The 144,179-nt window shown below is 43.0% G+C and overlaps 6 protein-coding genes, 1 long non-coding RNA gene and 1 other non-coding gene across 12 annotated transcripts; 4 read left to right on the top strand and 4 right to left on the bottom strand.

Annotated features, from left to right (window-relative positions):
* The first annotated feature begins 13,100 nt into the window (after positions 1–13,100).
* Positions 13,101–43,425, top strand: cdh5 (cadherin 5). The gene is made up of 15 exons (XM_070977462.1): positions 13,101–13,983; positions 23,144–23,383; positions 23,712–23,991; positions 24,499–24,615; positions 24,832–24,999; positions 25,121–25,302; positions 27,591–27,704; positions 28,164–28,306; positions 28,391–28,524; positions 29,654–29,763; positions 30,058–30,160; positions 34,571–34,701; positions 34,921–35,035; positions 40,199–40,331; positions 41,234–43,425. The coding sequence occupies exons 2-15, from the start codon at positions 23,144–23,146 to the stop codon at positions 41,616–41,618; spliced, it is 2,355 nt and encodes a 784-aa protein (XP_070833563.1). The 5' UTR covers positions 13,101–13,983; the 3' UTR covers positions 41,619–43,425.
* A 10,101-nt stretch (positions 43,426–53,526) lies between these two features.
* bean1 (brain expressed, associated with NEDD4, 1) lies at positions 53,527–90,446 on the top strand. Its single transcript, XM_070977684.1, has 5 exons — positions 53,527–54,232; positions 60,323–60,442; positions 79,869–80,072; positions 80,768–80,909; positions 89,804–90,446. The coding sequence occupies exons 2-5, from the start codon at positions 60,418–60,420 to the stop codon at positions 90,192–90,194; spliced, it is 762 nt and encodes a 253-aa protein (XP_070833785.1). The 5' UTR covers positions 53,527–54,232; positions 60,323–60,417; the 3' UTR covers positions 90,195–90,446.
* A 3,862-nt stretch (positions 90,447–94,308) lies between these two features.
* Positions 94,309–94,874, top strand: LOC139341265 (uncharacterized). Its single transcript, XR_011602997.1, has 3 exons — positions 94,309–94,493; positions 94,608–94,695; positions 94,785–94,874. It is a non-coding gene; the product is annotated as an uncharacterized lncRNA (long non-coding RNA).
* Positions 94,875–96,833: 1,959 nt separating this feature from the next.
* LOC139341246 (transmembrane protein 41A-B-like) lies at positions 96,834–103,303 on the top strand. The gene is made up of 5 exons (XM_070977656.1): positions 96,834–96,973; positions 100,235–100,385; positions 100,478–100,639; positions 100,930–101,068; positions 101,182–103,303. Exons 1-5 carry the CDS (start codon positions 96,834–96,836, stop codon positions 101,415–101,417), a joined length of 828 nt encoding a protein of 275 aa, XP_070833757.1. The 3' UTR covers positions 101,418–103,303.
* Positions 103,304–103,415: 112 nt separating this feature from the next.
* On the bottom strand, positions 103,416–113,530 carry gpr155b (G protein-coupled receptor 155b). Of its 2 annotated transcripts, none has more exons than XM_070977655.1 (20): positions 113,408–113,530; positions 112,647–112,861; positions 112,304–112,451; positions 112,091–112,220; positions 111,809–111,987; positions 111,566–111,718; positions 111,309–111,376; positions 110,877–111,048; positions 110,510–110,665; positions 110,156–110,239; positions 109,898–110,021; positions 109,733–109,817; positions 109,550–109,637; positions 109,164–109,392; positions 108,940–109,017; positions 108,589–108,743; positions 108,242–108,337; positions 108,094–108,158; positions 107,878–108,015; positions 103,416–106,953 (listed from the first exon to the last, which is right to left on the bottom strand). In XM_070977655.1, the coding sequence occupies exons 2-20, from the start codon at positions 112,802–112,804 to the stop codon at positions 106,905–106,907; spliced, it is 2,355 nt and encodes a 784-aa protein (XP_070833756.1). In that variant the 5' UTR covers positions 112,805–112,861; positions 113,408–113,530; the 3' UTR covers positions 103,416–106,904. The 2 variants fall into 2 exon arrangements, with proteins under 2 accessions (XP_070833756.1, XP_070833755.1); XM_070977654.1 differs by having other exon boundaries at positions 103,416–106,895; positions 113,408–113,512.
* On the bottom strand, positions 111,698–140,337 carry ciao2b (cytosolic iron-sulfur assembly component 2B). Of its 2 annotated transcripts, XR_011602996.1 has the most exons (6): positions 140,094–140,336; positions 139,411–139,490; positions 138,887–139,012; positions 138,737–138,782; positions 138,466–138,628; positions 111,698–111,708 (listed from the first exon to the last, which is right to left on the bottom strand). XR_011602996.1 is itself a non-coding variant. In XM_070977657.1 (5 exons), exons 1-5 carry the CDS (start codon positions 140,218–140,220, stop codon positions 138,528–138,530), a joined length of 480 nt encoding a protein of 159 aa, XP_070833758.1. In that variant the 5' UTR covers positions 140,221–140,337; the 3' UTR covers positions 137,998–138,527. The 2 variants fall into 2 exon arrangements, 1 of the variants encoding a protein (XP_070833758.1); XM_070977657.1 differs by lacking the exon at positions 111,698–111,708 and having other exon boundaries at positions 137,998–138,628; positions 140,094–140,337.
* Positions 114,799–114,880, bottom strand: trnas-cga (transfer RNA serine (anticodon CGA)). The gene has a single exon. It is a non-coding gene; the product is annotated as a tRNA-Ser (tRNA).
* On the bottom strand, positions 115,950–135,386 carry wipf1b (WAS/WASL interacting protein family, member 1b). Of its 3 annotated transcripts, XM_070978381.1 has the most exons (10): positions 135,275–135,386; positions 128,158–128,265; positions 121,344–121,446; positions 121,032–121,161; positions 120,713–120,883; positions 119,821–120,541; positions 119,565–119,665; positions 119,243–119,467; positions 118,078–118,191; positions 115,950–117,736 (listed from the first exon to the last, which is right to left on the bottom strand). In XM_070978381.1, the coding sequence occupies exons 3-10, from the start codon at positions 121,401–121,403 to the stop codon at positions 117,684–117,686; spliced, it is 1,575 nt and encodes a 524-aa protein (XP_070834482.1). In that variant the 5' UTR covers positions 121,404–121,446; positions 128,158–128,265; positions 135,275–135,386; the 3' UTR covers positions 115,950–117,683. The 3 variants fall into 3 exon arrangements, with proteins under 3 accessions (XP_070834482.1, XP_070834481.1, XP_070834483.1); XM_070978380.1 differs by lacking the exon at positions 135,275–135,386 and having other exon boundaries at positions 128,158–128,401; XM_070978382.1 differs by lacking the exons at positions 128,158–128,265; positions 135,275–135,386 and adding an exon at positions 124,587–124,604.
* Positions 140,338–144,179: the final 3,842 nt, after the last annotated feature.

Genomic DNA, 144,179 nt, shown 5'->3' with positions numbered 1-144,179 from the left:
GCCACTGAAAATTACTCACGCAGCACATGAGCCAAAAAAAGCTCAATTTTCCTCCTGGTTTGCTTCTGAATTGTGTGGCCCATTGGAAATGAAGCCAAATGCATCCCTTACATGTGCATTAATGTTGCTGGCCCAGCCTGCTTGGCCCACAGGCTCGATGATGGGTGGACACACACATGGCTTTTCAAGCAAATATTAACCCTTCATGGTGCTTTGAGCTTGTCTGTTATTCAAGGCGTCTGTAACAGTTGTAAGACTGTGTCTTTAGCTGTAACTCAGGTCACGTGCAGCTGTGCGTTTTCCTTTATTTTCTGTTTAATTTTCATTTAACGGTACCGTATGGAGCTTTCTTGTAAACAAATGAAAGTCACATTCAGAGTTGCTCACCAAAGCACGTTATGTGTGTCCTTGAGCTCTAAGAAAAGTGTTGAATGCATTCCCTCCTTCATAAAACTTGTTTTCTTAAAAGCTTAAATCCTGCATCATTTACATCCACGTTTGCTTGCTGGCACCTGCCTTTTTTGGTGCATTGCTGTGTAACAAGGCACACTTGTCATTAGAATATCTTGAAATCATTGGCTGGACAGTCCAGAGCAAGACAAACCAAGCAGGGACCGACTCCATAGCTCAGGTGAAAAAACTCTTTTTAGCAGGAAATTCATACAGAAAATGGAACAATAGAAACATATGTTAGAAAACAGCAAAGAGACCATTAGATTAGAGTTTATAGACTCTTGAATGAGAACAAAGGAGACACTGAGCAGCCCTGTGTGAACCTCCCCATCAGCCAGCTGTGTGTGGCTTCTGTGTTGGCATGCATGTGTCACTTTCTATGTTTCTCTGAGTATCTTTGCATGTATGTGTCTCTGTACATGTACCATGGTTTCGTACAAGTCTGCCTATCTGCTTCTGCCTCCGTCCATGTTTGTGTCTACTGTATGCGCGAGCCTCTCCAGTCCTGCTATTTTCTCCGGTCTGATGTGAATGAGGAGTGACTGTGTTAAAAGCATTAACATTTTCAAACCCCGAATCACTAATGGGGATGTTGTTGGGGAGGAGAGGCATTCGGCAGAACGTTGCATTATTTAACATCCACTAGTTAGCATCCTCAAGGAAACACACACCCACATGCACACACACGCACGCACACACACACATTTTTTGATATATGAAATAGTGAGATGAGAGCGAGGCAGAGCACATTAAACCACACAATCACAAAATCTCTCCATAATGAGGAAGAAATACACACATGCACATGTTCCTTTTCACAATGCGCAAAGGCGTACACACATTTTCACACACTCAGATCCTCACACACACACACACACACCCAAAGACACACGGAGATACCCTCAGACATCTCGACATTGATTCAACCTCTGATAGGTTTCGGCCACAGAGCGGAGGGAGTGATGAAAGACAGGAGCAATAAGAGACAGACAGGTGGGAGAGATGAGGAGAGGTGGGGGAGTGAGACAAGACGAGGCAGCAGGGTGGAGAGTCCATTTGGGAGAAATTTGTAGGTTGTTATCTCTAGGTTTTAATGGGGGGTGTTGCATATGAATTCTGCGTGTGTGTGCATGTGCATGCGTGTGGCAGGGAGAGTTTTCGCTGTCCTTCAGCCTCTTCCTCCTCTTCTCACCTCCCCTCCCTCATATTTCTCTCCAATGTTGCACACCTACTGCACTCCTTTTTAATCAAATCTTAAAACTGACTTTTTCTGCCTCAGTGCAACAGAAACCACATTTTTAGCCATGTTAGCAGCTTGGATGGCAAAAATATTGGTCTACCACTTTGGCCCAGGCTCAACAACTATTAGATAGATGATGTTTGCTCTCCAGAGGATGGAACCTACCAACTTCAGTCCTGATTTTCTGGCTTGTGCCTCATCTGGTTGACATTTATGGTTATTTCTGAAAAGCCGCAACAAATTGCGAATAGATTTCCATGAAATTTCATACACACATTCATTTTCCCCTCAGGATAAATTGTGATCATTTTGCTGATCCTTAAAATGCAAAGTTTCTAGTTCCAAAATCAGGTCAATTTCCTCCAGTAACGTTTCCCGAACCTTTAGGATTATGGAAAAACTGGACAATCATCCAGGGAAAGCAAAACTTGTTTCCAGAGCTGTCTCAGATTTTCACTGCAGACACGTCAGAGCATGTTAAGGTGTAATTTGTTGGTAAGCATACCAAGCATGCAGCCATTATCATTATTAATTTCACCTGTGCATTCATCTGCTATGATATGACAGAAAATCTGCTTTGAAAAACACTTAATCTTCCTTAAATACATCCTGATGTGGACTTAACTTCTCTATTCTTTTCCTCCATCGTGTCTCCTTGTTGTGGATCATCCCTTTTTCAACAGGTACATTTTGTGAAAACAGCCACGTGTTTAAAAACTGACGGGGCTGTGTTGCATCAAGTGCCAGCGAGACGATTAAATATGGACGAGTAAATTCAGTTTGATAATAGATTCATAAGTTTGAAGGTTTATCAGACACGAACACATCGCGCAGCAGTTTATTATGCTCTAAGATGGCATTTTGCTGTTCTGGAAAGTTGAAAATTATTTTATCTTTACAAAGTAATATACCAGGAATGCATATTGTGTGTCGACTGGCCATCACATTGTTGTGGCAAAAATGTTGCCACGTTGCAATGTTGCATGTTCTTTAATGCTGCTGCCTTTCGTCTGGGCCCCCTCACTGAATGCAGTGACAGCATTAAAATGAATGACGGAGATGTGTTTTTCATGCAGTGCTTTTGTCTGTCTGGGGTGAGTGTACTTTCCCACTGGCCAGTCACTGAGTAACGTGGCCATGATTGTCAAACTGTCATTCAGAAAGCTGAAAAAGTTGTTGGATCCTCGACCCCAAAGGGATTCCCAGTCGCTGTAAGATGTGCCAAAAGGCATTTTAAAGCATGCTGAAGCCTTTTGTGTTGACTGAAAACTATCAGAGCAGGTGAATACATTCTTCAGAAGTGACATGTAAGGGCAAAATCATCTCCTGCCTCCATAAAATGTGGTGAACCAGAACACGGTGTCACACCGGATAAAGAGGTGGCAATTCAGTCTGAATGTTGGGTTAGCTTAGTTAGCTTTAATGCTATTCTTAATGCATTTACCATTATAAGCAGCACCTTGGTGTCCTAAGTAACAGACGCAATGTGAGAGAAAAGGTGAGGAGATCAGATTTTAGAGGAGCTGCATTAAATTACACTTTAAATACTGTAAATGAGGAACAATGCGGAAACTGTTTGTTTTCTGCTGCTCCTTTGTTTCATCATCTTGCTCTTTTATTTCCCCCTGACCCGCCGTCTTTCTCTCTCTGTCTCTGTGTCTGTGTCACCCTGAGGCAGTATTTCACATTACCATGTACATCAGTCATAGAAGCTCTGTGTAAATGCACCTCATACCTCTCTGCGGACACACACGTTTATTAGGACACACGCACAAACACACAGGTCGTCTAGAGCTCAGTCATGCATGATGACACATCCTAATAGCTGTTACTTGTCCACACACACACCCACACATACACACACAATAGTGCACACCACACATATCATGGTGGCATGCAGGAGTGTAGGCACACACACACACACACACACACACACACACACACACACACACACACACACACACACACACACACACACACACACACACACGTAGAGAAACAGAGAGCTCATCCAGAGCCAAGTAATGTTGACAGCGACCCTGCTATTTTTAAAGGGCACACTTCACAAGATATCATCTCCTCATCATTTGTCCTCAGGGATCTTTGTCTATTTACACAACACACACACACACACACACACACACACACACACACACACACACACACACACACACACACACACACACACACACACACACACAGTCACACAGTGGGGGTTAATGTCCCATCTCTCTGGATCTGTGTGTCGTAACAATTCAAGCTGGTAAAAACTGAAATGACGTCTTTTTTTTAAGCGAGGTCATGGGAGTGTTAGGCATTTTCCTTTGTTTGCCATGAGTCCATTTTCACAACATTTTCAAAGTGCAAAGTGCTCACTACCGGTTTCATTTTGAAACTTTGATGCGATGAGTAAGACCACCCACTCAACAGAGCAGTCATATGCTCTTACTTTAATCTGCGGGTTATTTGTGAATCATTTATAATAAGTGACCTAAATAATATACTGTAGCTGAACAGATAACTAAGTACGACTAAATGTAAACAGGCGCTGAATAGGAGATACAGCCTTAAGCTGCATACAGCCCGCTCTGCTTCCAGCGGTTTATCATGTCCCTCAGCGTCTCCTACAGATGCACAAAGAACCTTTAGCATGTGGGTTAAAGCACAAGAAAGTCTGCATATGGAGGGAGGTGGGGTTGATGGACGGGTTAAACAAACACGATGCGAGAAACCAAAAGTGAACATTTTTTTTGCTAAAGCTAACCAAGTAGTTTTAGTGCTTAAACCCAAGCGACTATGACCATTTCACAACATTCGTACATTTCTGGGATTAGAATGTGTTGGATGGCTCCGCGAATGAGGACGTGTTGCCGCAGACCAGCGTTTATTCTCAGTTCAAACTTCATTTCCTTCATTTTATACGCCATGACAAACTTACTTTAGTAAAGTTAAGCATTGTACTTAAAATCCACTCCATTATCCTCAATTACAGCTTGACAGAAGCCTAAGAAGCCACAGACAGGTGGAGAGCTTTAGGGATACAAAACTCACATAGTGAACTTCCAGATAGAGCTGACTGACAGCATAAGGGAAAGCTGGGTAGTTCTGCTTTTTAGACACAAAAACAAACACCAAATCATACATATGCAACTCCATCTGATCTGTTCTAAATTGTTTGTTGTGATGAAGGGCACCCACAGTTTGCCTGAGGCAGTCAGGCAGAACCGCCTAAGTCTTCTCTCCGGCTCTGCTTTCCTCCTGTGGATGGTGCATCCTGGGCCGTAACATCTTTAAGGCATTTTGTTGATCTCACGATTCATTATGCAAGTTCAATGAGAGGAGAAGAGTTTGACATTAAGCTGGTTTCTGTCTCTCTAATGTGTTCTGTGTAATTTTACTGAAAAAAAGAAAAAGACAGTGATGGTGCAGAGGAAAGTCTCTACTGCTGTCTATGGAGCAAATCTATATCAGACTGATGTTAACTGTTGCTTGGTCCCATGTCTTTAAACACTCCCTGCAGGGTCACTCCATACATTACTCCATGCTGTTGCTCAGTCATGGTGGAACCATTTCCGGAGTGGAAGACAAACTCAACAGCATGATGGGTCATCTAATCACATGCATGATATTGGAAATTTCAGTATGTAAGCTCACATGTGTATATTGAATTTGATATATAATATTAATATGTTTGACCCAACATACCCACAACATCTGCTAAGGATGAGGTAAAACTAAAAAACACAGCTTTCCACTGGAAGTAAATGGTGCTTCTGATGCAACAGCACAGCGAGGAAGTCTGTAAAACCATTAAACCATTTTGATCACTGTGCTGAAATGTACTGACTGACATTTACATAAAGCTTTTCTAACAGCCTTTTATGTGATGGAGAGGTGATTAACAAATGTGTTGCAGCGTGACTAATGAATCATGACTGAAAATATATGCTGAATTTATTTAGTGATCGGCCTGGGCAGTAATAAGCATGGAGACATTGTTCTTAGGAAGATGAGGTGGGTGTAGAGTTTTCTTAAGTAAAGCTGCATCTCTCTATGTAAGATTTTAACAGAGTCTTACATGTAGAAAGTAGTATTTTTGGTTGAAATGAATGTTACATCCAAATGGTTTCAAGGTGACAACACTTAAAAACCCATTTGCCCAATCATTTCCTTGCAATAATACGTTTAACCTTGGATTCATGAAGTAGAATCTAACCAAGGCAAGTTTATTTGTATAGCACAATTCAACAACAAGGCAACTCAAGGCGCCTTATGAAAGACCTAAAATGCATTAAGAAACTAAACACAAGCTAATGTGAAAAGACAATCAAAAAGCACACATTTAGATAGGATTTAAAAGTTTAAAAGAAAATAGAAGATAAAAACAACCTAAATAGAATGTCAAAGATAAAACAGGAAAACAAAAGTTACGGTGATCTGAGTGGAGTGATGTGATCCAGTCTCCAGGTCTTGGTGAGGATTCTAGCAGCAGTGCTCTGAATCAGCTGCAGCTGTCTGAAATAAAAGACAGCATCACAGAGCCGACTGAATGTGTGTACATGCATGCACATTTTCTGCTAAATCTCACTGAGACACCATCCTTTAATTCTTGATACGTTCTTGTAATTGTCTCAATGTGGCTACTGAAATTTAGGTCCGAGTCCAGACCTGGTGTGTGTTCTTCAACATAACAACTGAAGTCTGAGCGCTAAGTTTTATTAATGATGGTAAAGAAAGAAAATATTTGGTTGTTTTCTATAATCTGTGTTAGTGGGAGTACGTAGATGTTGAACAGAAGAGGACCAATAACGGAGCCTTGGGGAACTCCATGTCATTTTCATGTCATTCAAATAGGATGCAGGATCCAGTCTGTAATATGTTGTGGTTGACTGAATCCAATGCTGCACTGAGATTATACCGTTCAAAACCACAACAAGAGCAGTCTCTGTGTTACATTTAACGTGCAGTATCCCACCCAGGTCTGTAAACATTAATATGAATACTACACAATGCCCGACGCAAAATCTGACTGTAAAACACTAAAAAACGTTTAGGGCCTGGAATGTGTTCAGTTGTTGAAAAACAGCATTTTCAATGATTTTAGGTTTGATATGGGCATTTAATTGTATTTAGATTTTCCTTTAAGAGTGGCTTAATAACTGCAGTTTTCAGGGCCTGAGGGAAACAGTCAACAGAAATATACAATGACAACGTTTATTTTGGTGATTGGGTTGGTTTTTCTACTTTTCAACAGCTTTTCAACACTCTTGTTCTTTATTTTATTTAAATGTATGACTTAATTCACCAGTGTGGCATTTCTCCTTGGTGCTCTTTTCTTACCTGAGGCTGCCTTTACCTTAGTTTGGCCAGCGGCATCAAAAACATTTGTCATTTTTGAACTAAAACTATCCACTCGGTGACTGACTCAGACCAAAGCTGGACCAAGTGTGGAAGATAAATCCTGAATGAATAATTCGCTGGTGTTTCCAGTGATACTGAGATAGTCATCTCAAAGAAAACACGGGGATGTTCAGAAAGAGCCACATCAGTCACTGCAACCTTAGAAATATTAATACCTGTGGAGATAATTAATTCCAGATTGTGCCCTTTAGTGTGTGTGTGGGCTCTTTTACATGCTGAGTCAGTCCATCATTGTCTACAACACAGTTCTTTCGTGCTGCTGCCCTGGGGCTTGTCAACATTCATGTTAAAATCACCAACAATAACTACACCGTCAAAGTCAATGCAGATGATAGACAGCAGTTCAGTAATATTTTGGTGGCCTAGATGCTTGAATTCACAGCTTGACAAGCAGAAATCAGCTGTGGAGCAACATTTTCAAAAGAGGCGTAATTCCCACAAGACATCTGCTTACATTGGACAGAATTATTTAACAAAATGCAGACCGTGCTTCCTTTCTTATTCACTCCTGCTTTGCTGATAAAGCTGAAGTTGGGAGGGGTTGACTCAATAAGAAGTACTGCACTGTTGTCTGGGTCTAACCCAGTTTCAGTTTTTTTCCAGACATCTTCATCGATCAATACAAAATGAGAATTTTTGTCCTTAAAATTTTTTATTTCCTTTTGCTAATTTTTTTAATATTTTCATACACGACATAGCGTGCTAACAGAACGCTTTGGATCAAATGATTTACCAAGGACACATGGAGGATTCTGGCACCTCTTCTCATCATTTAAGGAACCACTTCACAGTTTCTCAACCTTATCACTATGCTTCTGTCATATTATGACATGCCTTTATACTCCACTGCACTTGTCAATAGTCGAAGGCAGGCTCTGTTCACCACCCAAAACGCTACACCTGATGATGCAAGCACTGGCCAAACGGCAGCAAGAGGGACTAATTTCAGCTCTAAGACCTGTAATCATTTTCTTTACTAGATAAAACTGAGATTTTGATTTTCTTGCTTTTCGTGCTTCCTCTTATGACTGCCTCATCAGATATAAGTTCTATGGGAAATTGTAAAACAGTGATGTGGTCCTATAAAACTCATAATTTTAAAGGCGTAATGTGAATGCACTGGCAGGACAGATTTCACAACTACACTCTGTTGCTCTTTTGATTACATATGTGCTGCCTGGTGCGTGCAGATAACAATGTGTTGAGTGGTAACTGTTGCAGCGAAAGGTAGCGTGGAGTTAGCATTTTGTGACGAAAGGCTGAAGGAGACAAAGCACAAAGCTGGAAACAAGGCTTGAGGAAAACAGGCAATTTCCAGTCTCCAAAAACATTAAGAAAAGGAAAACATGGAGGGAAAAAGAATCCAAATGAAAGTCAATTCAGCATCCCACTTAGCAAATCTGCTTCAGAGCCTGTGCATGAGGCTGCAGTCGGTATGGCCCTTAATGCAGAAATATAAAGCCATCTTAAGATCAGATGAGGAGAAAATCTCATAAAATACCTTTGAATGATAACTACTTCTTCTTTAACAATTCAAAACTGCGTTAAATCTAAAAATATTTTACAATCACCAACTTCCAGTTTATTTCAAAAGAACAAGCTGTTTTTTTTTTTTTTTCAACAATTTCTTGGAGAAAAATCAATTCTGAAGGGTCTTCACTTCAGATAAATGCTCTATTACAGATCCTGCAGAGGTCAATAACATTTAAATGCCAATAATTTACATTAAATAAGTAATCAGAAGCAGCTTCAAAAGGTCAGTTCACTCAAAAGCATTAAAAACTGACATTTGTAAACACTTTTTATTGCTAATTGTTTTCTTGCCAAAAACATTATTCACAATGGAGACTGTGGACTCTGAGTAACTGGGATACTGATTCAGTAAACATGAATTATTGTTTGGTAGTATAAATGTGAAAAAAAGAACAATTAGACAATAAAAAAGATACAGCATGAAGTCAACTGTAGAGGTTATGTACATTATATACAAAAGAGCATAAAAATGTTGCCTTGTGAAAGTGGGAAAATGTGTTGTTTAATTTGTAACTGGCCCTTTAAAATCAGATGTATAGACAAATAACAGCTTACAATCTAAAATCATTCTGTGTTCGCCAGTTAGCATCATTCATTAGCTTTAAACTAACAGTACTTGACCCCAGTATGACCCAGTGTGATCTTACAATAGTGATTTGGGTACCGCGGTGCTATTTCGTCTGCCATCTGAACACAGTAGGCTCATGGCAAAAGCGTTGTCGGTGTTAATGATGAAAGCGGCCCCTTTAGGCAGATATAGCACTGTTAAAAAAGATCTGTCATGTCAGACATTTGCCTCTCTCGTTCTTTCTCTCTCTGTCTCTCTCTCAGTCTTCCAGTCCTTGATGTTCGGCTTCCAGTGGTTTCTTCCAGTCAAACCACCAGTGGGGGAACATCACCCATTTCCTTACATGTCATGAGTGGAGCGAGGATGCAATTTTTAGTGCCAAAGTGTGTGTTTTTTTTTTAGGAAAGTAGGCCAAGAGCATGAGGATTTTTGGAAAGACAGAATGACAGAGAGACACAGAGGGGGAGAGGAAATGAGAAGTGCAAACAGGAGAGTTTCCATCTCACTTGTGTCGTTCTGTTTGTTTGCGGGACGACCGTCACTCCTGTACACGTCTCCTTGTTTTTTGAGAGGAAACAGACAGCCGACATGAGGACAGACTCTCTCTCTTTGTTATTTCCCTTCTTCTTCCTTTTCTCTACATACATACTTACATACATCCCTGTCCCAGCCCACGTCAAATCCACAAATCCATATAACTCAATTTAAACGTGATTTCTAGACATGGCACAATATTACATATATAATAATAACATAAATACAGACACATGCACCAAAGAGGAGTAATTATAACATAATGAATACCGATTAGAATAAGGTTGGGAGATACATTTGGAAAATACATATTCAGTCACAGCCCTGTAGGCTTTTTCTTCCTCTCTGGTGTTCAGCTGTCATCACACTTACCAGTCTCTCCCTTATCTGTCTAAAATGACAGTTTTACACACATACATACGCACATGTATACACACACACACACACTTTTAAGACAGAGAAAGAGTGAAGAGACTGAAAGATTTTCCCTGAAGTTAGACGTTAGCTCTCTGTCAAAAACAAGATGACACTTAGAAAAGTGTAGTTCACCGGGGACACAAAGAGAAATAAGGGGGGCAATCAAAAATATCCAAAGAAAGATGAAAAGAAAGCAACGCATACAAGCTAACAGAGAAAAGGCAGAAGCAGCATTGGTGTGACTGTGTGCCCTGTGTGTCTCCCAGAAATTACATATAAATATACAACTTTCTGTGGTCATGTTTCGGCACTGACAGCGCTTGGTTAATGTCAAGGAAAGATGATGCTCTATTTTAATACAGAAAGTCAGCAGCAATCATGATCTTTCCTGAGCCTTAACCAAAGTTTTTTGTTGCCTGAACTGGGCTGCAGTCTGGATGTAAACCCTAGATTCTGGTGTCACAGTCCTTCACGTTGTAATCCACCTTGTTTATGCCCGGTTGCACCTCCCTGTAACACCAGCATGGTGCATAACCGTAGTGTTTTATTCACTCACAGGCAGCGATCTCATTGTCACCAATGTAACTATGAATGCAAATTAGTTGTACATAAATGTCATTTGTACGAGTTGGTTGCTTCATGGCGCTAATAGATCCATGAGTTTGAAGATGCCACAACACTGAACAGCAGTCAGTAATAACGTGAGAAGATTTAACAACACAAATTATCACAGCACCTTGTATCTTAATGATCACAAGGTAAAACTGTTGAAATGTGGTCTTCATGTTTCAAAACCATCTACCATCAATGTCTGCTTGCAAGCATTTGATTGGCCAGAGTCCTGCATTTCTTTGCAACGTCACATGGTGTTGCAGCAAGTGGTGAGCCAGGTTCAAAGTTTTGAAAGACGATCCTGCATTTAGTTTGTGAAACGCTCTTCATCAGCACCCCCACCTGTGCTTCACATCGTGTTAACATCACCTTAACATGACATTAGTGAGGAGGTCAGGGTGGGTGTCAGGGTAAACAAAATGTGACTTTGACATGGCGGGAACGCTCGCTGGATCCCGTTTCCTGCTAACAGTCAACACTGGTTTCCTTTAACCGAGGCTCTTGGCAAACACACAAAATGACATTCACAATGTTACTCACCAAAAACTGTATATCCCTCAGTCTCATTAAACATTTGCAATCCTGCATTATTTACATCCATCATGACTTGTTAGAAGTTTTCTTCTTCGTCACTTTGATTGTTGCTGGTGTTAACAGTCGATCAGCAAATAACATGAAACCGACAGCGGGATGGGAAACGCGCTGCCACACGCATGAGCATCCTCGTGCATGTGCAAGAAATCAACAAAATGAAGACACTCTTGTAAAAATACACACTTTAGACCTCGACCACACGTATTCACATATTTTGCGTTTGGGACTTTCATTCATACGCAAATGTTTTAGGTCACTAAATTGCAGATTTAAGAGACCTTAAGAGACCTGACAAGGAGTTTTTGTTGAGCATTCATTGGTAGTTGGACTGTGGGTTTTGTATTGAGCACTGACTGCCTCTTTGGTGGAGGTCTGAGAACATTTTCTAATTTTTTTCTCTGTTTTTAGACACTAATAAAAATACCATATTTTCTAAGAAAGTGAAAATATGAAACAATAACAGGCTAACTAGGCTGAAATACACAGTGATCCCTGTCCACAGATGAATGTCTGAATGGTGGCGTTAGCCGCTGGGGAGAGTTGTGTGCTGTTGCTGCAGAGTTCACATATTAACGTTACACTGGAGACTTTGCTATCAGCTCCTAAATCACAGATACAGAATGTGTCTCATGTTCTCCATATGCTAATCATCAATAAGTGTTAAGTAATAAGTTTGAGAACCCCTCATGTAGACTCTACTGCCACCTACTGGTCCGGCATGCTGGTTGTGTGCACAGAGATATTTTATAAAACAAAGGTCGTGTGGACAGAATTGTGTTTTAAACTGAGGGGAAAATATCCATTGAAAACTATCTTTACACATATGATCAAGGCATTTGTGTCCTTTTGTAACAGTTTACACACACACACACACACACACACACACACACACACACACACACACACACACACACACACACACACACACACACACACACACACACACCTCTTTGTCCTTCAGTTTGCAGTGAAAAAAGTACATTTTGTATAAACCCATGGCTCTGACCAATCACACCTCAGAGAGTGAGGTATTGAACATACCACAGCTGCTGCAAAAAGAGAGGAGGGTTCAAAGCAAATGTTGATTTTTGCCATGTTGATGTTAGGCAGCACTGTTCCCAGCTGTAATAAAAATATTGTACATAGAGTGGAACTGAAACTGCAAATAACAGAGTGAGAAGAAAGACGGGGAGGGAGGGATGGAGGTGGAAAAGAAAGGCAGGACTGCTGTTGCCACAGGAGAGGTTTCACGTAAAAACACACGGCTGGCTTTCCTGTCCAATTCGCCAAATTACTGACAACCAGCTCCCCCCTGAAGAGAGGAGGGGGGTGAGATAGATGGAGTGTGTGTGTGTGTGTGTGTGTGTGTGTGTGTGTGTGTGTGTGTGTGTGTGTGTGTGGCAGGGCGTCCGACTCATCTCATTTACCAGCTTAGACAAGATCTCTCTGTCAGATACACTCACACACACACTCACCCGCCGAAGTCTGAAATATTTACTAGCCTCATGTGGGGAAATCTCTGAGGATTATCCCCAATAACCTGTTTAACTTAATCCTTCTCTCACACACATGAATAATAAATCCCCCCCCCACTCTCTCTCTTTCTCTCTCTCTCTCTCTCTGAGAAGGACTGAGAAGTAACGCCTCTCTCACCTTACTCCCCATCACCCTCCCTCCCTTCTTCTCCCTCACACACTCACTCCATCTGCTTCACGAACATGAGCCGGCTGCCTTCTCTGCCTCTCCGAGCATCTTTGAGCTGTGTTGACATATGTGCTCCCTCCCTGCTTCTCTCTTTTTTCTGTCTTTCCATCAATCCCGTAGCCCTCTCCATACCTCTGCGTCTGTCTGTTTTCCCCTCCAGGACAGGAAAAGGAGCGGTAGCAGGGAGCACCAGCGAAGAAGACTGACCACAATAACAGGAAGAGGAAGTGGGCAGTGACCTGTGTGAGAGAGGACTGTGGTCGGACAGCTGTGGTTCAACGCTTTCAGCCACTGAATGAGAAAACCACATCAGAGGCGACAGCAAGAAAAAGAGCAAGAGACTAGAAACCTGTTGGACTCCTGAGGAAAAACCTGAGGAAGGAAAACAGGGTGATAAAGACATTTTTGGGTAAAAACTTTAGAGCTGGAGCGACTGGTGTTTTTACCTGTTTGAGACAAAACCTGCAGACTCAACAGCGATATCTATCCACCGAGTGAAGTCAGGTTTTTGATCCTAAATTTGTTTGGAAATCCATCTCTGGGATACAATCAACCCATACTTCATCATCGCAGATGTGTCTTCTGTTGTGTTCCACCGTCCAGAAAGGGATTTGTACAGAGACCTGGTGAATCCCTGCCCGTACAGCAACACCTGCTGCTCTCCTTCTGAATCAGAAAAAACAGCAGGCAAAAAGCAGCGAGAGCGAGGAGTTGGTTTTACTCCCTGCTGAGCATCCGACCACCTACCAGCCACTAATTTCCACCACAACCTGACACATTAATAAAATATAACCCCAGTTTGAGTGAGCAAGAGAGCACCTTGAAGGATTTGGGCTTCATTTTGTGCCAAAACAGAGGTCTGATCGACAGTTAAGATTCTGCTTGGCTTGGACTTTCTGCCTGTGTGGTAAGTTTTCCTTCTCTTTTATTTTTCGGTCTTAAGGTTGGGAAAATGGAAATGCTGATTGCACAACTGTGCTACGTGTGTGTGTGTGTGTGTGTGTGTGTGTGTGTGTGTGTGTGTGCGCCTGGAGAACAAGTGTGAGTAGGTGCTACAAATGTACAGAGAGGTTCATCCAGAGATTTCCCATTCAGCAAGTGGGAGTGTGAATCTACATTTCATTCTGATTGAAAAGCAGTGTACAGCAGCATCGCCAGAAAATGTAACCCAGATCCTTTGAAAATGCTCCAGGCTACTTTCCCAGTCACTCCAGGGTGAAACGCTCATGAATACCGGCCAAACTGTCTGGAAGATGGGACCGAAATAACTTGAAATGATGGTTATCACCCCTTTAAGGACAGGCTGTCGACCACCGTCACTGTTCACATATGTTATGCCAATGATCTCGGACAGCTCGGTGTAGATTTGAATGCTGTAATTGAGCACTGTTCCCCCCCAGAGGCTGGGCTGTCATTCCTGAAGACAGACGGCTGTGACCATTAAGACGATGCAGGGTGATCTGTGGACAGAGGAGGAAAAAAATTAAAAGCAGACTAAATCCACCAGGAGGTCGTCAGCTGTTCATTTTGAAGAGTTCCACACAGAAAAAAACACATATTTTTCCTGCAGCTGTCAACTTGATGTCAAGCTGGTGTGGCTATAAAATATTGATGACACCATTTAATATTTCCAAAGTAGGAAAGATCTTGCCAGTTGAGCGGTGTCATTTTGTCAGCTGAAGACTTCCCTGCTATACAGTTTAATATTTCAGTCCTCATCTGCTTATGCCAAACATCACATGACGGGGTGGACAAAGCCACATTTCACAATAAAATCTTACTAAATTGTCTTTTTGTGAAGACAGTTTTTGCTGAGATGCTTATTTTAGAGGGTAATCGGATCATTTCTGATGCTGTCGTTTGTGGGTTAGTTGGATTCCATTGCATGCTGGAAGCAAGTGTTTCTGTTATTTTGTCTACCCTGTGCATGTGACAATGCTCTGTTGTGATGGATGTTCTCTGTGGATCTGTATCCATGGCCTAGAGGGACAGAGGTGGTTTGATTTGGTTGTTACGTTCAAAGCCGTTGATGCAACTAAACCCAGCGGTCTAATTCCTGGAGAGGGAACTATCAGGGAAAATCCTTTGGGTGCCATCTGGGAGTCTTCACCCTCCCACACACTCACTTACACACACGCACACACACACACACACGCAGAAGATTCATGATTAGAGCCATTCATTCATTCAGATATATGTCAGAGTGGTTGACAAGCTGTCCAGCTGTGGCGATGTTAGCTCGGCTGAAGTCGCTGATTACAACTGAAAGACCCAGTTTGGGTTTTATTTTCAGTGACTGACCTGTATTCTTTATTTTACAAAATACTTGGATTCACTTGTATTTGAACAAGCTTCAATTGAGTTAAGCAGTATTTTTAAACCAGTTTTTAGGCCCCACACCCAGAGAATACATCAGCAGAGACATGTAATCATCTACAATGGAACAGGACAATAAAACTGAATTAAATGAAATTTATCAGTAATTTGTCACTTGAATGTACTTGAAGGCTACCCTGACTGGCCCATAGCTCCAGCTCCACCTCACTTCAGTATGAAGACTGTGAAGTGTCCAAATGGTGCAAACTGGCCTGATGGGACGGATTTTAAATTAACAAAAGATGTGATGTGTTGGTTGGAGATGATCAGATTTAAATATAACTGCTTTAACAATATGTGCATGAATTATATTGTGGCTTCAGATCGTTCAGTACCGTCTGTATGAACAAGGAAATCTTGATCCCGCATGGTTGTGCTCCTTTAACATTTTCCGTATTTCGAGGTGCTGTAGTTTATAAATTTTGCCTTCAGCAGAGACAGGGGCTGACAGCTGAGCCAGAGCCAATGTGGATAACACGCTAGGCTTTAAATTACTTTCAGATGACTGTTGGTCATTACTGTCGGTCTCAAAGCTGGCCGACATCATTCGTAACCGGTTCACTTTAATAAAATCTGATTTGTCTGATTGTGGAAGAAAATAGAATTAACTAGAAAATGCATGAACACCAATCAGAGCGTGAATACGCTCTGTGACATGACGGCGAGGACACAGTGTGTGTGTGTGTGTGTGTGTGTGTGTGTGTGTGTGTGAGTGTGAGTAGTCGCGGTTCCTGGTGTGACTTGCTGGCAGACAGATTGTTAGAAGCTGCTCTGTGATTAAACCTGTTTTAATCTCAACAGCAGACTCACTGCAGCGTTCAGCAGTCTAGCACCACAGATTTGAGGCTGTGAAGGCACTTCCTGTACCACATACACACAAATAAACAAACTCCTGGTTTTAGGGTAGAAAAACTGGACTGAAGTTAGTGAAACTGTGCCAAAGACATAATTCTGAGACAGATCTTTATGTAACAAGACTTCAAGGCAGAAGCTCCTCAAGTGCTCACAGGGGCTGATGTGTTCGTAGGAAAGTGCTGAACAGGATGAACAACATATGTTCATGTGAGCGTGGTGCTACGGAAAAGGTCATGTGATCATCAGAGTCAACAGGGTTCATCCTCTGGGGGCCGGGGGTGGCCTCACAGTCACAAACATTGTGCAATCCAGTCAGTATATCTCCTGATATTCTGCAGGGTGGCGCTTAAAGATCGAACATGTTCCTCCGTTATGAAGGAGCTCAATCTATTAGATGATTTTCTGCAGATATTTCTTGTGGATATTGTGGCCTCAGCTTGCTGATAGAGATAGTCTAAGTTCATTAACATCTTTAGGAATCATCCTCTGGGTGTGGTAAAAATCCAGAGCAAAGACACACACTGACTCCATCCTGGAAACCTGGACAGTTTCAAATATTTTCCTCTGAACCAAACTGTTGATGGACAGATGGACAGACTCACCAACTGATGAACTGGTCATGCTTAGACTTAAAAATACACCATCTTTTCAGAGGGCTTTTCATTTTGCTCCTTTTAGTCAGTAGAGAGTCACATCAGTTCAGGCTGACACCTGCAGCGGTTAGTGTTTTTCACACCAACCAAAGAAATACGTCAATGGAGAGTTGTCGTTTCTATAAGTGGACTGCAGATGCATCAATTTTCTGGCTCTGGTATTAGAAGATAATGGCCTTTCAACATGAAAAAACTCTGCTTGACTTGGTTGTTTTCAAGCTGGGTAAAGATCCGTCAGTGAACACAACACCACACCTATTTGAATTACTTAAGAATTAGAGATTCAGACATCTGGAACCTGGCTAGATTCTCCCTGTATGCTTAAATTATGATTATTTTGGCACTGACAACAGACTTGTTTAAATCATTTAAAAATGAAAAGAAATAAATCTGATATTGCACTCTGCAAATGATGCAAAGTGGTAAATTCAGATTAAGTTTATCTGTCAAACACAGAGGAGACGTTCAGCACCGTCCAAGACACGATGAACGACATGCAGATAATCACAGACGGACAAAAGACGGACACACCCCTCGTCCCTCCTTAGATTTCATCACGAAGGACTGAGCCGAATTTCAATCTCTGTCTTTAAAACACAGAAACGACTCAACCAGACTTGCGCATGAACTTCAACGACCCTTCAGCAACTGCCAGGATTATGAAGTCTTGTTGACTCGTTTCTGTGCTTTAGCCTTTGGTTGAGTGAAACTAGGTCAGACCTGTCTGCCAGTCACAAAACATCCCGGAGAATGACAACTGTATCTCCGCTCCTCCGTCACACTCACACACACTCCCTTGCCTGCGGACAATGTACAGATGTAATTACAGATATTCCTGGATGTTATTTATTCTTCATACCTCTGAAAGATGCCTTTGATAAGTGATGCCATAAATAACTTTAATCCTGAAGTGAGATTTGCATGTATAGCTCTTGCAGTTGAGAGGAAAATTAAAGCGGTGATTATCATAAAACTAACAACTACCGGCGTAAATAAAAATGACAGGTGCGAGCAAAAATCTAAACTTCATTTACATCTTCTTGATCATGCTCAATACCTCTGTCACTTTCCATGCATCAGTCTGCATACTCTCAGCAGGAGAGTGGACTTAAATTGCAGCTAAAAACTCTGGCTGTATTGGTGTGTTTATCCTCCACACCATCTTTTAAGGTGCTAAATCTGCTTTTAAGGTGAGGTGCAGAGAGCGACAGGGATGAAAAAGATGAGAGGTGAAGAAGATAAGGTGAGAAAAGGGAGGAATGATGGACAGGAGACAGAAATAGATTGAAAAACAAGGTGGAGTTTTCACCTTGAGAGAGAAGTGGAGACGTTTAAAAGGGAAGAAACGATTGAAAGAAAGAACAAGAAAGAAACAGAAAGCAAAGAAAGAATGAGTGTGAGACAGCAAGAGACAGGAGGACAAAGTGTGAGACACGCAGAGACAGACAGAAACTCATGCTGACGTGCGGCCAGCAGCTGAATACCAGGAAGGGTGTGTCCACGCACTAATGATGACCATTCATTAACACGCCCGACGGCATTTCCCAGAAGGCTTTGTGTTTACACTTCCTGTTGCTGATAAAAGGGAACGAGTAAAGTGCTGCCCCCCGAACACGGAAATGCAGTTTTAAAAAATGCCCTTTTAAGGAAAATGCCCCCCCGTGGATTTCCCCTCACAAACATAAGTGTGTGTGTGTGTGTGTGTGTGTGTGTGCCAGTCATAGGATGTTACTGTATATGTGTGAGTAAGATGTTGTGTGTGATGGCGAGGAAAAGTCTGAGTGATGATATGAAACTTTTTAGCTGAGTGACACCGACTTATACGTTGATACGTCCCATTGGGTTCAACCAATCACCACATAACATGAAGAAAAAGATGTCCGACCAACGAAAATGTCTGATTCATGTTTCCTTTAAAGCACTGATCAAATGAACTACTGAAGTAGGAGTTTCTTCATTTTACCTCATTAATGTTTGATTTCTAAGTTTGAAACATGCTTCCAATCTGCTCAGGTGGATAAAACAACCTTCCTTTGGGTTTTGTGGTCATCATGCTCACACTAAATGCAGTAATATGACGCCAAAAAGCAATATATAGCAATATATATGTTGATCTTGTCTCTGCTGTGTTTCAGTAAAGATTAGACAACTCAACTTTCAAGAGTTTGGGGAATTTTCCTGTTATGTATTCATCCATATTGTTTGCATTCTGAAACTTTCCTCAGTTTGCTTAAAATATGTAAATCTTTCCATCGTTAACATAAGGCTAATTTACAACGTGCTCACTGGTCTAAAAATAAAGACGACAGATTCGGCTCATTTGATTTCGTCCTGGTTGAAAGTCATTTAAGGACTCCGCGTGAGAACATACACGAACGGCACAAAGTGACAGCTTTGTTTGTCCAGGAAGGATATGGATTGATGACAGTAAGAGCTAAGCAGGGTGAGGAGAAGGACATGTTTGGTCTTAAACAGCAGCCATGTGGAAAGACTGAAGACACCAAGTGAACTCAGTTAATATCAGCTTCTGTGATGTGGGAAAAAGGGTTTTTAGAAGATGATCCCGAGGACGTCAGTGTGACAGAGGAGACCAAAGACTGTCAATTGTAAGATCCCACCAGTTAGCACTTTCAGAAATATGATTTGTCAGTTTTATTTATGTGAAATTTAATATTTTATCCGCGTGATACAAGTTTAATCGGAGTTAAAAGGAGAAACCGCTTTTCATTGCCCTTCCCCTTCATCACATCCTAGTTTTCCTCTTATTGTGATGGTTTAGACCAGAGCTTGGGAACCTTTTTCTATCAAGGGCCCTTTCAATTTTCATCCTGGTCCTTCGAGGGCCATACTCATTGGCACCCAAGAAATGTTTCATAGGAGTGGCAGCATCCCTGGCCATGCTAGACTATTGAACACTTACATCACACAAAACTCTGCGATGAGAGGAACTACCTCCCCTCAGTGAGGTGTCTGATGTCAGACGCGAGTGATGATGATGATGATGATGCTACAGATTTGAAAAGAGCTGCTCTCAGTAGCAGGTCTTTGCTTTGCAGCTCAGTGATTTCACGGTGTTGGCTGTCAGGCACGTCAGCCAAGACTCTCTTGGCTTAGACTCTCGCCAAATGCCTGAAGGAGTTTTCACACTGAGCGGCATATTCAGATGTCACAGCAGCTTTTGTTCTTGCAGAGTGGAAACATGCACAGTGTTTCCTCTTTCCAGCTGCCACAGCTTTAATTTTACTTCAAATGATTTCACATTTGAAAGCAGAGAGCCGAGAAGCTGCTGGAGCTCAAGGTTCAGCTCTGAGAGGTTCTCGGTAATGTCCGCCATGAAGGCCCAATCACACATTCCTTCACTAATTCTCCTTCTGAATGAGGTTTCAGCTTCTTAGCTATTAGCGCACCACAAAACCTGCCTGCAGAACACTGTCTGTCAGAACGTGGTCTTGTGAAATCTGCTTGAGCACCCAAACTCCTCAGAAGAACTTAGTCCAAAAGCATTTGACCTCGCAGCTCATCCAGTTTAGCATTTGCTTTCGCTTTGATGCCATGATGCATTGACATGATATCAGCCGCTATGTGTGTTGCATTCAGGGACCACTTGGAAGAAACAAATTTGGTATTTTATGTCATTTTCTTTATCACTGAAAAAGTTTTTCTTTTCTTTTTTTTGTGTTTACTAATTGCCTTGTGGGTTTGGAGACCTTAGGTTCCTCATGCCCGATTTAGACTCTTTTTGAGTTTTCCCTAATGGCAGTTGATGATAGAGGCGACATAGGCAGTTGCCCAGGGTGCCAGTGCATTTGGAGGCAGAGAGAAATAAATCACTTATTCTCAGAGTCACTTCTGTTTAATTAATTTAGTCCTGAAAAGAAACTAAACAAAGAAAAATACAAGAGGAAAAATAAAACCCAAACAAAAGGATGTGAACTAAAGGCCAAAAACACTGTTGAGTCTTTGTTTGAGCTGATTTGTGGGGAGCCGTGTGAAGAGGTCAGGGGAGGTCAGCAGAATACCAGATTAGGCCATTAGAGGGAGAAGACTTTGTGCTGGTTTAATCCCCTCATCGTAATCTCCCTTCTCCCTCTCTGCTGCTAATGGCTGGAAGACAATAAAATGCACTAATCTGTCTAGTGGGATGGCACAGGGCTGCGCTGAGATATCTCCTGGAGTACAGAGCACATATAGACTAAAATGTTTTGAAGATTATTTCCCTGGCATTTCTGCTTTATTAGATAGAGCCCAATGGGGGGAGACAGGAACCATGGGGGACAGAGAGACAGACAGAGAGCGTCAGACAGTAAGAAAGAACAAGGAAAAGCTAAAGTTTACTAGACTGCTGCTGTTTGTGCGCTGTATACATTTTATTTTGGTTAAATAGTGCTGAAATAGCTTGCAGGCAGGAGCAAATGATGCAAGGCAGTGAAACGTCTTCCAACTTGTTATCAGTCAAGAGCCATAAATCAGATGAGGTGCCTTTTTGGTTTAAATTCTTATATGTGATTCCACCAAATTTCATCTTTAATATGAATTATATTAGCTTCGGACAATTTAGCCTGTCCGTTTGTGTGTTACATCGCAGGCCACATCAGTGTCGTTTATGACGTTACACACAGCATTGATGGTTAAGTAGCTCGGCAGTGAGTCAGTCTCTGGACCTAACCGTGTCTCTATAAATGGTGGGTTTGATACATATTTTTCGCTTGTCATCATTTTCAGCATTGGGAAATAAATAAATACAGTTCAGGTCAGTGTGTTGGTCCCACATTCATGTTTCCCAGAGGATGAATCCTAAAGACTTTGGTGATCCCCTGACTTTTCCTGCAGTTTCACCAGCAGGTTGATAGTTGTGGCTTTGGTGATACCCAGTGCCATCATCAGGTCAAACTTAGATCCTTTGAGTACTTTAGTTTATCTCTGCGTACATTAGAGCCTCACAGAGCTGCCAAAGCAGCTAGAGGGTCTTTATTTCTCTGGATTTGTTCAAGCAGACTTGTTGCTGTAAGTAAAGGTGAGAAGACAAAATACACTTAGAGTTATACAATGTGTGAGTTTGAATACATATCTGGTGCCAAAAAACTGCACAGTGTAAGATTTTACAACTGATTTATAGCAAATCCTTTAATCCTTCATTTCAATGATCTCAAGGTAAACAGAAGTCATCCACCAGGAATGTGTCCTTGCTTAATTGTTTTGGCCTATTCAGAGCAGTCCGTTGCCAAATGACGTCTTACATCAATGCAAAAGCTGAGCCACGTTCAGCCTTTTCTGCTGAATGACTGTATGCTTTTGATTTGCTGGTGCCGGCGGTGTTGGGACCCTTGTCGTGCAAACGCTGTCTTATTGAAACTCTGGAGAAGGTGGCTGCATCATCTTTGGTGTATTACTAATGTCTGCCAGAACAGGATCATGTTTGACTTCAAAATTAATGAGCCAGTAATCCTGGATTCCAGGAACTGCTATGAGCAACAAAGCCCCTTTATTTTTTTCCACAATTTGATGTGCTGTATTAAAGGGAGGGAAAGAAATACCAATCAAAAATTCTAAATGTCAAACAGTCCCTTTGTGGAAAATGGCCTTTCTAATGGCTGATAAAGACAGACATCCTAAGTGGTTTTAATGTCAGCTCCTCTCTCCAACTCTGTCTGTCTGTCTGTCTGTCTGTCTGTCTGTCTGTCTGTCTGTCTGTCTGTCTGTCTGTCTGTCTGTCTGTCTGTCTGTCTCTCTCTCTCTCATGCTACACCAGTGGGTCAGGACCTAAAATGGGTCACAGGCCTATGTTTAATAGATCCCCATACGACCACAGTGGTGATATGCCTCAGCCCAGGTCCCATGATGAGAGGCTAAATGTTTCATTCGGGTCCCAGGCTGAAAAGGTTTAAGAGCCCTGGTCCTAAATGATAGCTAGACCTCGAGCTCAGCGGCGGACTGTAAGGGGACGGCGAGTCCTTGGCCTTCACTCTGAGTCTCACCCTGGCACAGTGACGGGGTCTGTCCACGGCTGATAAGTGGTTTTAATGTGATCTCTCTCCCTTCTTTTTTTTGCTCCCTCTCTCCTCTCTCATTTCCTCTCCCTTCATAATCATCTCTGCTTCCTCACATCGCTTATTCCGGTCTTGCCTCTTCCTTCTCTCACCCTGATTCTTTCTTCCTTCACTCCTCCTCTCCTCTCTGTGCTAGATGATGGCTTGGCTCCAGCTGTGGACTATGGGGCTTATGGCCGCTATAGCCTTGTCCGTCTCACTTGCCGTTGCTGAAGATTCGGGCCTTCCTGTGGTGGAAGCAGAGAAGCCAGGCCCTGTTGAGATTGTGAAGAAGGAGACTCATCCAGTCCTGTTCAGGCAGAAGAGAGAGTGGATCTGGAACTCTCTCTACGTGGAGGAGGAGAAACCTGCACCCATCGCCTACAAGATAGGACAGGTAGGTCGCTTTAAGCTGCACAATGGTCTTCTTCCTGGGCCTAACTTCCATAGTTTAGTGGTTAAATGTTCAATCTACTTGCCCTGGCTGTCTGAAGGGAAGGAAAATATGCACCACTTGCCACTTTCATTCAGTTTGATGCTGTTAATGCCAACAATCTGGGACATTAACTTGTTGCCAACCAGCTCTTTGATGAATATGCATGTGTTTTTGCTAAAATACTCTGTTTGTGGAAATTTGCTTGGCAGTTGTTGACTTGAGTCTCACTCCAACTAGGACAAAACACTGAACGCTGAGAACAGTCTACCGTTTCTTTTTCCTTTCACAGCTGAGGTCGAGCCAGAGACTGGAGGTGAAGAGCTTTAAAATAGAAGGCGAAGGAGCGAACACCATCTTCACTGTGGATCGCAAAGGAGACCTGTTTGTCACCAGATCCCTGGACAGAGAGGAGAAGAACTCCTACCATTTGATTGCCAGGATGTATGATGGGAACAACAAGCTGATAGAAGACGCTGGAGACTTTGTTGTCCAGGTGACGGACATCAATGACAACAGTCCCGTTTTCTCCAGAATATACAATGGATCCATTATGGAGAGGTCCATGATAGGTGAGTTGGGCCGCTGTCAGAAGATTTGAGAAAGATTGATAGTTGCCAATAGACTTAAATTGGGTTCATTTATACATCCTTACACTACATTCAGTGTTTCACGCTGGTCTTTGTAAGCTCACAACTTCAGTGTGTTCCAACAAGCCCAAACTCTGTGAGAAAACACACAAAAAGCAATAAAAACATGTTGCCAAGGCCATAAATGGAGCAAATTCTTGCTAGACAAAGTTCCCATCACTGCAAGTATGAATTTGACATTTACTGCCCAGTGATAATTTACATTAAAAATAGACTGGACTGTGAAAAGTCTGGGAAAAAAGAAAGATAATGTCAACACCTGTCACATTCATTAGCACATCCCGCTGTGAAAAAAGGCACTTTGCTGACTTAAATAACACAAGCTTAGCACATAATCACACTGCATTAATCAGCTAAACAGCTAGTATGTTCAATAAAACTCTGTTTTATTGATGATGCAAATTCCCTTTTTCATTTATGTTCATGCAGGAACTAAAGTCATTGAGGTGAGGGCAACCGATGCTGATGACCCCACCACTGCTAACGGAGAGCTCAGGTACTCCCTGACCCAAGACCTTTCTGCGTTTGAAATCGACAGCATCACAGGTGGGCTCGCTGCACTGACGTCCGACATCATTGTTATCCTGCAGCTACAATTTCTTTTTCTTCTGGTCAATCCTGAAAAGGCACGAGCTATTTTTACATGAATATGAGTCAGAGCTGACCTCAGAGATAACACCCTCTCTGTCTGTCTGTCTGTCTGTCTGTCTGTCTGTCTGTCTGTCTGTCTGTCTGTCTGTCTGTCTGTCTGTCCTTCTGCAGGTGTGATCAGCTGCAAGATAAACACTCTGGACCGGGAGACCAAGAGTCAGTATGTGGTGGTGGTTAAGGCTCAGGACATGAGAGGAATGGCCTCTGGCAGCACAGCCACCACCTCTGTCGTCATCACCATCACCGACACCAACGACAACATCGCCTCTTTCACCCGAAGTAAGCAACAGAGAACAAGAGTGATGTTCAGGATATATGTTAGAAGGATAACATATCTGTCAAATATTCACAATAGTTTGTATTTTTACATGATTAACTCACTATCTCATACCGTCTGCAGAGACATATGAACTGCAGGTTCCAGAGGACCGCAAGGTGAATGAGAAGATAGGCACTCTGGAGCTGGAGGACAGAGATCAGCTCCAGAACAAAGAGCCCATCTTCACCATCCCAAGTGATATTGGCAGAGTGTTTAACATTGAGCTCAGCCCGAACAAGGACGGCAACGTCATGCTCAAAAAGGTAAGAGGCTCACTCACATGGCAACAAATGAAAAGACCGAGTTTGAAGGATAAAGTCTTTTTAATTCCTGTGTTTTAAATCAGCCCTAGTATCCTTTGCTTTTGGTGTGTCGAGTTGATTTTTAGCTGGAACTCAGATTTAATGTTGAATATTCCCAATTTTGGTAAGTCTGCTGGCATGTTTGCTGTCTGCAGTTTGTGACAGAGTTGAGCAGTGGTTCCCAGCCATTTTTATGTCTCCCACAGCTCTATGAGATGGGCTCAAGCACCGCTTCATTTCCCCTCTTTGAAAGATATGATGGCTTCATTGCATTATTTGATAGCAGCTGAGAAAGCTTGCTGATGTTGAGGCTTGGTGTCTTGTGGTCATACGCCTGTCCTGCCTCTTGAAGCGGCAGAAACTGGACATTTCAGCCATTTATTTATTCCTTTTGGCTTTTTTTCTGGCTGACTGGTTTTCACATGCTCTCAATCACAACTCTGGTCGTTAAGCTGTCACAGCAGACTCAGATCAGTGGAAAGCTGGCATTCTGGAGACAATACATATACTATGGATCCAAAATCAAATGAAAATGGTTCGCGTGGTGTTACAAACTCACACTTGCTCCAGCCTCAAAAGCAATGGGAACCTCATGTCCAAGCAATAAGTTATAGTTTGATGTTCATTTCATATTTCTGGTATTGCTTCAATCCAGAGTGGTGTGAGACAAGCACAAAAATAGATTTACAAGTGGTTATAAACATCAAAAAGCGTTTTTTGGCTATGACTGCCTGCACATTGTGCCACCACATGGCCACGACTTATCTAAAAAAAATGAAAATTGCAATGTCAAATGTGAGATCTTTAGCAGGAAAGTGATGTCTAACATGCAATTCAAACCCAAAAGTTCTGGCCTCCTTCCGGGCGAGAGAGCTATTTATGCTTGCAGGAATTCTAGCAGGTTTACTTCACTGGATTGTGCTCTTCAGATAAAGTATTTAGGACATCAGAGAGCTGAAAATGTATTTTAATGAAACGAGCTCTGTAATAGCTTGTACCCACGCTGGCCTGGAATCGAATCGCACCACAATCTTCCCTCTGCTCAGCTCGCCCCTCAGCTCTGTAGCCCTTCTCATCTTTCTCACCGGCTGTGTTTACATGTACAGAGTAAGCCAGCTATCAGCCACACTGCGGTTCAGGTCTTATTCTTGTTAAGCTGTTTACACATGCCTTTGATACCCTGCGACTGAGTATCCCTGTTACCATGAATAATCCAGTTAACAGAATATGTCTACCTGTGGTGTCCCATCCGCAGATAAAACAGTCCACCAGAAAAAAACATTTAACTGAACAGTAGGTTATTTCTAATACAGGGGGGAGAAACGATAAGCGGAAATGTGACAGTAAGCAGTGCTTGCTGCCATATATTTGTTGACATGAAAGTGTATCCGTAACACTCTGCAAGTCCGTTTGTGCAGATGTTGAAAAAGTGAAAGGAATGAGGCATTTCCATGCGCGGTAACGTGTTTAACACGGAGGGAAAGAGTTGCCATTTTAATGTGTTTTTTAAATCCACAGCATGAGCTCAACCAGGTTGTTTCAGTTGAGTTGTGACGTTTAGAGCCTTTTTTCACCTGGCATTGACAGTTTCCCTTGGTGAACAGACGCAGGTGTAAATGCACTGAGGATGGAGATAGGAGATGCATTTGAGCGTATAAAAAGAAAAAAAGTGCAAATGCAATGTGTCCCCAGTCTAAAAACAGGAGCAGCTCTGAGGATGAATCCAGCTTTTCACTATACACCTTCAATTCATGCATTCATCGACACAGTCAGACATTAAAGTTCAGCCTCACAAATATTATGTTATTGAGTTAGTTTAGTGCATTTTTGTGAGAGAATAGAGAAATGTAGGGTTTTTCAGCTGCGTCATATCTAGACTGCACGAATATGAGGATTTTTGAGAGGCAGAAACGAGCCTTGTAGGTTAGTTTTTTTTATTATCATATCCAACTGCTTAATATCTGAGAAATCATGTGTACTTCTGGTAACAGCATTCATTTAACGATAACAATGCTCAGTGCTCTTGGTTAGGACTCCTGTAGTCTTCTGTTTCAGGGTTTCTTCTCTCTTTTGAACCATATTTGTCGAAATAAGGATTATTTGCGCATACAAGCACAGCTAATGCAAGAGTAAGAAGAGCTCGTATTAGCCCAATATTCTCAATATTAAATCAAATTCTGATCAAATAAGTATTTATTTTTTGTATGTTGTGGGCTGAATTCCCATTTACCTCTTTCTTGCATCCTCAGGCTCTGGACTATGAGACTACGAACAGCTACTCTTTCACCGTCCAGGTGCGGGAAAACCTAAGAAACCTGCATTTTCCTGCTGACAACGTGAACAGTGCTGTCACCACAGCCCAGGTAAATATCAGACAAGACATCTGCAGCTTTTAAGTCATCCTCCAGGGATGTTACCACCCTGCTTTTCATTGATTTTCCATTAAAAAAGGAATTAAGGAAACAGCACAAAGCAGTAACATACAAATTCAATATAAATACTACTTAAAATTGACTGATTTGGAAACTGAGAGGCTGCTAAATGTAATTTTCTCTCTGTAAATACTGCATCTTCTTGAGCAGAGCTGTAGAGTCTTAGCTTCCAACTGTGCAGCTGCTCAAACATCAGGCAGCTTTTAGCAGGCAGGTCTCACTTCTGATCACTGACAGAACGAGCCTGAAGTACGACATGGTAGAAGAAAAGGAACAAAAAAATTCATTCTGACATTTCTAGTCCATTTAATTCTGTAACTTTCACCAAATCTGCACAAACTACAAGTCAAAGCTACCTTTCAACCGCTCTGCATGACTCTAAACTGACAGGTCAACATCAAGGTGCTGGATGTAGACGAGCCGCCGGTCTTCACCCAGCACATCTACTCTTTCACTGTGGTGGAAGAAAGCATTGTGAGCAACATTGGAAAAGTCACAGCCAGAGATCCTGACAGAGCCACCAAGAACATACGGTACGTTGCTGTTTCAGCCTCTAAAAACAACAAGCAATGTCACTAATCCTGCACGGAGGCTCTGACACTGATCTCTCTGTCTAGGTACTCCATCTTAGACAAGGACTGTCCAATCAGCATCGACGCATCAACAGGTCAGCTGTCCACCCTGAGGACGTTGGACAGAGAGATGGAGGCCACACACGTGTTTCAAGTTAAAGCACAGGAGGAGCCAAATGGTACGTCACACATTCACCTATTAATCCTGCTTCCTTTAAACAATAGGACCTCAGATGAAAAATGAAAACCATGTGTTTTCTCTGACAATGGGAACGTGCAGACGGGGAGGGAGTTAGAAAAGCCCGAGAAGACAGCGTGTTCTCTCGCTGTTCACTGAGCAGCTCTCCTGGATTTATTGAGGGATGGGAGTGTAACACATTAACAGGGATTTATATAGATTTAACATAGTGCCAGAACACCTGGTTCGACCCACACAGGAAGGAGAGAGTAAGCAGGAAAATCACATTAGTGGGGCTCTTTGTTCACTTGCAGCTTCCAAACCAAACTATATATTTTTAGACCAGCAATGAATGAAATCCAGAGATCTATTTTAGTGGCTTGTCACGATGTTTAAGGAACACAATGGTCCCCTGAGCTTGACAAGGTCCTCGATATACAGTACATTTGCTGTACTAAAGATAGTTTCAAAATCTCAGCACAAGAGGCGGCGAGAGAGCCACGCGTTTATCAAAAGATGCATATTCAAAAAGAACATCAGTGATGTAAAATAAAGGCAAAAGCTGCTTTAATGCGACGGAAAAAGCTGCGAAACAAAGAATTCACAAATAGAAATCATTTCATTATTCATTTGACCTTAATCAAAACAGTAAATGACAAGCAAGCTGCTTGAAGTGAGCCGTGTAAGACAAAGAGAGTAAAATAAGTAGACAAAAACGATGCAAAAACTTTGCATGAAATGTGGGATTTTTAAATATTTTAAACAACAAAAACAAAGAATACAGAGAAGTGATTATCTGGAGTGTAACCGTTTCTCTCGTTGGTGTCTTACAATCTGTTTTAACAGGATGATTTGTTTTCCCTCCATATTGGGTATGACATTAAATAAAATTACATCACATCATAAGACTCACATGTAAGGATTTTTTTGATCCGCCAGCATGCGTTGGCTCTGAAGAATCCCTGCAGGCAGCTCGCTGAAATGTCTCATGTATTTCTTTTGACTATTTCCATTGTCAGTACGCTGAGATAGCTAAGACCAGATAAATCACTACCAAATCAACAAAATTAGCCCCTGCAACCAACTTCAATTATTGCACTTAACTGTGTGCTGCTGTCTCTCCTCTGCAGGTTTGGAGTCATTTGTCAAAGTTAATATTACAGTTCAGGACATCAATGATAACAAGCCAGAGCTGACGGTGGATGAGATCTTCCTGTGTGAGAACGACGTCGCTGATACGGTAAGAAAAACAGAGCATTTACAGCAGGTTGTCTCTTGATTTGGATACGTTTGTATTCAGCTGGAGTGACATAAAAAAGAGGTGTAGCATCAGTCTTATAGTCACATGAGAATATATTGTTTTTAGACTATTTATTTTCACGATCTGCACAAATATCTGTGTCACAGTCTGGAGATGCAACTGCATTAAACTGCGTTTTGGCAGGTGCACGCGCTCTGTACATTTAGACTGCGTTGGATATAAACAAAGTTTGTGTGCAGGGTGGATTCGTTTCATCTTCGTGTCTCTCCTCAGGTGATAGGGACCTTGAGAGCCACGGATAAAGACGACCAGCCGGCTTCCTTCACTTTCAGCCTGGCCAGTGAGAGCTCCAACTTCTCCATCAAAGACTACGGCAGTAAGTCTCTGTGTGCGCCGAGCATATATTTACCTTTCTTTTTTTGCTTGTTTCTCTAAACGGTGCTCAGAGGAAGCACTGGCCTCGGCACTTGTTGCTATGCAACGACTGAAACTCCATTTGAGGCGCAGTGCTTTGTTGCTGAAAGTTGAAATTATTTTAACTTCTCAAAGCGTGCTGCGGTTCTCCCAGCCAGACGGGGGATTTAGAGAGCCTGTCTGGGACCATAAGTGCTGTCTAGAATGCACAACAGCAAATATTGAACATAATGAGAGCAAGTGGCTCGGTGGACCTGCAGATGACTCTCTATGTATTTTACACTCATCCTAAGTATGTTAAAGGAACATGTCACGCTCAGTGCTACTGCGGTGCTTTTTCACAAGAAAATAATAGAAGAAAAGAGCATGTGGAAAACTGCACCGTGAGGTTTATTAGGGATCTGCATGAGAGCATGCACGTTTTGATTATGTGTACATTGTCCTAATCATTTTAGGGCTCATCAAAGATGATGTAAGAGAATAAAATAACTTCAATCAGACATGGCTACAGCTTGGATTTAAAAGCTTTATAGATTAAAAATGAAACAAAATGTATGAAATGAATTAACATCTAATGCATATGACCATTCTGTATTTATTTACACATGCAACCAAGACTATAGCCATGCTAACAGCTCTGTAAGGTTGTTACCCTCTGCAGACCTTTGACCTAAAAGCTAACATGAGCATGCTAACATGCTCTCAATAACAAGAGGACAAGCCAGCGGATCACCACAGTCAGAGCGATGCATCATCTGGGAAGCATGAATGTCTGTGCAAGGTTTTGTGCTATTCCAGCCGGTAGGTGTTGAAATATTTCACTGAATAATTGAATTATGTAAATAATTGATTGTGACCTGCTGTGGGCGGTCGATGCCAAGTCACCAAGGATCACCAAATCATCATTATGATTCATCCTCAAGGCATCATGGGTATCTGTGCCAAACTTCATGGCAATCCATCTGAACAGTATGAATATTTCAGTCTGGACCAAAGATGACAGACAGACCGTTAGCATGGATAAAAATCAGCTTTTCACATTTTCATTATTTATAGTTTGGTTTTAAAATATTCTGAGGAACCTGCCATTAAACCACATAATGTAGATATATATAGTTACAGTGTACATTGCAACTGACACACTTGGATTCTGCTGCTCAACTTTAAAAGAGAGCTTCTTCTTCTTCTTCTTCTTCTTCTTCTTCTTCTTCTTCTTCTTCTTCTTCTTCTTCTTCTGATTAAAAGATTGTTGCAAATTCAAAGCAGCAGCATCTGCATTCAGCAGATCCGGTGCCATTTATGTAGATACAAATGTACAAGTTAAAAAATGTCAGCTCGAATAAACAGACTGTGACTGTGATGGTGGTGTGAAACTCTGCAGAGACATTTTCTTTGATCCAGACACTGATATTTAGGCAAAGGTTGGTGCTCTGTTACATCAGATTTCCAAAGCCTATTTGGGTTATTCAGCTTAGGACACAAAGTGGCACAAGTAAAACAGTTTTCATCATTTTTGATCATCACATACCGTTATAATACATGAAAGCCCGAGGAAGTGTTACCAACTGTTCTAGTCAAATATTAAAAGTCTGAATAGATGAAAGCCTTAGGTAGTCAGATGAAAGATTTAGGTGAAGTGTTACTATTTAATTTAAGTGAAACTTGAAACATACTGAAGGGAAGATAAACAGAGGGGAAAAAAGGCCCGAACTTGCCTCATCTATTTCCTCTCTGCTCGTGCCTGGAGGGGCTGACATGTTGAACTGATGGAGAGGAGGAAGAGGAAGATGGAGGAAAGACAGATGAGGTGGAAGAGGAGATGAAAGGAAGCGAGAGGAAGAGATCGGGATTAAGGGAGACGGGTAATATTAAAGTGAGACCGTGTTAAAATGAGGAGGGGGGCAAATATAAAGGAGAGAGGATAATGAGCGACAAACAAGTAGATGAAAAGAAGAGAAGAGAGAAAATATGAATGAGTGGAGCCCAATTTGGGAAGGAGGAAAAAAGGTGAACAGAGAGAAAACGGGAGTATGTGAACAGAAAAGAAAATGGAAGTAAAGAGGGAGGAAAAATATGAGGGGAGAACAGAAAATAGGCTAAACATGAGGGAGAGGGAAGGACGAAGAGTGACAGAAGAAATGAGGATAAAGAGGAGCAGACGAGATGATGGCCTGATAAAGAAGGAGAGATGAGATCAGAGACATTAAAGTTTAAACGAAAGGTTAAAAAGAAAGTGCAGGAAAAGAGGAGAGAGATAGAGAAACTGACAGATGGGAAGAGGAGGGAGAACTGGGAAGAGGAGGAAAAGGGAGGGAAGGGAAGGAGAAAGAGAAGAGAGGAGGTGTTGTTGTGATCGTTGTTTGATAAGTGCTGGTCGCCAGTGTGAACCTCTGTTCTCCCCTGTGGTCCCCCAAAAGTCATCTGACAGCACCTCACACCACTCAACACACACACACACACACACACACACACACACACACACACACACACACACACACACACACACACACACACACACACACACACACACGAGCGCACACATGCAACAAGAGCTGCAAAGTGAGGGCTTTTGAAATATTTAGCGACTACCAGCTCTTTAAAACTTGCAAAAAACAACCATGCTTTCATTACGGGAGCCAGACACACACACACACACACACACACACACACACACACACACACACACACACACACACACACACACACACACTTTACAACAGTCAGTGTAGCTGCACAGTGAAGTGACAGGACTCTGTGTTCAGACCAGGCGGCTACATGAAGCCCACTGCATTAATACCAGACAGACAAGAGAGGAGCAGGAGGAGGAGGAAGGAAGACGAAGAGATGAAGAAAAGGACTAATGAGATGCAGCAACAGAGAGATGGCGAGAACAAAAGAAATACAGAGAGGACAGTGAGAAATATACCGAAACCCAGAGAGACAGGATATTCAAACAAAGAAGGAGTAGGAGACGAGAGGGAGAGGAGAGATGAGATGAAGGGAGGACAGAAGCTGTTTTCATCTTTTATTCAGTTAGCTAAGCTTCATCTGTACCCATGTCCTCCCACACACACCTTCAGCGACTACATGTTGTCTTGTAGGCAACAGTGGAAACCTGATCCCAGTCAGCTGGTTGCATGAGCGTCATTTGAATTCTTTGAACTTTGACTTGAACTTTTCACGCTGTTTGTGACACAGCTAATTAGCTTGTTTAGCATGTTCCCACTAGCTGGTGAGCACATTAGCTCACCGGCTACGGCAGTTTTCCTGTGACACAGTGTGTAGTCACTGTGTCACTAGTTCATTTGAACTGTTTCTCGTAGTTCCTGAGATTTTATGTTTATACATTGTGGATAAAACAGCACAAACCTTTACATACAAACTTTAACCTTTTCAAAGGAAGGCCTTTCAAATATACTTGTGATCAGTTGCTTCAGTCTCACCAATAATCCTCCAGAGTTAACTTTAAAAATTGTGAAACGAGCCTCAGCAGAAGAAATTAACTGTACGTCCTCACACAAGACGGATGTGATTTGTATTGAAAGTGCAAATGTCAGCGACACCCAGGCTGTTTCCATTTAAACTTGACCTTAAAGCAGAGCTATACCTCATGCTTCTTTGTCCGACAGTTTAACAGAGTGTCTCTAGGTATGCTTGCCTTGTGTTCACGAGGGTCTTTCCTGCCATTGTGCTCTGTGAAATTCCTCCAGTGGTGGGATATTGTGGAAAAACGGCTCTCCCCATCGTCTCAGCAGGAAACGTCTGCCTGCCGGGGATTTGACTAATGACTGTATTGTTGGTCCGGCCTGCGGAGGAGACACAGCTCTGCTCTGCTCAACACGCTTCAATTCTCTTTTTATTTCTATTCTCTTTTTGTTTTGTTCTTTTCCCTTCTGCTGCTCTGACTTTTAGATTGTTGGCTCTTTCAGAACCTGTCTGACCATCAGTTGACCACATTACATACAGTCACAACACTTATTTATCATTTATTTGAGCATTTGCTAATTTGCAGGCCTCGTGTAAGATTTGAGGTTTTTAAAGGTGCTGCCATTATCTATAATCCCAAATGACTCAAATCCAACATGCACCAAACTGACAGATAATCATAAATTATCTGTCTGCCTTCATGTAACGACTCTCTTCTTGTTCTCATATCTTGTTTTATCTGTGGAGCAGACGCTTGCTGTATAAATAGACTTTAAAGACTCTATATACCGAGCAGGTGAACATTAGATCCGCTTTGGTGAGATGAAGTGATGAGTCAGACAAATTAGACATGGATTTTGCAGAAAGGAAAGGTAAATGTGTGTTGTGAAGGTGGCTGTCGTACTTTGTACACTCACTGTGTGTATTTATGTGCTTCTTTCTTAAGACAGCACAGCAGACGTCATTGTGAAAATGGGACCGTTCAGCCTGGATGACCCCAAGGATTACAGCGTGGATGTGCGCATAACTGATGGAGGGCGACCCGTTCTGACCAGCATCACCAAGCTGGCAATCAAGGTCTGTGTGTGTGTTTGTGTGCGTGTGTGGTTGGGATGTACTAAACTGCTCGAGATTATCTCAGCAGAAAATGTGTTTCTTCCATTCAGTCAAAATCACCAGTTTTAGCGCAATAAAACTCATAGGATGTAATCGCATGCAGTGCATAGCTTAAATGGATATAGAGTGGATGAACACTACCTGATGAATCAGTTAATTTGACTAAATTGTTTGTTGCAGTCATGTCGGTGTAATGCCAGGCGGATTCCTACAGAGTGCAGAGCTGGTGCTCGGAGGATGGGAGTGAGTGTTCATGCCCTGATCGCCATCCTGCTCTGCATCCTGACCATTTTGGGTGAGTTTTCTTTTCGTCCCTTCCTTGCTTACATCCCGTCTTTTTGGAAATGCTCATTACTGAGGTTTTCTGCACAGCAGATCATCTGTCAGGCTTTTCACCGTGTTGGAGACAATCCTGCTTTCCTGATATTCCTGAGAACTTTTCGTTTCATCTTCAAGAGCACCTTAAAGGGGAACTTTACCTGTGTTAAATCTAACATGTGATATCACTTCAATCAGCATCGGTTCCAGTTTGAAACAAGTGAGCTCCTTGTTTCAGCTTGAAGCCAGTCTAAACGCTACATTAGGATAATATACTAGCATAACACAGAACTGTCAGTCAAGGTGCATCATGGGTAATGTAGGCGCCTGGTTTATGGGGAAAAAAGAAATCTCTTGTTCTTCTGCATCATTTTGTCTGTCCATCATGAGTCTGGCAGTGTTATAGGTGTGCAATGCTAAATCAGGGCAGTACTCTTTTAAGGATTTCCTGCATTTCAGACTGATGGAACAATTGCCTCTGAATTTCTTTGCATGCTACAGTAAATAGCTGTGTCTTTTTATACTAATGCTGTGCTTGCTTGTGTTTGGAAACACATCATTCACAGAATCTCTGCATTTATGCAACCCTGTCCTATCTCTGAAGAATGTGTTCATATAGGATGATTTTCACCGATTATTGCTTTTGCATCCAATATCACGCTCAATGCCAATGCATGAAATAGTGCGATGCTTTCAAATGGCTACAGCATCCATGAAACATGCCAACAGGTTGCTGTCGAAATGGAAATTGAATAACATTCACTTAAAATAGTTACTTCTATAATTACCTGCTAACACCTTTGTGACATATGTATCGCTTGGTACAGCTAACCAGTCATTGTTATTTAGAGGACAGTCGGGCTACAACGTCAAGCATGTGTGAATGAGCTCAGTAGCGGTTGGTGTGGTCAGAGGTGACAACTGAAACCTCAAACTGAAACACTGCTTTGTTTTAAAAGTGTTTTAAATATAATATTTCCTGTTTATGGTGTGATCAGAAGTGTTCATTTGCAACGTCTGAAACTGCAGTTTGAGGAAATGTGGAAACAAATCAGACTCTCAATCAAACACAAGTGTATTTCAAAAAAGCTGGCAAAATGAATTGCATCACTGGCTATTTGGCTCTGTGTTGAAGTTTTATGAAAAACTAATATATGAATGCTGGTGAAATGTTCACAGTTTTCATCAGAGATAAAGACAGACTATGAGAAAACGTTTATGGTTGATGGATTCATTTTCACTTTCAGTCCTGGTTGTTTTACAGTCTGTTCACAAACAGGTACAAAAGGTCTCAAACACAGTTTTTATTGTGAGAGGAGCTCATGAACATGGCGTCAGTGATGCAAAAAGCCAGCACTGGGTGATCGGAGCATGTGCGCAGATTCACTTGCACTTGCTTTGCGATAAATATGGTTTGTGTTTTGTGGGGTACGTTTCCCCTCCCTTTGTTGTTGGTTTTATGAATAATGCAGTGGCGGATGTGGAAATAATGCCTGTGGTTGTGTGAGCTCAATATTCTCTTTGATACCTTCGCCCCCTGCTCCTTTTTTCTGGGGAAAAAGAGACACTTGTCATGTTGGATGTGAGACACGTCTGAGATAGTTGGCCAAACAAGAGGGATCTGGGCTGAGGAGTGCTGAGGAAGAAAGGCAAAGAGAAGAAGAACTTAAGGATTAAGAGGGATGGAGGTGGAGTGATGGATGGAAAAAACTTATATGCAGGCTTCGATATCGGAGGTGGAGAGGGGTGAAGCAGGCAGACAGGCGAGAGGCGAGCGAGACAGGGAACTGAGGTGGAATGAGACGGAGTGACAGAGCGAGACAGAAAGAGGTTAAAGAAGAGAGATGCCGAAGAGGAGAATTGTGGGAAAAGCAGCAGAAGAATAGGAGTGGTAATGAGGGGAGTTTATCAGCTCTTTAGGTGCCGTCTGCTTATCAAACACCACCAAACACTCAACCTATTAACTATTAATACACTCCTTCACTATCGCGCCTTTTCCCCTCAGTTTTTTCCTTCATCTCTGTCTTCCTCTTTCTCTTTCCCTCTGGGTGTCTCTGTCTCTCTCTCTGCCGCCCTCTCTTCCCCTTTCTGTTTCTCTTTCTCTTTATCAAACACCCCCAACGCAGGCCAGATTAACTATTTAATGCACTTGTCATTATCTGCCAGGGCCCAAAGCAATTTACCGCGCTCCCCATTCACCAACGCATTTTCTCACAAGGAGTCGGGGTTGACACACGAAAAGAAATTTTTCTCAGTGGTTTTTGTACAAAGGAAGAGCTTCTTTTTTCCACTCTTTTCTCGTCCCTCTAAGTCTGATATCTCTAGAGCTTATTAAACTGCAGAGCATATGTTGTAAAAGATTAATCTGTTGGTTTCCCAGGCAAACTTAAATTAGTCCCGCTCACCCTCGACTAAAAGGCATGGCTAATGCTGCCCGTCCGCTGAGAGAGAAAGAGGTTCATATCGGGACTGAGGCTTGAGGCCTAATCTAATGTCAAATGTATCCTTCGTCTCCTCATCTGTCGTCTGTCTTGATTTCCTCAGCCCCGACTTCTCCCATTTCTTCCTCTTCCTCCTTCCCTCGGTCGTCGGCTGCTCCTGTTATTTGTCTGTCTTTTCCTTTTATTCTTTCTCTTGCTTGTCCTCGTTCTGCATCTCTATGGCCTAAATGCAGGGTCTTTTACCCCACTTTCTTATCAGTTTCGGTAAGTTAAGACAAAAGGAAAGCAACAAGGCATTGCCTTTGAACCACTGCTGTTTGAACCAGGTTTGCTGTCTTCACATCGACCTTGTCTTTTGGTTCTTTTCCCAATTATCTTCCCAGTTAAACCCACATTATGATTACTGGGCCTATATGAATGGTCAGACCCAGGCAGTCCAAAAACCAGTGTGGGCCTGCTGGTGTTGACAAGGAGACATGATCACAGCTTGTTGTTCAAGGGTTGATGCCTGTCATCCAGATATGGCTTTTTTTTTAAATGTTTAACCTCCATGACTTTGACAAAACTGTTCCTGTCACATAGTGGGAGAAGGACTAAAAGTTTACAGTCTTTGTCACTCACATCTCTCAGGAGCAGACAATGACTCTCGTTCTCAGAGGACTGAAAATGATGTGGCTCAAATGTGTTCATTGTATTCAGCAGCTGCGGCAGCCTGGCTGCCACTGTTTTCACCTTGTGAGTCTGTGTATGTTTGTGTGTCATCATGGCAAAATGTGCTTCTGGAGGCACCATTGTTGCAGGAACTATCACAGAGGTGGTTTTGAGTACTTTGCCAGGTGTTACATGTCTGTCTATCTGTCTGTGGACAGATTTTTTTCTACCACAGTAGCGTCAAAACCTTGCAAGATGCAGTCACAAAACTTTCTGAGTGTGTAGTTGAGATCAAAATGAAGCACTCATGCGTCAGAACGTCATCATGTTGACAGGCGTCGCAGCTGGTCTGATCCCATCCCAAGATGGTCTCCAGTTTCTTCTATATGTACTCATTCGTTCAGTATGTGCTCGTCTCTGAATGTTAAGATGAAAGAACATGTGTGTGTCGTAGGTTTCCAAACTTTATGCCAGACAGCAAATCCTCCATATTGTACGATATGCCCGCAGTTGACAGGTGACGTCTGAGACCATTACAAATCACAGTTTTCTGATCTGACGCTGCTGCGGTTAAGGTTTGGTTCAGTTTAGACACAAACTGACTCGACCATGATTCAAGGTTAGAAATCAGTGTTGGTTGTGTCGGAAATAGGAAGTGAACAGAAGCGTCAGCTGACCCATTCAACTATCTCAGCCTTCTTCCCCTGAGGCCTGACAGCACTTCCTCCATCTTCATTACTGACAGACAAGAATCATTACTCCTACAGCTGCTGGAGCAGAGGTGGAGAACCTTTTCCCGTCAAGGGCCATTCCAATTTTTAGAACATCCTTCTAAATTATTGAAAACATGTACACTGATCTCTGGGGTGGCTGGAACTGCTTCTCTTAGGTGAGGCATCTAATGTCAGATGGTCGTGATGATGATGATGATGTTACTCTGGTTTAACTGGTTTTCCAGATTTGGGTCCATCAGCCTTGAGTGGAAGTTATTCCAAACAGATTCACACTTCAGTGCATGTCTGCCCACATGTTTGTAGCTGTAATGACTCTTGGGATTCACCTTTTTCACCTCGTCCTCGTCTCCACAAACTCACTTAAACTCAGTCTTTCTTTTACTTCAGCAAAAAAACAAACAAACAAAATAGTTGATTGTGCATTTTGTGACACTCTCATTTTATTGAGTCTGCTGCTGGGCCCCATCAAACATTTGGCCCGGAGGCCAGATGTTGCACCCCTGTGCTGAGATTTTTGATACCTGAAAATTCCATTTTGGGGAATTTCGTAATGATTTTATTTTTTAAGACTCTTATCCGTGGATTCTTGCCTTTACTCTCTGACTTCCTCTCTCTGTTTCCGCTCTCCTTCTCACTCGATTGTTTATTTCTTCGTCATATGCCGGGTCCAGCTCTCCTTCCCTTTCCTTTCTTTCTCATGTTGTTTTGTCACACTCATTTCCACTTCCTCTGCCGTATTTACTGAATCTTTCTTCCTGTTTCTTGCGCTCCCCTCTTTTTTCTCTCTTTGTGCGATGTGTTTGTCTCTGGCTGAGTAGATTCATTTGAAGTTTTCATGCTGGAGGCGAATGTTTCCGACACCTTAAACCATCCACTCGTCATTCTCTCCCCTCTTTCTCGCTCTGCTTTCTAGTCTCAATCCCGCATTAGTGTTCCACTTTCCTCCTTCTTTCCTGCCCCCATTTTTATTCTGTTGTGGTTTTCTGCCCTAATTTTTCTCTCATGTTTGTACTCAAAATCAAGCGTTGGTCCAGCAGGAAAGATGGCAGGACAGTCTGTTTTTACCCACAATTTCTACACTTACTGTATATATGGCCTAAAGACATATTTCTTTTCTTCATCTACTTGTTTCTCAGATAGCGATTCCCTAGAATGCCTTTAATCTTACAAGGTCAAACCTCGTACTGGTTTTGTTAAGGTCTGCTCCTGTTGTCTGAAATGAGCAGATCATTTCAATGTTATCTTGACTTGTGTGAAAGGTGCTGCCGTCGAAGAGGAGCTCTGAAATTAACTTTCCTCTGCTGTGCTTTCCAGTCATAGTGATCCTGTTCGTGATGAGGAAACGCTACCAGAAGGATTCTCTGGCCAGTATGAAGAACAGCGGGGAGATTCACGAGCAGCTGGTCACTTACGATGAGGAGGGAGGAGGAGAGATGGACACTAACGGGTATGTGGATGAAGAATAAGACCTGAACACTCTGAGAGTTTCAGAAATTTTTAACCATTGAAACAAAACAATCAACTATAATTCATAACTTAACTTCTGATGATGAAACAAGAAGGTGAAGAAATTCGAGATATTGCATTTTTACTCATCCTTTGTGCTTTGCCAGCAAGACCATGAATGTTCATGAAAGCTGACAGAAGTCTGATTTATTATCTGAAATACAGGATTAAATTAAGGAGTCTTCATACTTCTATTTTGAAAATTCAACACAACAAATATATGCATTTTATACCTTTCTTGTTAAGGCTCCTTAGTACTGACGTTCTACTTAAATTATTTTGTACTCACATAAAAACCACACAGTCTATCAACTCTCCCCATTGGCATATTTATTTTCTTCCTGCTGTATTTGTCAGTTTGTTGACCCAGTTTATCCAAAGGAAATCATTAATGTTTGAACTAATCTGAATCTAATCTTACCCATATTTAAATGGTATTAAAACCATACATAATCTTCTATGGTGTGTTAACTGCAACACACTGTATGCTGTCAAAAGACACGATGACTTGGGTTGGAGGAAGAGCAGAGTGAAGAACGGATGAAACTATTACTGATATTTCTGTTCTCAGGGAATTAAGTATATTTTCTTTCTGTGAAATAGGATTACATTTGATTTCTTATAATCTTAGGTTATGTTTGTGCTCTCTGTTAGCACTGCTTCACTGCTCATTTTCCTTGTTTTGTCAAAACTTGACAGTAGATCATGCTTGATGTGATTGTAACTCAGAAAATGGCCCCCCTGGAAACAAACATTTCATCATGAATTAAAGCACCATCCCATTCTTAGATGAGGAGTTAACCAGCTCTTCATAAGCTAACAAACATTATGCCTCTCTTTCAGCTACGATGTCTCAATCCTCTCCTCCGCTTGCCACGATGGCTCCCTGCTCCGCCACCCGGACCACCACCCCCACCCGTCTCTCTACGCCATGGTCCAGAAACCCTCTCATCACTCCCAACCCACCGCATGTAAGGGCGACATGGCCGTGATGATCGAGGTGAAGAAAGAAGAGGCGGATCACGACAGAGACGGCTTCCCGTACGACACTCTCCACATCTACGGCTACGAGGGCCCCGAGTCTTTAGCCGGGAGCCTCAGTTCTCTGGAAAGTTCCTCCACTGGCTCAAACTTGGATTACGACTTCCTCAATGACTGGGGGCCGAGGTTCAGGACCCTGGCCGAGCTGTACGGCGTGGATGCACCTGAGTACTACCATCAATACTAATGGAGACCGTCTGCTAAGAAGCATATGATGCCAAATTACACACACAAACACACACACACATTGAAAACAGCCATAACAATACACTCACACAAAGCAAAAAGCGTGAAGTAAACACACACATTCACACACACAGCAGCAGGCTTTGATGCTGTCCATTTTGTTTCTGGACGAGTATCTTTGATCTAGCAGACAACCGTGTTCTCCAAAGACTTGTCCAGCTTCTGAAAGCAGGGCGCCCTTGTTTCCAGTCTAACTGACTTTTGCTATCAGTTCAGTGAGTCCGTTAGCTGTCGAGCCTCCCCGGTCTGTCCACCACCTGTCAGTAAAAACTCTAGGAAGTTCCATCAAGTTGAATCAAGGAGTTTTGTTTTCCCAGACCTCATTATTTGGAGACACGGCGCCCTTTGCCTCCTCTTGGAAAGGTTTTTAAAGCAACAACGTGACATGAAGCCACGGGAGGAAGTGAGACCGAGCCGCTTCACAGATTTGAAAGAGAATTGTTGGTGACAGCGTGAGATTCACCCCGTGAGGATGCATTTTAATCCGTCATGACCCTTTTATTCTGCTTTAGAAGTCCGATCAGATGAAGCTCCACTTCAGGCTGAAGCCAATCAGAGTTTATCTTGGATAATTGATGGGTTAATCAGTTCACTGTTGGACAGCGATGTTAGTGTTATTCAGATTCTTCACGCATTCAGTTCAAGTCTCAGTTCCTTTATGAAGCACCATTTTGCATCCCACCAGTGACAATAAAATCATTCAACATCGTCTCATATCTTGCTAATATTAAAGGATATAATCTGGAGATGAGCTCATTTAAGTACTGCGTATTGACTAATATTGGAATTTCAATATGTATGGATGTTTTAAATGAATTTATTTCTGCTCCACTGGGGATGCAAAATGGTGCATTTCAAAGCAGTTCATTACTGATTTTCTCTGTTTTACTCCTCTCTTTGTTGCTGATGGCCTGTAAGCTCTTCTAACTTTGATGTCTTTTTTTTAATATTTGACAAAAAGGCCACAAACACAAATAGAACAAGCTGATTTTATTTTTGATGCAGAGTTGGTGATTTGATTCGGGAATATGATCGCTTGAGGGTTTATTGTTTGAGGTGAAAAAATGTTGAGCGGCCAGGAGAGTTTTAACTCAAAGAGGTTTGACTTGTTTGATCACAACGAGATGCCAGCTGTGTTTGTTTTATGTAAAATACGAAAAAGTGCTGTTTTTAAGAAAAGCTAAACTATTGAAAACCGTTCATACAGGAAGTTATTTCATGACATTCCCAGCCTCATTGCATATAGTTACAGATTTTCTGCATTTCCTGGAATGCAATCTTGCATCAAACCATCCTGATGTTTAGCACTGTTGCAGTTTTTTCAAGACACAAACCTTAAAAAAAAAAACCTTTTCTGAAACCCAGCATCTAAAATCAGTACAGAGTGATATTCTAAGTGAGTCATTTTGTCCATTTTCCCAATCATCTTCTGCTCTGAGGAGACAAAAGACAGCAGACAGAAAGACAGAAAGGAAATAGCACTGCTGCTGCTCGGACAGAGTTACAGTGTGTTCCTAGGGTTTATTTGACAGAACCCATCATCACAGTTATTGTTGAGATGAAAGCTCAATTCTCAGAGGTCTACTAGAACAAAAGTCATTCAGACAACTCAGGAAACACCGAGTGGCACAAGCAGCTAGTTGGGCAGTTGTGATGGCCCTGAGGTGGCTTGAATAACTTTAACCTCTCATCCTTTTTGGCTACTGTCAGGCCATAAACTCTGGTCTGAAATTCAGATTTTTAGCATATTTACAGAAAGACAAAGCTGTACTGAGCATTCATTTTAAACAAAGCTTGAATCCTTTGAACTTTGTTGACTGGTTTGTGCCATCTTTCAATAAGGGAAACTTCTACAGGCTTAGTGATTTGTTCATCATTACTTTATTAATATGAGAAGTCTATTCATTTTATACCAGACTGCTTCTTAGAGTAACACTATTTAGCTTCCACTTTAAGCACGTATTGTCTCAAAATATGGATACACCATTCTTACATTTTGGCACGTTAAACAGGACAGTGGACCCACAGTTAACCATAAAAACACACTCCTTATTATCTCCTTATTATTATCTCTCCACTATTGTTGATTAATCTGCCGAATATTTGATTTACCTCTTTAGGATACCTGGATACCTAATCTTTATCTCTGAAATGTCAGAAAATGTGACAAACTCCATGATGATTTGCAGGTTGATAGAGGCCACAGAGGCTAAGATGCTGCTTGTTTTGTGTTACCAAAAATGCTTTTCCCAAAGATACTGAATATACAATCACATAAAACAGAAAAAAGCAGCCAAACTCGATCAACTAGAGAAATACTGAGTAATCGACTGTCTCAGCTCCATTGTGGGTTGTCCCTTATAGTTTGTAATTTATTTGGGCTGCCAGGTTGTTAGCACCCCCTCTTTGCTGGTTGGTGTGGGTACATCCTCTGATAACATACAGGATATGCTGTCACTTCGCCCTTTCTGAGCTTTAAAAGCAATCAGGAATGACTGCACCCAGTCGCCGCTGGCTATCAGTAACATTTAAACAATCACTGCAGACATTTTGGCTTATTGTATAAATGAAGGTCCTGGAGATAAATCATGGCTTTTGCAGTTAGACAGTTATTTATAAAGGGTCGTGAAGGTAAAAGGTCAGCAATTGTCAGGATAAGTTTGCTTAACAGTGAACTGGTGCCCATTCCTGTTGAAATGGCCTCGCTGATGGTGAGATATTCAGATCCATTGTGTTCCACTCTGCTGAAGATGCTGCCGTTTAGTTTTTTTCTTTTAAGTTTAGAGAATATAGTTTATTTACTCTCCTGTTTATTCTGTTTTGTTTGGACTTGAACTTGTTTCTTTAAAACTCTGGCCGGTGTGGAATTCCATTGGATAAACGGTGGATACAATAGCTGGAAGCCCTCTCAATGCTTTCCTGTTGGCTTCATATATATACTTACAGAAGCCAGATCCTCCTCCTCACTGTCCGTCTGCCTCTCCTTCTCCTCCTTTCTCTGTGTTTGCCTCGCAGTATCTCTACCACACCATCTCGCTCCCTCTCTGTCCTCTAATCAGCTAAACCAAACAGTGGAGTCAACTTCCTGTCCATCTGGGACGTTGCGCCCGCCCCTTCCTGTCCGTGTTATCTCTCCCGTGAGCCAACACATTGTGCTCACTTCCTGTTAGCCGGGCCTGGGAAACAATCTTGGAGAGGAAAAGGGAGCAAGGCAAGGAGAAACTTGGGATGAGGTTGGGGGTTAACAAGAAAGAAAGATGAAGAGAACAATGCAGAGCAGTGATGAGTTTTCCAGCTGAGCAGAAACACTTCAGAACAAAGATGCGTGTGATGAAACGCTGCGACACATCGCACATGCAAGTGGTGTTAACATCCTGTTGCTCTGGCACCTTGATGAAGCAACATTGAATGCAACACTCAGAAATCAATGAGGATTACCCACGATTGAATCTTTAAATTTATTGTAGAAAACTCTTCACTTTAATGGCTCCAAGTTGCAGAAAAGTAACATTTATATTGTAAGATGTGAAGGACTTTTCGCCTCTAATTATGCCTTTGTGGATTTTAAAAGCTTGCACTGAAGATTGCCTTTGTATCAGCTTTTATCGCTGCTGAAGACGTTTCCAAAATCTAATCATAGCTGGTTTTATAAGCCGTGTCTCACATTCATTGAACAAACAATGGCTAGCGTTTCTGGCTGCCATCTTTGTTTGGGTCGAAGAATGGAGACTGGCCTTGAGAATCAAGTTAAAATTCGACTTCACTGTGCACTAGAGGAAATATGCTTTTGTCCTGCCGTTTCAAATCTGCGGCTCTCAAGGAATCTGTTTGATCACTGATTACAGATTTTAATTTAAAAACTGGGTTTGTGAGTGAAATTAGCAGCCTGTAGCAGAAAAAGCTGCTCTGTTATCTTCATTCCTCACAGCAATAAGTGTTGCATGTAGTTAGGGTGAGAAAACCTGGGATATCTGGAGAGGTAGGCAACAATTTTAGCCAGCCATCTTTTCCACTTGTTTAGTTGCAAAGCTGCATGTAAAAATCATCCATATATACATCTACACTTCTAAAAGGGTCATTAAATAGAAAACTAAACAGAAACAGATGTTCAGGCGCTTGTGGTTCCTTTTAAAAAGTCTCATATTTGTTTTTATTTTGTGTGCTGGCAACATAATGACTTGTACATATTGTTTGTTCCTTACAAACCAACATTTTTTATTTCAGGTTGACATTTTTTTATTTGGTAATTTTCAGTCATTCACGGCGTGATTCGCTTCTCCACAGCGACTCATCAGCATCTGCAAAATCCTTTATGTAACGCTGATGCCATTTTGTCAAGCTGAGTTATTAGATGTTCTAAAAAGTGCCATTTTTGATTTTTTATTTGCGGTCCATTGACGGCTGTGTGAGAACATTTGTCTCCTTTATCAAACGGTGAATCACTTTGGATCCAGACAGTGAAAATTAATCTCTCAGGTTGGGATCCAGGCACAAAAAATAAAGCTGTTCACCTTTATGTCAAAAAACAAACGTCCCTCATGTATCAATATACTAACTTCACAAAGCAGACCTTTAAGTGATTTAACGCTCATTTCATCTGTGTATCCCATGTAATACTGAGGGGTAACTTGGAGTGAAATGTACATAGAAAAAAATGTGCCTAATAGTGTTTTTCTCTGGCCTCACCTTGTTTATATTTTGCCTCAATTACTGTATTTAGAAGATGTTAAACTTGACACAATCTCTTTCTATTGCTGTAAAAAGTAACAAAAAGGTTCATTTTCTACAAATGAAAGAGCGTAGTCTTTGATGCACGAGCGATGCCCGAGTGAATATGTGATTTTCTGTATGTGATGTGTGTGCGTGCTTGTGATTGTACCCATGTACATACACACAAAAGGGTGTCAACTCAATAAAAAAATAGCAACCGCATAGAAATACATTTTTTTCTTGTGTAAATACAGGGAGGGTCTTCAAGGGAAGCAACATGTGCCTTTGTTCTTTAAAAAAATACTGTAATTCATTTTTTGATGGCGAACACAATGTTTTCTATATTGTTTTTATGGTGTATAGCAACTACTTTTTATTACCTGACATTTTTGTAAGTGTAGAATAAAAATAAACACTCAAATATGTATTTGTTGTCTTGTGTTTGGTTCTTTGATTTTCTACTTTGGCAAAGAAAACTACATCGGCTTGATGTTTTTATGACTCAAACTATGTAAGGAATGGCCAAAGATGAGCCTGTGATAGTAGAAAACTGAAATTCATAATTCATTCATTTTTAATTTAATTAATAAAGAAAACATCTATTTTATGATTATTAAAGTAGTTTCATGGATTTGAAATTCAAGGTCAGTTGAGAAACAATGACATCACTTGACAAAAATCATCGCTTAGGCCCATAAAAGGAGAAGGTGCGATTTGCTGGTAATAACCCAACAAAAGGTTGGGTCAGGTGGGATATTTGTAGCAGATTTGCAGCAAATGACATCAAATCTGAGTGTTGGACCTGAAAACAAAGTAATGTATATATTAGCAGCCAGTTTTTATCCAGTCAGTGTTTTGTATAAGAGTCCATGTGGTGAAGATCAGCTCTGCTCCTTCGTGTAAAATGATCCAACATGTTACACGATGAGAGGCAGTGTGAAGAAAGCTCTGATCTCCTTCACCTTGATCTTTGACATGTGATCAGATGTGAGGCAGAGGATATCCTCTGTTTTTCTCCGTCTCAAACCAAGTGTAAATTCAGCACAGCTTTGAGCAGCTTTATCATGGTAGGCGCCGTGGACTGAGGGGTCAGACCTCCACATGTGATCAGATCCATATGAGACGTGAACACGAAACACGGCCAAGTGTGCAAGATCGCAGGGTTAAAAGTGAGAGAGAGGGAAATGCCAAAGTGACGTCAATTCTCCCTGGACACACACACACACACACACACACACACACACACACACACACACACACACACACACACACACACACACACACACACACTTTGAAAGATTTGTGATTTTGATCTGGCTGACAAATGACTGTAAAACAGGACCAGGTGTCCATACACCTTCAGGCTTTGTTCGCTGTAGTGCTCTTATGTGTGACCACATAGATGCACTTATATGTGTCAGGAGGCTCAATTTCCAATGAGTCCTCACGTCAAAATAGCTAATTCGTCTTGTTTCCTCACAAAACAATCCTGTTGTACCACCGTTCTGCACGTTAATAGCGGCCACCTGTTGCTTTGTTCTTATGTGAAAAAAGTGGCACAGAAAAAGTTACAGAAATACATGAAGACAAAAACATGACGTAGCTGCTAGCTGCTAACTCAGGCTAGTTGCTAATGTTTCTGATTCTTTGCTGATGAACCAGGAAAAATTATGACATCTTGACTTTGCAGGCAGGTTCTTATGAACCATATTTACGTTTATTATTGGTAGGAGACCTCTAGTGGCCATAATAATTATGATGGGAACAACGAAAGCAGTCACGTGACTTAGCATAAAAAGCAAGATAGTCTGTATATGGAGGAAGGTGGGTTGATGAGTGGATGAAACACAGTGTGAATCCCAGAGTCAATCAAGTACTTTTGTTGTCTAAACTTAAGCAATCGTTGGGTTATGTTTATGATGTGATGACAAAGATCAGCCTTTGTCGCTCCGGCTAGCTGCTTGTACTTTCCAATGGTGCATATGTTGCTTTGGGAGTCATTAACAATCAACCTTCTCAGTGGTTTAGATATGAGGATGTGTTGGCTTGACACCAGGCATAGATAAATACTTTATGTCGCAGCTGTTTGGTCTAATCGGTTAAACTGGATCATTAAATCCATCAAGAAGCTCTCGATGTTACGTGCTCTCAATCATATCTGTGAATGGTTGTATTTTAAGCATTCTTATTGTTCCACGCATGACTCAACTGTGCCAACACAAAAGTTTTAAAGGCCAGTCAAATTTACTGAATTAAATGAAAGGAAATAACATGCGCTGTGGAGGTGTGAAAAGAGGAAGCAAGGGTCACATTACATTTCCTTTTCCTTAAGGCATGTCTGAAGGACTGATGACGATTCACTCAATGTGCAAGTCATTTCAAAGCCTAAACATAAAGCCAATTACAGCGTTTGTGGAGGATCTGAGGGTCGCCCAGAAAGACAGCCAAACCTGCTGGAAAAAGGCTTTAAATACTCCCATCTCTCAGGTGCAGCCAGTTACTCTGACGACCCACCCAAGCTGCTGCAGGTGGGGGGGGGGGGGGGGGGGGGTGGACAGGCTGTTAACAGCAATTTCCTCCAACCTGGAGGAGCAAAAATCCAAAAACTCCCTCAGCCTGAGCATTGTAAAAGGCATCGGAGGCTAAAAAATCATATGCATTTAGATGGAAGTCCAAAGCAGCACATTACTATCCATAACATCCACAACTTAACCATTTCAAGCAGTTGTCTGACTCCTCATCATGTCTCCAATGGACAATACAACCACACACAACTCTGAGTGAATCCATGTGGTCCAGCATGTAACCCTTGATATTCTCTCATGTTCCCTCTATGGTTACACTCTCTAATGCCACCTAATCAGGAACAGGGATGCTTTCAAAAAGCTTTCACTGCATCTTGTGAGCTGCACAGACACTAAATTCACTCTGTCATCAGTTATTCAGGCGAGGAGGATGGCTGGAAGATGTGACGGATGTCTGCAGGAAGCAGTGAGACTGAAAGGAAAGACGCTGATCGAGAGAGGAGGGAGGCATGCTTCCATCTCATCTCCCCTCCTCCCTCAACCTCGCCTCAACTTTGCTCCACTTGTGGTGAGGATGGGACAGGACCAGCTGGCGGCAACATGCTAAACACGTTAAACTACAAAAACAGACTATTAAACTTAGGCATGCTTTATCCTTGAATACGATTACATGGAGACTGCGAATGGATAATCCTTTGAAGCCTGATCAAAGAAAGTCTGAATTTTGAAGTGGGCTGCAGTATGTGTTTACATGCAAAAGGAGTTGATACGGGTAGCTGTTTACATGACTACAGCATGTAATCCAGTTAGAGAATACCCTGCGTCTTGTCACGAGGAGTTATGTTTGTTTCTGTTAGCATGAAAAACAGCACAGATCAATGTGAGAGAGTCACACAGCTACTGTACCTGTGCACACTGCAACAAATTTTAAGTATTACATGCACATATGACATGATTTGGTGTAAATGTGGTGGATATGTGCAGGATTTCAGGGGGGATTTTTCCAACCTGCTATTCCTGTTACCTAATTTGAACATGAGCATATAATTTTACCACAGAAATGTGATCCTTCAGGAAGTTCAAACACCATTTAGATATTTAGATATACATCATCAGTTTACATCTTCGATATTGTAATATGTATAAACATCCCACATCATAATTTTGCACACACAAACAAAGTGAAATATACAACCTGAGACACTCAAATGCAAAACCCTAATTTGGTGAACACGTCCCCGGTATTGCACAGTATTTGAGATATTTGGAAACATTTCAGTGGTTTTAAATAAGAAACCAGGTTTCTAAAATGGGTCGTAAGCTCTAAAGGCTGAATTCAATTGATTTCGGAGTGAGGAATGTCTTCCATTGTCAGAGACGAACTGATGTTGTTTGACAAAGCTGCCAACTTGTCTCCTCGCCCACATCTTTCGATAAAATCTCATAAATAAAAACTCTGTCTATTGTTATTGCAGAGGGAGAAAAACTGTTTTCTTTGGGTTGTCTGTGCAAATATGTCACCGGTGTAGCACAAACATCTCCAGACTAAACACTGTGGCACACATAGGTTCTGGCCTCATGCTGCGGAGCAGGATTTGCGTTTGGGTCTCTTTTGTGGCGCGTCCTCTGTTGGTCTGTCAAGCAGATGTGTTTTTGTCTTTGTCAGAGGCTGAAATAAAGCTGTGGCATGTAGCTAAGAAGGTAGAACGCGGCTTTGCCAGATTTAAGGGTTCAGTTCCCTACGTGTAAGTCATGGTCGAGCAGGATTACTCAAACATACCAGTACCGCTCCCTTATGGATGCCCACTGGAAACAGGCCTGGTCCTCATTCCTGGTTTGAAAAGCACTGCAGTCAACCATCACAAAGGCAGAGCTGCATCAGACATCCTACTGACACACTGACAAACAAACCTGAGTTCAAAACAACCGCTACAAAAGCAGGAGCTGTTGCAGATGTAGACTCCGCTGAGGTCCAGCGTCGCAGTGTTTGCTGGAACCTGTTGGGTGAAGGAAAGACATGCTCTGGTGACTAATCAGCTGGGAGATGTTGTGGTTTTGTGCCACACTGAGGACTGATTTTTCAGCTGCTCTGCCTTGCAGTGAATCATATACGTAAAGGGTGATTTCAATGTGACTGCAACTGTAGCTGTTTGACTAATGTCCTGTCTGTGAACGGTAAATACTTCACAACAACGAGGATATCCCCTTTCCCATCCTCTCGTCCTCTTTTTCATTGCAAAATGGTAGAAAGTTTGATCCACATCCAGTGCAAAGAGTCTGGGACAGTTTAGAACAGCACGTGAAGTCATATGATTTTTGTTTTCAAGTCAAAATAATGCAAAAGAGTACTTTGCTATACCTGAATACAAATACCTATCCATGTAGATTTTTAACGAGACAGAAGAAATAAAATCACACAGCAGCAGAGTCGTCTGGCCAAAGGTGAACATTTTGCTAGGACATCTTACCCATATCAATGTGCTTTGTGGCTTTGTGGCTTATGATGTTAATTACCATCACTGATTCCCATCACGTGCACCAGAAATGAAATGGATCACGGATTAACCAACAAAGGGAAACAGAACAACATAAAAAAAAAAAGTCAAACCAAAAGCTGGCTAAAGATTGGTGATGCTCTGTCGCCACACTGTGGTTAAAAGCATGAACTACACCCTGTTTCGTGCCTGTGAATATTCTCATTCATCCAGGTCATTGTAAGCTTCAGGGCATTCAATCGTTTGCAACTGGACTTTGTCAGTTTGTCTTGGAAGACGTTTCGCCTCTCATTCGAGCAGGCTTCATCAGTTCATCCACCCAAAACCAAGGATGGTATCACTCTAATGTGAGGCAAACGATCCCCCATTAAGGCGGGGTAGGGTGCGACCCTCAGGTGTCAACGACAGTCGTCTGCCTCGTTAGTGTCCCATTCTTGTCATTGGGAGGCTCCTTGAGCCATGTGTGAATGGCTTTGTTGTTTATTTTCAGAGGCTAAATTTTTGAATCTCTTTGGAAGAGATGAAAGGACAGCATTGTATGTGGGAGATAGGTGGTGTCTCAGACCTCCCCCTCTGTTCAGAGACGGTTTTTCAACCTTGACATAGATGGCTTCTCTCACTCCTCTTTCAAACCATCTGTCTTCTCTGTCCAGAATATGCACATTTTTATCCTCAAAGGAGTGTGCTTCCTCCATGAGATGCAGGTAAACAGCTGAGTCTGGACCTGAAGAGTTAGCCCTTCTGTGTTGTGCCATGCGTCTGCTCAGTGGCTGTTTTGTTTCCCCTGTTTCATTTCCATTCATGGAGAGGTTTTTGGCGATTTTATGGTGAATTTAATAAATGCATTAATTTCTTACACACACACACACACACACACACACACACACACACACACACACACACACACACACACACATGATGTTGTCACCCAGAAGCACTCAAAACACATTTTTATCCCAAGCTAAAGGAAACAGGAAATAGCATTAGCTGTAAAATGAACTCAAGTGTCTAAAGTGAAAGAACTAATTTTAAAGAATAGTCCCAATGAAAGTGTTACCTAAAATGGAAATCATATTATAACATAACTGTATTTTTGCAATTAGGCAGTAAAATATTTGATTCAGTTTACTTGTAGCTTCACAGACAATGATCGAAAGACTTGCATATATAATTCACCTGTTTTTTGATGGTTTTTAAAGGCTCTGTCCACCTAAACAGGTGCTCTCAATTCTGGCTGATTTGACCTCTGCACAGGTTGAGGGCAGCAGCTGTGACAGGAGTTCACCAAATTCCATGTAAGAAATTACCCATTTTCACAAGAGACTGACTTGTGGGGAAAAAGCACAGGTGTCACTAATAAAACTAATGATGTCTCTGTTCTGTTCAAGTGGCCGAGATCATTAATTTCATTATCTCTTACCTTGACTTTCGAAAGTTCAGTTAGTCACAGTCCTAACAAGAGTTGAATTATATAATGTAAAACTCAAAATCACCTCTACATACCTCTACAAATCACCTCTGCATATGACAGCCTCCACTCCTCTGGTTTCAGGCTTTCCACCAGGATTTGCTCCCATTCAGCCATAAGAGCATCAGCGAGGTCCAGCACTGATACTGGGAGACTGGCTCAGACTCACAGCTGGTGTTCATCCCAGAGGTGTTGGATGGGGCCAAGATCAGGGCTCTGTGCACACCAGTCGAGTCCATCCACACCAAACTATGAAAAACATTTCTTTGTAATCTCACTTCGTCCTGTTGAAACAGGAAAGGGCCACAAATGAGAAAGCACACAGTTATCCAGAAGTTACCCTGAGAGTGCGTGGACTTTAATAAACTTTAAGGGTGTGTTTTAATTCTTTGTATTTAGAACAAGTCAACATAATATCTGTTATTTTAACCTCTTCCAGCTCTCCTGTAACATCCCTTGAATGTATTGAAATCAGTTAATTTTGTGGTGTCACTGTGCTTTTAAATCTTTGCCACAGATAACTGTGTTTGTGGGACTCAACTAAATAAATGGATAATTCCTGTTCGTGATTCTGAAAGTTGAAGGTCTAAATGTAATTTTACAGTTCAGTAACACTCTGATATGTCTTCGTGGCTCTGGGCTGATTTCTGCACATTTCACCGTTGTCCTAATTTCTCAGAGCATCACGGTTTGTTTTTGGTGAGGGATTTCCTGGCTGGCTGTCTCACCATCGGCATATGCCTGCCCTGGATGATGCGCTTCCCTACCCAAGCATGACACAGTTCCTGGGCTGCAGAGCCGAGCCACGGGACGAGCCACGGGACAGAGACACGGCCAGCAAGCCGCGAGGACAGAGTCAGACGAAGACGATGAGGATGAGGAGAGAAAACGCGAAATGAGATGCTGATGCTGTGACCGACAGAGGGATGTTCGTAGAGAAAGAAGGACAATAAAGCTCTGCGGGTTGGAGAATGGTGACAGTGATGATGATGATGATGATGATGATGATGATGATGATGATGATGATGGGGATGAGGATGTGAGGACGGGACCGCTCGGAGGAGGATGCTCGGACGATCGGAGCGCTTCTCTGCTCAGTGCTGATCATCGTGCGGGTAAATCTCGGGTATCGCCGAGAGTTTAACGAAGCGCTATTCTGAGGAGGTGGGCCAAGTCCCGAGAGAGAGAGAGAGAGAGAGAGAGAGAGAGAGAGAGAGAGAGAGAGAGAGAGAGAGAGAGGACCTTCGGACTGGCTCATCTCTCCGGGATGTTGCTGTTGCTGCTGTCAGTGATGTGAAGCGACATGAAGGAGCTGATGAAAGGACTCCTGCTTTCCTGCATTTCTACATCTGTGCAGGTAAGCAGCTAATCTCTCTCTTTTTCTCTCTTTCTGTCTCTCTTTCTGTCTCTCTCTCCGCATCCGCACCTAAACTCAGTCTGTGGTGACCATAAAACTACATATACTACCGGTACAGTGAAACAGGGAGTTTTCGGGAGGTGTGGTTGTAGTTCCTGTCTCGGTTTCCTCACAGTGAGTCCATTACCTTCATAGTATTTTACCTCCTACAGTATCACAGTGATATTATGTAATATTCCAATGCAGGCACGAACAGGAGATTAATAAAACACTGTAAAGTGTGGCTCAAGTTAATTCAGTGGTGCCACTCAAATACAATTTCAAGGTATTTGTACTTTCTATTTGACTACTTCCACTCCACTACATTCCGTAGGAAAATATCTCAGCTATAACAACTGGCTACCAAACTGTAAATAAAGTTATTAAAATTATCTCCACCTCCACCTGACATTGCATGAAAATGCTGCTTATGCATGAATGCATCATTGATACTAATCTACTAATTGATATATAATCAAACTAATGAGAAAACCAGCAGCCTGATGACATCTTTTGCATTTTTAATTGTATTTTAAGTACATGTTGCGGCTTATACTTTTGTACTTTTACTTAAGAAACATTCTGAATGCAGGACTTTGCTTACTTTACATACTTGTTCAGAATTTCTGCAGTGCCCTTTTAAGTAAATACTTCTTCCACTGGTGCAACCTGAATAAATGAGGGTAGATACATAATAAATGCAGACGCACACAGGCCATGAGGCTTGAGTGAAGGCTTTGATGAGTATGAACTTTCCTGTGCAATCATTATGACACAGGAGGGAAACCAAAGCAGTAAACACAAAAACAATGCACTGTGCGTTGCAGGCAGGCTAACAAGAATGATACTTGCAGTGAATTAAACATTGTTTATGCACAGGAGATGTTAAAAACAGATTTTTGTAAGAGGAAATTAAAAATAACAGAAAGCAAATTTACAAGCGAGCGCCACAAACACACAGTAGGTCCCTGTTGTGGGTGAGTTATAGTGATTTTTGGATAGGCTCATCTCTCCCTCTCGCTCAGCTTTCCTCCCAGGCTTTCCTCCCACACACTCTAACTCTCTTGTTTCAGCAGTGAAGTACAGAAGCCTTACAACCCTACAGTAACAGTAACAGTAACAGCGCAGAGAGGAGCGCTGGCCAAGTGTGTTCATATCACTCAGATCAGCACGCATGTGATCCACCAAAGGGCTGAAGTTATGTAAAAGTGATTTAGACCTTTAAAAGAGAGGGAATACAAACAGGTGCAGGTGGAAACATATGGGTCAAGATAAAAAATAACAGAAACAAAAATAGGCAACAAAAAATCAAGTTTTCCCTCGATGCAGCAGTGTGATCATCTGTGTTGTTGTGTTAAAAGCCATGTTGTTTTAATACGTGTGACTTCTTCAGGGACGGAGGTGGACAGCTTGATCTAAAGAGCCTCACTGTGTCAGGGCTGCACAGTCTTAATGCTGCGCTCCCCAGAGGATATCAAAGCCCCTCCGTGGGTTATCTAAGTGGCTTCCTCTCTCCACTCAGCTGTGAAGGTCAACGCTGCAAAAAGCCCTCTGACTTTAGTCTGACACTTACAGATTTATGCAACGTGTTTGACTCTTTAAAGTCAGATCCAATGAGCTAAAACTGGATATATGAGTGAGATGTAGCTTTTAGAGCAAGCATATAATGCAGTTTTTATCTGTCAATGTAAATAATGTAGCAGTGCTCGTAGCAGGCATCACTCTGTTTGCAGTCATCTTTTCAGGAAATTACAGGAACAAAATTACACAGCGTGGGAGAAAAGAAAGGGAAAGGGAAGTCTTAAATTATTACCCAAAATGTTAGTAGTAATGTTTATTTTGCAGAGATGATTCTCAGTTGAACTTTGACCTTAACTCTCTTTATGGTACTTATAAAAAGTAAACACAGATAGCAATGATAGCCAAAAGCATAAAGAAAAAGATTGTAAAAGAAATGTGAATGTTTATTTAAATAACAGCAGAAAAATGTTACAAAACACATTTGAGTACTCAGAAATACTTTAAGTACAGTAAATGCAGATTGCGTGAAATCCTCACAACAAGGGATGAGCACTGTGCACCACGAGGGCCTGACCCCTGACCGTCTCACTGTGGGGTCGGCTCTGTGACCCCGCTGTCATGGGATTTTAACCCCCGGGCTTTCAGCGATGGCACGGACGCTCTAACCTCGGGCCCTGCCTGCCTGGCTACAAACACTAGTCAGTGTGAGATTGGTGCCATTGCCAGGACTGACAGGCTGAATGGATGACAGGGCTGTGTGGGCCAAATAGACTGTCAGAGAGAGCTGGGAGGAGATGGATGAGAGGAGGGAGAGAGGGACACAGAGAGCATCAGAGAGAGGGAATACCAGGAAGAAAGATGAAGAAATGATGGAGTGCTGTTATGGCTACAGGCAATACCTGACTCCCTCAGCTTCTCTCTCTCTGACGGGTCCTGTCCCTCACTCTCTCCCTCTTTTCACTCCCCATCATCGCCTGCTTTTGAGTATTACAAGCTCTGCACAGTATCTGGAGCTGTTTTACTACCAGCGCTCGTGTAACACCTCAGGAGTGTGTGCTGCTTTGTGGCAACTTGACAAGTCACTTAAATAAGAACGTCTTTTTATTCTTCCCCATTTCATCGAGTCCTCCTGACAAAATGGGGTTTTAGATGCACAAATGCTCTAAAAACAATAAGTTTTGGTCAAGTTTAGGCCACTAAAATTATATAGTTAAAGCTAATGAGTGATTATCTGCATGGATAAAGGAAACCAACATTGTTGGTATAAATTAGGGTGGAAACTTCAAACTTCTGTTGCTCCAACCTTCATAAAGTGCTCCTGAGCCCATGTAGTCATATCCTTCATGCAATCATGTGTTCACAAAGTGGTGAACCTCGCTCCATCCTCACTTTCATACCTGTTACCAATGAGCTTGTTTACCTGTAAAATGTTCCAAACAGGTGTTTTTGGAGCATTCCACTACTTTCCTGGTCTTTTCTTGCTCCCAACGTGTTTGAAACATGTTGCTGCGTCAGATTCAGAATAAGCAGATATTTACAAAAATCAGTGATGAGGTTACACAATAAATACATAGTCTTTGTACTGTTTCAGTTGGGTATATTGTGTTTTGGGTTGTACTTACAGAGAACAATGATCACTCTCATCTCATCCTCATCTGTTTGTGTTCTGCTTTGCCCAAACAATAATGTGCAGTCTTCTCTCCGGAAATGCGTTTTGCATGCAGACCAGCAGAATGTAAACTCTAAAGAAAGTACAGTGTTTACTCTCCTCTTCCTGTCCAGTCTGGATTTTCACAAGCCTTTCATCTCCAACCAAACTCTCTCTAAGGACACTCATACGTGATTTTGAGAAACTGGCAGTAGCCTCCTGTTGGCAGCTATGCAAGTCTGTAGAGAAATGACATCATCTCCATTTTGAAACCGCATTCAAGTCTAAAAAAATCTGAATCCTGAACACCTTCTGCCTGGAAATGCATTAAATAGGATCATGTGAGTTTGTTTTTCCACTATAGCAATTTTTACTGTGTATCAGAGCTGCATGATTTTTTCAATGTGTGTTTGCTTTGGGTTGTTTGTTTTTTTTGTCTTATCTGCACACTTCCCCTTCAATACTCCTTTTGTCTCGCACCATAAGTACGATTTTTATCTGAATTAGCTAGCCTGGTTAATAGAGGTTAAATAAAATAATTCCAGCATTCCTAAAAACTCCTAACTCACAGGTTCATCCAGCGTCTCAGAAACAAGGGTTGGAGTGTAATTTCTTTGAGGCTCTCCCCGATAAAGCACATAAAACTTCAACCTTCTGTTTAAAACGAGGCTCACTTCCTGGTGACAGTAATCAGCTTATGATGACGCTTCAATGCAGCAGCTGAAGGTCTGAAATTTGTCTTTAGAAAGCTTGTGTTGCAGGGATCCTCCTGCAGCGTGGAGCTGTGGCAGCACCTCCAAAAATATGGAAACAAAGAGCTAATGTTAGCTCGTTATTCACCTCAAAACATTAAATTAATTTGTGCTTTCATATAAACCAATGCAAGCAAAGATGGCCTCTACATATATAATATATATAAATATAGCAGTGAGGTCTTGTTGTGTTATTGTGTTTCTTCTCGCACTCACTCCTCTTGTTGTAGCTTCATTTTTTCCTGCACTGCACAGTTGGTTTGGAGTTGACACAAATCCTGTGAGTTCTGTTGTCTCTCTCTCTCCCTCACACACATATACACACAACAACCTGGTGTGTGTGTGTGTGTGTGTGTGTGTGTGTGTGTGTGTGTGTGTGTGTGTGTGTGTGTGTGTGTGTGTGTGTGCGTGTGTGTGTGAGGTAGAGAAGAGATGTAGTTCAGTCTAGCTGCCAGAGAGTGTTGACTGTAATATCTGTCTGTGTGAGCAGGGACAGTTATGTAACAACAAAGCAGAATGCATCGTACGTTCACATGACTCACTCTCTCTCTCTCTCTCTCTCTCTCTCTCTCTCTCTCACTCTCTCTCTCTCTCTCTCACACACACACACACACACACACACACACACACACGGATATGCAGCCATGCTCCTGTACGCGCTCTGCCTCAGGACAGGAAGTGAGGGATTAAATCTTACACAGCATTCATGATTTATCAGAATTAGAGGAAGTGAGACATGACATCTCGTCGGCATGACTCGACAGTGACGGTGACAGAGTGTTTGACAGCTTGAAATGGCTTTATTCAGCTCAAATCTATTTATAAAGACCTCCATCGTATACAGTGTCTCAATGGGCTTTAATGGCCCACATCCGCAGGGGTTACTTACTGTAGGTGATGATCATTAAGAAGTCAAAGGCATTCATGAGAAAACAAGAAAAATCACCAACTGATAAATTAAAAATCAGATGTCTTGTGATGCAACAGGAGCTGTGTGTTAAAATCACATTACAAAAATCATGACCAGGAAGTTAGAGATGTCAGATCCTAAGAGAGAGAGAGAGCCTGGATCTCAGTTAAACTCCCTTAAATGAATAGATAAATACAACAATGGGACTATAATCCAGTAATGGACTCTAATACTAATGTAGTCCAATCAAATAAACCCACAAACGCGTCCAGCGTTCATCGTGAGCACTGCTGACAGGTGCCTGCAGGTCGGTGGGGGATCAGAGGACAGGGCAGCGTGGAGGGTGTGCTGAGGACAATGTCAGCGCAGGCAACTTGATGTATAGTGGCAGAGCAGAGAGGTGTGAAAGACGGAGGAGGCCGCCGACTGATTCATGTTTAACTAAGCCCCATTAAACTCTGCCTCATAGAAACCGTGAGGTCAGCTGTAACACAAACATGATAAAGATGTTACGAGCTATTAAACATCACATTCAAAGCAGCTTCTCTGACCGATTGCTCCAGGAAGATTGTTTCATAGTGATTAAAGTGGGAAGACCTTTATTTACATGTGTATTTATTTATATCTGTTTGTGGTGTGTTCTGCTTATTCTGCTTTTCATCATAACAATATTCACAACCAACAGCATCATTATTTTCATTTCATTATTCATTTCAGAAGTAGTAGTTTTAGTATGCAACCATATAGTAAAGCAGCGTGTGTGTGCGTGCGTGCGCGTGTGTGTGTGTGTGTGTGTGTGTGGTTCAGGTATTGATTGGTACATTTGAACCCTGTGGCCATGTTCCGGAAAGAGCAATGAACACACACATACAAAGCGCGCACACACACATATTCACACACGGGGTGGCGTGGGTGGCCACTTGACTGCATCACACACACACACACACACACACGCACACACACACGCACAATGCCCGGGGCTTTATAAACAGCCGGGCTTGGAGGTTGTGACTCGCACATCAGTCTCTGCTCCCTCCCTCCCTCCCTCCTTGCCTCCCTCCTCTCAGCTTCTCTCCCACTCTTCATTTATTTCTCTCATTCTTCATCTACCTGCCCGCTGTTTGTTTTCCTTCCCTCTCTCTTCAGGCCTGCTCCACACATTGTCTTCTCTCACTAATGTGCTGATCTGCCTCCCTCCCTCTCTCTCTCTCTCCTTGTAGTTACATATATAGCAGCACTGTGTGGTCGAGACCAGTTGAAGTTGGCTTCCTGCCTGTTGAGATGTGCCAATAGGAAACACTGTGAACAGGGGTTCATGCTGATGAAATTGATCTGCTCAGGTAAGGAACAAGACTCGTTATTCTTCCTCCTCTTTTGGTTTTAATTAGTCTCCTGGTATTAAGTGTTATTTGTTCTGTACACACCAAGAGGGGGGTGATTCGTATGTTGTAATGTGGGGTGAGGTGATGAGAGGAAGCTTCATCTGGGAATCATGTGGAAAACAAAAATACAAGACAGCAAAGCAGAAAGATGTGTGTCTGTGTTTACAGTCATTTGACAATAAAGTTCAACATGAGATCAAACCTGATGTTTACAATGACACAGTGAGAGCATACAGGCTTGTAAACAGGGGTGTACCCATCTAATACACCACATTCATACCAAATGTACTCTATTTACTGCAGTGTTACATATAAATACATCCAAATAACCAAATATCCTGTTGTGATAAACTAATATAATTACTGTACAATAAAACTTAATAACTTTTACTTTACTTTAATACTTGAAATCTAATCTAAATGACATATTCCAGATTAATGCAGAAGGGATGTAAACACAGATATAAGATAAATGTGTAAAACCACTTGAAAGACACTACACATTGTACTGCATGTTGAATACCGGGCAGTCATGCACTACATTGAGAAGTATTTAAATTAGAATTTTTCATAGATTTAAAATAAATGAATATCAGCATAGATAAGTATCTGGCATTAAAAATGGTGTCATCGGCCTTTAAAGTCACACATCAGTTTTTCATTTCCTCTGAATAATTCGGCCGGGGGCAGACGTCGTGTCCCTCAGCTGTGTCCGCAGTATATTTAGATTTGTTGCTGTTGTGGGCATCCTTTGTTTATTTTCAGCTGGTTTGCAGGTTGAGCTTTTAAACTCCAGAGAACAAGGTAGACGTATTTATGGAAGCTTCCCTCCTCAATAAAAGATGAACTGCTGTCTTATGCAACGACTCCTGACCACACTGCAGGCAGGGAAGAGACGGAAGGAGGGAGGAACAGATGGATGGACGGATGGATGGACGGATGCATAACTGATATAGACGAGTGTGTTTCCTGTCACGACTGCCCTTTAAGAAAACTGTCAATCCCACTTCCTCTTTCTTACTCCCATGCATCTCTCAGGCGTCCTCCTATCTGGCTCTCGTTTCCTTTCGACACCCTCTTTATATCTCTTTCTCTTTCTCTCCACCTTTTATGTCTCTCCTCCCGACTCTTTCCCACTTTCTCCTCCCTTCTCTGATCTATTATTCACACCCCTCTCTGAGTCTTTCTCTCTTTCCTTTGACACCTGGAATCCCTCCGTCCGCTGCAGGGCGTTTAGACCTCTACCAACAGTGCATCCCTCCCAGGAAAAGAAATAGAGTGATGAATAAAAGAACAGAGCGAAGAGACAGATAAAAAGCTTTGGTGTGGGCAGCTCTATAGATATGTCAAGGTATTTCTCCATCTGGCTTATTGTATAGGTTGACATTTTACACAGTCCTGTGCTTTCCTTTGAAAAACACTGGTTCCAGCAGTGTTAGATTCAGTGAGGACAAGATGTTAGACTATAGTGGAAAATGTAGTATTTTTCCCTTTAGGTGTCTCTCTTGTTGGATGGCAGCAGGTTATGATGGTCCAGAAGCATTTCTGTAACTAGCTGTGCCTTTCCCATACAGTATGCACCTTAGTTACTTTTTTTCTTTAAATGCCTTTAAACAGCAGCTTAATATAATTTAGACAGAGATATTTTAGCTAAATCATCTGAAGATCTGAAGCCCTCTCCGGACGAAGAGCAGAAGAGGGACAGATAAGAAGAAAGACGTCACTGATTATGGGATGAGAAACTATATATAAATTACCTTTATTTATTTTTTAGCAATCCAATAAAGTTCGGAAAGGTATAACCTAATTATTAGAAATCATTTTGACTCATGCTGTCTCCCATGTTTCCACACTGATTAGGTGGTTTCTTGATTTCGTTGAAATTTCAGTGGCGTTCAAGATGGTGTAGCCACAGCAGGCTGTTGTGCATGTGTGCCAGGTTGTTGCTTCGTGGTTGTAAGTGCTCCCATCTGGTACTTCAATCAATCTGCAGTAATAGTGTAATTTCAAATTAATTGAACGAAAGTCTTGAGGAGTAATGAAGTGAATTTATTTGACGTATTGTGCACAACAGGAAGGTGAGGAGGAGGAGGCTCCGTAGTGACTTAGCCATACAGAAATATAACGCATGGAGTGTAGTGGTGGTGGTGGTGGTGAAAGAACAGGAAGTGGAGAGCTGGATAGGCGTGATGTGGAGCAGGATTTCTGATGGGAGCAGTGGATAGACCCACGGACAGCTGGCTCTGATGACAGCTGGAGGGGAATGGGGTGAAGGTAAGTCGTATTGATCGGACACTGAAATGACAGCAGCAGAGACAGTTTTAGGGTTTGACAGGACAAGACAAATGGCTTACAGAAGTCGTGGCACAATCTGGCACAATACGCCATCAGTCAGCTGACGTGCAGAACAATGACTCCCACCAAGCTGCTGAGGGTGATTTCTCTCCAACTTTAATCAAGATGCCAAAACACAAGCAAACCTAATCCGGAGAGATCAAGAAACACGCTTTTAAAAGCGTCATGTGGGTCATGTTGAAAGACGCAACCTATTTCTACATTTAACTGTAAAAGTGCAGCTGGAAAGAGAGCGAGAAAGGACAGCCATCGCAAAAGTTTCCTTTAAACGTTCCGTTAAAAGTGTTTTTTCATCTCGACATCCAGTTTTTAGTGAAGCTTTCGGAGCTCCACGACATTAATATTTCCCTTCAGTGTTGGCTCCACACAATGTTTGATCGTCACGATCTCGAACAGATGTGGTTCAAATGCCTATAACACTTTTATCACAACATTATTTGGCCGTCAAACTGCTCCACTGATCAAGCTCGTGATCACCAATAGGACAGCGTGATCACCCACCTGATGCGAGGTTGTGTTTAAAAACTTTTCCAGGATAAACGAGGGTTCTGAAAACTTTATCCTGACCCACCTTTGGGTGCTTTTGCAGCGTGTAAAGGAGGCCGATGTGTCCCACATGGCAGCTGTTTGTGCCTCAGGGTTGCTGCTGCTGTGCCCCAGAGAAGGGCATTTAGGCCCCAACTGCCAACATAAACATTCACATCTGTCTTCATATTTGGAAGAGAGGCAAAGTCATTGAGTGATAGAAAAGCAGTTTTATTTAGAGACAGAGAACGACTGAAAGTAAAGTGAGTTGTTTCAGATATTTTCTCGCATGCATTCAGTCTTTTTAGGCAGATTGCTCTTAAAACCACTGTTATCCTGTGATGTAACAGTCTAATACATGATATGTCAAAACTCTGTCATGACTGTTATGAGTCATAAAAAGTTACAGATTGATTCGTATTTGAGTGCTTGCCATGTGCAAAATAATTGCATATCTGTGTGTGTGTGTGTGTCCCTCCCATATCTTTACAAAAGATAAAGGCTAAACACAATCTGCATATTAGTGCGCTGGCGTGTGTGTGCATCAGATGAGGGCAGATCTGAAATGGAATCTCCCTCTGTTCCCCCTCGCTGCACACATCTTCCATCCATCTATCAGCGCTGCGCCACAGCGCTTCGCCTTCCCGCCACCGAGCCATCAATCATCGCATTCCCATGCTTTATGGAAATGGTAGGGAAAAGCTTCATTTAATGGCATTTTACCTTCTATCACATCCACCTATCTCTCTTTGTCCGTCCGCCCTTCCATCTACGCTCGCGTCCAATCTAGTCACAGTGTAAGGTCGTTTATTTAAATCTATTTAAATGGATATGAGGAGCGTGCATATGCAGCGAGATTTCACGGCCCAGCGGGTCAGCAAATATCAAAGGCTGTTCCACCTCACTAAGCCCCCATCAGGGCCCATTGATACTAATAATAATAATAATACTCTCCACAAGTAGTCAAATTTGTGCAACTGTGTCTGCAATTACAGAAAAGTTCCTATCTATCTATCTATCTATCTATCTATCTATCTATCTATCTATCTATCTATCTATCTATCTATCTATCTATCTATCTATCTATCTATCTATCTATCTATCTATCTATCTATCCAGAATAAAACATCTGAATAAGCAGAGGAGAGAGTCGATGAGGCATGGCTGAAATAAAAGAAAGGAAGTGTGAGCTACAGATGAAACAAGGAAAGCAGTGGACAGGAGCAAGAAGCAGCATGGGAAGCGAAATGGGTGTCGGGGGGACACAGCATCGCTCTCGAGGGGAAGTCAGGGAGAGGAGAGGAGCGGAGAGAGAAATTGAGGGAGGTGGCTTGGAACGTTTGAGAGAATAAGAAAAGGGGGAGAGCGGGAGGGGAGGGGACAGGAAGGAGAAGTGAAGGGTAAATGTCTTTGCTAATGTCTTTGGTGCCAGTATTGACTAACGCTGGCTCCCTTTGACTTCAGTACACTCGCTGCATTCTCCTCCTCAGTTCATTAGCTCTGTCATTTGGTAATGGACGTATTGGCTCAGCTGTTCGGTGTCACCATGGATGGATGGATGCATATGTAGAGGATCAAACATCAAAGGACCACAGCACATAAGCTTATTTACTACAAAACTGCATATCGCACTATTTCGATTGATGGAGTTGTCATTCCTTCCAGGCAGCACTAGCTTTAGTTGAAACCTAGCGGCTAGCTGTCACTCAATGCCTTAATTTTTGCATAACTTTAAGACTTAATATAATTTAAGTGAGTGAGTTATATAAAAATTCACCCCCATACAACTGTCATGGATGGGGAAATCAGCTAGAAACACAAAGACAGTTTTTTGTACCAGGCTGTAAACATATTCGTTTCTGCTGCAAATCTGGGCATTTCAATATGAGGGTCCAAGGGGATTGTTTCATTTTTGGAGCCACCCTCAACTGGCCATGGAAGGAACTGCAGTTTTTGCTGCTTTGCGTTAGCTTTGTTAGCTCCAGAAGTTCTTCGAAACAGGATTTATGTCCAACACTGAGCTGCCAGCGCAGGAAGTAGCCTGACCCATGCACCGATGCACTAAGTGAGGTTTGGTGGGAAGATTTCTGACTTTGATGCATGAGACCAGTTCACATCCTGTCATAGACCAGAAATGAGCATTTGTTTTTTTTAATTCACCATATCCAAGATTTTTGCCCATTCATAACCAGTTGTGGTTGTACAGATATTGCAGACTGTTTCTTGACAGTGAGGCAGTTAACCTGCTCAGGCCACACAGAAGAGCACAATCCCCGACTCACTCATCTGTTCGAGCTACTCCAGAGGTAACTCCAGTCCCATAGTGGTTAAGAAAGTAAAATAAAACTGATTATATGAACATGATTTCTATGGACACTGAACAGAAGTGAATGCAAGTGACTGCCTGGAGGTCGGAAATCAAGCCAAAAACGATAAATGAGAAAAGTAGATCAAATGTGCATTAGGCTTGGTACGTTCCCTCTGAATTAATCAGTAATCCGCAAACTGATGAATGGAAATGGGAGGATAAAAAGCGAACACCTTTAATATTTAATCAGCTCTTTAATGAGAACAAGAAGGAAATGGATGGACGGGCAGACTGAGAGCTGATGGATGTATTGTTCCAAATCAGAGGACAGATGGAACTGGTTTGGTCACAAACATCAATCAGTTGTGAGGATGGATGGACAGACTGTCTGTTTACAACCCTACAAATGCAATAATTTCATCTATAACATGTTATACAACACGTACTATCCATAAGTGCGTGTGTTTGTGTGTGTGTCCAGAGGGGACGGCGACAAAGAGGGGTGTGTGCCGCAGCTGTGTTAACGTGATTAAACATTGCTTCTTCCTGAGCCTCTACGGCTCTATATCATCTTTTCCTCCACCCTTTTCTCACCGATCATTATCCCCCACGCAGCAGTTCAAAGAAAGAAAGAGAGGGATGAATGAGCCAGAGGGCAAGAGCCTCACAGGGAGTCACACATAGAAAAGCAAAGAAAGAGGTGAGGAGGGTCACGCAGAGAAAGAGATCACAGTCTTATAATTCAAAAGGGAGAGGTCTGTCTCAAACAGGCCTCTGTAATATGATGTTATGACTATTTTGGCTTTTGCTCATCTGTCTGCTCCAGTTGCCGCGAGCCACCGGCCCTCACTGGATTGGGCGTAATCCTCCTTCAGTGACCCAGCAGACGAACAGAAACACTTTCAGGCAGATTGGTCTGATTTTCAACAAATCAGCCTGAGGCGCCGTGCGTGGGGGATCCTTCAGTGTTACAGGATGGACTGACGGACAGATTTCCAATTTGAAACGGACTCCACGATGCTGTGAAAGATGGTGTCCGCGGTGTCTTATGCGAAATCGTTTGCTGAGGTTGGGCATGTGGCCGCCTGTCAAACCCTCAGTGGACACCCCCGCCTCTACGCCTTTATTTAAAATGTCAAAACAATTTCACAGCTCTGAACTGTCTCGTTAGGCCAGAAAGGTGCTGATGTCGTTAGAGAGATTATTGTCTAACAGGAAAGGCATCAGACATATTGTCAAAAGGCTGTTCGCTGCTCCGTCTTTTGTCTTTCTTTTTCTCGAGTGCATATAACCACATAGCCTTAAGTGACCAGATGAGTTTGACAGCAGCTTTATGCTGTTCTTATTCAAATAATGTCCCAAGGCTTAATGAGCAACTGACTGTGTAGACCGAAAATCTATTGGCGCAATACTCATTAAAGGAACATTTCAGCCAAAATCAGATATATTGTATAATGTATTGCAATTATAAAATGGTAAAGTATGTTGATATATTTATATTAACTGATAAAAGAGTGTACTATGATGATTAGCACGTTGCATATACTGCACAGAATTAGTATGGTGATTTGGGACACAGCAAAAGTCTTTTCCCTTGTCGACTGGCGTTGATCCCAGCATGCATTTCAGGGCATCTCTGCCTTTTCATGCAGAGAGACAGAGCAGAAATGTAAACCAAAATGGAGTTTTGGTTTACTGCTTTTTGCTTTTCTGCTGTTTTTGGCAAAAAAAAAAAAAAAAAAAAGGAGCAACAAGGCGAGCCTCAAAGGAGATGAAGGGACAAACTGGTGTGATCTCCTCAGCTGTATTTGACAGGCTGAGACACCTGTCAATCAAAGTAATAATGTCCACAACAGAATAAGAAATGACAAAAATGAAAAAACAGAATATTGTTGTTTCAAGTTTACTTTCTTCAGCTGTTATTTGCAGGCAGGTGCAGGGAAACTGTTCATGGTCTCACAGTTTCTGATCAAACCTGTTTTATCGTTAGATAAAAAAGACATATTCTGATCCATCTGCCAGGAGGAGGAGGAGGAGGAGGAGGAGGAGGAGGAGGAGGAGGAGGAGGAAGAGGAGGACAGGTGTTGTGACTTGTAGAGAGGTGAGATGGCAGCGACAGGAAATTAGTCACGTTGTGGCCAAATGCATCTGAGCCACAGACTCTGTGGTGAAAACAGTAATCACAGCGTGGCCTCGGTGGAAATGGTCAAGTGTGTGCATGTGTGGGGACACACATCCTCCTGTGCTGTGTGTGTATTCAGTATGTGTGTATCTACAGTGTGCGTGTGTGCGACAGTAGACGGTATTTTCTGCACTGTGGAAGGCTTGATTGACCAATCACAGCTGGATTTAAAGTGCTCCCTGACCATTTGGACTTGAATCTATGAAGCTCACTCACCCACCATATTGACGTTTAGTGGGCATTGGCCAATCATAAGTTGATCTGCGGTGTTTATTGATCAATCAAAGCCAGATTTACAGAGATCACTGACCAATTACAGAAAGATATAGCGCAGTCATTGCCAGGATCTATTCTGGGCTTGGTTTGTGCCACAGAGATGCCACACTGAGTTTCTATTATCTATTTGTGCACTTTTTAAAAATAGAAATACACATTTTTAGAGCTGATTTATTTATGCAGGTTTTTCTGAAACTCTGTGTATCGACACATTAAGACTTCTAGCAATCCTCTCAGGCTTCCTGCTCATTAAAACATTTCTGTTCCTTCTTCCTGTCAAACCCACGCCGCCAGCAGCTGCAAGTAGGTTTCACTACAACAAGCTAAGAATCGGTTCAGATCTGCTTTCTAGCTGTTCCCCACAGATCAACTCACATGTAAGCAAGAAAGCAGAATCTTATCACAAGTAACTCAGACGCCAGGAGTGAACCTCTCCCTCTTGCTATCCAGACAAAATAGTGCATGTGCACGCTCACTTGTTTATCGCTCTCTCTGCATCTACTGTATGCATCCAGCTATCCTGTGTACCTGCTGGCGAAGCAGATATAAAATAAACAGAACAGTTGGAGCATCATAAGACGTGACAACGCTGCACTGGAAACCTAATTCTGCTGCATCATGCTTCCCATAATTCATGAGTGGTGATGTCATCGGAATTAGGCCTGATTAGCAGGTCAGCGGCTGTTTCATGGAGATAAACGAGCCCAACGAGCGACCACAACAATAACGACGAGCGATGGTCAGAGCTGAACGAGTGAGGAAAAGAGGTGGATGATTAAACGAGGGGAACGGAGGAATGTGGGCCAGCAGGGTGTGATAATCTGTCTCTCTGCCATCCATCTATCCCACATGGGAGAGAGAGAGAGAGCGAGAGAGAGAGAGAGAGAGAGAGAGAGAGAGAGAGAGAGAGAGAGAGGGAGAGAGATTAAGGGGATGTATGATGTATTCTGACCCATATTCGTGCACACACTGATGTGTTGTGACCCACATACTACCTCATCTAAATGCACTTCCTAATTTGATACTGATATGTGTATGAGTGAGTGCGCGTGTGCTGCACATTAAGAATGAATGCACCGTTGTACCTTGCAGACCGCTGCAGTATGATAATGTCGCAGGTTAACCCACATTGCAGATCGGTGCCATTAAACTTTGACGTTTTGCTGTCAGAGCATCCCGGCAGCTCAGCGGATGACAGTGAATATCATCTGTCTTTTTACTGGATGTGAGAGCTGTTTAATTTGGACAGATGCTTTCATCCACAACAAAAAGAGTGCAGCTAAAATCAGGGGTGGCTTTACAAACTCTTCAATCAAGGCTGGGGCACAGTTTTGAATGGGTTAAATGAGTAAAAAAAAGACTTGCATTTAAAGGTCCTTGCTAACAATTAGCTGTACATTATTAAAAGCTCTGAAACAAACTACCTGTAGATGTCAGGGAGGCGGCGACCAGAATATATTTTATGGAAAACTACAAACTTATTTCTTCACTTTAGCCTTTAACCAGCAACAACTTCCTGATACAGGCCTGAAACTTTTGCACTTTTCTTGCACGTTTTATTTACATTATATTTATATTTATTTATATTTTATTTTTTTAGTTTATTTTATGCATTCTCCTTATTTTCATCCTTTTTTTTTTACTATAACTATCAAGTTATTTTCCATCTTGCTTTACATTAATCTTCTATCCCTCTTTTTATGTTCTGTGTCCTTTTTATGTGAAGCACGCTTTCTTGCAAGATGCTGTACAAATAAAGCTTATTATCATTATTATATGTGATAATATTATATATATCACAGTAGTTGCATTGTTTATTCTGTGTAATAAATGAATGCCAAATAAACAACTACAATATTCATATTAGTACTCTGATATGAAATAATATCCATCACTGTTTTGCATCTCTTTATGGTCACTTTGCGTCTCTTTGTGCTAGCTTTTCCTGTCTTTGTGGCGGTGTTGTGTCTCTTTTTGGTCTTTTTGCATCTCTTTGTAGTTGTTTGATTCAGTTACTAACAAGAAATGTGAACAGATACTTTGTGTATAGACTCTGGGCCTGGGCTCTGGACTTGAAATGTACCTGGTCTGTAATCCATCCATGATGTTAATAAGTTATGTCAGTTATTTTGTAATTTTTTATCGCTGCTCTTGTCGTGGGATAAATCTTATCTACAGTACATCTTCTCCAAAGAGCCCTCCCTCTGCAATAAAACGAACAGTTGCTGAACATCCAGCTGCAGAGTGTTTATATGATCGTGTGTGCAATCGTTAAGACAGACAGAGAAAGGGGAAAAAATGACAGTGAGCTCTATTTGCAGTCGTAGGAGGGCGATGCTTTGCTGTCTGTCACCTATGATTTAACTCCACAGCGTGCAACTTTTCGCCAGCAGTCAGCAAAGTGCGCGGCGCGTCTCGCCCTCTCCGTTGTCACTCGCTTCATACCGCTGCACCTGTCACTCAACTCGTTGAGCTGTCAACCTTGAAACAGCATCAGGCCTGAGGTTGAGGGAGCTGCTGTGTGTAAAGCTTCCAGAAACAAACAGCAAACACATCTGCAGTCGCAGACTTACAAGGTCTTCTGAACATGTCTTCTGTTTCAATGACACCGCCGAGGGGGAGGTGGGGTGGGGGGCACGACCGGAAACTAGAATCATCGTCATCGCTTCCTCCTGTAGTGTTTCTCTTCATCTCTTTGCAGTCATTATTAGATAGCAATGTGCATGTCTGAAACACTTATGACTTTCTTTGTTGACGCATTCTTGAGTTGGGAGTGAACAGGAGCTTCCCAGTGACGTGTTTCTGGTGTGCTTACAGGTGCAGCAGAGCACACCTATGAAACAAAACATTCAGCCCGCGAGGGCAGTGAAACGCTGATTCTCAGCCTGGTGTTGAGTTGCTCTTTAAAGCAGAGGAGGATATTTCAGCCTCAACATGATGGTTTTTAATGGCCAATGTCCTCCGTCCTCCAACAACAAAGACCTCCTGGCATCGGTTCAATACAACAACAGGAAGGATCAGAGGGAGGAAAGGAAGGGGAGCAGCGAGACAGCGGTGAAAGACAGCGAGGCAGGAGGATGTGCGTGTCAGAGAGAGACTCTCTCTTTGAACCCCCTGTTGTCCTTTGACCAGGCGGCAGGAAGGTTGAGGCTTTTCCAGCACACTGCACAAGTGAAGAGATAACATCTGTCATTTTATGTCACAGCCACAACTACATTTTCTGCATATAAAGATACAGTGCAGCTCCCACTGTACAGGCGGACACTTCAGGGATCCTTAGAGAGATGTTAAGGAGTAAATATGGGATATGGGGGGGGGTATGCTGGTGAGATCAGAGCTGGGCATCACTGAATTAAATTAGATTCATTTCAAGGCAATGTCAATATGATACCCAAGATTTGGTGCTTACACTAAAAAATGGTCTTTACAAGTTTTTTCCATCTGTCAAATATTTGCTTCTCTTGCAGACCATGACTGTGCAGTAGCGCCTCCCTGCCTGGACTTCCAGGCACGCTTGTTATTTAACTCAAGTCTCTCTGAAAGGTATATTTTTAGTGTGAGGTCTGCTCACGTGTCAGAAAAGGAGGAACGACATTGTTTGCGGTGGAACGTCTATGGCATCCCGAGGGGCTCAGAGACTGGAGGTCATCCTGCTGCTTCTGATGCCGAACGCACATTAAAAAACACGCGTGGAGGAAACACAGCGTATATTCTCATCAACACACTCATAGACCTGAAGAACCAATACAGAATCAATCAATGTTCTTGTCGAGCTGTCATTTGATTGAACTAAAAATAAGCAAGACAAGACTGACAGTTCTTATTAATGTAAAAACAGCTCTCCTCCTGCAGCCTCACGTCAGCTTTTACGATCACCTTTCAGTTGTGATGTTAGTATGATGTTTTAATGGAGCAATAACAACTCCAGCTGAGAGGTTAATTAGTGCCGGTGTTGTCAGGTGGCTCAGGTTGGTCTGAAGGGTTTCAGAAAACAAGAAAACAGAGAGGACCTACAGTCACGACTCAGGAGAGAGGACACTGCACTGTCCCTATGGAGCTGGATGTGATAAGTCCGCAGCAGCGCACAGTAAATCATCTCAAGTCTCCCAAACAATGAACAGAATTTGGAGGACCTAAAGACAGGCAGTGCCAACTTTCCATACTTGAACGCAGAGAAAAAATCCCGTCCTCACAGCAGTTTGTTGATTCATGGCCTTCTGTCTGATTAGCAAAGAAACAATGTGCGGTACACAGAAGTTCTTGGCCCCGTGACAGACAAAACAAAGCAGGCGGGTGGTCCAACCGGCCAATCAGACACCGAGCCTGGGCCCTGCTTCAAGGCTGTAAAAAGAAAACACTTGTAAGAAATATAACTGACGTGATCCCGACGTCCTTTTATCAGCATGATTTTTTATTTGGTGACCGTAGACGGAGCAGTCAGCCAATCAGAGAGTGCGTCAAGCTGACATCATGACAAAGAAATTTACAGCAGTCGAACAGTGAGATGTTGAAAGGAGACAAAACTCAGCATCAGTAATACAGCACGTATAAAGTATAATGGTCGTAGTTTATTACCCTCCTGCTGAGCTCTACATGTTTTTAAAGATATGTTTATGCTTCAGTGCCTTTGACGCTCACCTTTGACTATCCATATCCCAGTTTTAGAGCAACGATTAAGAACATTATCACATATTTAAATGTTATGGAGTAGTAAATATAATAATGATGCACCAGAAGGAACATAATGGGTGTCCATAACATTTCTTTTATCGAAGCCAATCCTACACGCTTTTAAGAGGTTCATCAGTGGAAAATTCCTTTACGGCTTTGTTTGAAAGATCCAAATGAGAAAGAAGAAGCACAGAAGAAGAGACACAACTGTTAGAGGACAAAGCAGAGCAACACCAAATCCATTACTGTGGTCAGATTAGAAATCTGTATTCATGCTGCTGATGTTTAAATTATATTTCAGAAACATCATTTTCCCTTCCCTTCTCAGGAATGAAAAACCATGTTTTAATCCTCCGCTGCATGTTAAAAGTTTGAGGAATGGCTGCCCGCTGTGGCGGAGATGTTTTCAATACCACTTAGGCTGATTGGTTTAAAAATCCAGCTGTGTGGTCAGAGACCTGCATTGATGTTAATGCATCCTAATGAGCATCCCGGCCTAACTGCATTGATACTGATTGTTATGTGCAACCAGCTTAATTAGCCTTCAGTGTCAAATGTGATAAATGTTGTGCATTAGCTAATTAGTGTTTTAGGATTGGATTTGACTCACTTTAAAACAACGTACACAGTCACCTCATATTACTGGATGCACCACATTTCCACCTGGTGCTGCTGCTTTGTTATATCAGCCTTTGAAATGATTAACTTTCATTTAAAGCTGCAGCGTTTTGTCAGTTATTGAGGAAAACGCTGAGAGATTTGGTTAGAGAGAGCAAGTTATATCACCTTGGAAACAACAACTCTTCCTTAAGTCCATATAGGAAAAAACACACAGCGAACGCCGAGATAGTGAATGAGAGTTACAACGAATAGGTGACTGAAGGTCAATGAATCAGATCAGCTTCCCAGCCCACACACACTCATGCTGCTTTGGCCTGTTTGAAATACATCAGCCAAACAATACAGATGTTGTGATGGTCTAAACACTGTATGAGCCTTAATGTTCTGCTGTGTCGTTATTCATTATTCTAGTTTTGGTTTATGTAGAAATCCTGGTGTACAAAGAGAGCCTGAAGAGTGTCCTGACCTTGAAGAAGTCTCAGGAGGGATGTGTGTGTGTGTGTGTGTGTGCGTGCGTGTGTGTGCGTGCGTGTGTGAAATGGTTGCAGTCCAGCTGTCAGTTATGAAAAGAGAAAAATCTGTTGTGGTTTGTTGGGTCGCTCTGAATGTCGGGCATGAAGAGGCATGTAAAGGAAAGAGGAAGGCTTGAAGAGAGGAATGTGAAAGTGGTAGAAAGAGGAAGAGTGACAGAAGAGATGGAGCCTGATAGGTGGATGAAAGATGGGTGGATGGATGACAACTGAAGGTTTAACATCCTCTGTAGCATCTGCACTGCACTACATGTCCTGTGACAAATACAAGCTCAGATATGTTTATGAATCAGCCATGAATCACCACCAAAATCACCAGATATCATCAAAAATAAAACACAGAGAACAGCATGTGCAGCCTGATTCCTGATCACCAGCGATATTCATGTAAACATGAAGCTAAAAGAAACTTCGCATGCTGGAGCATGCTTTGAAAAGTGGCTGTATGTATGTACATGATTTGACTTAGAAAACAACGGTATGTTCCTTTAAGACTCCCTTAAAACCGACGCTGACGCTGCTGTTGGCTTAAGTTGAGTTCGTTGTCGTCCGCTATTGAACATCCTGCCAGGAGGAACTCTTTCTGCCTCGACGTCTGTGGATGTTCAGTCAGCCAGCCGGCACTATGGTATATTTCATACTGAAGAGAAGGTGGTTGTAACTCATAACGACAAGCTGTCAGATCGAATCTGAGTGGCCGCTTGATGCCTCTGTATAATGTATGCGGCTAATGTACAAAGTGATGCAGCGAACGCAGCAGCAGTCAATGTCACAGGCCCGTAACCTTTATAGTTTGTGACACCCCAAAATAAATGACTGCCAGTGACTCCCCAGTCTGACACGCACACACACACACACACACACACACACACACACACACACACACACACACACACACACACACACACGATCTATATGTTGATCTTTGACATCAAAATTATTATGTCTTCCCTTTTGCGTTTGTCTCTCATGATTTATCGTTTCAGCAACTTTTAATAAATCAAACATACCCTGAGGATGAACTGCTGAACATGACAACACATTTGCTTCATATTTACATTCCTGACCCCTCTGTACGACCCCCCCATAGACATTTTATAAGCTTCGCTTTGACTTCAGGCTGAAGAGAAATCCACCTAATGATGTCTTACATTTTCCAGAATGGCTTGTGCCGACTCTCTGCATGCAGACCACCACTAGTTCAGCATCGAAGCAAAGCAGCTACTCATTCATTCCAGTTAATGAGGAGGGTTTGCGTTGGCACAGATGGAGTCTTGATGCAGAGGCTCTGCAAAAAAAAGGTGACCAAAATTTTGCTGCAACGCGCTGCACTTTGTTAGCATTATTAGTTGTAATCTAGCAACGTCATTCTTCTTTTTACCTTTCAGTCACTGAGGCAGGGGATAAGATGTTTGATGCTATGGTGCATTTTCAGAGCTGTAAAATCCTGCCTCATAGTATCATGAACCACTGTGCAGTAATACATCTCAAACACATGGTGTACCATGGTAATACCATTACATATGGTAATGAAGTACAGCATCATTTTTACTGTATTGTGCATTTTTCTTAGTGTTATTTCATTTACCATTTGCACATTTGCATTACAACCGGCACAATCACATTTGCATTTGCATATTTTTTACTATTATAATTCATAATATGGCCATGTCATCACATTTCTTCTTACCTTTTTAAGTATTTTATCCTTCTCTCTAACTGTGTGTTGAGCAAGCTGTACTGCCACTCGTTTCCCTGCAGGGATCAATAAAGTTTTTCTGAATCTGAACCTGGTGTTACTCAAAGTGGACTGCCTGGATGTTATTTCATCCTCTCACCGGCACCTGTAGCACCATGACCAGACCAGTGCAGCCCCTCGCTTTTCAGTGACCTGAAGGACTTATTCTTTGGTGTTCATGTCTAATGTTTTGCAGCGAACAAAACTCTGGCCATGTCTGTCAGGTGAAGAGAAAACAAAGACTGATTTTTGGAAGAGATGATTCCTCTCGGGGATGAAATCAATGTGCAGCTGAAGTTTGTAGGAACAGCTTCTGACTGTGAAAGCACAAAAGCAGAAAATAAAAACAGCTTGAACTTCATGCACAGTTAAAGACACTGAATGAGCCGCAGGTCAACACTCAGCTTCGGGCTGGTGTCATCATCAGGATTATGGAGGGGCTTTTTGTAACACACTATATGGTGGAAGAGGTGGGCGCATGTTCAACAGTAAGCTTTACTGACAGGCTGTCAAAGTGAATTATCTCTGCTGCTGTTTCATTATATATGACCATATCCTATATACTCTCTCACACTGAGGGGTCACTGTGTGTTTCTCATGCTGAACGCCTGCAAGCATGACCTGCTGGAGTGCCTTTGAGCAACACACAGTGACTATGACGAGAAGAAGCCAGCACAGAACGGCCTCGGGATACAGTATCACAATTAGCTGCTCAACGATGGCTCGAAAGAGTTTCTGTGTCCAAGCAAATTCACGACCTCTTCCTAGAAATGTTTGTTTTCCAGAGATTGGAGCTTAGTTTACAGAAGCTTCTCTGAATGTGAGTTTTCGAGGCATCTCAGCCAACACACTCCCTTGTCATCTGCAGATGGTGGCAAGGCTTTGAAACGTCTATTGAGGACGTACCTCGTGCCGCAGGTGCTGCTCTGTCGCTCACCTTGCTTACATAACGAATGCTGAGAAATAACATGTGACGCTGTTGGATGTCTCAGGGGTTGTAGGCTGTTTGTTAACCTGCTTCCCTTTGTTCATTTACACTGATTAATTTCATGCGACGGCCATGCAGGGCTAATATTTTTCACTTGGACACTCATACTACCCCCAGTCACCATCAAACACACACACACACACACACACACACACACACACGCACACACACACACACGCACGCACGCACGCACGCACGCACGCACGCACGCACGCACGCACACACACACACACACACACACACACACACACACACATAGATGCAAACAAAATTTCTCTCCTCTTTCTCTGCTTTCTCTCTGCAGCTGGGTCCAGTCCCCTCAGGCTTTTGAAATATGACACTATCGCCATTTATTAAAATCTGTTTCTTCCTTGCTGCCTTCTTCCTCCACTTGCATCTCTTAAATTCTCCTCTTCTGTCTTAAATCACAATGAAGGAGAGAGAGCAAAAAAGATGCTTCCTGGTCGATTTTATGGCCTTACAGGAGAATGAGATCATACAGTGACACAGAGGAAGATGAGAAGTGAGAAGCCTTTTTAATAAGACGTGGTACAAAGAAAGTCGAAGTAAGACACGAGAAATTTCTTCTTATTGTGACTGGTTTATAGCACTTTGAGCACATCTCTTAATTCGATTCAAAATACTTTATTCATCCCTCAAAGGGCAATTTGAAAGCAGAAACAGATAAACACACAGACAATTCATTTGTGGTTTAATATTGGAAACGTCTCCTGTGACCTATGAAACAATGTGTTTATTCATATTTAACTGAAACCACAAACTCTACCAAACTGGCTCTTTTTGCCTAAACCTAACCATAGATGGGACTCGGGATGTGAACCACTCGTTGAAGTGAACGTCCTGCACTTTGCACACCTGCCATCAAGCCCGACCCCCTCTGTGTGACTGCAGTAGACGATGCAGAGCTCCATTCATTCAAAGAAACATTTCCTCTGACCATAAACTGGGCAAAGTTTTTCATCATCACCTCAGTTAGCATGCTAACACGTGCTAATTGTCAATAAGAGGAATATCATTAGTTTACTGCTATTTGGTTGTAAAACAAAATACTCGACAATTTGACCTGATGATGGCGCTGGATGGGAAGTCAAAGGATCATTGAAATTAATAGGATTTTATCCTGTGGGGACCATGAACGTTTGTACAAAATTTCATGGTAATGAGGAGCGTTACCAAGACTGTTGCTCGCCTGTGTGTGATGTTATAGAGGAGGAAGGTTTTTGTGAATTTATATCTATATAATTATAGATTTCCCTGCGAGTTCTCTCTGGAGGGAACGAGAGAAAATGGACTTTATGAGGAAGAGATGAGAAGCGAAATGAAGAGCAAATCATGTTAGGAGCAAAAGAAAGAGGAGACAAAGAGCGTGAGAGAGGAGACGTTACGGAGAGAGGAGAGAGGTCTGCTGGGAATCGTTTGGGGTGAGAGAACGTACTCGTCTTCTCGGGAATCTGCGTGAAACCAAATTACTGCAGACAATAGAATTACGGACGCAGACGTTCGGGGGCAAAGAGACGAGAAATGAGCAATAGAGAAGCACAGAGACTGAAATGAAAACAATATTGTGAGTGTAAATCATTCTGTTGTTTTGATTGTTTCTCCTGCTTTATATTCAGAGCAGTGATAGATAGGGTGAGAGACGAGACACAGCAGCAAACATGTCTTCAGACACGAAGGATGAAGACGCCCTCCGGGTCAGTCAGGTGTAAAAATGACAAGTTTTGTCAAAGATCTGTCGTGTCTGTTATCACTGCAGATACATACATGTGTTTTAGTGTGTTTCATACAGTGCATTTGATGTAAAGAAAGACAGATTTTGCATGTTGTATCTCCTGTTTTTCTTAAGATTTTTAGTGTGAATTCAGTTCAGCGAATGCATCGTTTCTTGATCCATGAACAAGTGAAGGAGTGATGTAGCTTTTCTGCACATTGTTTGGTGAGTCATAGCTCGTATCTTCTATAGGATGTCACTCATATTTCAAACCAGTGTAATTCAAGTCCTCTAAATTCAAGACAAGTATGCTAATTTGCTAAAGCTAGGAGACTCTGATGTCATGATTACGTTGATAAACATTTGGTTAAGGTCAGGAAACAACAGCCCTCAAGGTTAAAAGATGCTAACATTGACTGTTAGCAGGAAACAGGAAATGAACAATGATATCCTGCATTAAAGTCTGACATTGTGTTGATCCATCCATCCATCCATCCATCCATCCATCCATCCATCCATCCATCCATCCATGTAGCTTTGTGCTCTTCATACTTATGAGGAAACAACAGATTTGTGTCACAGTAGAGGCCGTGCAGAACAGCATTAGAGCAGTTTGGTCACACTAAAAGAAATCGTAGTCTCCTCCCCGTCCTCTCTTGGCTGTGCTGTGACAGACAGACAGACAGACAGACAGACAGACAGACAGACAGACAGACAGACAGACAGACAGATCCACAGTGACTGGCAGTAAGACAGATGAAGAGGCAGACAGACAGGAAGAGGGTGGGCAGGCAGAGCAAACAGAGAGATGAGATGTTAAACAGAAATGGAGGGCAACAGCGTCGCTCTGTAATCTAATGATGATGACTGTGTGTGTGTGTGCATGTGTGTGTGTGTGTGGGGGGGGGGGGGATTCTCGCTCTAATTATCTGTCACACACTGAAATGGAATAAGTCCTCGATGATACGATGTGTAGGGCACGACAGCAGTTATGTAACATGACCCTCGATGGAAACACACACACAGATAGATCATGTGTTTATTAATATATTTAGATTTTTGGGATTTGTTTATGAATATGTCATAAATGTCAGGGCATCAGTGAATTAGTTTAAGCAACATATACTTAACCAATCCTTATTTTTCTTAAGATTTTCAGCAACAAAGCTCTGATAAACCAACTGTATGCCACCTGTTCAGCACCAAACAGCCAAAGTTAGCAACTAGTTAGTGGACATAGTTTAATTAGTAGCAGCGTAAAATGAAGCTTTATTATGGTTGAGATTTTTGGGTTACCCTGATTTTAATAAGAGACTGTTTGCTTACAAGTTCACCACAACAAACCCTTTGAGTGCAACCCTCAAAGTTTGCAGATTTCCCAATATGAATGCAAACGTTCACACACAGTAAAACACACAAACACACACCTGACCTCCACCTCTCTCTGCCTCCCTGCAGTGAGCTCCAACCAGAGCCATGGGGAGTACCCAGACTGCCGGAGTGAGAGGGAGTCGGGAGGGGAGGCGTCTCTCCTGGTGTCTCCGCTGGTGGTGGCGGGAATTGTTATAGGCCTGGTCCTCTTCCTCTCCTGCATCACCATCATCGTCGGCAGCCTGCGCAAAGACAGTCGACTGCGAAACCCACACCTCCGAGCTAGCTACGGTCAGCCCGAGACTTAAGCAATCAGCATGTCATCTCATGCATCCTCCCCCTTATTTTGATTTAGGATTGTATTTCACCATCTTTGAAAATCAGTGATTTTCACCATCTCCATCAGGTAAATCTGTGCAGTGATGGAGCACAACCTACAGCTGCATTATCACTAAAAGACTGCACAGTACTCAGGAAGTAGATGTTATGAGTCATTTTGAAATCAGACACTGAGTAACACACTGTTAAGATGATATGATATTAAGATTTCAAGCCCATTTATACAGATTTCTTACGTGGGGGCTTCACATAACTGATGCTATACCCCTACACATTTTTCTTGTTCATCTCTGATATTCACAACACCCACACCATCACGCACATAACTCGCTTCCAAAATTTCTTCTTCAGTTTCCCAAGAGAATGTAAATATTTCAAAGCACTAAACAAATATTAATCAATAGTTGCTGCCAGAACTTTAAAAGGATGGACAGAAAAAACAAATTACCTAATCCATTTAATTGTGCTTTGAAATTATTCGGTCTTATCATGCAGGATGCATTTCAGAACTTCACTTGTCTTTACATTTCATGCTCTCAAGACAAAATGTGCATCCATTACCTCAATTACTGCAGTACTACTGCATGTCCCCAGTGATAAAACTCCCATTGAACCTGAGCTTTAGCTTCATGTCTCTGTGTCTGCAGGTCTGGATGGTTTTTCCTATGGAGGTTCAGTAGGAGAGCTGAGATCTACCTGCTTAGAAGACTTTCCTCCTGGTTTAGACTTTGATTCGTACAGAGAGACTCTGTCACAGGTCAACAGCCTGTACCCTGACTCACCTCCACGGTAAGTGAATCAAAGCTAATTATGTATCAGAATAATAGTTTCAGTCCCAGCGAAGTTTTCTGGCTCAAAATCCTGTTTTCAGAGGAAAAATTTGTCATGTTTTTGCTCTCTTGTAAAGACTCAGATGAGAATCTTTGTGCTAAGCTACGTTAGCTTAACACCAGAGTGGTATCGATCTTCTCATCTTCCTCATGGCAGTTTCTAAAAATGCCAAAGTTTTCCTTTAAGCATTCTGCCCAACATCACCCAGAACAAACACGTTCTCCCTCCCAGCTCCTCACATGCACCTCATCAGGACCCCTGATGTCACTTTTGAAGGCACTGGGAACCCCTTTAATGTCATTTTTCATCATGCAGGGCTCTTTGGTCAAGTTAGCAATAATAAATATACAACATCTGGTCAGGAACATCACTTTCAAAATAAAGCTTGCTGTGAACAATAATAAGCAGTTAGTGTTGTGATCGATTGCTCTTCAGTTAGGTTTTAGCCCTAAAATGTCATGGTTATGTTTAGGAGGAGAGTACAAGTTGCTTTCACTTGAGCCCCAATACTCAGGAAAGCCTGCGCTGTCCTCACCCCAACCCCCCCACACACTTCACTTCAGCATGTTTGAAGAAGAAGAAACCACGCCTCCTTTTGCCAATTATGTGAAATGTCAAATACAGAATGTAACTGCCCATTCAGTCCCTGTCCCCCACTGTGCTCAGTCCACTTGGTTTGACCCTTCCTCTGTGGTAATTCATTTATTAGGGAGCGCTGCTACCTTTGGTGCCCTTTGTACGGCTGCAGGAATGAGTGTTTGTGCACCTTGTGTTTGTGTGTGTGAGAGAGAATGGGAGAAAGAAAGAGCTCGCTAAAGGCCAATGTCATGGTGTTTTTGATCTAAATGTCAGCTGGCCTAATTGGCAACTTTAATAATTCACATACATCCCTCCCCTGCAGAGTGTGTGTGTGTGTGTGTGTGTGTGTGTGTGTGTGTGTGTGTGTGTGTGTGTGTGTGTGTGTGTGTGTGTGTGTCTCATTCTCCTTGCTCTGCCTTAGAAACTTTCACTCATTTTATCCAAATTAATCGATCTGAGGTTGGATACTTTTCTTTTTATTCATTTAAAGAGAATTGTATCTGACTTTGTGATGTCCCTCGTCACCAGCGGACACATTTTAAACACTTTCAGCATCAATATGAAGGTTATATGGTATTTTTCCACCCTCTGTAAATCCCTGTTGGGTCTCTTATGCTGAACAGAAACACTGGATTCTCCTTAATTCAACAATACAAACCAACAGTTTACGTTTTGATTATTTGAACTTAGTTTATGAGAAATCGTGTTGTTCATTTGGCATGACAGATGGCTCTTGATGCAGTTATACCAGCTAACATTTAGCATGATAGCCTCGTTTATTGTTTATTTAATCTAAAGTCGATTTCCATCCAAAGGTAGTAGAAATTTTGACTGAATTTTGAGAAACTCTGCAACAGAAAATGCGAATTAAAGTGAGTTTTCGTGCACGTCCTGTATACAAATATTAGAAGTTTAAGATAAACAGTTGGTGGTGCTAATTTTCCTCTTGGGCGCCATTAAACCATTGCAGTAGAAGAAGAAGAAGGTAGAACAAGATGACGTAATTAAAATTGAAATGTCAAATGGTGGAAAGCCATGTAGAATGTGGGATGAAAATGTGGCATCTGTTCTTCCAGAAACACACATTTCTTATTGCATTCATTACACTTGTTCAGTTTCAGTTCTCATTGATTATTCATGTCCAGTTTCATGATCATACAAGCCTTCATACAAGTACTCCAACTGGCAGCCACCTAACAGTGAAACTGAACATGACCTGAACGGATATTGATTTCTTTTCTTCACACAGCCATGATAGTTATTCTGGGCACACATAGATCACCTCCTTTGTGGCCGCGATGGATTCAACACTGCAGGAAATGCTGCACATGGATCCTGATTCATGCTGATTCAATCGTGTTGCAGATTCACGTTCGTCGTATTGAACTTGCGGCTGCAGGTCTCTGCTGGAGCTGCAATCTGGAACCTAAACCAAAGCTATGGTCAAAATCTTGGTGTTACCTTGTACCACTGACAAATGCATTATCCTGAAAAATGCATCAGCTGTGGGGGTGTGAGCTGGTCAGCAGCGGGGTTTAGCTTTGCTGTGGTGTTTGCACGATGCTTGATGCTGCAGGGTCTAATGCAGACCAAGAAAACGTACCCATCTACCATTAGAGCTCCATGAATCCATTCAGGACGCTCATCAAAAATCCTGTTCCTGCTTATTAGCAGTACAGGACAGAAACCATAATCACCACGTTTGTTCTCGCTTCAGCTTAAGCAGCAGAAACGTGACAGAGCGTAGCAGCATCAAGAGAAGGAAGGAAGGAAAGGAAAGGAAAGGAGAGGAGAGGAAGGGGAGCTAGCGAGCTACGTCAGTGCTTTGGCAGGGAAGCAGAGTGTTCTGGACAGCCTGTGTGAGAGCCGGACTTTCTGGCCCGGACGATGGGATGGCAGCCAACACACACACACGCACGCACACGAACGCACTCACAAACAGACACACATATGTACGGACAAATCGCACATTTTGTTTACCATAATGTTGGCAAGTCGTGGTTTGGGACACTGTCAACAAGCAGGTAGTTACAGTCATGTGATGATCCTGCAGGGTGTGTGTGTGTGTGTGAGAGAGAGACAGTGTGTGTGTGTGTGTGTGTGTGTGTGTGTGTGTGTGTGTGTGTGTGTGTGTGTGTGTGTGTGTGTGTGTGTGTGTGTGTGGGCCACAGATGGTTGAGGGAAACTCAGAGAACTCAGATCAACAGCTCACCTACTGAGACTGTGAATGTAATGCTTCCGACACACACACACACATGCACGCGCACACACACACACACACACACACACACACACACACACACACACACACACACACACACACACACACACACACACACACACACACACACACACACACACACAGAGGACACAAATACATACACACACCCTCTCTCTCTCCAGAAAACTCACACTCATGGATCAGCAGCTCACCTGTGGCGACTGAAAGCTTCTGCTTCCTCTCAGGGAGACGCTGGGCAAACTTTGGCACGCACACACAGACACAGACACAGACACACACACACTAGACACTTACAAGAGGTAATCTGTTGCACAAAGTTTATGTCTGGTGTTTTTCACCGCTGAATTCTGGTGATGTTCTTGTTGATGAACGCAATTAAGGTCCTTTGAAGAGGCATTGATTACTTTTTTGGGTCACTTGGAAGCAACACAACAATCTGTAAACACAGTATTGGCTGTCTGTGTGATAGCTGTGTCATACTGTGTGACACCAGCGGTCAGTGTCACTGACAAAGACAGAAAGTGTGTACTCAGGTCAGGATGTCTCACATCAATTTCAACACTGAGTCAGAGAGCAGTGAAAGCTTAGGAGGAACGATAACACCAGACGGCAAGGAAGAGGACTCTCCAAGTAGCAGGGACAAAGTGAGAGAGAAGATGAGGGCAGTAATGGAAGCTCAATAATTGAATCTCGGCTACAACACTGTAAAGAAACAGGAGACATGAGCCCTCTGTTTTCTGCAAGCTGCAGTAATGCAATCTGATAGAACCCGATCTGTTAAAGTTCCTCTGTAATGTTCAGTCTAACTGTGGGCTTCACCTGAATGCTGCATCTATATGGTCCTCCACATGCAAGAACCTCTCCCAGTGGTAAAGAGCAGGGACATGCCAGCTTTACACATGCTCACACTCACACACAGAGACCATATGCTCTGTGCTGTAGCTGCCGTTGTCCGGTGTCCAGTTCTGTAGAGCGTCACAACCAAAGCATGAATCCATGCCAGAGGTCCTCCCTTTCTCATGACCTGTGTGTGCCGGACCGCCATCTCTATCATGACAAATATCTGTGAGGGTAAAGCCACAAAAACTGCTCAGTTGAGGAAAGATTGTGGTCTAAGTTGTGGTTAAAAGACACCAAGATTGACTGAGGGAAAAGCAATGCTGTTTTCCATGAAAATAGCTGCTAAATTCCTAAATCCACTGTGGTTTTGGAGTGAATTAAGCACTACACTCATCTCCTGCAACACTTGTCTGTGTTTAGATTTAGGCAACAAAAGCATGAAAGTTGGAGTACCCGGTTCTATCATAAAAAGAGGAAATGGACAGTCCATTATGTTGGTAATTTAGAGTTCCATAGAGAGACATAGAGCTATTTTAAGCTGTCACATTATACAATCAGCTAGCTTTATAAGCATGAAGAGCATTTTACTTAACAGTCTAGTTGGAAAGTCACAAGTTTAGCATCAAACTTTAAGGTTAACTTTTGATTCTATCTCTTCTTTTCTTTGCTGCTGATTGTGGAATACTACCACCTATTGTTAGAGGGGTTTGGGGTTTGTGTCAGGGTTGGGGGGTTGGGATTAGGTTTATTGGTTTGGGGTTGTGGTGACTCTTTGCTCATTTGCCAAGAGCTTGTTTTTACTGTTCATTCATTGACCACAAGGGGCATTATCTTCAACATGACTGACAAGAGGTGAGAATACACCCTTCATCCTCTCATGTTGGATTTAGGGCAGACTGGACTGTGCAGTGGCTCACTATCACCTCTTGAGGTATAAAGTGGTATTACAGGACAGGATGGACTAGCTGGTTAGTGTGCTAACTTTAGTAGCTGTCTCTGCAGCACAATACATAAACACAAATCATTTGACATGAGGTCAAAACTGTTATTTCCTCATATTGTGCTGATAATTTTGGTTAATTTTCAAATGTTTCAAGCTGAAATAATAATAAATATTGGGATTTATCAAAAGGGAGGGGCGGGTCCATGACTGAGACAAAGACAGGAGAAATGAAAAGGTAGAGGGTGAAGAAGCAGAGACAAAGACAAATGGATTACTGTACCCAACACATTTTATAAATATAGGCAATACAAGAACGTAACCGAGGATAGCAGCAGCATGGGACTCATCATTCTGTTACACTGAGCAACAGCATTTGTTAATAACAAATTGTCTGGATCTGAAACAGAAAGGAGCAGCAGACAAAAACAAAGACAGACAGATAAACAGAAGCAGTTGTGTAACTCGCAGCATGTGTCTCAGAGGGGACGAATTATTGTCACTCAGCCACACCTAGCTAACACACACACATTAACAGAGCACACATAAGTGTAGAGCGCCACATTCATTATCTAGTGTGACATCTTTGCAGGAACACAAACACACAGAGCAGAAGGCTGCAGGGGAGCAGAGGAGCTTATAACTCCCGAGAGACCGAAGACACAGGGATTTACAGTGTGTTACAACACCTCCGAAACACCCTCATGCCACCCAGCACACACTTTCCCCCATCTCCAATTTTCACCTCAACATGCCTTGGCTTGAACGTTCAAGGTCAGTTTTCCCAAAGCACAGGAAAACAATCAGAATAAATGTTTTAGACAACTACAGCTACCCCCAGTGCTTAGGTTTCTGTGCATGTGTGGAGGTGTGTGAGACGTTATGTAAAATTCAAGAAAAGCCTTCCACAAAGAGACCACAAGACTTTAAATCTAAATGATGAAATAAAAACCCAGTAATTAGACTGTTAGCCGTAAACCAGGTAAAATAGTGTTGTCAGTATAAAAACTCCATAAAAGCAGACGCTAAAGTATCGAAATCCCCAAGTGGGTCATATTAAGGTCCACTGCAATTAGCAGTGAACCAGCGTGTCTTCATGTCCCTGTTGGTTTGTTCATGCTGGGAATAAACAGGGAGCCAGTTCTCTCAGTGAATATATTTAATGGTTCACTTCATCAACTTCATCAATTTTTGTAAATTTGTGCTCATTCTGAATTTAATGCAACAGCACAGGAGCAACAGCTTTCCACAGGTTAACAGGTTCATTGGTAGCAGGTGATAGATTCATGATCGCAAAGCTCAGTCGTTCACAAGCGAGGATGGAGCGAGGTTCACCACTTTGTGAGCACATGATTGTATCAAGGATGTTACTACATGGGCTCAGGTTTGTTTGCATCCTGTTTTTATTTATTTTTACACAGAATGCAACTTTACTCAATTAAACGTTCATGCTAAAGAGCACATACAGACTTTGGAAGAGGGTCTCATTTCAAGCGCTACTTCTGCCTCCTTTGACAGTACTGTATGTGTGTGTGTGTGTGTGTGTGTGTGTGTGTGAGACGTGTGTGTGAGACGTGTGTGTGATGGCGAGCAGTGGGTGCAGTGGACATTAGGTCTTTCTGACTGAGCCTTGTCCTCACATCAAGGCTAAAATAGAATATCTCCCTCTCTCCTGCAAGCAAACACGCATCGAGCAGGAAACCACAAACACACACTCAGAGGCTCCAACGCTGCTTTAAAATAGCTGGCAAGTGGGCACACACACACACACACACACACACACACACACACACACACACACACACACACAGAGGGTAGTGAAGGAGACAGAGAGGGTGCACAAGAATAAAACCAAAGAACGGAAGTGAGGAGACAAAGAAGGCAAGGCAAACACACACACACACACACACACACACACACACACACACACACACACGCACACAGACGTGCAGCACTGTGTGGTACCAGACTGATATAGTTAACCACTGACCTGATTGAGTTACACTGATTTACTGCTTCCTATGCCTCCATCATCATCTTCCATTAGCTCCTCACACAGACACACACATTTGTACTCTATCCTTGTGAGGACACTCACTGACATAATGCGTGCCCCTTACCCTAACCGTACTGTAACATCACAACTTACTGTGTAATCCCAACCATAACCTAAACCCAACACCCTTCCCTCCAACCCTGTGTAGCATGTACAAGTACACACAAATGTGCAGACACACGCACACAAACACAAACACCTACACACACAGATTTTATAATTCTGTTTCTGTGTAGCTTCACTCTCTCTTCGCTCTCTGCCTCACGGAGGAGGATGGTAGAAATATGACCTCTGGGGCTGCTGGAGGAGTTCATCAGGGACGCGTTTTGGGACTCTGCCAAAACAGCAGGAAGAAGGAAGAGGCTCTGAGTGTGTGTGTGTGTGTGTGCGCGCGCGCGTGCGTGCGTGCGTGCATGCGCGCGCGTGCGTGCGTGCATGCGTGCGTGTGTGTGTGTGTATGTAAAGAGCAAAAGAAATCTGCTGCATTTATCGATTCTTGTTGCTTCTCTGCATTTTAACAGCAATTTAGATTAAAAAATTAAATATATTGTTTGTACTGTTTTCAGTTGAGTATATGTCAAAAATGATTCACAAAGGATCAAGTTCTGTTCAATTTATCTTTTACACAACAACTTATTGGAAATCGGGGTTGTGCTTGCAGCCCAATGGATTCATCAGCTTCACCCCATGTCCACCCATTCACCATTCACCATTCATTCACCATTTCTGAGTTCAGATCAAGTAACAACAACAACAGAGGAAGACGGCCCATCATGACAGTCATAAATCAACGTTTTCAAAGCTGTTTTCCCCTCGTTAATACAAAACCAGACCGGCAGGATCTATTTTGCAGCGGCTGTTGCAATCCGTGGGTGATGCAATCCGTGAACAAAACACCCAAAATCATGTAGATTCTTCCAAATTTCTCCCAACATCCATTCAGTTTCAGCATGTTTCTGTTTTACTTTTTTCCCAGCATTTATTTATTTAAATGCAGCTTGTTGAAGACGTTTTATTCATTTGCTTGTATTTTGTTTGGGAACACTGTACAAAGTACCACTCAGCAGGTATTCGAGGTACTCTGTAAGTTGTGAAATGGCTTTGACGCAGACTTCTCACCTGTTTCTGGCATGTTGTTCTGTAACTCTGATCCTCTGACCTCTCAAACGCAGAAACTGGAATCCCCTGACGGCAGTATTAAACACACTGGCAGGGACAAGCCAGAGGTTTGATGTTTAATGAGCTCTGCTGGAGGGAATATTTTGCACGCACATTTTTAAATGATAACATGTTGTGCTGATAAATGCTTTTGAGCTGCAGAGTGTAATGCAGTCTGTGCAGCGCTGAGGGGAGCGCTTGCAACAGTTCAGTGTAGTTTCATCTGAAAAGACAACAAGGAGGATTTTGAGGGTTGAGCCACAGTTTTTGGTGAAGCTGGGCTGCCGGCTGGAGGACAGACCGGCTGGATGCTGGTCGAGGCGGGCAGAGATCACAGGAAACACAGAATTAGACAGGGATGAGGAAACCACAAGGAAGCTGTGGATAAAAGCTAAAGCTTGGCTGACCTGTGAGAACCACACAGGCAAACTGAACAATGAGGGGCTGAACAAACAAGCAGGGCTGATGAACTGATGAGCGGCAGGTGTGACTGACGGCAGGTGTGCAGGAGGAGCAGAGGTCGGAGGCGGGAGGGAAGCCACGCCCACATCACATACACACATATTCGGATGGAAACAGGAGATGAACACAAGGGGAAAACTGGAGGACAGGAGGACAAATGACTGTGACATTTTGTGTCCCTGTCAGTGTGGAGAGACAGACGAAACTGGACAGCTGTCAGCACACAATGGATCATAAAGTCAGCCGTAACGTAGCGCACACACATTACATCGTCCAAACTGGGGCAATGGGATTACACTCAGAAAACGACATAATGAAGGTGCAAACTGCGATGAGCTGCCGGTTCCAGAAGTACTTTTCCACACCATAAATTCACATTTAAACGTTTCTCAATGTTCCTCAAAATGCAAATGCAGGAGTCTCCTGGTTAATTTTACGATACTATAAATTGATGCTGTGTTCATCAGTTTTAATTATACAAACTTAATTTCTGAAAACGTTGACACTCATGAATTTTGGTTCTCCATCTTTACCTCCGAGTACTAACTGCTTCATTTTTGCTTTCATCTCCATAGCTACGATGAGTGTGTTGGCCCAGGTTCGACTCAGATCTACATACCCACAGATGACCCGCCTCCTTACTCCCTGTTGGACCCCTGTCAGAGAGGGGCAGAGCAGGAGGAGCAGCCTAACTACACCAGTCTGGATCCTTCGCCATACTGTGGAGAGACCTCAGCCAGCGCTGCCTGGTTCTCCCCCTCCCACTGCCCGCTGGGACTACAGGAGCGGGAGCATCAACACATCGCCTCCATCTCCTTCCCGCTGGAAGCGGCGCCGCCTTATGAGTCAGTGCTGGCCGAGCAGGGACAGCCCCTCCCTCTCATGCCATGTGACCTTTATAAACACCAATCAGAGAGGGGGGATGATGGCAACTCCCGGCAACCAGGGGCAAACCAGATCTTGTAGAACAATTAATTTGCCTCCTTCACCTGCGCCGTTGGTCGTCCCCAGTTGAATTAAACGAACACTTGTGATGTGAGGCACGAAATGGCTGTTAAGAGCAGCTGTGACACCAAACAATGGACACCAAATGAGACGTAAACCTCTTCCACACAGTTGCTGACAGCTAATGAAGCTGAAAATTTGCTGAGGTCAGCTTCTCGGTGGACTGACATGCAGCCAGGACTCCAGTTTTCAACAGTTTAACTACAGTTTGTTTCTGAACAAAAGAAAAACTGACCGATTGCTTTGTACTGTAAAGTTTCTGGAATGACAGCAAAGACTCTCCTCCGTCTGGTAATAACGCCATTGTCTAGTTCAGTTTTTGCCATGTTTTGACTGTTAATCTCTCTGTCTGAGGACTGTGTCATGTGTCACGTTTGGAGTTCATCGCACTGAAGAGGACAGCGAGCTGACTTTGTCCGTGGGAGAAAGACTGAGTGTAAAAACATCAATGTGATATTTAGTGATGTAGTTTAAGGTATACACAAGTACACAGAGTGCCCCCCTCCTGTATATGTTTTGGTACGATCCTCACCTGTCAGTCTACTTAAATGTTGTTTGGAGGGAAATACCGCTTGTGTTGCGTGTGACATCCTCAACTTCCAGAGCACCACTGCTGGTTTCCAGTCTCTGTAGTGTGTTTAGAGCAGTGTGCTGTCCTGTGGCTTCCAGTGTGCTGGTAGTATCAGAATGATGAAATGGTTGTGACCATAAACCGATTAGGAAACTACCTGGACGGGAAGAGTGAATTATTATTGTCTGTTATGCCTTTGAGCAAAGCACTATGATGATGTTATGGACGTCATTGTTAAATATCTCCAGCATACATCTGTCATCGCCGGCGATGGAGGTTCGGCTTGTCTGCAGTTGTACGAATCATCATAACTCTTTCTGTCAAGGGCTCTGGTCTTAATATCAATTCTGTAACTGGACCCCAGCAGCAAAATGTAGCCTGAAGCCCTCCACCTGATCAGGTCGGGCTGATGCAACAAAGACGTTACACATTAAACTGTAGACCTTCACACACTGTCCGCTGGAGGAATGGATGCTTCTGACTTTGTCTTTTTCTCTCTGTTTCGCTCTCATGAAAGAATTAACTTGGCTTCAGCCACCGTGGAGGTTTTTTCCTTGTTGCACTAGAGGTGAAAACATCTTCCTGGTTAACCTGCGGTAAGCAAGAAGTGCATTGTTTTAGCTGCATTGCATAATTCATCAGATTGCTAATTAAGGAAAGAAACCAGGGCCAATACTCACTTTAGTCTCTGAGGTTTCAGTTACTAAACCCGAACTCTAATTTAGCCATAGCTTAGCTTAATTCTGAACATAAGTACATGATTAAATAAAGCATAATCCAGGCAGTATTATGTGCAGCCATAAAGAATGAAACCAGATATTCGCTGCTGTTGAGCCGAATACCTCCACTATGGCCACCAGAGACCCTGTTACATCACCTCAGAGCTCTCTGCATTTTATAGAGTTTAGCACGATGTGACAAAGACAGAAGCAAAGGAGCCATGTTTCAATACTGGTTATGTGTGGAGGGAAACCCTGGAGGCAGCGCATCATCATTGATCAGCGGTTATTGAAGCAGGAAGTCATTTGATGCTGAGCTTTAATAACAGTGAAAATGTTATTTGTGGTTTTAGAACAATTTGTCCGGATTGTTTTATCTCAGATTTTAATCCTTAATTTAGGAAACTGTCCTTGTGTGACATTGTTTTTATGTTAAAAGATGTGCCTAATAGCCTTCAGACTGTTAGCTTGGACACTGTAGCCATAATATGATAATCTCAATGCAACTAACCCGGTGCTTTGCACTGTTTGTGTTCGGTTATGTCACGATGTATTGGTTTACTCGCGTGGAAGGCCATCTCATCAGCTGAATCGCTGTTAAATAAGGCGTGATGACACGTTTTCTCAAGTGGAAAAATGACAGTTTCAAGCTGTCGTTCCAGCAATCAGCTTTGTGGTGACATTTTGGTTCAGTTTGGCAGCTGTAGACGGATGAACTGCACAGTTCACATCCGTAGTTTAGTGTCCCAGCACTGCTTTCAACTGTTGACCAATCAGAGCCATGAATCAGCCCATTTCACCTTTTGATTATATTGTGATGGATCAACAGTCACTCTTTAACCACCGACAACGACACCGACATCGCTGCAAGCTTGAGGGAATCTTTAAGAAACTGCTCTCAATTCAATGTGTTCAATTCATCCTCCACTAATGCGCCACTCATTTCCAGTTTCTCTCACTGACTTTTAAACACATGAGGAAATATGTAAAAATTGATTGGCTTGAAAGTAAATTTAGAGGAGCCACATCAGCCAATTGGTGATTTAGTGACAATACAGTCAGTGATGGATTGTAAAAACGAGTGTAACTAAAATAATATTCTTAGTAGTGCATCAGTTTTACTCATTTTCAAGCAAGCAGAGCCCTGAAACTTGTAAGCTGTGGAACTTTGTTTGAAGTTTTGGTGTACTCGTAGTGTTTGAAAGTAGGGGATTTACTGACTCCTCTGCTTTATTTTAAACACTGTCAAATTATAAAGTTTGAATATTCTCCACAAATGGAAACAGGATGCTTTTCTTGTCCGTTGATCTTGATGCATCTTATTGCAAAAGTGCATTTATGGAACGATTTGATGCTTTGTTAGCTTAGAGGAGAAGTTGTAAAGATGATCAGAGCTGTCAGTGTTATAGTATTATAGTATCATTATGAAACACTTGCTGAGGAGTAGAAAGAAGTATTTTTCCAGTCTAGAGTTGTTTGCATATCATGACTTTTTCCGGTCGGCACTGCTTTGTGGTGCGTTCTCTGTAAGTAACTCGTATGTAAATGTCCTACACTTCCCGTCTCCCCTCTCTTTTCTTTGTCAAGGCAACAGATGTCATGTATATATTAGCGACTGCGGTCAAAAATGCTTCTTTGTATTAGAGATTTTGTTGAATATTTTCTTCTCTAGAGAGAAATGAATAAATCTCAAGTGTTACATGAAACTCAATATGTGAATTTTTACCCCAGAAATGAATAACTGGACTCTTTATTATTTATTTTATTGCTGAAGAACTTAAACCTGTATTGTTATCTTTCTTCACACAGCACTGTGCTGTTTGTCCATCCACACACACACACACACACACACACACACACACACACACACACACACACACACACACACACATTAAATTAATGAACTATACTTTAGCCACCTGTAATATACAAGTCTGATGAAGAGCAGCGAGAACACATGGCTGATCATTCTGGATGACTGATCATCCCGGCTGAGCGTCACTCCAACAAATATTTGACAACGCTGACATTTCTCTTGACGTTTCCTGTTGACTCACTGGGCCGTGTGCAAAGCTCCTCTCTCCTTCAGCATCATGCAAACATCTGAGAGCCCACTGCCTGCCTTCTGACCACTGTGTCACCACGAAATGAGAGCTTCAAAACCAGAAACCTCCTAAACAACGTAAAATGTCGCTATGTTTGATGTTTATTAGAGGAATGTGTTGAACTCCTGCTGTGACGACTGTGTGAATCTGAAACCTGTCCGTTGACCTGCCGGCAAAACCTGAATGTTTGCATCTCTAGAGTTAGTCCTCACTCGTGTCCACCCTCAGGCTCATTAAAATAGGCTTGAATTTCAACATTTTTTCATCCACTGCAGAGGTTTGGATTGCTGCCACGTGTCATTTAGAAGCCAAGCAAACTGACACTTATTCTCAATTTTTGTAAATGTGATGATTTCAGGTTATTTAATAATGTGAGAAATTCCACTTAGGGTAACAACAGCCATAAGAAAACCTGAAAAAATCTTAAGTTATTTTCAACCGAAATCACCAGTCTGGATAGAAAACCCTAATGAAAGCTCACTGTCAGCATTTTAGCCTCCTTGTCAGTGTTTCAGTTCAAACTCAGCCTGCTGAGTCCTCCATGTCACTACTGTTTACCACTGTTTTCTGGCTGCTGTGCAGATCTGACACAATGAGTATGAGCAGTTCAGAGTTTCGCACATGCCGTACTTTACAGTACAATGAGTGAGTGATTTATTTTTGGATCCTGTTTTCTTCAGACTGATCTGGGTGGATTTTTAAGATGCTTTACACGCAGACGCACACAGCCTGAGGCTTGGCTTTGGCTTGGGCTTGGCTTGTTGGCCTGGTACTTAAATCAGAGTCACAACAGAGACGCCATAAACATCAACTTCATCGTTCAGGACCCACTGACAGACTTCTGCTGCAGAGTTTAAGGGCAAACGTGAGTTGTTATTTAAAATCTTTTCAGCTTTTACCGGCGATTAAAACAGATGGTTAATTTTCATGGTGCAATGGAGGGCAGAGCGTTGGACTAAGCCTGAGTGCTCTCTTGTAGATCATGAAGGTTCAGATCCTGTTCCTGCTCCTTGTTCTTGTGGTTGGGCTTTATGCGAAGGCGGTCGTAACCACTGAGGATACTGAAGGTACTACTGCGTGTGGACTACCATACTTGAACAGCATTAACCAGTAACTTTGTGGATTTGTTAGTGACAGGCCTGTTCCTACCTTACAGCTATCCCAGAGAAAAAGGCCCTGCCAATGATTCTGGGCAGTCGTGTCGCCTCTTTGCAGCTCGGTGGTGTACATCCCCACCACAGGAAAGGTCAGGCTTAAGTAATCACATTATGACATTTTCATGCTACGTTGTAAAAGTAAGTCTCAGAGCTTTGGGCTAACTTCTTCTGATTTGTAACAAATTTGTAACTTTCCATGCAGGAAAGAAACGCAGTGGTGGAAAACGCAAACACTGAGGAGACAGCTTTGAAAACCTTCAAAATGTGGCTTCAACTGTTTCAGCCCAAAGATGCTGAATAAATAAACAAAGCAATTAAATACATGTTGTTGTGTTGATATGTTTTATTTAAATTTTAAGAGGATAAAGAGATTCATTTCTTGAAAGGAAGCCACAAACTGCTTTATTAGGGGATGATGTGAAAAAAATATTCAATTTGAGAATTTTTTTTAAATTTTTTATTTAATTCTAATAGTCTAATAAATGTGATGTTATGTTATTGAGTGTGCAGGCATGTTATATAAATGAAAAATTCAGAAGCTTTAGGAAAGTGAAAGTACGAATACCACACGGTGAAAATACTCCACTACAGGTAAAAATCCTGCATTCAAAGCCTTGCTTAAGTAAAAGTATGTAAGTAGCATCAGCAAAATGTGTACCAAAAGTAAAAGTACTCATTTTGCTGTAAAACGTTCTGTAATCTGATGTTTCTGGATTCATATTGTTGATTCATTAATGCCTGTGCTGCATTTTACTGCTGTACATGTGTAAGCTAATTTGAACTACTTTACATACTGTTGGCTGGTTTAATCTACTGCAATGCATCATGTTCCATAAGATCAACATATGTTTATAATGTGGCTGTCCTGTGAGAACCACACGTCTAAAAGGTCAGAAAAACAAGCTGTTTTTACATTCGTGACAATGCATTTTCCAGATACCAAGAGGAATTTTAAAGAGTTTATTTAGCTGAAGGAGAATTTTCTCAAACCATGAAGGAAAACTTCATCCTCAATAAAATACGTGGTTTTCACTGGAGATAAAGGGTATGAAAAATTGTAATCACATAAGTACCTAAAACTGTTAAATAGAAGAAGCTTAGTGGAACTTTTCCTTCTGCTCCTCCTTCTCTCGTCTTCATCCAATCACAACCTGACACACTCACCTTAAAGCCAATCATCTGTCAAACTTTGGATGTGTCTGCTGTCATTCACATAACAAAGCCTTACATGTCTGTTACAGACTTTGGCATGATGCTTGGCTGGAAATTACATGCATTTCTATAGATAACGGTCACTTCCTCTGCTGTGTTGCTACCTAATGTCTTTTCTGTCACTTTGTTGCGCCTCTACAGAAAAGAGCCTGTAAAAATATTGAAATATATCATAACCTGAACAAAAAATCCCTTAAAAGAAAAAAGGAAAGTCCATGGAGTGAAGAAACAAAGATTTTAACTTTACTTTATCATTTTGTCATATTTCTCTATTTACTAGTAACTCGGTGGTGAAATCAGAATGCTGCGTAATGAGGATCATGATCCATTAATACTGCCACTGCATTATGTAAGTTTATATCATTTCATAATCTGACGCCTATGAACTCCCCATGGCCTTTAACATGTCGCCCTCTAGCGGCTTGTTGGTGTAACTACACATTCAAACTGAACTCCCTAAGAAAGTTCAGCTAAATTCACTGAATTTGTTCAATCTTTTGGAGCAAGTTGTGGACAGAATAAATAAGAAGGGTCAAAATAAATAGAAACCGCAGTGAAACGCTGGGAGTTCTGGCTGCTGTGGACAGAGTAACAGTCACAGGGTCTTTTCCCTTAAGAAAGTTGTTGGTCGCCGGCTGCCATGTGATCCGTCTGCCGAACGCAGCCAGAATGTCAGCCGTCATTTGCAGCCTGTTGCCCGGTAAGCGACACCCCTCTCCGTCGGTGTCGTCCAACTGAACCGCAACACGTCGACTTTGTTTCTTCCTCGCCTGTTAAATTGAGGCTGAGTCTCCAGCGGAGTTTGCCGGCGAGCGGGAGCTTCAGCGCGGAGCAACATGCGCTCTTTGGCGGGACTGGCTGCCATTGTGGCGGCGGCGAGCGTCTACCTCTACCTGCTGTCCGCTCACCTTCCCCCGGGACCGAAGCACGTCCAGCCGGGCGCCGAGGGGGAGGATGAGGGGGTCCAAGAGTACAGGTAGGTGCAATGTAAAGACACAGAACAGCTTTAAAACCCGAATCCCTGCTTACGTATTATCTGATTTATTGATTGAGTTTCTCTTAAATATGTTATAAAGTAGCTTATTGTTATTTTGCTTTGAGCACTGTTGACATGAAAAAAATCCCTTTATAGTTAGAAACTACTTGAAGTGAATAGATATTTACTGTTTTTACACACACACACACACACACACACACACACACACACACACACACACACACACACACACAAACTGACGGAGCAGCCACAGTATTCATTAATCCTGCCTCATGCGTTAAGCAGTGGTGGAAAGTAACTGAGTTCATTTACTCAAATACTTAAGCAGAGGTTTGAGATACTTGTTCTGTACTTGAGTATTTACATTTTCTCCCACTTCTTACTTTTACTTTTGATTGTATTGTAGCAAATATTGTCCTTTTCACTCCACTGTTTGTTGTCAGCTGCAGTTATTTTAAAGTATGTAAAGTTCATTAAAGTGACTCTTACACATGAATGCACTTATATTAATAATGCATGATAGAATTTATAATTTTAGTTTTACTTTTGATATTTCAGTTTTATTTTCATGCTAATACTTTTACACTTTTGCTTTTGAATGGCAGACTTTTACTTGTAACTGAGTATTTCTACTCTGCAGTATTGCTACTTTTACTTCTGAGTACTTGTTCCACCACTGGCAGTGACTCAGTGATCGGTGGCTGAGGGTTTTCCTCAACATCACAGTAACGAGAACATCAAGAGGCTGAGAAACTAAATCACTCGCTGCCATAACTCTGAAACTTCATGAACCCCGGCCTCTGCGCGTCCCCCCTTTTGATGGGTCCCAGCCTTTCTGGCCTGCGACCCCTGATCATGACTCAGTCTCCTTATGACCTGTCATCACAGGATGTGGACATGAATTGTGATCCAAAGAGTCGTTTCCCTCCTCGGAGCGTTTCAATTGAAGCATTTGAGTCCAGAAGGAGGTGAACGAAAAAAGCAAAAATAAGAGAACCACTCATCGTCACGAGTCATCGTGACCCCTCATATTTACCCTTACGGGGGGTGACCCATCAGCTGTATTTACCTTCCTCTTTCCCAGTGCATGCTGGGATGGGATCCCTGTGAGGGTGAATACAAATACAGCCAACAGATGATGGATGAATTTTTTGACATTCTGTGTAACACAAGTCTCTCATCTCTCATATTTGAATGAAAAACACTGGCGTTGCCTGTCAGATCTGTGTCACAAATTACAGTCATCATCATCATCATCATCATCATCATGTCAGTATGGCACTAAAATATGAAATATCGTTTCTATTCACATCTCCTTTTATTCTCTCTCCTCTCGGTACATTTTGGACCGATCACATTACTCCTCAGACTGTGTGTGTGCGTGTCTTAGTGTGTTCTAGTGCTTTTGTGTATTAGTGTGTGAGTGTGAGTGTGTGTGTGTGTGTATGTGCGTGTGAGTCTCGTAAGTGGTATGTTGCAATGTGCCAGACAGTCAAGTGTGAGGTTGTCGGGGGATGATAGAATAACGCCGACCAAGACAGTCTGCAGCCAAGAGCGGGACCCATCTGTGTGTGTGCGTTTGCACCCATTCACTCGATATTACTCATATTATAATGTTACTTATCGAGTCTTTAAACATGACGTGAGTGAACCCAGTGGAGCTGCGAAGAAACACAAACAGAAGAAAAGAAAGCATTGAATTCAAGCAAGGGTCCATAAATCAGATGCTGCAGAGGCAATAAAAAGTACATAAAACCTCTTTATAGCAGCAACAAAAAAGACATGATTGCCTTTTAGCTTTCGTGCTGTCGGTGGGACAGACCTGGTTCGATGACCTCAGCGATGTGACGGAGGAGCATCAGTTGTCTGTGAGGTGTGATGCACTGGGAGCACGGTCAAAGTAATAATACTGCGTCTAATAGACAAAGACATACACCACGTTTCTGAATGTTTTTTAGTTAACTGACATCTTTTAAACCCTGGAATGAACTTTTGTTTTCTGCTCTCCTTCTGTGTCTTTCTCACAAACTGTCACTCAGCGGCCTGAATTTTGTGACGCCGTCAGTCATTGCTGCTGCTTTTAAGGCTGAAAGTTGTCAGAAGATTAATTTCCAACAGTCAATTAATCATTTGAGTCATTTATCAAGTTAAAAAGGGGGTCCAGGCTCTGAAACGTGAAGATTTGCTGCTTTGCTCGGTTTTAAATCACTAAATATCCTTCGCTTTCGGACTGCCGTTTGGACAACGCAGACTTTGACGACGCCGTCTTGGGCTTCAGGAAGTTGTTACTGTCTATATTTCACTATTTTATGATATTTTAATGTGTCAGTTAATCAAAAAGTAATTATTGTAGCTCTAACTCTTTCAAGACTCTCAACATTAAACCTGATGCCACCCCCTGTATGAATACACGTGTATGTATGTGTGTGTGTGTGTGTGCATGTACAGAGATGGTGTGTGTCTCGTGTGTGTCTCATGGGGTTATGTGTAAGCCAAATTAAAAGTGCCCACGATGACACATTTCCCTCCTTAAATACTCACATACATTCATGCAGCTTCATGTATCTGAGTGCTCACACATCATCAACCTGCTGACCAATGACAGATCAGAGTGTTTGTCCAGGGACCAGTAGAAACGAGGAATGCTGAATGTCAGAGCAGGTGGGAGAGGAAGTCTGCATCTTGAGTTTCAAGGGGGGGATTTTGGGGTGTGTGTGTGTGTGTGTGTGTGTGTGAGGGGTGTTTTCCTACCCTCTGCTAAAGTCTGTAGGCAGTGACACTATTTCTGTCCCTCAATCAAATGTATCCTGTTACCCACCCACTCGCGTTCGAGGGCGCGCACACACATGCACACACACGCAAACACAGCTGCCTACTCCCTCCTCGAGATGATCTTTCTTCTTCCTTTCCTCAGAAACGTTGTGAAAATTAGCAGCCATGTTTTGTTGTGCAGAGATTCTCTTATAATGCAATCGAACGATGCTGCTGCTGCACCAATGCAATGACAGCGAATGGATTTTTGTTGATGGTGCTAAAGTAATGTTAATAATAATAAATTAAAATCCCAAAAGCAGCATGAAAATCCATTTCAATTCAAGTTCTTTGGACTTAATCTCCACCAAAGAAATGATCCTTTGTTTCTTAACAAATGCTAATTTTCCAGAGCGAAGGTGTTGCAGATGTATGTGTGTATTACTACTAAGCAAGCAGTAACAAGTTTTGTTGTGTTTTTCCATCCAGGCTGAAGTTCCCGTCGGACCTGGACGAGCTGCGGGAGCTCGCAGAGATGCTCAAGTTTTATAAGAAAGAACATCACAGCTATGTTCTGCTGCTGTTCTGCAGCGCATACCTGTACAAGCAGTCCTTCGCCATACCTGGCTCGTCCTTCCTGGTGAGACACACCGTTCATACCATAGACACAATGACACGATTCTGACAAATGCTGCTTGGCTGACCTCCATCCACTGATCCATCCTCCTTCAGAACATGCTCGCCGGTGCAATATTCGGGCCCTGGGAGGGTCTGCTGTTGGCCTGCCTGCTCACCACTTCGGGCTCCACGTTCTGCTTCCTGCTGTCCTCTGCGTTTGGAAAGCAGCACGTGGTTCAGGTCTTTCCCGAGAAGGTGGCCCTGCTGCAGAGGAAGGTAGGCGTCTCCAGTCAGTAATGAGATTCTGCAGCTGTGCCAGCTGCTCTCTGAGCCTCAGGGCTCATGTAAGCAAGCTGACATGCTCACAATGACAGCGTTAACCTGCTTATGCAAAGAATGTAATGTTTCCTATGTTCAGCAGGCTAACAATTGCTAATTGGCGCTTAACGCAGTGCAGCTAGAGTGATGTGATCGGGTGTTTGGACAAATAAAGATCATCTTTGTCCTCTTTATCTTCCTTCCTTCATCTCCCCTCCTCTTCCTCTCCTCTCCTCCTCCCCTGTCAGGTGGAGGAGAATCGTAGCAGTTTGTTCTTCTTCCTCCTTTTCCTTCGTTTCTTCCCTATGACTCCTAACTGGTTCCTTAACATCACCTGTCCCGTCCTCAACATCCCTATTTCCATTTTCTTCTTCTCTGTGCTCATAGGTGAGACTACACACACTCTAAAACACACACACACACACACACACACACACACACACACACACACACACACACACACACACACACACACACTAAGCTGCTGTTTTCTCCTCCAGGCTTGATCCCCTACAACTTCATCTGTGTCCGCACGGGCTCCATCCTCTCGGAGATCTCCTCTCTGGATGATATCTTCTCATGGGGGACGCTGGCCCAGCTCCTGGCCATCGCCCTCATGGCTCTCGTCCCTGGAGCGCTGATCAAGCGGTACAGCAAAGCTCACCTCAAGGTGGACGACATGGACAGCAACGGACCCTGCCAGACTGAAATCAAGCAGGACCGAAAGAGACGATGACTCATGGGATGGAGGAAGAGTCGTCGGGTTTGGTTTGATTCCCAAGAAGACTTGAGATGGAAAAAGCTCTCTCCACTGGTAGGCATGCGACCTTTTGTCCTCCGCAGCCTTGTGATTTCTGTAAGGTCACAGCAAAGGCTCATCATACCTGAAGTATGATCTTCTCTGAACGTCTGGAAATGTCTTCAGCTCGTGTTACGCTCGGCTGTAGGCTACAGTTTCCCAAAGATCTCTCGACGCTAAGACACAGAGCTTAAGTTTCAGGGGAAATCTTCACATGGAGCTACAGAGCTTAAGTTTCAGATGGGCCCTGAAAATCATTCAATTTACTATAAAATAAGCCTTAAATGTTGCTCTTAAGGTGCCAGATCGTTCACATCCTTGGGAAAATACTGAGCTTATGTTGATGTTACAGTAAGGCAGCAGCTTTAAATGGATAGTTTAGGTTATTTGAAGTGGAGTTGTATGAGATGCTTATCCAAAGTCAGTGTTTTATCTACAGTCCTCAGTGTGGAGATGCAGCAGGAGCAGCAGTGTAGGACACTTAGCTTGCCATCATTCAGCCTTTTTCCTGATGAAAAATGAAGCTTTTAATATGCCTCTCCCTAAAGCCACGGTCCAAACCAGACTCCATTTACAAAAATGGTAATTTTATCTCACAGAGCATGGGAGTTGTAGGCCTCAATCAGATAGTTTGTTTGTGATATTGTGTGCCTTCAGTGCTTTAAAGGGTTAGTTAGGATTCACCGAAGTCACACAAGAACACAGACGAACTGATTAAGGCAGCAGCAGACTGCTAACTCCTGTGTTCTGCGAGGTTAAATTGCTCTTTTTGTTAAGGGAGTCTGGTAGCTTTGAAGAGAGCTTAGATGGATAGAACGGCTTTAGTTCCCTATTGGAAATGGCTGTATGATGGATAGATAAGGTGGGGGAAATATTCTAAATATATCAAACATTTAAACTAGCATTGATTGACATGTTGCTGTCGTCCCTGTCCACAGCAGTACATTAGCCTCTGCTGCTAAAATAGCGCAAACTGTCCCGTTAAAATGAACTAAATCACCTCAACTGTCACTTGTTCTCCTTACACATCAGTAAGTCGGTGTGCAGCCATTACAGTCCCAGGAATTGCATGGAAAAAAAACGCTATCTGGACTTTTGAATGTCTCGATTGAGTGTGTCTCCGTCTTTTCCCAAAACACTTACTCGTGTCTTAATGTAGCTGTGGCTGCATTCACGGATTAGTTTTACAGGTGTGATCTCTTCAGATGCTCTCAACAAAGTGAAGACAAACGGCATTTGAACACCGAATGGGATTTAACAGTCATGAGAAGATCACACCTGGTGAATGAGGCCTTTAACTGAGGGCGGTGTAACTGATATACTGTTTGAGTCAGGAAATGTACTATTTATTTTTTAATCAGTGTTTTGCATCGCAGTGAGTATATAGAGAATAGTCTTAAATTGTAGCTTATCAAAAACATAAGCACAGGAGCAACGGTTTGCTCTGAATTCAGGTCTGCTATCGAATGAAGATCTGGATGGTGGACTGTGTATTTTAGGGGTATTTCATGATTAATAAATCTTTTGGTAAATGTGTATGTAGTATTTTGGATATCAAATTTTTTAGGATTTTTACAGCCCGTCTAGCTGCTCCCGACACAAACGATGGAAACGTTTGTGAACGTCAAACAGACCCAAGTGCCAAATATGCTGTTTTTATCTGCTGCTCACTTCCCGACAGCTGAACAGAGTGAACGGAGGTGCGTTGTCAGCGCGGTGCAGAGGCAAAGATAAAGATGTTTTCTTGTTGTTAATGCTGCTTTTAGCTTTAAAGGGCTTTGTTTAGGTCTCAGGATGACAGATTTTTGTTCTGCTCTTCTTTGACCAAAAAAAAAAGGATAAAGAAAAACTTCTCCAGTCTGCTCAGGGGAGACAAAATCTTTTTTTAAATCCAACATGTTGAGCATGATGCAGGTTTTTTGTGGAATGTGTAAAAGTGTAATAAAATCTATAAAGCCTGTCAACTGTTGCGTTTACTAGGGTTCAGCTCTGAATAACAGAATCATTGATTATGTGCAGTGACGATCTGAAACGAGGGGTTTTGGATGCAAACAGTAGTTTATTTGTGCCTTTCTGTCGGTCACACATTGACCCTGATTGATTTACTGCAACACACCAGAAACAAAACATCCACATTACACTGATCCTGCAGACCAACAACACACAGTTACACACCCCCATTAAAATCTCCCTTGTCCTCTCTCAGTGCTTCCCTACACTAACACACACACATCACACAGAAACTCAAAGACACTTTTATTCATGCACACGCACAAACACACACACCTTCACAATGGCAAAGGCAGGCCCTCGACAGCTCCGTAAACACAAGGACCTGATGTGAATTGCATGAACTTGAAGGGAAACTTCTGTATTTTTCAATCTGGACCCAATTTTCCATTTTCTTTTTGCCTCTAATGGAGCCAATGATCTTTGAAGTTCTTCCAGTGTTGAGCGCTGCAGACAGGCTGCAGAGAAAGCCCTGCAGATGTTTGCACACCGTCAGTGTACGTCGACGAAAAGTGTTCAGATTGTTGTTCTGTGTCTGAGAACATTATGGAAGGGAAACTACAGGAAAATAAAAGGATTGTCCTCCTTTGCCAGACTTCAGAACGAGATTTCTCTTTGATGACACTTTGTGAGACATAACAAAAAGACCGGATCAAACAAAAGGCATGGAATAAAAAAGCACTTTTAGTGAACACTGATGGTGCAACTGAGGCGGCAGCCAGCTGCAACATTCTACCTTAATACTGGACCAGTTTTAAAAAATGGCGGCCCCATCGCGAGGACGCAACATCACAAAAGACCATGTGGGCCGAGAATCCATCCTGCCAGGCTTGAAGTTTGCAACTGTTATGCAATATCAGCATCCCGCGAGGATCTACTGGCAGCTACGGCCGTGGTTTAGGTGAGATGGCGGCGGGAGAAGCGACTGTTCATTTGAAAACTATGGCGGCTGCTGCAGAGGTTAGCATTTGTTGAACGAAGAGCAAAGAATGGCGCTGAAGGCTTTTCTCCATTCTTCTCCTGACTGGCTTTGGCAAGAGGTTCACTACCCTTTTGGTTGCAGTTAGGCCATGATGGACAGATGGTTCATCCAATCACCTGCCAAGTGTTTTTTTTTTTTTTAAGTGCCTGCCCTTTTTCCTCCCATGAATGACTTCCCAGATGGCTCTGTGTAACAAACCATCTGGAGCATCAGGTTACCCATTAGTCAGCTGGACAGAAAACATGAAGACGAGGGTCCAGGTTGAAAAAAAATGTCCCTTTAAATGTGGGGTCAGACAGCAGAAGACATGCAGGCAGACATATATGCACATATAGTTTGTGGGAGTGATGCAGAAGAACAAACTTTGTTTGGACACAACGCTTCAGGTGAAAGGTCAAGGGTCACTGCTAGCAGTTTTTGACATTAGTGTTGTCTGTGTCAGGCCATGTGTGCATATATCACCATCCAGACGTCTTCTGCAGTCCTGCCAACACACTGTAAACTTCATCGTAATACCACAGATCAGCAGCACTTAGCAGGCAAACAGCAGCTGTAGTGTAGTTAATGCTGCCAGTCGCTCACTGGGAGCCAAACAATCTGTAAACAGTTCAGTCGTGGTTAGAAATTACAGCCTCGACTCAGAAACTCAATCCAAGTCAGTTTAGCCTGCAATATACAGCCAGTCATCCAGAAAACGTCAAAGTAATGTGAGTTCAGGTCTGGCCTGGGCTGAATTCTTCCATTACATTTTATGACATGACCACAGTCAGTCCCAAACACGTTTCAAACAACACAATTCCATGAGGCAAAGATGACAAACATCCTCCGCAGCGTCGTCACAACACAAACATCCGGTGAGTTGCATAATTTCAAAACGTGAAATCCAGTCAGTGCAAAAGGTTCAGTGCTGAGCACAAGTCTGCGCTGCTCCGAGTCATGCAAGCAGTCAACGTAGACCAGAGTGGCTAAAAGACACAGCGTGCAAAATATCAAATACTGGAAGAACAGGCAGATTCTTCCATCTGAGAGAAAACAAGACGACATGAAACAGAACGAAGGGGCAAGAACGCCGTTGGCTTTCAGTCAGCGGCCCTGCAGCTCATCGGCTCAGAGCACACTTACAGTACTGTCAGTTTACTGGTCTGCTTTACGGTCCTCTCACCACCTGCATGCAACTGCCACAGAAATACAGGCTGATGAACGGCACCTTGTCCTTGAAACAAAGCTTATTTGTCTTTCACACCCTGAAAATGTGAATTCACTGGCTCGCAGACGAGCTTCCCTGTCACGTCATGGAGAGCGATGCCATCTTGTTCACATCTGAAAGTGGCTAAAATCAAAGAGCGGTGAGAAGATTTTAACAAAAGTGTCAAAAAGTGTTAAAAAAAAGGAGTGAAGAAGTCAGGAGAGATGAAGTCCCAGCAGGGAGCGCTTGATTCTTCTTCTTTCTTAACGGACTCCACAATCCCAACCATCGCTTCTTCTGACAGCTGGTTCTTTCATCACAGCTCCGGAAATTTCTTCTCATAGTAGCTGGAGGCAGAAAATTTGGGTGAAGCCTGAATGGAGAAGCAAGCAGCAACCACCATGAATAACCTCAGAAACCTGCTAATCACCTTCTTGAGTACCACTTAGCATCAGCTTGGAACAAACCTGTCGGCCAACACGTTACAGGAGGTGAAACTACAGTAGGAGCAGAGGAGTCAGGTTCTGGAGAGAAGTTGTGGGTGTGTGTCACTGATATCAACACGATTAGCCTTCCAGAGCCACCTCCTGAGTGTGTGAGGGAAAAACTGCACCATAAGGCACTTCTGCTTTGGCTCTCGGCCCTGGTGGTTGCCGCTTGGTACCTCCTGTTCCCATCCTCCTCTGCTATGCACACCCCGCCTCCTTTCTCCTCATGTCCCGGGACCATCCCTCCTGTCTCTCCCCCCTATGTGAAGCGGTACAGCAGGGTGGGTTCATCCCTGAAGCTGTGCCGACCGGACAGGTGGTCTAACACTCCTCCCAGCTGAAGGTGAACGGCGTACAGTTGGGCCTCGGCTCGCTTGGTGCAAAGGCCCCGCTCAAGCAGCCAGTCCACCAAGTCGCTGCCCCGAAACACGCTTTCTAAATGGGGCTGGGGGTGTTGATGGGGATGGGGTGGGCTTGAAGGAAAATGCTGGTAGGGATTGGCTTGGTTAGACTGGAGCTCCTCTGGGATATCAGACTCGGATGCATGTGCTTGGTGTTCGTTCTCAGGCTCAAGCTGGGGTGGAGGCGAACACCGGCCGCAGGATTCAGCTGGATCGTGACTTTGGTGAATCTGGCGCAGGTTCTGCTCCTCGTGGGTAAGTTGCTCCTGAGGATGTGGGTGCAGGCGCTGGGGCTGATGGGAGGGGGGGTGTCTCAAAGCCTCCTCCTCTAGGCCTTCTCCTCCAAACCTGTCATTATCAGAGGAAGGATTCACCTGTCGAAGCGCTCACACTCTCCCCTGAGCCACTAGAGGGTAGAGGAGGAGTGAAAAGGAAGGAGGGCAGGCAAAGGGAAGCAGGGGGAAATAAAAGCAAATACGAGGGGAAGAAAGGAAAGAAGAAGCATTAATAAATAGGAGAAAGAGGAAATGAAGAGTGGAAAGTATTTCATGTTTTAGAATAAAAGAAAAGAAAAGCACCCAAGACTCATAAACATCCAGAGTGTTTTAGTAAGTTGAGTTTTGGTAGCAGAATGGCTAAAATTCATATTTATCATCTAAAACTGTGAGATTTTATATTTATTACTGCTAATAGGTAAACAAGAGGAACACAATGTAAATAGTTGAGCTAATTTTGCTTTTTTTTGTCCTTAAAAATCAAACTATTACTATAATCTGCATGATACTGAAAAGGTTAAAACACTTGTGAATGAGCAGCATCAGTCACAGCTAATGCTTCTTCTATATTATTCATATCTGCAAACTTGTACTGCAAACCATAATGAAACTTAAAAAGGTGGTAATCTTCAACTTAAACTTGCTTTAAGAAAAAGAAACACTTGGTGGATAGAGATGCTCAGTGACTGCAGCAAAACAGATCAACAGATAGATAACATGCAGAAAGGATGCAGAGAGCAATAGCTGATCAAAGGAAAAGACGATAACAAGCGGCAGTCATAACGTGGAAATTAACAGGGTCAGAATTCTTCTGGCAGGGACACAGCCGAGCAGCTCAGATCCAAAACCAAACCAAACCAAAGCATAAAAGCTCCATTTCCACAAGCTTCACTCCAACGTGTTTCCACTTAACAGAAAAAACTAATGCAAGCAGAAGCTATGGAAGGAATGTGAAACCATCTGATTCGAATCTTTCAGCACACGTTCACACACGCTCTCCAAACAGAAGGCAAAAGGACGCATGCAAATGCACAAAGCACACAAACTGCTCATACCTGCGTGTGTGTACTATGTCTTGCACACATTGGTCTTTGTGGTAGCGGACAAACTGGGTGCAGGTGAGCCGGACCTCCTCTGGTACCCCTGAGGGACTCAGGTCTTGGCTGTCCCTGCCCTGCCACAGCCCCAGCAACCTGGCACAGACATTATTCTGATTCTGGGTGTCTCGCTTGATTATTTGATGAGCAAATCGGATCATCTAGAAGTCTCACCTCTTTTTAAAGGGCAGGATGATGAGGTGTCTGTCCAGACCAAAGATCCCGAAGGAGAGGAAACCCTGGAACAAAGAGACAGAGAGTTATGGATTTAAAGTTCACACGTTCACACGTTTAACACTGACGACTAACACTGGTACAGTACCTGTCCATAGTTTGCTATGGCGCAGAAGAACTGCAGTTCAAGGTAAAGTCTTCCTGGATCTTTGTTGAACAACCACCACAGACAGCTGGACAGGTTCTGCAGACAGAGACGTTCCCCAATCAGACATCAGGACATTTATCTTTACAGTTCACAGCTCAGCTCAGCAGATAAGGAGAGATTTTGGGTGACATGCAACCCTCCACCACCTCAGTAAACTGTGCAAAACACCGTTTTTCCATCAGCCTTTCCACACATCTACTATCTGGAGAATGCATTTTTTCACTTCCTGCTAATTTGCTAACTACACTCACACATTCACACACACTTAATGAGCGTTTAATGCGCACCGCTAGCAGGCTGACAAAGAGCAGCAGACACAGCAGAACGTGTCGCACTGTCTGTTTGTCATCAGTGGTTTGAGGCCCAGGTGGTGGCAGATTCAGCGGCTGCTCAGAGGAGGAAGAACCCTGCTGCTGCCCGTCACACAGCGCCCCACTGTGGCCTGGAGGGGAAACAAAGCAGAACGACCACAAGTCACTGTCTAAACGTCCAGCTCACACTGTTATGAACGAGCAAAATTAATCTCAGTTTTCTGTTTTATTACACAATAAAACATTTTTCTGTTGCAGAAGAAAACAGATCAACATCTTTCTGTTTCATTTCTTAAATGTAAGATGAAAAAAAAAACTGCTTGTTACCTGTGCTGTTTGTGCGCTCCCTTTGTGTGCTGGCGATCATGTCAGGTAACGTCTGGAGAGAAGAGAAGCTGTGGAGGTCTGGAAACACAACAGAAACAGTACAAATATCTGCTGTAGATCATCAGGTGAGTATGGATTGAACTCATTTCAGCTGACAGCACACTCAGATAACATGCAGGTTTTATTCAGGCAGAAATGTTAGTCGGATTTCAGAGCAGAGTTACCTGAGTTGATGCTGCAGGCAGGTGAATTTACCATCTGTGGAGGTTGTTGTTGTTGTTGCTGTGGATCCTCCTGGCCACCAGGGGCCCTCGGCTCATCATTGATGCCCGTCACAGCAGCTCTGCTCAGGGCCTGGTAGCCTCTCTGCTCCCGGTCTCCCTGGCTGAGACCCATCAGAGATATTGCTCCAAGCAGCAGGCTGACCGCGAGCACCACTGCTGTGCAGATTATCTGGAATAAGAGAGAACAGAACATGAGTAAAACGGTCTGTTTACTCTGAGATTAATATAAAATAATAATAAAAAAATCTGGATAAAATAAGAAGAAATAGAGAGGCCAAACAGGAAATAAACAGACTTGAGCCGTGAAAAGAAGGAGTTTTTCTAACCTGAGCTCGACCGTAGAAGAAGGCAGAGTCTATGGTATCAGTCCTCTCTCCTGATATCAGAAGACCTCCAACCATCAGGAAGGGGACCCTGAGCGCACACACACAATGCTGTTCATACAGGTTTCATGTTTTTCTTCATATCTGAGATGAGGAGTGTTGAGGTGTTTGGGTGTGCTGACCTACCCCCAGCCCAAAATCATGAACACTCCTGGTCGCAGTCTCAGCAGATCATCTCTGCTGGTCAGAGCCAGACAGAGAGGGATTAAACCTGAAAAAACACAACAAAACTGCACGTAAATAACGAGCACCATTAATTTTAGCATTGCGTCCACAAATCCACACACTTACCTGTCCAAATGTAGGTGCTGTACAGAGAGCCGTAGAGCAGGGTGAAGGTGAGAATTTTGCCGACCAGATTATCCTCTTTTTTCACCAAGAAGTTCCACAGGATCATACTGACGCACACCAAAAACTAGAGCACAGCAGGTCAAGAACAGGAAAGTGAATGCCTCAAACTCTAAAATGACCTCCAAATATCGCGTTAAGAAAGCATCGCTGGTGAAGCTTTGACGCTTTAAATGACTTGATTTGTGACTGGACACTGACCTGAGCCAGGAAAAGGTTTAAGGCAAAGAGGTGAGGAAGTCTGTTAAATTTCCTGCTCAGCAACATCACCATTATGGTCCACACCTGAGAGGAGAAACGGGAACATGATCACAAATTCTATTCCTGTAATCTGAAAATCACTCAATTATTCATCTTCTGTCAGTAACAACTTCCTGTCCATAAGCTCAAACCACTGCTCCCATGTAACCTAAACCTAATGGAAAACACTTAATCATATTCTCATGTTTCTCATCTCGCCATGCTTCTTTTCAGCATCACTTCCTGTCAGACTGACGGATACACTGAGGGAAAACCGCTGGTCTTACTCCAGGATATGTCCGCTAACATACTCACCAGTGCTACGAGGCTGACAATGCTAATGTTGAAGCTAACATTTTCCAGTTCTGTCACCAGGGGCGTCGGGTCCATTAGAGGGATCGTTAACAACCAGGCCGACACGTACATGATGGGAGCAGACAGAAACGTGCTGATGACCATCCCTGATGTTACCTAAAGGAAGGACGGAGTGGAAGAAATCTAATAACACAAGGAAGAGCACTAACTGACAGTAATCTGGATACAAGAGAGCTGCACTTAATCATAACTTGGATCAGATGATATTCATTTGCCTTGAGAGAATTTTAAGTATGTCGTCTAAAGTGGAAATATCAGAGGACAGAATTGTTTTTTAAAGTGGGATTACTGCATCCATGCCACTTACCACCTCCAGCTCCATGTTGTAGTGTCCAGCATAGATGGCCACACTGGGTGCAGTTGGGAAGACTCCATACAGGAAAGCAAAGTTAGACAGACTGGTGTGGTTGGCGCTTGTGCTGTTCACTCCCACATCCAGAATATCCACCATGTCTTTACAGACCAGCGGCATCACCAGGCTGGAGAGAGAGGAGGCAGAGAGAGCCAGAAAACAAATCCGTGACCTTTTATTAATCACCAGCTGTTTAAGGAATCCACGTTAATGAAGATCAAGACGGGAAACACCGATCAAATACTGACACTCTGTATAAAAACCCTGGTAACTTTAATTATTCGTATTATGCCTCCTCTTACATAGTGTAGGTCTATACTGTATATTGTAGTTACATATGTGATAAATACTTCCTTTAAATAAACACTTTCACATGCGCACACTTACAGTTTGGCTGTGATGAGGAGGATCAAGGCGACTCCAGTATCTCTGGTTAGTTTTCTAAGCTGGCCGACCTGCAACAGAAGCAGATGATAACCTTCAGATTTACACACAGCTCAGAACTGTTGAAAATAGATAAATAATACCTAGCTAAAAAAATAAAATACCGTGCAGTAGAGAATCAAAATAAAATACATTTAGGCTAACAGTAACAAAAGCTTAACTACATCCAAATAAATCAAGACTGAACAAATCAAACTTGCCATAGTGAGGCCAAGGTAAAACAAGGCCGCCCCTCCAAAGGAGTTAGCCAGGCCATCTATGAACTCTGACAGCACAGCAGGGATCTGCTGGCCCAGGGCGAAGTGGGCAGCGATTCCCACTATCACCATGAACACGACTGGGTTCTTCAACACCTGGAGACGTGACAGGAAGAGGGTTAGACAGAAACACAGCGGATGAGAGCTTCAAGTCTGACTTAAAGTTTGCCAGAGTAAGAAAAACACCTGCAGGACTACAACTCCCAGGATGCTAAGAGTGCTGTGCTGTGAATGGCTGGCCTGCCTCCACTTCTGCACCTCACAAAAGGCGAAGCCGATGGGATTGAGGAGCATGAGGGACACCGGAGCAACAAGATAGATGTACTGGAGGTACTCTGGGTATGTGCTCCGATACAAAGCATCGACTACAAACAAGGAGACAGAGAGAAAACGAGAGAGGAATGACTTCTCTTTGAGTCTTAATGACACTGTTTACATCAGTGCGGATGTGTTTTGAGTCCGCCTCACCTATAGGGTATCCTAGGGCGAAGTCATTGCTCTGCGTAGCGAAGATGGCGTACAGGCCGGCTTTGCTGTACCTGCTGTCTGGACTGGCCACCATCAGAGTGAGCACACACACCAGCACAAACACCGTCACCTGCACACAGGATGGGAGCATCGACGTCAGGGCGTTTGTTTGTTGTTACGAGACCACACGAACAAAGACGCACAGACACCAACCTTAGCGACCAGGACGCTCCACAGAAACGCCCAGATGACGTCTCCAAAGTCCAACAGCACCATGTTTTTAAAGAGCAGGGCTGGAAGAGCAAACTTAGACACAAAGTTCCCCAAACCTTTCGCCTGGCTCTCTGTGATGATATCAGCCCTGCAGGTAGAAGTGGAAGAAATGCCCATGAACGCACGTAAGAAGAATGATCATCTTTATCTAAAATTGACATTTGCTTGAGGGCTGCTGTTCATTTTGAACTCGTTTAAAGGGTCAATCAAAGCTTCCATAAGAACTTCCTGGAAAACTGGGGTAAAAACATCACTTCAGGTGTGTCAACGTGCACAGTCATACCTGCCAGCTATGTAGCCACACAAAATGATGCCAAAGCACTCGAGCAGAGCCGGGAAAAGCTTGTCGATGGACATGTGGGGCACCGCGGTGGAGCCCACCAGGGTGTTATGGGATATGTTCTTCCCATGGATCAGCACGTAGTTGTTGGCAGTCTCCATGTTGATGATGGGACAAGGGTCAGGGTGGTCAGGTGATGGCTGGGGAGTATCAGCACTCTGGAGAAATGCAAGGATGGAAAAAAATACCATGGAGGACTAAGAAGAGGCATGACAGAAATACACAATCTAATGATACAGAACAGAGAATGAGACTGCAAATCGTACGTCTCCTGGAGGGAACAGAAAAGAAACTAAGATGAATGGTTTTAATATAAAAGCTGAAGGTGGAGCTGTTGGCTGAGTAACAGTCTCTCAGGGTGCCAAGAATCCCTATTTCCGCCTCTGGGCATGAACATACCGTTAGCTAAATTAGCTCAATCAAGTTACCCCTCTTCATTCAATGACAGGAGACTTCTTCGATCTAACGACGCCGTAGCAAACTAAAACAACCGTTATGTCACGTCGAACAGCCTCAGACGCCAGCTGCTGTCCCATGACACCACCATTGTCACTTCCAGATGACCGTTAGCGCTAGCTAGGCGCATGCTAAAAACATCAGGAGTGCACAGCGTCAGTTAAACCTGAGGGCGCGGTGAGACGTGTCTTCAACATCTGGTACTCACGTATTAGTTGAAATGACTCGTTTAGAAATGACGTGCGCACCTTTGATACTCAGAAGATCATTTCTGCTCAGATATGTACGACATTCATCTGTCCGGCAGCCTGAACAAACCCGTGTTTTTACAGTTCGTGCGCGAGGCTCTTCCCTTGAATCTGACAGCTGCCGAGATTGGCAACGCCCTGAAAAGATGGCTGACAGGCGATTCAGCCAATCGTCGTCGAGATACGATTCAAACTCCGACTTTGATTGGACAAAAGCGTGCGGTCGGGATGCTGCATTCAAGTGAGGAAAGGAATGATTAACTCGTTGGACGTCAACGCTCATTATGTGTTTTATAGCAGGGGAACAGCTACAGTGTGAAAACCCAATAAAATCCCCTAGAAGTAAAGTCCTTAACCGTGATCTTGTCATTCATCTCCTGTAGTTGGTAGCTACAACCGAGAACCATCAACTAAACGTGAAATCATTTTAATAAAGGTTTGATAGGCCCCCATCAATAACCATCACCCACCTGGACATCAAAACAACCATTCACACTCCCTGCACCACTCTCATCTCTCCCCACTGACCCCCCACCAACATTCAGGATCTGTAGAGGATGTGTGGCACCTCTTCAAGAGACAGAAGATCAGGAAGGCATCAGGCCCCCTGCTGTCTGTCCAGCTGACACCCATCTTCACACAAATTTTCAACAAATCACTGGAGCTGTGTGAAATTCCACCATGCTTCAAACACCCAGGGACATATGTGGACTACAGCTCAAAGTTCAACACCATAGTCTTGAAAATCCTCCACCCATAACTCACCAGGCTCCCTGTGCCAGCCTCCACCTGTCAGTGGATAACAAACTTCCTGACAGACAGGAAGCAGAAGGTGAGGCTGGGGAAAATCACATCCAGCATCTGAACCATTAGCACTGGAGCCGTGCAGGGATGCATGCTCTGCCCCCAGCTCCTCTCCTACCCCTGTTAAACCCCTGAACTTTGCAGATGATACAACAGTGATCAGCCTCATTTGAGACAGTGGCAAGTCTGCATACAGGTGGGAGGTCAAACAGCTGGTCCTGTGGTGCAGTCAGAACAACCTGGAGCTGAACACGCTCAGAACTGTGAAGATGACTGGGCTTCAGGAGAAGTCCCTCAACACTGTCCACCATCACCATCCTCAACAACCCTGTGTCTGCTACAGAAACCTTAAGGGATCTATCATCTTCATCAAGAACGTGGAAGTACTTCCTTTCGTCCTTGTTGAGCTGCCTATAATAAAGTCCTAAAAGCTACTGTTGTCTCTCCTCACAGTCACAGCATAGCATCACATAGATAGGAAGGAACTTTCTCTACTCAAGAAGAGCATGAGTTTCCTTTGCTGTCAGTGTTCAGCAGTTCTAAATTCAGAACTATTAATTAATCACCATTAAGATGTGAGGAAAGTACGCTGTGAGCAGGATTTGAACCTGCGCGGGGAAACCCCATCGGATTTCGAGTCCAACGCCTTAACCACTCGGCCATCACAGCGCTCCCTTGTCTTCCAACAATCACATAAAATCCAAAACCTCTGTGTTTGAATTTTGCTTTTGGGCATGCAAACATTGGTCAGTCTAGTTTTCTGGAAGCACTCATCCCTTTCTGTGCCATGCTGTAGATTAACAACCTTCAGTTTTAGGTCTGCAGGGAAAGTCTGACTTCAAGCTGCTTTTGCCTTTTATTCCTGAGGGAACCGCTCCTGTGGTGGTTGATTTTAACAGTTTGAATCACCCTCACACAGGTCAGGAGATCCCATTAAAAGGAATGATTTAATGTCACTTTAAATCACTTTTATCATTTACCTCTGTGGTATGTCATATGTTGGAAAGATGAGTAGAGCTCTGAAAACTCAATGCTCAACATAGAAGAACTATCAGATGAAAAAACATGAATCAGACGCAGTCTTTTTGTCATTTATGTTTGAAGTTATGTGATTGGCTGTAGCTCCTGTCACTGTATTGTTCTTAAAAAGACCGCTTGAGGCCCTCTTGATGATGATTTTCACTCGAACATGATTATCTAACCACCATCAGACGTGTTACTAGAGTGAGCCCTGCTCAACAAACCAGTTAAACAGGTCTCAGTGCCTCTAACATGACTGTGGATCTTGAAGAGGACCTGAGGGCTGGAACATCATCTGAATAAAAGAAATGCATTTGGAGCCAGAGAGTGCACCGCTTCCTTTCTGCTGTCAAACCATCACACACTGACAGATCAAAGAATGAACATTTCTAATTGCTGTTAACTTGACACCAATGTATTAAACAGCAAACTTCCACAGTGAAGGTCTGGAGTTTTTAAAAGATTAGCATGTGAATACTGACACCGCAATCCTCCCTGAAGTCCATGATTTCCAATGTTTGACTTCAACTTAATGAACTGAACAAACGAAATGAAATGGAATATTCAAATATCAATGAGCTGCAGCTCCACCAAACACACTGTATCTAATTTAACTGGTCCACAAGCAAACATTGATATTTGGATTTTCTTCAGTTTGTGGGTTAGCAATACTGTCACAATATGTTTGGGATCATAATTAACCACAGGCAAGACAGCATTTAAGCTTTATTGTGCTTTTACATAATTGTCAAAATCTCAATGCCTTGTATCATGACACACTGTCGTACCGACATATTGTCCAGTTTTATTGCACAAACAATTTAAGTGATGCATGTTGTTTATCTGATAATACATATCAGTCCACCTGGATGCTGACGTTATGTTGCGTTGCTGTCCTTGTCTGTGATCAAACGATCGTCCTTTGTGCATTAAAATCAACTTATTTAAAGCGTACAGTCCAATGAAAGCACATTTCAGCCCATGTAGAGCACATAAAGCATCTTAAAGCATTTTATTTATTGATGTGAAGAGGTTTACTTCCGTATGATTGTCTTTAAGAAAACGCTTCTTTGAGCAACACATGATAATAATACATCCCGTATACAAAAGACAATTCAAAGCAGTGCTGGGTGAAGCAAAAAACATAATACTGCACAGTTCAGACACATAACTTAAAATAACAGTCCTTCAATACCACTTGATTAAGCCATACAGATACATACACAGGTCCTTCCTAATAAGTCAAGGCAGCTTTCAACAAAACAGCAAAATAAGAGTTCTATTGTAAACCAATGCTGCCGGAACACCATACAACGTCCTTTAAAACAGCTCCACCTTAAGCATTAAATGCACGCTCACATCACATTTAACAAACGTAAAGTACCGTTCAGTGGTTCCAACAGAAACACGCAGGTGTAGACAAACATACTGTGAAGGCACATGTGGCTTTGGCAAATGAAACACCCGCATTTCCCCTGATGTCTTCTGCAGCGGCTGCGGGACGCCGTGGTCATTCTTAGTTTGGTTCCGTGTCTGTCGATGTGTTGACGTCGTACTTCAGACACTTTGCTATGCTAAAATAATCTGGAGGCAATGGGGAGGCTGTATTGCTTCTGTTTTAACATTTACATCAGCAGAGGCGACCCGATCCCGCTGAATTATCGCAAGTACGCAATTTAAGGCACAAAAGGCTAATTCCCTTAACTCATTCAAGCAGCCTGAAAATTACAATCCTGAACAGAAGAAGATGAAGCGATGGTACAAAAGGAGAAACAGCTTGTCGACACACTTGACTGGTTGCATTGTAAGCCCTGGGACTCCAATGGTCATAATTATTTGCCGTAAGATGCAGATTTAGCTTTGCCTGATGTCAACATGCTGGGAAAGTCACATGTGCTTCCTGCCAAATGCTGGTTTATTTAAGTGAGAGTCTGCTTTCTTTTCTAAAACTGTAGCTGGTTGGTAAAATATAATATCTTGCAAGCAGTTTATGGCATCTATCAACCACTGTAAGCGAAGGATGAAAGAGTTAGCTGATGGATCAAAGCTCATGAAAATGCTGCTGTTTGTAAGTGATCGCTGTCTGACAGCAACCAGGTCAAAGAAACACTGAAAAGCACCTTCCAGCTACAGCACGGCTGCACACCTGAAAATAACACATTGTGCTTAAAGAGGTGTTCTTTTTATGTGAACACAGTGTACCGGAGTTTAAACAGGCTTTGGTCTTTGAACGCAGCCATTCTGCTGCTTCAGAGGCACAGGATGTGAGCTCCACGTTGTGAGTCTGTCTTTTTACTTGGTCAACCATACTGTAGGTCCATTTTCACGTTGCAGTCCGTAAATGAACTGCATGCCGCAGGTAAAAGCACAATGAGCGCAGCAGACAGAGGGAGAGACAGGTATGGAAACAGAGAAAGTAGCTCCAGGTGTTGTGTTCACTGCCACCTCTTCTTCACCTGGGTATAGGAGGAAGTGGAGGAGCTCCTCTCTCCTTTTTACCAGTACCTGGAAAGAAGCGAAGGCACGGAGGAGTTAGTATTTACCTGAATGACTTTCATCCACCAGGTGGCGTAGAGGTAGAGAGTAGTGAGTACTGTCTGTTTTAATTACTTTGTCTCTCACTTGTCTCTTGCAGTCCACTTTTGGGCAACTCTTAATTTTTTAACAATTTCAAATGATAAGGTAATGAAGGTAAAAGTGTGTTTTTAGTGGTTCTTTTACTGGTTGACAAAATTCAGTTTTATGGAAACTGGATTGCATCAAAATAGCAAATGTGAAAGCTCCTAAAAAACATTTTAGAGTTATGTGATCTCAGTTTTGTGTGTGTATGTGTGTGTCAAACCGACCTCTGCCCTCAGTCTTGGCGATCTTGCTGGGGTAGGTCTTCTGGAAGGGCACGTAGGGCTCAGGTGGAGGAAAGTCCGACACAGGATGGAAATTGAATCGACACTCCCACTCATCTGTCAGTGGAGAGAAACGGAGGTCGGTCACAACTCATTCCAAGAGAGTAAATAAAGTTGGGAAACAACTGTTTTTCTGATTTTTGTGCCAATTCAACATCAGTTCCAAATTTATGAGAAGGCTTATCTCATTCACCAAAATTCCTGTGAACAAAAAGTTTCTTGTGCAATAAAACTATAAATCTTAACATTATTTCAGCATTAAGAAAAATGCAATAATTTATCAAGCTATATTTTATTCTGGCATACATGGTGAACTCTCTCTTCAGACAGTTTGTGCATTTGATCTCCAGGAGGCGCTATTGAGTCCCTTTGGCAACTACATGAGTATTTAAGAAGTCCTTCGTCTGAAGCGCCATCAATGCTCTTAACTGCACAAAGTGACTGCCTGGATTTAAGCCACAGACATTAACATGAAGAGTTGTGACTCTTTCTGTGTTTGGTTTACTAACTGCTCATCTGGGTTTTTTATTTTGTTGGTTTTTAAGTTTTGGTGAGCCAAAGTCGAGTTTCCACCCAGCACTACGGGAGTATTTGTGTCTAAAATCTGCTCAAAGGCACAGCGTAGTCGCAGAGTATCACGACCTGAGGAAATGTGATTAAAGACCGTCGGACTGTTCCGGAGCAGGACATCTGGGAGCTCCTGTCACTTCTCGTCCCCGCTTGCCTTCCAAATCAAACTCACTCCTTTGGTTCAACGGGATAAAAACAACACAAACGGGAGGTCAGTGGGTTTCTCTGCCATAGCTGAACTCGCTGGAACTCATGTGGTAAAAACAACACAGGGCAAACACGTTTCTTCTGCAGAGGACAGTCTGTGAGAAGCAGTCAATCCTCTGCGAGGCGCACAGTTTAACTGCCTGCAAAGCTGTCACTGCCACACGTCGACGCATCAGACTTCTGCTTTGTTAAAGGACGAGTTTATTATTTTCCTGTGTGCGTATACTTCTGCATCGTCCTCCTCCTCCTCACTCCTCCTTGCTCTCCACTGGCTTTTACTCTCTCTGCTCTCAAGTTTCAAACAAACCAGCACCTTCAGGGATTTACTCACCCTGTATCTGGTTGTGGTGAGAGTTCATCAAGCCGTTACCCATGGGAGGCGGCGGTGGAGGGGCACCTCCTGTCCCCGGCCTGTCCGGAGGGAGGGGAGGTCTCCCGCCAGGTCCACCACGAGGGGGCTCCGGGCCTGGCCGACCAATGGGAGAAGGAGCTGCTGATGACCTTATGCTGCCCCCACCAAGGCTCCGCCCTGAGGGAGGAGGTGGAGGAAGAGGCCCTGTGGAGGCAGAAGTAAAAATTGACATGTTAGCTGAAGTGACGCGATTTAGTATTTTATATTGTTTACATTTAATTAATCAATCAAGGCTGCTCACCTGTGCGTATTGAGGATTGGTTCCTTCCGAGAGAGGGCGGCCTCTCGTTTGGTGGAGGAGGGAGAGGTCCTGACCGACCGTGAGGCGGAGCTGGGGCGTGGCTGAGGAAAGAGAAACAGAAGTTTAATCTGTGTGTCAACTGCACGATAAGTGTGGGTAAAAAATCAACACCGAACACGCAGTTAAGCAGATCTCACAGCAGAAAGCTTCACTGTGAAGAATAAACTGACAAAGATAGTCAAAACGTCGCCAATACCAGTTGAGAGAGGTGTTCCTTTGGGGCAGACGAGGGGTGCTGTGGTCGTCTCCTCCAGCCGGGGTGGGTGGGACAGGCGGAGGTCCCGGTCGGCCTGGCGGCAGTGGGGGCGGACCGCCGCCGGCTGAGGACCGCGAGGCAGAAGACGAGGAGACAGAGGAAGAAGGTTTGGAGTTGACAGAGGGAGGAGGAGGAGGCACGTCGCGGGGCATGGATGGCCGATGACCTCCCACAGGAGCTGGTGGTGGCGGGGGTCGGTCGTCAGGAAGCGGAGGCCTCCCTCCAGGAGTGGGAGGAAGGGAAGGTCGGCTGTTGCTTGGGGGTGGATGAGGAGGCGCAGAGAATCCTGGTCTTGATCCAGCTGAGGAGCCTCCTGGTGGCGGAGGGAGTGGCCCGTGCCTCCCTGGCGGAAGACTAGGAGGTGTAGACGCAGAAGCCGGGCTGGGCCTGGGTCCTCCAGGGAACGATGGTGGAGGCGGGCCCCCACGAGACTGGAAGTTCTGGTGTGGGCGAGGTGTGCTTGGCACGGGAGGAGGGGGGCCTCCTGGAGTGTCTTGTCTGGAGGAGAGATTGGGCCGGCCCTTGGGAAGATCAGGGACGTTGCCACGGATGCCAGCCGGTGCTCCTGGGAGTTTAGGCGGGCCTCCACCTCCACCAAAGGGGGTGGGCCCACAAGAGCGGCCTCCTGGGGGCAGCACGGGCCCTCGGCTGGGTCCTGAGTCTGGAGGAGAGAACAGGCGTTACTGGGTGCAGTGTTTTCTGTGTTGTTCATTATCGCCAGTCAATCACACAGAGAGGCATCCATTCGCAATCACACTCACACCTACGAGGAGTTTTAGAGTCACTAATGAACCAAATTCTATTCATTTATTGATTGATTGATTGATTTTACCGTTGGACTCTCTGTTTGCTGCAGACCTCAGTTTTGGCATCCCTCCTGCAAACAGGCCTCCTAAACCACCAGGAGCACCACCACCAAAACCTCCTCCGCCTCCTCCACCACCTCCTCCCCCTCCTCCCCCTCCACCACCGCCACCTCCTCCACCACCACCTCCTTTGGGTTCTGAAAGGATAAACAATCATGGATACTGTAAATAACACACTCTGCATTACTGCACTGTTGCACAGAGATGTGTGGGTCTGCATGAGGGTCCAGGAGTCCTTTACTCTCCAGAGTCAGTACAAATAGACATACGGGGGTCTTGACTTACTGTCCAGTAAGGGTCCACTGCGGTCATTGGTAACAGTTTTCTTTAATCTGGCTCCTTTACAAATGTCGGACAACAGAGCGGTCCTTCCATGCTGCTCTGTACGGTTTAGATTTGGCTTCTCTGTGTTGGCCTGAAACACAAACACAAAGGTCATTTAAAGTCACTGAGACAAAGCAAAGCTGCAAAACACCCAGAAAGAAGCAAAACAATTCATGACTTTATCAATCTTTGTGTATTAAATCCATGCTGAGCAGGTTCAAGAGGGTTCAGAGATCTCACTGGACAGAAAGACAGACACATAAAATGACTTACCAAAGCAAAGGTGGGAGGAGGGGGAGGCCCTGGGGGTGGCGGGGGAGGCGGGACTGGCATCTTCCTCTCTCAGCTTCACTCTATTTGTACTGGACGCCAAACCCTGGACGACAGATGACACGCACTTAATAAAATACATGAACCAACAGATGAAACACTGGCATTGCAGGGCATTTTTAGCAGTGTTGTACATTCTTGAGACCGTTCCAGCGTGTCCCCTTTTCATCTTTCCATCTACAGTACAGATGGGAAGTTTGCTGAGGCCACCGCTCACATGCCTTCAGCTGCAGCTCGTCCGACGCTAACGTCGGACAGTGCTGGGACAAACGTGAACGTCTCTGGAAATACAAAGTCAAAGTCCACAATAAGCAGTGGGTACAGTACTTAATTTCACTTCCTTAAATGCGCCTTGGTGACGACTTTGAGAATCACTTTGGAGAAAATATGATGATCCACGTTGATCAACTTTTATTGAAAAATGGGAGGGATTTGAAACAGGGAGCGTTCGAGGTGGAGTGAATTCAGAACGTCCCATCGTACAGACATCAGATTCAGCTTACTCGCACTACTGACACTGTCATTACAATGCAACATTCATTTCAGCCTGCTTTTAGTGCACTTGTGCTCAAAATTCATTCTGCAACTTAACTGTGACTTTAATGACACATACGAGTACGAGTGAGTGAACACAGCAGATAAAAACACGACCGCGGACACATCACGGACGCCTGCCTGGCCAGAAGTGCAACATGAAACATGAAGCACAAAAATGTCAAACCACAGCTGCAGCAAGCAGAATGATCCTCATTCATCTTCTATCTTTATGAATGGCATTTGCTATTTGCTTAGAATATATGACTTTACACTGGAGCTGTCTGTATGCAGCACAGTGAGTTTGAAATACTGAAAAAAGATGTGGAGGTGAGACTTTTCAGCACTGCAGGTGCGAAACATAATTAAACCACCTGCATATAAAACTACTGATTATAAAAAGTAAAAACACAACCTGCATTTAGCAGCCCCAAAAGCCGTCAACATGCATGTCAAACTGCCAAACTCCATTACTGACATAAGAAGACACAGCACTTCCCCATTTAAACTGTACGCTCTGGTAAACACATCAAAACACGAGAATTCAGAGGACATATTTCAGTGCTTCTCTATAATCCATTGTCTATAAAAGGGCTTAGATTGAAAGCTTTGAAGGCACCAAACAAACGTTAATTTGCGACTACTGCAGCTGGCAAAGATGCATTTGTCATGTCAATGACGCCATGCTTACCACTAAAACACACTCACTGACATTTGGACACGAGCGACACTTCAGCCCCATAGTACCAGTTCTATGGCATTAATTTAAGCTCCTTTATCAAAGAGCTAACACTGAGATCACCCCCCGCACACAAATACTCACGCAGCTCGGCCTCTCACTTCATCTTAAGTTCTTAGGTCACACACACACAGTCAGACTGTCCTCCAGGGGCCTCTTACTTCCTGTATGCTGCTGACAAACAGGAAGTCACCACGCGGCTCCAGCACCGCAGCTTTCCGGTTGCCAGGATGATGATACCTCTACGCCTCAGCTTCGCATCATTCTGACATTCTCCTCCTTCCTCTCTTTAAAGCGTGCATCACCTCTCGCTGCCTTTTTCCTGCTGCTCTTCATCTGTTTGAACCATCCAGACATTCGTCCTCGCATCCACAGATCCACTGATCCACTGATCCACTGATCCAATGCGGATTTTGAACACTGGTCCATTACTGACAAATAGCTGGATCGGGTGACAATGAGGCCGATCTATTCGATTCAATTCTACATTTATGACTATGTGCCTATTTGCACTGAACATTTACAAAGAATTTTGTTTGCTGTTGGTTTTCAAAGTTTTCTCACCTGTGATTCAGTTCATCAGGCTTAGTGTGATTTCATGTTTACATGCTCTCACTTGATGCAGATGTTTTACGCTGGAATTTTAATTCTCCACCAATTTGCTGGTGCATTTAAAATGTTTATGCTTTAGCTGTAATTCCTGTTAGTTTTTTAAAACCAAGAACTTTGCTGTTGCACAAATGTTTGCTATTAAAACAACAAATAACCTAATAAATAATAAAAATGAGCTGTGGCCTACACAGACTGATATGCGACCATATTAACACATACTGACCTAAACCTAATGCTGAACCTCCTGCATGATCACTCGTGGATCAGTTAAGGTCTTGTTAAAGATCAGGGCTGGTGGCTGGTGAAAAAAATGTCCATCAATGTTTCCCAAAGGCCAAGATGATGTCCTCAAATGTTTTTATCACAACACAAAGACATTCAGCTCACTGTCATAAAAAAGTAAAGAAACTAGAAAAAAAACACATTTAAGAAGCTGGAGGAAACTTTTATCTCCTTAAGAAAAATACTCAAAATGATAATTCAATTATCAAAATAGCGATTAATACGAGTTGACAGTTCATCACTAAATTCCCAATAAAGACCTTCAAACACACAGAAAGGCTGAACGCCGAGTGAGAGCCAAGAAACAGGACATGGACAGTCCAAATGCAGACATGTGCCGACACTGAGGCGGAAAACAACTTAAAGAAGATTCTGGAGTCAATGGAAAGATCACAAAAATCTTGTGATCCTCTGATTAAAAGTCAGATTTGAGAGACTTTACATTTGACATGTTAACTTTCTAAAATGCTGACACACTGCACTGTGGATTTTTGTTTCTTTTTCATGACATAATGTTTAATTTCTCTTCTTCCGAGAGAGGGCGGCCTCTCGTTTGGCTTCTTCTCTCTAAATTCCACGAATATATCCTGAAGCCTCACAGAATATAAGCTGAAACTTGACTGCATGTGGCACAAACCATTCACACTAAGCGTCACGTACACATTTTCACCTCAAGCTGTCGAATGATGTCTGTCACACACGCTACAGATGACCCATAGAATAAAAAAAAAGAAGGTAAATGAAACAATCATGGTTGCTTTATGTTTTGGCTAAATAAAACTAACTTCAGCTGAACAGGAAAATGTCACGCCCGCCTGCTGCCCGTCGAAGCTGCGCTGTATGATTTAAAGCCAGATGCACCTGTGCGTGTTTCCACTGTGCGAACATTTCCACCCCCACCAGAACACACTGAACCCTGTGTGACAGGGAAATGCACCTCTGCCGCTCTGTGCTGAGGCTACCGAATTCAAAATGTGCCGAGTTTCTAACTTTAAGCAGACGACGCTGACGTTACTTACCGGCCGGGCTGATCATCCGGAGGGAGCCGAGCCTGAATGGGTCTTACTTTAGTCGCTTTAACGGCTTTTGCAGCTTTGATCAGGATGTAGAGACTAACACGTCAACTCATTTCCTGCAGCAGTGATGAAATGACACTGACAGAGCTGCAGATGTAGCAGCAGAAATCAGGCAGGGAGACGAGTGTCAATGAGGTCGAGCTTCTTATGTGTTGCAAGGGAGGAAGACAATTTGTACAATGTTCTTCAAAATGCACCGAGATGTAAGGAATAAACAAGCAAACTGTGTCCACTAACGATGGACTGTCAGATAGAGCTGATGATACTGAAGCAGCTCTGAGCGAAGGAAGACAGACGTCGACTTCCGCCCTCGGAAACAGGCCTGCGAAATTTAAAATCGCCCCACACACACATAGAGCCTAATATTAGCAAAGCATTCACAATGGCTCCTTTGACAGAGAGAGAGAGAGAGACAGAGAGAGAGAGAGAGAGACAGAGAGAGAGAGAGAGAGAGAGAGAGAGACAGAGACAGAGAGAGACAGAGACAGAGAGAGAGAGAGAGAGAGAGAGAGAGAGAGAGGAGAGAGAGAGACAGAGACAGAGAGAGAGAGAGAGAGAGAGAGAGAGAGAGAGAGAGAGAGAGAGAGAGAGAGAGAGAGAGACAGAGAGAGAGAGAGAGAGAGAGAGACAGAGAGAGAGAGAGAGAGAGAGAGCAGACAGAGAGAGAGAGAGAGAGAGAGAGAGAGAGAGAGAGAGGGAGAGAGGGAATATGAGGGATTCCTGGGCGTGGATCCTTTGAAGAACACACACACACACACACACACACACACACACACACACACGAAAGCTCACATATGTTTCAGTTTACAAATGGCCATAAAAAGGCTTCTTCATCCTGCCACTGAACCTCCTGTGCTCCTCCACCTCATTAGAGTTACTGCACACACACACACACACACACACACACACACACACACACACACACACACACACACACACACACACACACACACACACACACACACACACACACACACACACACACACACACACACACACAGTATACTCTCAACATGGCAGAAATGTTTAACTCAGGAGTATTAAAGCTCTTCCCCAAACATCGCCCATCACGATGTTGAGCACATCCTTAAGTACATACAAGACAAAGATCACAGCTATAATAATAATAATAATAATAATAATAATAATAATCGTTCAGACCCAATCAGCAGTGGAAGCTTCAGTGTACTCCAAGTCATTTTCTTTAGAATAGCCTGCAGTTCAATGCAGAAACGTGGTTTTCAGAGGGGTGGTGCTGGCTGGAGGGGCTGTATCATTAAGTGGACACCTCCCATCACCTCGGACTCAACTCTCACACAGCTCTTACTTTACTCTCACTTAGACTTAAGACTAAGACTTGACAAGTCATAGTGCTGCTGGTCATCAAAAAGCTCAAAATCCGAGTGGATTCGAACACGTAACTCAGGGTAGTAATAAATGTGTCAGCTGAGCGGGAACAGTGCTGAGTGGCTAAGCTAACATCCTGTGGTGTGTTCTCTCTCTCTCTCTCTCTCTCTCTCTCTCTCTCTCTCTCTCTCTCTCTCTCTCTCTCTCTCTCTCTCTCTCTCTCTCTCTCTCTCTCTCTCTCTCTCTCTCTCTCTCTCTCTCTCTCTCTCTCTCTCTCTCTCTCTCTCTCTCTCTCTCTCTCTCTCTCTCTCACACACACACACACACACACACACACACACACACACACACACACACACACACACACACACACACACACACACACACACAGATGTGGTTCTATTGCTGTTGTTTCAGACTTCGACTCAGCAGGTTAATTTTACCTCTTCAACATTCTTCAAATAAAGAAATTAGTGCTGAATTCATCTGGTGAGGGAAACGTGCACAAAGGACCATCTGCAGTCAGGCCCCTGTGTGTTTGACTGACTGACTGACTGGGTTTCTTTTCAACGGTTTCTGTGTGTGTGTGTGTGTGTGTGTGTGTGTGTGTGTGTGTGTGTGTGTGTGTGCGTTTCCTCCGCTGACATACGTGTAACCAGATGTGACTTGGTACGTTTAAATATGGACGTTGACGTTTCAGCAGACTAGAAGGGATTCCTGCACACATTTGTTACGCAGATGCTTCTGGAAGTGATCGCACGTCCAGACCTGGCTGAGCACATCATTGAGAAACCTGCAGCTGAAACACCTTCACTGTTTTTCAATGGCACACAACACTTTCTACAAAGAGCACAACAAAGAAATCTCCTTTACTTACTGAAATCGTTCAAATCTCATCGTTGTTTCTCGTTTAGTCCTACTCTCAACAGATCTTAGCTAACACGCCAGAAAGGCTAAACTGACACCAATAAAGCCCTCTATTCATCTGCATATTAAGCACCTCTGATCTTGACTGTATAACACTGTGTCAAGCCAAATCATGGCATTAAAACGCTGTATGTATCCGCATTACGCTAATCAGCTTAAATACACAACATAACACAAAGCCATCACACATACCATAAAGGACCCTCTACTCTTACTGCTTCCACAAAGAAATAGTCTCAGAACTCACCTTAGAGACTAAACTCAGAGCAGGGCTGAACAGTTAATCGAAATATTATCAAAATCACAATATCCAATTGCAATTTTTCGATGAAGGTAAAACACACCATTATTAGTGCAGCGTCCAGAGACGCTGACATGATCAGACGTGAGGGAACGTGCCTGTTTGGTAAAGACCCCAGCAAAAACCACATCATCATCACCTCCAACAAGTTTATGTTTTTGGTCCGGTTTGTTTGGTGTCAACAGGATTTGAGAAAAACTACAGAGCCATTTTCGTGAAACTTGGTGGGAGGGTGTAGCATTGGCGAAGGAGGAACTCAATAACATTTGGAGCGGATCCGAATCACCGAGCAAATTATTTTTCACTTTGATTAACATCGCAAGATAGAGCGGAATAAATGCCATGCACCTTACATCCAGTAGATGGCAGTAAAGTTCATTAGAGACACGAGTCCACATCACAATGACCACAGATACCCATAATCCTCTGGAATAGCCGACTGGCGCAACTGTAACACTGCAACAATCGTAACAAAGTTTTTAAGATCAAACTTAAACAAAGACGCAAAGAGAGTAAAATAAGAGAGTAAAGTGTCGCAGTTCATGGGCAAAACCAAACGTCTGTCATGTCGGCTAGCATCTAAACAAACTAACTGCATGTTTGATGGAAAAAGGACTTAATCAATAAAACAGTTAAATCGACTAAATGATTAATCGCCTGATCGTTTCAGCTTCAGACACACAAAACAAATTCAGCTGGCTTTAAAGACAGCCTTTTTATAAACTGCTACAAGACACATCAGCAGTCTTTTTGACACATAATTCCTTCATAACTACATCACATCAGGCAAAACGCAGCTGTGAAAATAGGTCAGTGGACTGGAGACTGGTTTAAGCTTTCATTTCGACTTTTGTCACCAGAAGACGCCCCTTCAGAAACCATTTTTTCACAAAATGGTGAAAAGCCGTCAGTGGAAAGAAAAGGTCAGCGTCTACTTACTCAATCTGTGTCCATAGAAGAATCAGCAGCACGTTCAGAAGACAGTAGAAGAAGCACCTTAGTTCATTCCTCAAAGAAGTGCAAAATGTGAACAGCAGCCACATTCAGCTGTAATCAGAAAAGAAAAGCAGAACATCAGCAGCATGTAGAAATCTTAAAAAAAAAACAAAAAAAAAACCCACTCTGCACCAAGTAGAAGTTCTTGATTCCTCTTCCTCTAAACTGACGTCTCATTCAGAGGAAGTCCCGCTTCAACACACACAAACCATATATATGGCACACGCCACTTCCTCTTTTTCAGTTCCGCACCTGGGGGAGGGGTGCTGGGGTCCCACTGGTGATAACAAAAATACGAATCCACCATGTTTAGGCTTTCTTTCTGACACAAACTGGTCTACTCGGTGACAAATGCACAAAATCACACAACAACTAGTTGCAAAGTTTGAAAAAAATGCATTAAAATGAGATATTACACTTTATTCTTTAGACTTAAACGCAGTCATGCACCAGCATTGTCACATATGATGAAAACTGCATGTCCAAAGCGTCTTCTCATGTCAAATTTCTGCTTCCACAAAACAAGGTGTTTTTGCGAAACATCGGATAAATCAAGGCACTTCTTGCATCACAGGACCACAGTGTGAAAATCCATCATCCACTCAGAAGTCAGTGACGTCTGAGGTGGTGATTGATGATTGGTTACACGCTGTACTTCCTTCTTGTATCCTGGGAGGAGGAAGAAAGGACAGTCATGATGTCAAGAGGTTGAGACATCACAGCACATAGACGAGTGATTTTTCACTCCTCTGTGAACTGTTCACACAGTCAGTGTGAGAAAAGGTGACCAGCTTGGTTACACTTTTTTTCAGTGCGTGTGAAAATACTGACGACCGCAATGGAGAAGTAGAGGATGAAGAAGAAGCAGCAGCTAAAACAGAAGGAGAGGACGAAGAGGAGACAAGAAGGGAGGACAACCACTGAAGCAAAAGCTGCTGTTACTCCACAAATGTCTTTGATTTCCTCTGTTACTTCTTTGCCACTGAATGAAAAATAAACCTGTTTTTTGGGGCGCTTCCTTCAGAATGTGTTCTGAAATATATGAGACATGAAAAGGCATTAAAACACCACAAGCGTGAAGAAAAAGAAACCTTTAAAAGGAGAGCCGTGCCCTGCGTTTTACTGTCAGAAAATGAAGACCAGCTTCTATTTAACAGAGAGTGAATTGATCCCAGGCCTTAAAGCTGCTGGACGAAGCGTTAGCATAGCTCCTCAGCAGCCACTTCCTGTGCTCTCAGTGTCACACTTCCTGCCTCGCAACACAGTCAAGGGCGGCCTGCCAACCCACCATCGGCTGCACTTCAATACTCTCCCTCTTGTCTCCTCTTTCCAGCCAACGACAGCGCCTGAGCTGAGTCTTAAAGAGACACCTTGGCTTTCTCCCCTGGACTCAGCTGTTTTTCCTCACCAGTGAGGGGAAAAATGTGTCTGCTGGTGCTTCAGTTAACCATAAAAAAGGCCAGTGTTCCCCACAGAGGCCATGGCAATTGGCTAATGCCCTAAGAAAAAAATGCTCACGCTGTGGAATCAGCACCAAGCCTTGACACAAAACAAATGCGCACCAGTAACTTAAAGGGACTCCACAAGTAAAGCGACAAGAGCCTTTTCAAGCTCCGCAGGCACTGGAACTGAGACTGATGAAATGACTGAGACTCCAGATGCCCTCAAAACACGTCAAAACAAAAGTGTTTCTTTAATCCGGTACCTCATTATTGAGAAAAACAGAACAAGAATACAAAGCTACAGAAAGTCCTTACGTTACGATATAATGCTGTGTGCTAAGAGGCATTATATTCAGCATCATAGTGTCTGTGTATTTTGACATTGTGGACGCAGAGATGACGGCAGTGTCTGTGACTCTTTTTGCTTTTTGCTGAATTCACCTTCTTTTCTTGGCCTGTGCTGTCACGGCGTCTCATATCGCCTTACCACATTACATCATCTTGCAGTGTTTTGTGACAGCAGCAGTGCAACTAATGAACATTTGTGAGTCACATTTAACTGAATACCACTTAACCAGTCAGCTTTAAAAAGGAACAATGCGACATTTTGGGAAATACGAGTCTTCGCTGTCGTGTCTCCGACTGTCATTCTTACACTGTGGTTTTTGTCTGGAAACACATTTTGTTAATTAATGAGCTTTAGAGGTCTTTATGGGTGGATATTGTTGCCTTACGATAGAGCCACGCTAGCGTTTTCCTCGTTATGTATCAAGCAGAAACCCACAAGCTGAAAACCAAAGCGCCAAAAACTGCAGTTCCACAAATGGCCACTTGAGGCTGGCTCCAAAAGCCAGTCAATCCCCATAGATCCCCATATTAAATCGCCTAACTTTAAACATGTTTACAGCCTCATACAAAAAACAGTTTTGGTCTCCAACTAATTTCCCCGTTCAAGACAACCGTATAAGGTGTAAATTATATTAAGGCTTAAACTTATCCAGAATTATGGGCACAATTTTTGTGAGTGACAGCTAGCCATTAGGTTTCAGCCACCAGGCTTCATTCGGCCTGCCTCAGCTCCACCTCTTTGCCCATTTCTGGATTAGCTGGGAGTTTGGTGATGATGGTGAAAGATGGCGATGGCTCTTCAGAAACCTCTGGGTGACGTCACGGAGACGACGTCCATGTTTTATACAGCCTGTGGTTTCCAGTCATTGTGCTAAGCTAAGCTAACTTGCTGCTGGCTGTAGCTTCATACTTTGACAGACATGAAAGTGGTGTTGATCTTCTCATTTGACTCTCCACCAAGGACATTTCCTAAAACATCAAACTATTTCTCCAATGAGATAACAATATTGTGGCAAAGGGAAAAAACGTCTCACTCAACATACGTTAAATGCTATCTTTGTAATGTACCTCGTACATTCTGAACCATAATATTATCATTTCATCTCCTCTTAGTCTTTCCACAACTTCAGCAATTTCAAAGCTACAGCCTGGTGTGGCAACAGGAGCCGGCTTGTCTCAACATTTTCCAAATCACACTTTGTTACCCAATGACATCAGCACCAGCCCTGCAGAGTCCCTGCGCCTCAACACGCTGTGAAGTAATGTCCTCTGGTTCAACAGTTTGACCACAGAGTCTGGTACGTGGTGGTCCTCCTCATCAACACAGAGCCGAAGGGCGAACAGTCATTAGACCCAGTGGACTAAACGACTACGAAAGGAGAAGGAAGACGGGACAGAAGGGAATTGAGATGCCCCCCATCCTGTATGTCACAGTCACATGAACATTAGTGCAGCTCGCCTGCAGGCTAGTCAGTCACTTTAGATGCTTTGTGATCACACATCACACCACATGACTCATATACTCGTAGGCCGAGCAGAGACGCCACAAAATGTCATTCGACTGCTTCGGCTGAGTTGAAACGAACTCAAACATGCAACAAGTTTAATCCAAATGCCAAGTGTGAAACATATCCAAAAACAGAAATGCAATCATTTCCAAACAAACTGTGTTTACCATGTAGTAGCATCCTTTATCCAGTCATGTGTTCACAAAGTGGTGGACGACTGAGCATTTCCAGGATTCATACCCAATCATGATAAGATCACCTGTCACCAATCAACCCGTTTACCTGTGGAATCATCCAAACAGGTGTTTTTGGGGCATTCCACAAGGTTCCATTCCAGGTGGAACAAAATGACTGAAACGAGCTGATGTTACTGAGCAACAGCCCCTCAGCAGCAGCAACGTACATCAAAAACAAACAGTATTTTTATGACTCTCGAGTTTACTTAACCACACACTTCTTCTGTGGTTAAATTATAACTTGCTCGTGCTGCTGGTGACGACTGTGACCTGTAGCACTCACAGCACACGAGGTGAGGTCATGGGTTTCAGTGCTGGATGGACAGCGAGATGCCAGGATCACATGCTTTACACAGGAAGCAGCGCTGAGCACAAACAGAGACCACAGTCTCACATTTTGTTTCTACTACTACCCCCACACGCTAAACAAATGCACATGCTGTCCTCTGGCTGCAGACGCGCTCCACAGTGTTGCTATTCTTTTCACGTCGTATCTGTTCATCTCTGAGTGCATGCTAGGAAATGATGAGAGGCCCTTTAAAACACCTCTGAGTCAAGCTCGAGGGTGGACACGATTAGCCTGAATAAATGGACGAGCTTCACTCAGCCCAACGCTGTCCCTCTGCGCTGCAGAGGAATGCCAAGAACTCAGAGCTACGACGATCTACAACCCATTCTGGGACAAAGCACATGAATGAGAACACAACCAGAGGCAACACGAGCACGTAAACAAGGCTCCTCTCTGCTGAGCAATGACTGCAACACGTTCTTTATGAAACATTAAAAGAAACTGAAAAAATCCAAGAATTACTGAGCAGAGTGTGCAGAGTGGCTGCTGGGGGACAGCCAGCAGCGGAACCAGCTCAGTCCAAAATATTAATACACACACACGCACGCACGCACGCACGCACGCACGCACGCACGCACGCACGCACGCACGCACGCACGCACGCACGCACGCACGCACACACACACACGTGTCTATAGATAGTGTAGGTTCCTGATTGTCACATCCAATTCCTCTAAAAGAACTTTGAGCTCAACTCAAACTCAAGGTCCCTGAACACAACACACACATAGCATTACGTTTCATGATGATACGCATCATTTCGACAGTCAAGAAAACAAAAATAGTCACGTTTTCCCGAGAGACATGGACAAAATGAGTTTCTTATTGAAGTCTAAGGTTTGTAAGACGAGCTCACAGTGATGAAAAAGGTTGATCTCGAGAGATTACGGCTACAAACATGCTGAACTGGATGAGCTGTGAGGACAAACGCTCCTGGATAAAGTTCATGCTCTTCAATGGAGTTTGGGTGTCCAACAAGCAGCTTTCACAGACCACATTCTGACGACGACGACGAGACGGTGGTATACAGGCAGGGTTTGTGGTGAGCTAACAGCCAAGAAGCTGAAACTTCACTCAAAAGGAGAACTTGTGAAGAAGCGCCTGACTGACCCAAACCTGAAAAACCAGCTGCGAGTAGCATCATCATCACTATCATCTGATGTCAGAAGAAAGTGCTTCCAGTCATCGCATAAGAGATTAGTTTAATCTGTGTGTTCAATAATGTAGCATCGCCTTTGAAGGATGTCTTAAAAACTGAAATTGCTGTTGATATGAAATAAGTCTCTCACTACCTGCTGCAGAGAAACACTGACACAGCATCAGTGATGCAACCCGTAGGTTTCTAAATGGACTTCAGCAGACTGAGACAAGGTTTAGGCCAATGCAAACCCTGAAAATCCACATTTGGAGAAACAGTGTGAAGAGCGGCAGCCACGGCTGGGTATGAAGTGCCGATCGAGGCGAGCACACCTCAGTCAGCACTGTGTCAGAGCTTTAAACCGCTCTCAGGTCAAACACTGGAGGCAATAAAACCTGCATATTATCGCGGCTGTTGCTTAAACAAAGGCTGAGTGAGACCTCCTGAGGAGGATCCGGCTCCAGCTAAGACAAATAACATGTTTGTTCATTTGAAATGAATAAATCTTTTTAATCGAAAAACCAAATTTGCACATGTGACACTAATCCAGAAACAACACCGGCAGCAAACAGTGAGACTGTCCTGCAACACTTCACACAAATGTCAATGCAGTCACACCCCTGCGTGTCAATATTCTTCAGTCCACATGACTGCCAAACACTCAGAATCAACCGGTGTCGCTGCGTCTGAGTCATCGTGATTACAGCTGAAATATTCACTTCCCATCATATTATCAGACAATAAGTTAATATTAGAGTTGTTGAACTTTGAGTGTAATATTATCTTGATAGTATGATCACACCACAATCAAACTGTAATAAAATCAGACAAAATTACACTTAATAGCAGGAAAACAGTATTGCATTCTCAATGAGAGCTACATTGTTACATGAGGTTACTCTGTTTGCCATATTGTGAGAAACAGGAGATCAGGAAAAACACATTCTGATTTATATAATGATCCTTATTGCAGCATGATTGCGTCTCCCGTATCTGGAACCTACACGGCACCCTTTCAGCAAAAGGACGCGTATTCGAAACAAGTAAGAGATGCACTTCTGCGCAATATCATAAATAAATCAGGAGACAAACCAGCGACAGTATGTGCTCAGCTGCTACGTACGAAGGTGAGTGGACGGCCTCTGAGCTGTGAGAGAGAGCAAAGCTGACTCATTATTCCCGTCAGGTTACTGTCGTATCGACAACTCTGGATTCCTTCACTCAAAACAAGCAGATCTCCATAAACTAAATGTTTACAGAGCCAGCTCAGCCTGAAAGTGTGTGTCTGTGTTGGTGCGTGGAGAGGGACAGCTTAGGGTCAAATGGCAAACAGGTTGAGGACACACACGCGCGCACACACACAAATTCGTTTTCCTTCCTCTGACTTTATGCCACTCAACACTGTGCATGATGTGTCCCTCTGAAGAGTCAATGGCATTTTTATTGTGTGTGTGTGTGTGTGTGTGTGTGTGTGTGTGTGTGTGTGTGTGTGTGTGTGTGTGTGTGTGTGTGTGTGTGTGTGTGTGCACTCACCAGTGGCTCCTACTTCCTCCAAAGCTCTCTGGAAATAAAACCCAAATATGTGCGACCACTGCCCAGCTCCCCTCTGCCCTCTGCAGCCTGACGCTCAGCTGGACTCTACGCGACGAGCTCCATCCTCTCAGCACGCAACAGTCTCCGCAAACGGAGACTTCTCGAGGAAAAACTGCTAATACAAACTCACACTGAACATCATTTGTGGGTGGAAGAAAGGACAAACCTTGGCCTGTCGCCCGAACCCGTGCCAGAGCCGCGCACTAGCGTGCAAGACGTTTGAAACCGACTAAATGCGCCTTCAGCGGCTCAAGCCCTCAGCTCGCCTCTCCTCATTCGCCATCACTGCTGGAATCAGTCCCAGCTGCTTTCTGGAAGATGCCAACTTCTTTCTGCTTGTAAACCGAACTCGGGTGTCACGGTTTCCGCTTCACTTAAGCTCTTTTCCACACACGCACACGCACAGAAACTTAGACCAAACTCGACACAATGTTTGCAGGACATACCTGTGGAAGTACGAAGCGCCGTGCACGGCTAATGATCTTCCATCGAGCGTGTGCGCCGAGGTTGGTGTTGAGGATCTGTGAGCAGCCCGTCCTGAAGTCTGCAGAGGTCCGTCTGGCATGCAGGCGGGCAGGCGGGCCAGCTAAACGGGCCTCACCCAGAGCCCTGAACACACTCGGTTGAGTCCAGCCTCTCCGCGGAAACATCCTGTGAGGAAATGACAATTTTCAGGAGTAAGAGGAGACGCTTGACCGCAGTGGACACCATGGAGTATTTGAATCAGCTGAAAGAGACTAAAAAAGAAAGCAAAATACATTAATGGCTGTAGTTGGTGATGGTGTTAGCTCAGTTTGCTAGCTCACAGCAAATGCTAACAATTAGCTAATTAAAACGACGTGTAAATATTAAAACAAACGAATAAAATGAATTTATTGTGTGTTTAATATCTTTTTATGCTATTATTATTCCTTATGATTGATTAATTGATTTGTCGTCAACTATTAAATTAATCCCCAACTATTTTTTTTTATAATCAATTGATTGGGTTGAATGTTTAAAATAAAAAATAAATTAAAATAATAAAAATAAATAAAATGATCAGATTTCAGCTTCTTAAATGTGAATATTTTCTGGTTTCTTTCCTCCCCTTTGATTGTAAACTGAATATGTCTGCGCTGTGGACAAAACGAGACGTTTGAGGACGTCATCTCCAGCTTTGGGAGTGATCGGCATTTTCTGACATTTTATAGACCAAACCAATCGATTAATCAAGGAAATAATAGGCAGATTAATCGACAATGAAAATAAGCGTCAGCTGCAGCCCAGCTTCATTTTCAGACCCTCTCTGCAGAGCTAATGCTGTATCTATTTCTTTGTATATATTTTTATTGCCATCATTATTTGGATTTATTGTTTATTTCATATTTTTTGCACTACTTAATTTTACTTTACTACAGTGTTTAAACTGGAGTCAAATTGCTTGTATGTGCACATACTTGACCAATAAAGCCAGTTCTGGTTCTGATCCCCTTGGCCCCCTGTTGCCCTGAATCACAGCCACCTCCCATTCCAGACAAATATACTGTTATTATAAACAGAGCAGATAAGAGTAGGTCAAACACACATGACTGTAGCACTCTATCTTTCCACAGCTGCCTTCCTCCTCCTCCTCCTCCTCCCCCTCCTCTTCCTCCTCCTCCTCCTCCTCCTCCTCTGCTGGCCGCTTTGGTTGATTAAACTCTGCATATGCATGGCTCTGGCTTCGGCTAATGCAGCTGTGCCGGCTGGGGCTCTGATCCGAGGTTTTAGCAGTGATGCAATGTTTCCAGATGTGGAACAAGAGAAAAATCCTTATTAGTCTCGTATGAGGAACAACAATTATCCCCCCCAACATATTTACTGTGTATGTCTGTGATACCAGTGTGGAGGCTCAGCGGAGTTAAGCAGCACCCAGGAGTGTTTTATAATCTCCTCTGGTGCTACCAGTAGTCTTAAAAGGTCTATTTATTTATTTTTTTGTTTTGTAGCTTTATGTATTAATAGATTTTTAGAATGTAACTTAAAATAATGAACTTATATTTTATGTCAGAATCACTGAGAGGCAGCATTTGGACACCATCAGGACACTCAGAGTCAAGACTGTCAACAGCTGGATTACATAACCGCCTTTTGTGTTTGTTTCCTGCAATGAAAGCTGCACAATAAATGTGTGCTGGTGTGTTTATTGTGAGCTCATCATGAACTTTTAATTATATTTGTCCAAAGCAACTGACGATAAGTGCATTTGTCTGCATTTGCAGATGTCTTTATTAAGTTTTTTTCCATTATTTATTGTGAGACCTCTCTGTGTAAACTGCATTAACAGTGATATTTTAGATTAATTTTACTGCCCTTCAGTTTGTATTTTTCTTCCATCACTTTGTCACAACCTGCCAGGTTCTCCAGGTTCAGTTTGACCTTCCTTCTTGTTTTTCAGACCTCAGTGAGCTCGTCTGGTTGACTTAAAGGAATGCTCTGCTGCACAGTGAGCTCAGTGAGGTGTGAGTGGGTGGACAAGCATGTTGGACGACTCCGTGCTCCGGCGTGTTCTGCCAGATTGCCTCCTCAGATATGATGGACTGAAACTTCTCATTATCTCTCTGCCGCTGAATGTGCATAGACATGATAAGGGCGCCTCCTGCTGGACTAATGCAGACATTAAAATGAGATGTTAAGTCTGTGGATAGCTGAGGACAGCCGGGCTTGCTTTTGCAATATCCACATGAGCAGTGAACCGATATTTTTTTTTCTTGACTAAATGATTACAATGATCTTGGGTGGCAAGTTGGCTGAATCAGTCATTGATGCTAAAGTTCAGTCGTGTGTGCATGTACTGAGCAGTCCATTGAAATGTGTTACTAAAGTTTTGTCTTCTCTCAATTTCCCCTCCAGGGGACCAATAAAGGTATTCTCAATAAATGAATTGCTCATAAAATACTCATGATTACTGAAAACTGTTTTGTTTACAAGGATACTGGATTCCTTTAATCTCCCCAGAGAAAAAAAACAGATAAAATTCTGTCTGTGTAAAGAACATCAAATTTTCTTTTAATGATTAGATTTAGATGTTATATTTTCCAGATTTTCAATCTAAATGTGCCTCCAGCAGTCACTCATAAATGGTTTCAATACAGTGCAATGTCTAATAAAATGTTTTTGCATCCCTGAAGAAAAACAAACATATCTTCATCCGTCACTGAATTTTATTTCATTTTTTTAAATAAAAAGTCCAAAGCATTAATATTATATACAGCTGAGGATTGTTGCAGATTATCAGTCCAAATATTACTCTAAAAATACTCCAGTGCATATGTCACAATACAAATCTAATAAAACAGGAATTACACTGAATAATATAACCGGCATAGATTCTCAAGTTTTTCCACACTGACGACCCGTAATTCAAGCATAATTTCTCTGCTTTCTCCCAACTATTCTGCATTATGAGTAACAGTTTGTATTACACTCTTTCGGTGGACACGTTCAAGCATTGTGCTTTCCCTGTACTTTCATCCAGGAAACACTGAAACAGGCTGTGTGTGTGAACTCTGATCCGGACTTTGTTTTGCAGCCATTCACACCTGGATTAACGATGGGTGGACACAGAGCTTGGCAAACAAATCTCATTTGTCGAACAAAGAGCCGAATGTCGGATCAGAGAGTTCTGCTGCAATACTCAGTGGCTGAGAGGAGAAGACGACAAGGCTGACTGGCTGCTCAGATGGTCCTGGTGGACAGGCACTGGTTGACCACCTCCAGCAGAGAGGAGTTCTCCAGTGCAGCGGCCACTCGCTCTTTGTCTGCCAGCTGTTTGTTCACTGCACAAACACAGTGAAGCAAAAACATACATGACATACAATGGCAACAACAACTACAGTATTATGAGTAATATCCCGTCACTACTGCTGTCTGTGTGATGGTTTTACCTGCTTCCTCTGAGGCGTGAGTCCCGGGAGTGATGTGGACATCAATCTGAGTGGAAACAGAACAACACACAGCATTGGTCATTGGTCATACTAACTAACACTCAGTCAAAGGTGGTGATGTTAAATGTGCGTCTGCACACACACACGTACTTTGAACCTGTCTGGCAGGGAGCGCAGCAGCTTGACTTTGATTGACAGGCCGATGAGCGTGGCCATGCTGCAGTGGGGGATGGTGGGTGTGAAATCAATATCCACAGTGTTCTCTGCATCATTTACCTGAGATAAAGACAGACAGACAGACAGACAGACAGACAGACAGACAGACAGACAGACAGACAGACAGACAGACAGGGACTTAAGAAACAACACTCTAATGTGATTAAAGTTAAACTTTGCTTTACTTGGAAAAAGTGTGTCTTTGCAGTGAGGTAAATGGTTTCAGGACCTTCACCTTCATAACAGACAGCGAGATCAAGTAAAAAAATGCTTCCTGTGATGTATAAGGTTGGAGTCATTGCGACTTTTTTTAATTAAACATAACTTACTTTGTAAGAGCAATACAAACGTTGTCAGTCAGGTCAACGAGGGACTGAATGATGCCCTGAGCAGATGAATGGTGACTCAGTTCAAAGCTGATTTAACCCACAAAGACACAAAGTTTAAATGGCGCCCACCTTTACTCGGACTTGCTCCACGACATTGAGCTCCTCCAGGGACAGAGGATGCTCGGGGTCGTTGATGGATCTGATCAGATGTAAGTTTAGTTAAAGAGTTTAAGACAACATCGTATCACATCGCCCAAGTTATGTGACTGCATGTCTGCTGTAAATAACCTGAAAGCATAAAGTGCGTTAAGGCATGTTTGTCCCTTATTTCATTGTACATCTCAACACTGTCTGCATGTTTGGTACACATGTAAACCTGCTAACGCCTGCCTTCAATAAAGCACTAATTAAACATTCCCTCAGGCAGTCATCTGCATTGTGTTATGCAGACATCTGCAGTTATGCAGATGTCTGCATAACACAAAGATAAGGCAAGGCTATATATTATAAAATATGACTTTTAAACTGGCAGCATTTAACTATATCAGTTTAAATCAATCTCATTATCTTGATATTCCTGCCTGTCAGTTACACGGTACAGTAAAAATGACCCTGAATTATACAAAACTGCACTATTTACTGTTATTTGTACAGATGATGCAACAGCCTGTAATGTTATAGGAACAGACACGCGGCTTGTGTCCAGAGCAGCAGTTAAAATACACTTTAACGAGCACACACATGTCTGTCAGGTATAAAAAAAAACAGTCTGAAATAGAGAAAACAGTTCGCTCAAGTCAAAAACAGGATATCGAAGATTTCTCTGTCGTCGATGGGGTCATGGACGTCTTCATCTTCGTCCGTCGCTGTCAGCAGCCTCTCCCCAGACCGCTGGAAAATCACAGGGTTTGCGTTCTCCAAACGGCCTCCTCCAGACATTTTACACGATAATTTACTCCAAATGTAATAAAAAAAAGTCTCTCAATGTCGACCAGCGGTGCTGCACTGGCTTGAACGTACTGCGCAACTGGCAAAACCTCAACCACTTCCTGAAATAACGGAGAGCGAGAGAGCCCAAAAGTGCTAGAGAAGAAAGTCTTAAAGGGACAGTACACTCGTAATAAACTTCATCTGTATGGCGCCTGTCATACAAGACATGCAGTTAAAAGTGTTTTACAACAAAGAAATCACATACACCCAGTGTTTCACATTAAGAAGACATAGAGGGAACATAAAAGTAGCGATAGAATATTAATTTAAAATAAGATGGTGGATAAATCCCATGTGATAATAATTACTCGTAAAAATTAGACAATAAGGATTAAAATGAAGACAATGTATGCGAACAGAAAATAAATCCACTGAATGAAAGCAGCGACATAAGATTAAAAATAGAGTACACAGAATGCAGATAATGAAGTAAAATACAGCATTCTAAAAGTAGTACAGGTGTGCATAAATGGAAAACATAACGCACAGTTTCAGGCCTTTGTAAGCAGTCACAGACAGCTAAAGTGAAGAGATACGATTTTAGCTGCATATGAAAGGAAGTGGAAGGCATTTTAAAAGAAACTGCTGACAAGGTGCTTAATCTTTCGCCTTTTTAAATGTTTGTTTTCGACTGGTGTAGCTCTATGTGTGTGTATGCATGTTTTATTAGTTTCAGTTGTCTTGTAAAAAGGAGTGAAGCTTTCCTTTAATGGCTGGCTGTGACTCCTTGTTTGCCCTACAGGTGGCAGAATCTGCCAATTTTTGCCCTCAACAGTAACTCATTAAAAGTTTGTCTTGTTTTGTCTGCAGTACATTGACAGTATACTGACAAAGGCCAAAACTAGTTCCCAGAAACCACAAAAATCACTGCTCTATTAAGAGGGAAAGGCCATGCTGTGATTAATTCAGCTGCCTCAGCGCCTTGGCAGTTTGTGATGACAATGTTCAGTGTGCTGAAGAACTTAAATTGGAGTAACACTTGTTAAAAGAAACGACGACACACTGAGCACAAAACAGAGGAAAATGTATGAGGATGAAATTGGGGCCAAGCAACAGATCATGACAGCAGTGATTTGTCTGGTACGACTGAACATACAGTAAGTGAATTCTTGGTTCTTGGAAGTACTCTTGAAGTACTCAAGTAAAGTACAAGTACCTTGAATTTGTGCTTAATTTGTAGTTACAGTATACCACTGAATATAGCTCCCACAAAGAAATGCAGTTGTCACTTTTTCATGGTCAAAATGATAAAATCAAATGTACTGTTTAATGCAGCAGTAGGAATCCATTAAGATTAGAGTACACAGCACGACAGTAACAAGAGCATCACCAGCAGCGCCTGCGGCCACATCCGCAGCCCTAATTTCAATAAAACAGATTCTTAATGAGCTGCTGAAGTCAATGGACATGCAGGAGATAGGTCAATACAAATAATTTGATTTCAACATGTTCACCTTTTGAAAAAAATGTGCATAATGAGGCTGCATATGGCTGCTGACACCTACGTGACACGTAATGTGTAACATCATGTCATGCAGAAGGGCAGCAGCTGATGAAAAGGGCAAAAATATTTTCCTAATTGTGACAATTCGGAGTGATAACCTGAAGATACCCAATTCTACCTTTATATGGCTGATACAATAAAAGATGGCTCCTATGAAATAAGGTCAATTTCAGCCTCTAAATTGTTGCTAACTATACTCAAATTTATGTGAGGAACAGGAAGAATGGTGTGTTTACAGTTATTATTAATAATGTATATCCATTGCCAGCATTAATAAAACATTGTACTCCTGTTACAAGAGGCACAGGTGACCCCATCCAATAAGAAATCTTGTATGAAAAAGATAGAATCATAATGAGCTGCTGAAGTCAGCAACAAAAACAACAACTGATCAATAAAAAGATCAAAACCACATCACACATTTCTTTGAAATTAAACTCTTCAAGAAATCCAATAATCACGTAATGTGGTACCACTGAAATTACACCTGCATTTTGGGCTGAAAACTGCAGAAGAAAACCACAATTTGAAGCGAGATGTCTCCACAATGCAGAATTGAGACACCAGCTTGTCTGCCTGAGAGCTTGATACATCAGATTAATAGTGTGCACAAACAGAATGGCAAATAAGTTGCTGCTGCCGATTTTCAACGGTCCTGGTGAGCATTTCATGGTTTTACATTCTGCATAAGGACATTACTATAGACTGTTTGAAGCCATAGCATCCACAAAAACAGCAGGAGACTGTCCTGCAGCTGTCCTCTCAAAGTGTTTCAGTACACCGTGGGTCCTGTTTTCATATAGAACCAGATCTTAATCTTCAATTTGCACTGCTGCTGATAGGCCCAGAGCAGCACACCTGATGTGCATATAATGAGACCATGAAGCTGCTGACAACCAGGACAAAACGTGTGATATAAATTGTATGCAAAAGGGCAACAAAGCGGAGAAATAAGGGCATAATATTTTCCTAACTGTGATAATTAACACACAGGATTTACCCACAAAGATCAGACTGGTCTTTAAAATCTGAGCCAGTCACATCCTCCTCAGTGCGCCTTTAGCTGTGGAGAGACAACGTATCATACAAACCAGTTAGTTTCCAGCATACGCTGGCTGTCAGACTTTTAAAGTCCAAGTTAGATGGCTGCATGAATAGAAAGACTAATTCAAAGCCGGAAAAGTTAGCCATCGTACCCCGGGGCTATCTCCAAATGCTGCAGTCACTTCAGAGCCCAAGCACAGGGGCCTGACAGTGGAGTTAGCTGCTCAAAGTCCAACAAGGAGCCTGGCTCTGGCAGCTCCCTGAGTGTGTCCTAAACGTCCCTCTGATCAGCTAAAGGGCCTCCTTGGTTGGCCCAGATTCTCCTCTGATTGGCCTCAGTGTCCTCTGGTTCACTCATTGGCTTTTCATAAACACAGTCTATACAAGCTGCACCGCTAACCAGTGAGGTCTTCTGGCAGCATAAATTGATTCTTGGTCCAGAGGAACAAAAATCCACTGCTTAAACAGCTCCTACATTTGATTCCTTGAATACTTCAATATAAAGAGGACAGTTTTCATGATTAGGATAAAACATATCCTAACCTGCATGCGTGTACAGCATAGCTCTGTGGCCGTTATACGACAGTAACTGTGTTGATTTGCGGCTTTACTGACTTTCAGTGTTCATATGTGAACCAAATATTCCACACTGACAGGTTTTAATTGTTTAAAATTTGCTACCAGGTGTGTAATTAAGCCCATGGAGACCACAGCCTTTAATACTGTATAGCTTGTGGCCAGTGGAGTATGCAGTATGTATTATACATACTGTATTTTGTTTGAGGGTTTGCTGCTCCATCGGGAGCTTCTTTGTTTTCTCAGAAAATGAGATGCTCTTCATCATTTATGATTTACTGAATTAAATATACAATTGCAAGGTGAGAGTTAAATCGATGCCTGCGAAATATAAGCTAGCTGAACGGTGACAGTCAAGTTTTTGAAGAGTATGCTGAATATAAAGCAGTGTGGTCTGCGTTCACTGGCAGGAAGTGCTGCTGTCCATCATTTGTGGTTCACCAAATTAAACATGCACATTCAATGGTGAGGTCAGGTCAAATTCTGACTGAGAAACACAAAGAAATGCTAAATGACAGAGTGTCCAACAGCGCACCACACACGCATTCAAACAGGAAACTTCATCACATGACACGCTCGCCCTCCTTTAAAATACAGTGACATCCACCTACATGCTTCACACTTCAAGAGCAACTTGAAAAGTTGGAAAAAACACTTCAGTGATTCTTCTGAGGTCTCTGTCATCACCACATAGACAAACTGACAAGTCGATGAATACAGAGTGGAAACACAGGTGCTTATATACTGTGGCAGCAGGTGAGTCTTGATTGTCTGATTGTGAGCA

The sequence above is a fragment of the Chaetodon trifascialis genome, chromosome 13 (genome assembly GCF_039877785.1).
Source record: "Chaetodon trifascialis isolate fChaTrf1 chromosome 13, fChaTrf1.hap1, whole genome shotgun sequence".
NCBI lineage: Eukaryota > Metazoa > Chordata > Actinopteri > Chaetodontiformes > Chaetodontidae > Chaetodon > Chaetodon trifascialis.
Note: the sequence above shows the minus strand (reverse complement) of the source record. Positions and strands in the feature narration are given on the sequence as shown.

Coding starts and splice junctions, on each gene's coding strand:
- cdh5 (XM_070977462.1), top strand. CDS start 23,144: ATGATGGCTTGGCTCCAGCTGTGGACTATGGGGCTTATGGCCGCTATA. Junction 27,705..28,163: donor GTGCTGTCACCACAGCCCAG/GTAAATATCAGA, acceptor CTAAACTGACAG/GTCAACATCAAGGTGCTGGA. Junction 28,525..29,653: donor AGCACAGGAGGAGCCAAATG/GTACGTCACACA, acceptor TCTCCTCTGCAG/GTTTGGAGTCATTTGTCAAA.
- bean1 (XM_070977684.1), top strand. CDS start 60,418: ATGCTGATGAAATTGATCTGCTCAG. Junction 60,443..79,868: donor GATGAAATTGATCTGCTCAG/GTAAGGAACAAG, acceptor GCCTCCCTGCAG/TGAGCTCCAACCAGAGCCAT. Junction 80,910..89,803: donor TACCCTGACTCACCTCCACG/GTAAGTGAATCA, acceptor TCATCTCCATAG/CTACGATGAGTGTGTTGGCC.
- LOC139341246 (XM_070977656.1), top strand. CDS start 96,834: ATGCGCTCTTTGGCGGGACTGGCTGCCATTGTGGCGGCGGCGAGCGTC. Junction 96,974..100,234: donor GAGGGGGTCCAAGAGTACAG/GTAGGTGCAATG, acceptor TTTTCCATCCAG/GCTGAAGTTCCCGTCGGACC. Junction 101,069..101,181: donor CTTCTTCTCTGTGCTCATAG/GTGAGACTACAC, acceptor TTTCTCCTCCAG/GCTTGATCCCCTACAACTTC.
- gpr155b (XM_070977654.1), bottom strand. CDS start 112,804: ATGGAGACTGCCAACAACTACGTGCTGATCCATGGGAAGAACATATCC. Junction 109,818..109,897: donor CAGCACCTACATTTGGACAG/GTAAGTGTGTGG, acceptor GTGTTTTTTCAG/GTTTAATCCCTCTCTGTCTG. Junction 109,638..109,732: donor TTCATGATTTTGGGCTGGGG/GTAGGTCAGCAC, acceptor GTGTGCGCTCAG/GGTCCCCTTCCTGATGGTTG.
- wipf1b (XM_070978381.1), bottom strand. CDS start 121,403: ATGCCAGTCCCGCCTCCCCCGCCACCCCCAGGGCCTCCCCCTCCTCCC. Junction 120,542..120,712: donor AGCAAACAGAGAGTCCAACG/GTAAAATCAATC, acceptor TCTCTCCTCCAG/ACTCAGGACCCAGCCGAGGG. Junction 119,666..119,820: donor AGGAACACCTCTCTCAACTG/GTATTGGCGACG, acceptor CTCTTTCCTCAG/CCACGCCCCAGCTCCGCCTC.
- ciao2b (XM_070977657.1), bottom strand. CDS start 140,220: ATGTCTGGAGGAGGCCGTTTGGAGAACGCAAACCCTGTGATTTTCCAG. Junction 139,491..140,093: donor CGACGACAGAGAAATCTTCG/ATATCCTGTTTT, acceptor AACTAAACTTAC/ATCTGATCAGATCCATCAAC. Junction 138,629..138,736: donor TCACGCCTCAGAGGAAGCAG/GTAAAACCATCA, acceptor GTGTTTGTGCAG/TGAACAAACAGCTGGCAGAC.